Consider the following 124088-nt stretch of genomic DNA (forward strand, 5'->3'; position numbering starts at 1 on the left):
CTTGGTTCTGAAAAGACGCCAGTGTCAGCTTCTGGACATCATTCAAAGGAGATCACTAAGAATGGGAATTTGTAATATTCTAGACTTTTAAAGGAGAAATTATGAAGTCTTGACACAAAAATGTCAGTGCACCTGTGAATCAGCATTAGGGGGAGCATAGGTATCATCTATAAATACACAGGCTGAGTGAACATTAAACCGGTCATATTCTTCCAGTTAGTCATTGTCTGTGGATGTGGTTACTAGGCTGGGATGATTAAAGCATTTCACGTGTTAATCTTCTAATCAGAAATTTGGCTTTAAATGCTCTACCATTTTCTTCTGAATCCTGTTAGCTAATACTGGCTTAAAACTTATACCCAAAGCTTTTTTTTCTTCCCTTTTTTTTTCCCTTCATATATAAATATCCCCATAAGTGGCTCTATTCCATAAATATTTGCTTTAGCCACTTGAAATAAAAGAGTTGTGCCCACAGTTTAAGTGATCTAAATTCACTTCCTCCTTTACCACTGACATTGGGTATACTAGTGGCAATTTAGGGTGAGAGCTGTAGAAGCACTCAATATCTTGCTCCTTCTGGAAATCCTTAGCAAGAAGTAAAGCACTATTTCCCCATTCCCCAGTGCAGAAAACCGCTAAGAATAGAATTTCCACAAAAAATGAAACTGGCTAGGAAGAATCCTAGTTAACCAAAAGGAAATATGTGAGAGGGAGAGGAAGAGGCTGCTCTTCTCTGTGAGTCAGGAAGGGGTGGATGTCTCTTCTAGCCAGGACTGTATCTAGGTGTGACCTCCTTTCTCTAGATTCCTAAGCCAGTTCTTTTCACACATGCTTCATCAGTACATTGGCTCACAAGAACTGGTAATGGGTTCACTGCTCTTCACTGCCTGATGTGGAGTAATATTCTGTACCTGAGCTTGGGGAAGCATCATGAGCCAGTCAGTACACCTCATGGAGGCTGGCTCATTGGCTTTTGCTGAAGCTGTTTTAGGAGGGGTGGATCCAGCCAGCGTGGAGCCTGACTTTTGTGGATGGCAGCTGTGGGAAGTAATTCTCTCTGAGCAATGAGCGTCTTGGTTTCAGGGCTTGACTGGTTCTCCGGCAGCAAAGGTGAGCAAGAGTTTTACTGGTGGCTATGTGAGCATCTGGAGACTGTCCCTTTTTTTATTTGGAGACTGTAAAATTATTTTACCTGTATTTCAACAAACTCCAAGGAAAAGTGCAACAAAAGGGATCCATTGTTTCCCTCTGATTTCAAGCTTCACAGGCTGGATGCCTCTAATCGCAGTCAAAAGCCTAACAGGCTGCATGCAGTTAGACTCTATAGATGTTTACATGGTGTACTTTTAGCGTACAAGCTAACAGGAAATGAAGGGCCAGCCAGAGATGTATTCTTGCTTGAAGAATGCCAAACAGCTATCCAGGGAGAGTCATGAGTTTCACACTTCATTGAAGGATTGAGTTGTCTACCAACAAGTTCAGATGCCTGCTATACAGATTTATGTTTGCGTACCTATGGAAGTTGGTATGTGTAAGCATCCTGTCTGGTTTTAGGTCAGGTCGACATGAAACATTTCAGGTCTTCAGGAGATGCTCTATACTTCAGCCAAAGGATATTAGATACCACTTTCAGGTGCATGGGCCACAGAAGAGTAGTCTTCACAGGGATCAAAGGAGGCAAAGATTTCCCAGTGGGTGCTGATGACTCTGAAGGTTGTCTGCACGAAATAAAATACTAGGATGTAGGTTTGAGCTTGGAGATGTGTCACATTTGTGAACATGAATATGTCTGTTGTAAAATTATGAGGATGCTAAAATTCAGTATCTGGAAGGAAGTCATAAAAGTTAAAATATTTAAATTGTCTGATGAAACCTTCAATAGTAATGCCAAGTTAGTCTAAAGCATTTGAATTCCATTAATTTCTGAACTTTCATTCACATCCCCATAATATTTAAGAAGATACAACATATCCTCCACGTTCAAGTGAAGTATGTCACAAAAATGTAATTTTCCTGGAACAATACACAGGTCAAACTTCTCAATGGAGAAGGAAAAGGCTGTGGATTTTGTCTACCTAAATTTTAGTAAGGCTTTTAATGCTGTTTCCCACAATGCTCTTCTGGAGAAAATGCATGATAATGGTTTGGATGGGCTCTACACTGGGTACAAAATTGGCTAGGTGGCTGGGCCCAAAGAGTGGTGGAGAATGGAGTTAAATCCAGTTGGCAGACAGTCCAATTAGCTGTTCCCAGGGCTTGGTATTGGGACCTATTCTTTTTAATGCTTTTATCTGGACAAGGGGATTTAGTGCATCCTCACTAAGCTGGAAGGAAGACTCTACAGAGGGATCTGGACAGGCTGGATTAATGGACCAAGGCCAATGGTATAAGTTTCAAGAATGCCAAGTGCCATGGTACAAGCTGCCATGAAACTGGAAATGGTTCCTGTGAAATCCCCTGTAGGGTCACCAGCACAGGTCTGCCAAAGACAAGGACCCACACAGAAAGCATGATTTGGATATACATCTTTTCCCCTTTAGAGCCCTTCCAAACAATTCTGACAGTATTGTTGCCACCCTGGAGTTGACCTTCTCTTCAGAAGTTCGATCATGTATGTATCTATTTATAGTTCTGCATAGTGCCATTATATGAAGTCTGAGCGTGGCTTGACATCACTGGAAAGTGTCAGTAGAAGTTTTATGCCATTTCAGACAGCGAATTTTGTTCTGTATAACCCTAGCATGAACACAGAGTTATTTCCAGACATTCCTGAAACAACTCCACAGTGTTGGTACAAACAATATGAAACAAATGTACAGACATTTCCTCCTGCAGATGTTTTTAATTTTCTGGTTAATTCTCCCATAGTAATTACAGCAGTGTGGGAAACAACCACCTTTCTGTGTTTCATTATGAAGTGCTAGCAAAATAAAGCCCAGCATAGCTTTGGAATTGTAGCTCTAGAATCTGCTGTCTCTTTGTAGTGCAACAGATTCCACTTTCAATCAATACTCAAGAAAACAAAAAAGTGGATTCTGATATTTTCTGTTGAATTGGTGAATATTCTATCTTAAACTTCATCACAAAAATTCTTTGCATGTTTGCATAGTAATTAGTTAACTCCTTAACATAAACAAGAAACGGGACTCCTTATGCTAAAAATTTGAAGGAAGACTGAATTCATTCAAAGCAAAATGTCTCCAAGAGTATTCAATAAGCTGTCATTTGTGGAAACTGTGATGCCTTTGGGAAAGCTCACTAATGCGTGGTACAGCTCATCATTCAATTCACCATCCATCTATTGAAAAAATCCATGCATTGTTATTTATTATTCTTCTTGAAGTATACTGATTGCTTCATAGAAGACATGGGAAAATATGACTTTTATTCATAGGGGTTCCAGTGCATGCTTGAGCTGTATTACAAAAACTGCAGCAATAACAGGGGCAGCGGTGGGGTGTATCCCATTATTAAAAAATACATGTCTGTTTTTTCATGGTACTACTGAGGAATGCAGCCTTGTACTGCTCTCAATCACTTCATGCTTAGTTGCATATGCAATAGATCCTCATCAAATAACCATTATTTTCAACCCATCACTTGCATTCTCCTTGATAGTATCTTTTAGATGCTTGTAAAACATATGCCATACCAACAAGCAGATGGATGATGGTGCCTGTCAGATAGCTACCTACAATTGCATTTCACTGTTCCTTTATCTCTGTGTAAATGTAGATGTGTGCTTGATGTTTGTGCAAAGCTGGATTTGTCCATTTTTATTCTAGGCAGATTTGTGGGAATGGAAAATCTGTACTTCTCTTTTAGCCTAATTTGAAGAGGTCCAGTGTGTGTGGCATGTGCAGAAAACAGCTCTTCCGTGCACCTAATCTATGCACGCATACAAAGTGAACTCACAATATTTATCATGAATCGTTTTAGGCCTTCAGTAGGTAAATTTTGTATTAAGATACACAGACGTCCTGACTAATGCCCACTGAAACTGTGGATGTGTAGCAAGCAGAGCATTTATGTCAAGATAGAGAAGGCTGGAGCACCTGTACCTTTACTGCCCATTGGATCACTCATGCTCTCTGGCATGTCCTGGTTATGGCATGAAGACAGCACTGCACCACTTCAGCTTCCTATCCATAACACAGGTGAAAATGATTGAGAATCATCTGTCTTGCAGAAAATGATATGGCATCTGGCTTTTTAAATAAACCCAGTACTGACATGCCTGTGTAATAAGGTTTTTAGAAGGGGCTATTTAAATTTTTTTTAGAATAGAATAGAATGGAATGGACTAGAATAGAATATACCAGGTTGGAAGAGACCTTCTAGATCATCGCGTCCAACCCATCATCCAACACCATCTAATCAACTAAACTATGGCACCAAGCACCCCATCAAGTCTCCACATAAACACGTCCAGTGATGGTGACTCCACCACCGCCCCAGGCAGCCCATTCCAATGGCAAATCACTCTTTCTATGAAGAACTTCTTCACCTCCCCTGGTGCAGCTTGAGACTCTATCCTCTTGTTCTGGTGCTGGTTGCCTGGGAGAAGAGACCAGCTTGTCTACAACCTCCCTTCAGATAGTTTTGAGCTTATCAGTAAGCAGTGCCCTTTCTTACTTCATAATTAGCATCTAAACTATGCACATTAGATGAAGATTTTAATAAAGTTCCAAAGGATCTAAGAAAGCAATAAATATTTTAAGGAGTAGCATGTATAAAACATTATATGCATGTGGAGATTGTAATGAAAGTACATTACTTTTTATAATATCTTGGGCTAAAATTTCTGAAATCAGCATCCCTGAAATACACATTTCTAAATTTTGTAGAATTTAGAGACTGCTGCAGTTGCCAAAACCAGCTGTAAAATCAGAACCTCCTTTAGTAAATAAATGAAAGGACACTGACAATTTTTAATTAAAATTATTCTAAACCCCAAATTCATTTAGGCAGAACAATGAAATTTATTTATTAATACATTTTAACATCTTTTAAAAGGGAAGTGAGGAAACATACAGGGAAGTTGAGCCTTTCAATGGGTTTTCTTAACCTTCTGAGTTTTGCTGAAGCTGTACCAATGTCATATAATTCTAAACTTTAATTACCATGTTTGTGTGTATGCTTGCATTTGTCTAGCAGGATGACTCTTCATCTGAATTGAATCATCATGTGGAATCAGTGGTGTAAGTGTTTTACATCAATGGAGAACGATCCCTGCAGTAGACAGAAGGAAAAAGAAAAAGCTAGTGCTTTTATAGCTTAAATTCACTATGTTGATTGCCACAGTGGGAAGCAGAAAAGCACAGCACATCGTCTTTGGTATTTTCATAGGTGTGATGTGCAAGAAGTACTTGACACCAGACACAATATTTATGGGGTCTGCTCTACCTTTTGACACCTGCTCTTCACTGATCAAGTGTGCTAGTACTTTCATGTTGGAATGAAGCTGACAGCATCCTTGCAGGCCCTCCAGGAACTTGTGGGTGTATTTTCCACAGTAACAGATGAAAAACAAGCAGAACAAACTGTTGGTGTGGTTATACCAAGTTCATTTTATCTTTCTGTTTATTGTTCTGCAATTGCTTCTTTAACCCACTCTATTGATCTAGGGAGGGGAGGCTTAGTGCTGTGCCACAGTCACCTGCTCCTTGGGGAAAGAATAAATGATCCCAGAAAAAGAAGAGGAAGAAAGGGGGAGGGGGGGAAGAAAAAAAAAAAAAAAAAGGCCCTGAAGATTGACCGGGGGCCCCAGTGAATTCCTTCTTACACCAGAGCATCATTTAAGTCTATGTTCTTCCATCTACCTTGTTTGCAGTAAATAGCTGCCCATTATGTCAGGTCAGGCAAGTGCTGTGGCGTCACAGCTCAGCAGCCATGATCAGCTTGCCAAGCGTGCAGGGGACAGACTCCAGGGAGCAGATGCATGTGTCAAGTTCTTGAGCTGTCAAGGCTCAAAGCGACAGTTTATCTGGAGGGCTTAAAACATCCTTGCAAAGTTTCCCCTTCTTCCCATCCCCCTTCCTCTTGCTGACAATTTGCTTGATAGAAGACAGATGCTAGAGCAGTTTTCTTTAGACTTCTTTAATTCCACAAGGTGCAATGCACCAAATACAATTCTACCTGTCTTTTAAGAGGCCAAGCTGAATAGGCAAACATGTTGTTGGGAGTAAGAGTAAGGTGTCCTTCCTGCTAAGACAAATATTTCCGGATTAATTTGATGTTGTTAATGTATTTTCCTCATGTTCTTTGCTCACAATAATGAAAATATGCTGAAGTTCCTAGAGCAACCAAAGGACTGTGTCTGGGGTGACATTATTTAGGCACATTAGTTGAATATATATATATATATATATATATATCTATATCCCTTTAACACAGCACTAGGTTGTCAGTATGACGTATTTTTCTCTGGTGTCATTTTAGCCTTAAAACATAGTAGGATAGTCTGTGGATTTGTTTGAATGAAAATAAGATTTATCTTCTAAACAAAGCTGGATCACTTATGAAAGCATATATTACAATGCCAGTTCCACATCACCACCACTTCTGCAAGCTGATTCTGTTGATGGTACAAATCTAAATCCATTTGTCGTAGACATTATATCCAATTAAAAAAAAAAGAAGAAAGAAAAGAAAGAAAGAAAGAAAAGAAAAAGAAAAAGAAAATCTCTACTCTCTGTCGTTGGTCATCCTCTAACCACAAGGAAGCACATTTTGACTGAGAGCAAACCTTTTCCTGCTTCTGAATGCATTTTACCACCCATGAATGATAATTTCTGTTGTTGCACCTGCATCAGTAGGAGAAGCATAGCTTTTCAGGACCTTTATCTTTTTACTGTGCATCCTTTCTGTCTTCTACAAGCATAACCCAGGCAGCTAGTAATAGGAAATACTACTTTGAGATGATCATCCCAACAGAACAACTGCTAAATGTAGTGAAGAAAAGCTGAAATATTCCTCCCACCTTTGCTATGTTTTATCTCCTGGAATAATTGCCTTTCTCCATCAGAAGTTAGAGTTTAGAAGAGCTCCTGTCAGGCAGAAGCATAGTTTCAAGCAGGGAGTAGACAGAAAGATGCATTATGTTCTTAGGTGCTTTCTACATTCTTCAGACAGTCTAGGAAGTGCCTTTGAGCTGTTTGCAGATATGAGTGATCAAATATGTTGGATTTGCATGTATATATCCTCAAACTCACTGCCAAAAACCTGACCTTACTTCTTACTTCCCTGTATGGTTTCCCACTGCGGATCTTGATGCATATGAACATAGCACTGAATAAAACAACACTTGCTCATTCTTTGTTTAAGAGATAACCAGTTGTGTTTGGGGTTAATGTCACAAACCAGCGGCAGCTCTGTGTGATTTGCATCTTTGGAACAGGCTGGCCAGGGAAGTGGTGGAGTGGCCATCCCCAAATGTGTTCAAGAAGCAAGTAGATGTGGAGCTTCAGGATATGGTTTAGTAGTCATGGTAGTTGGGTTTCTGCTGGACTCCATGATCTTAAAGGTATTTTCTAACTTTTATGATTCTATGAAAACCTGTCCTCACAAAAGCTATGTGACTAACCAGACAAATCTATTATAACGGATGACCATCCATCCATCCATCCATCCATCCTTCCTTCCTTCCTTCCTTCCTTCCTTCCTTCCTTCCTTCCTTTCTTTAGTGTTTATTTCTTCAGAAAGAGAATGCTCACAATAAACATTCGCAAAAGACATCAGCTAATGTCTGAATTTCTTCTTAGTAGCTCTTTGCTAAATGCCTTTAGGTGGCTGATACCAAAAGGTTTTGTATCTTCAGATATTTGTGTGATTATTTTAAGGTAGTTACAAGTCCAGCAGAACTAGTTGCACAAGATCTAAGGGGAGATTACACAAGAGTGAAGAATCTTGAGGACAATGGGGACTTTGTAGATAAGCTTTCCCAGGGTGACAAAGGGATACCCATAGCCTGGTAAATGAGAACAGAAAATACCAAATAAGGAAGAAGCATTCAGGCAACAGCTGTAGAAGTTCCTGAAGGAGTCTCCATAACCACCAGAACCCCTTCAGTGATAACCAGCAAGTTGCATCAGGCATGCATAACAGATAGGCAAATATGTTGATGAGTTCTGAGAACTCTAATGTATATGCATGTGTTTACAAAATAAAAACATTGCTGCTTTGTCTTGTTGGGGTGAAAGATCTGAGACATGAGTCTCCTTACTTGTGCAGCTTAAAACTGGAGTCTTAGAGGGTTTCCTTAAATAGTTGAATTTTACTGTATCATAACTATGGTATTTTCAGCTGATTCCTATAATTTTTATGTGATCTCGACTCAAATTCAGATAAAAGAATGCTATGCTGATCCTGATAGCACCATCAATGGCATCAAGTCTTTTTCTTTGGTCTAGACATTTTCCTGTGCCTCTCACAATTTTCTTAAACATGTGATGGTAGGTATTGCATCCAAACCTGAACTGACAGGTTAGTTACTGCCAGCAGGACACTTAATCTCACTTAGATATAGCACAAAATACCTTACAGCAGCACTAAGCTTTGGCCTGCACCATGCCAAACTTGTAGTATACACAGCCTGGAACTGAAGAAAGGAAACGTTGTCAAGGTAGTGCAAGTAATTTTTCTTTTCTAATGATTTCAGGAGGCTATTAAGAGAATTTTTCAAACAAACAAACAAAAAAGTGTTGCAGAAGAGTTGTCACAGGTTGTTATTGCTTGATTGCTTTGCAAATCTTTTTGAGTCATTCCATCTAATATGTCATGGCACAGAGATATCACAATATAAGGTCTCTGAGTAAGTTTCCACCAAAAAAATATTCTCCATCAGTAAAATTTTACTAGTATTGCAAATACAGTGACTTTTAGGCTTCTCAAGCATACACTTAGTACTTAGGCTCGGTGGAGTACCAAGTCATGAAGTGAAAATTTGGAGTTACATGGGGGTAGGTTAGTTATGTCCAGCTGGTGCTCTGTGCTGTTTCATCTGTGTCATTTCTCTGAACAGCTGCTTCACAAGGACAACATAGGTTGGCCTTCCAGAACTAAGCCTACTTTTATTTTTACATCCCCAGTCATCCACTCTTTTACCTATGCTACTACACAAGTGTCAATGACTGACATTATCCTTTTTTGTTGTATCCAGCATTCTTAATCTTTTCTTCCACTGAGTGACTGCCCCCTGCCTGAGGAAGTCTGAAATAGAGCAAATACAACACTCCATGTTAAAGTTTCCTTACATTCTTTGAGTAAGCTGTAAGTGTCATAGAAATGTTCTTGTGGCACTTAACCATTTGGGTTTTTTATGCAATGGAAGGTTTGAAGGATGCAGCCTAAACACAGGGCTATGACCTGAAAAATGAAGATAAAATAAAATCTTGAACATGTTTTTTTTTTCTCTGTACTGAATAGTAAGATGAGCCAATGGAAAAATATGTGACTAGACTGCATATCACTGGTGGGACAACCTTGAGGTTGGGATAATCAGGCTTCTGAGGGCACAATGCATGATGTTATTTCAACAAAGTTTTTTGTCTGCAGTACCAAAACTGAGCAGAGAGACTGTAAAGATGATTTCTTTCTTAAATGGTTTTCATATGTCTTTATGGAAAGCAATGTTTGTTCACACCACATTGGAAAGCATGAAATTGCAAAGTGGTACAGTGACTGATGAACAAATATTTTTAAATTGTTTTTTGCCAATTGCATTGACATCAAGAATCTCAGCACATTTCCTCATAACTGACTTAATTCCAAAATCACATTTTTTTTCTCTCTCCTATGTCTTCCAGTAAATTGAAGAAGTGTTTAGGTTAACTATTTTATGTGGCATTTAGATTTGTCCTCTTCACTGTGAGGGTCACAGAGCACTGGAACAGGCTCTCCATAGAGGTTGTGGAGTCTCCTTCTCTGGACACTTTCAAGAGCCATCTGAATGCATACCTGTGCAACCTGTGCTAGATTTTATGGTCCTGTACTGGCAGGGTCCTTGGACTCGATGCTCTCCTGAGGTCCCTTCCAACTGTGAACATCCTGTGATCCTGCAGTCTTGGACAGTAGTCTATGAACAGTGACTCTGTTCACAGCAATCCATGACCATGCCTTTGGAAAGATGTCTTCTATGGTTTGTTGTTGTTGTTGTTGTTGTTGTTGATGTTGGGGGTTTTTTATTTTTTGTGACAGCTTTGAAAAATAATGTCACCATCATTAGAAAGTCTTCTTAAACCTTGAAGAGTGCTTTTAAAATTATATACTTGATCTTAAATCACAGAACTGTATGGATTTTCATTTTCCCCTAAAATCAAGACTTCTCTTAAGAGAATCCAGGATGCCCCTGTTAGAGTTCTCTTAGTGTCCTACCAGTTATACAACACCGTGGAAAATTACTGAGCCTTCCTTTAGGAAACAAGTTTCTATCCACTTCAGTAATGCTCAGAATTACAAGTGAGTGCTTCGATTCATAAAAAACAGACTGAAATCAGGAAAAGAGAATTTATCAGAATGAAGTCTTTAAGTGCTTTCTTCCTGTTAAAATGCATCAAACTGAATAACTGAAGTGTATTACTGCTAGTGGAGGAAAATTTACCTAGTAATTAGAAAATGTCATTAAAGAGAAAATGATTGGTTGTAAAAGTCTTTCCCTGATAAAATGTTTTGACCTAAATGATATTCCTCAAAGGTAAGTCAGAGTGTTATGTGATGTTCTCTTATCGATTGTTGATTCTGGGTGTACCTCTGGGAACAGAAACCACAAAGAAATGTTTTGAAAGGAAAAGGAGTGACCTTTTCTACAGAGGCATTTTAATACTATGTGATGTTGAAATAAATAACTGAAAATATAACAAAGGGGGAGGAAAAAAAATTTTGAAAAAGTAGGCTTTTAATGTATGCAGGATGGAATCAGAGTTACAACTGCTGCTCTCTACACTGAAAGCTGTGACTTCAGCCCTTTATGTTCAAGCAGTCCATTTTGGAGAGGCAAAGTAAAGCAGCAATCTTTTGCACAGAAAGAATGAAAACCCCATCTGAGATGATAATATATCGTCATAGTTGAGGACTAGAAGTTCCTACAGTAATTTTTTTTGCAAACCTTGTATTAAATAATATTTTCTGGGTTTGTATTTTTCAGTCAAAGAAAGAACTACTGTTTATCAGCCAAGATGACTGTCATATCCTTAAAAGAGGATTGGTAGATGCTATAGCAGTAGACGGAAATTAGACTGTTTCTGTTTAACTGAAATAGCTTGGAGACCATGATGACTTTTAGTGCAATGTTTAACTCACGTTACTGGTGTATTATTTCTGGCTGTCTGTCATGATGACTCATATATGCTAAGTTGTATACAAGCCTTACAGGGAGCACCATGTGACTTATTTTTCATCAGTTTCTTTATGGTCTAAAGAGAACAAAACAATCCATCCTAAGCCTAATGTATTCCAAATCCCGAGAGGAGGAAGGAGGGTAAGTGTGGATCTATAAGGGGTTATGACCTTTAAGAGAACTCCAATTACAGGTACTGTGGGTAATTTCTCTTGGATCTTTACACGCCTTGAGAATAAGTAGTTGTTATTCTCATGTTCAAGATATGGCTATATAAACGAACATATATCATGAAAGTATTCCTAAACATTTTGTCTGGAACGTATTTTGGACATGGCATTAATAACTCAGAGGAACACTTTAGTACTGAAAATCAAACACAGCAAAATGGAAAGAACAAGGCATTTATATTAGAAGGAGTTTTGTAACATAGTGAAAATCGAAATAAATTTTGTTTAGACAATATTCAGCCCATGGTTTGTATCTTGTTAAAGTATGGTAGTCATAAAACTGCAGAAACTGAGATGAATAGCTAGTACAAGAAGAACTAAATCTGAAGATGGAATGCCAAGTCTTGACAGAGGGATGGAATCAAGGCTTAAATCTTCACCTTCCTTCCAACAAACCCCAGAATTCCAGATTTTATTCCTTTCTTTTTGTTTGTTTCTTTGTTGTTGTTGTATGGTGGGGGCATTTTGTTTGTTATTTGGTTGGGTTTGGTTTTGCTGGGGGTTTTTTTTGTTTGTTTTATTTTGTTTGGTGGGGGGGTTGTGGTGGGGGTTCTTTTGTTTGCTTGGGTGTGGGTTTTGTTGCTGTTGTTGGGGTTTTTTATGGTGGTTTGGGGCGTTTTAGTTTGTTTGGGGTTTCGGGGCTTTTTTTGTTGGGGCTTTTTTTGTTGTGGTTGGTTGGTTGGTTTTTTTTTCCCTTAGAGAGAACTCACTAAGTTGTTTCAAGGTACTAAAGTTTTTCTGCATTTTTAAAATTCTAGGTAGAATTAGAAATAAAGTGTAGAAAAATGCACAATATTGCCCATACATTTTTGAACAGAAAAGCAAACGTACTCCTCCTAATATTTAGCTGGAGAGTTGTAGCTTCCTTATTGTGGTATCAAAGGCATAGAGAATGCACAGAGTTGCCCTCCCCCCTAGATTTAGGCAACAGAATTTTCTCACTTTTATATTAATAATTTTTGTGAATTTGCTTATTCTTTATTTTACCTTTGTACTTCATCAACATTTGAAATCAGGGGAAATATGTCACTCTGCCATGACCTGGAATAATATCTTTTTATTAAGGGCAAAGGGGAAATATGTCACTCTGCCATGGCCTGCAATAATATCTTTTTATTTAGGGCAAAGTCTTTCCAAAACTCAGAAGCTATGTTGGTAGGGGCACAAAAAATTTCATCTCCCAGTGACCGATGATGTTTCAATTAACAATGTGCAGAGATGAGACAACAGAAACGTTGTAAGGTGTTATACTGAGGAAGAGCAGAAGTCTTAAGTGCAGAAGCTGGTCTTGAGGTCTTCTTGCACAGAAAAACAGCTTAGCCCTCAAGTTAAGGGTAAACCAGTGCTCAGGAGCACTCAATAAGGCAGATGCATCAGCACAGGAGGAAAATGGGAAAGGAGATGTTTGCTTTGTCTGCTGCAGAAGCTAGGTCTGTGGGATAAGGAGGAATAAGAACACCAGATAAAAGGAGAGCATGGCAGAGCAAAGCAGTGTTTTGGTACTAGTCAGAAATTTTACCAACACCTTCAGGGCTTTCTTGAGTTGAATAGATGTATCAGACCATCAATATCATGTCTAGCCAATTCTTCTATCACACCAGCCACATGTCTGTTTTGTTACTAGTGTCTCCTCCATATGGCTATTGAAGTTAGCCAGCTTTTCACTTTAGTTCCAGCACCCTTCACCACTGGCCACTTGTCTGCACCCTTCATAGCAGTAACACCAACACATCTTCCAGCCATTCTCACATTTCAGTGGCCAGAGCTGCCTGAGCAAGAGGTCATCTGGGACTCTGACTGCTATGGAGGCTGTAGCAGCCTCCCTCCAGCCGTGCAGCTTGCATGTCACCCCCCAGCCTTTACACCTTGCCCTCAGCCTTCTCTGCTCTTATTGGAGCAGCTGTTGCCTGGAGAAGCAGTTTTGGTGTCTGTTGCCATGTCCAGTGATGATCACTGTTTCAGGTGCCAGCACAAGTTTGAAAAATTTGCACTTTTTGTCTTAGTTCTTAAGTTTTATCTTCCTGTGACATTACCACAAATGTTACCACCTGCGTTTTCTCAACATATAGAATGTTTGCACCGTGAGATTTGTCATTGCAACAAAGTTGCTTAGAGTTTACTTTTTGTGTGTGTGTGTGTGTGTGTTTTTGGTTGTTTTGTTTTGTTTTGGTGGGATTTTGTGTGTGTTTGTTTTGTGGGGTTTTTTATAACCTTTGTCAATATTTTCACTGCTGTTATTTTCCTTTAATGTTTCTACATATTTTTCCACTGTCATTGATTCAATTTACTTTTCCAATTTGTTCATGCAATGTATTTGCATTTAATTTCTATTCTTATCTCTCTTTGCATTTGATATCATTGTTTACACAATTCATACCAAATAGTTTTTTCTGGTTCACCTTACTGTTTACAGAAGCAGCCTGCCATCCAGGTGAGAGGATTGGGAACAAAGGAGCAGGATGGCATTGACTGGTGCAAAGTCCACTGCTTGCCATACACAGCCAGTCACACTGGCAGGAAGGAAGTGGAGGGAAAATAAATTACAAAAGAATAAGATGAGGGGAAACAGGAGATAATGTTGGGGACAGCAGAGAAAGACAGCTACAAAATCAGAAAATATGAGATGCCAAATATTTCAGGTTCCCTGCAAAACAGTGCTTTCATTGCTTTCATAAGCAGGAAAAAAAGGAAAAATGTATCGTTCTCTTCCCCTCAGAGTGGGACAATCCCATTCACCATTTGCCATAATCAGGGGGAAAAAAATCTTCTAAGAGTCAGGCCTGAATACAATCCAAATAGAAACTTCTGCCTTCCCTTTCAGACCGCCAGATGTATCTTGTGCTGTCACGCAGAAGTCACCAAGGCAATAACTGTGGTTTCTTGGTGAAAGTGTCTTGCTGCTTGTGAATGGGCAGAGGACACATTGCCATGTGTGGTATTGCCACATACAGGTAACAGATTCACAGCTCTGTTAATGTCCAAGGCTCCTCATTTGTAGGGAAGCTTGGCTGAGCTCAGTCCAGCTAGAGCTGTGAGGCACGAGTGTCATGCAGCTGCCCATGCTGCCTGCCGCTGACAACAGTCACATACCGGTGGGGATCTAACCAGGCCTGAAAACACAACAGTACAGTAACCTCTTTTGGCTGGTAATGATGCCTGTGGCCCACAGGAGAGCAAAAAATATTAGCATCCTGACCATACCTCTGGTACAGCCTTTAAAGTCCATGAATGCAATGTTCACTATTTTGTTAGAGTCATGAATTCAGGACAGTGTGCACTGCAAGCAGGCAATATATTCTCACAAACTGGCAGGAGGAATGATGTCACTGCTACTCCAAACATCTCAGGGGAGGAAAATTTGAGCTGCCAGAAGCAGCTAAGAAAAGACTGGGAGAACTTGTTGTTAACTTGTGTCTAAGAGAACATTAATTCACTGATGCAACGCATGAAGTCCAGGCTCAGACATGAGCCCTCAGAATGCATACTCACTGCCTGTGAACATCAACACAAGATCATGATCTTTCCTGGTTTGTAGCCTGATCTACCATCAGCATACATCCCTCTTTTGCCTACACAGGCACGGTGTGGCAGGAGACGGTCCAGAGAGGCATGTTACCTGCTGATAGGTGTGACTGTTGCACTCTACTGGCAGCACCATTCTGAGCAGAATGCAATTATATATTGGGGGGGGCAACCAAATCTTATCTAAACAAGTAATTTCCTTGAGAGCAAACAGGCTACCAAGCATGCCCAAATAGAGCACGAGGCTACACCAAACAACAAAGCCACATTTCACAGCTGCTTCCTTGGGGAATGAAGGTGTTTTGAGTAGCGTGCTTAACAATGCTACAAAAACTGCACACATGCTAAATTCTCACACGCAGCCTGATTACATCTTAAACTGTTCCACCAAATGATTCAGTGTAACCCATTGTGAAACAGCCTTCTCAACAGTCATCTTCTGATTCAGAACCAGTCAGTCTCACCTCTGTGCCTGGTAAGATCATGGAGGAGATCCTCCTGGAGGCACTGCTGAGGCAGAAGAACAAGGAAGAGCTGATTTGGCACAATCAGCACAGCTTCACCAAAGGCAAATCCTGCCTGACAAACCTGGTGGCCTTCTATGACAAGGTCACAACATTAATAGATGAAGGCTGAGCAACTGATATCATTTACCTGGACCTGAGCAAAGTCTTCAACACTGTCCCACACTACATCCTGGTCTCCAAGCAGGTGCAGTATGGGTTTGATGGATGGACCATTTAGTGGATAAAGAGCTGACCTGATGGCCACACCCAAAGGGTGTCTGTCAATGGGTCCATGTGGAGGCCAGTGACAAATGGAGTCCCTCAGGGATCAGTACTGGGACCAGTACGATTCATTGGACTTGATGATCTCAAAGGTCTTTTCCAACCTGGTTAATTCTATTCTATTCAGTCTTGTTTAACATCTTTGTTGGCAACATGGACAGTGGCAATGAGCGCACCCTCAGCAAGTTTGCTGACAGCACCAAGCTGTGTGGTGCAGCAGACACACTGGAGGGAAGGGATGCTATCCAGAGGGACCTTTTAAGGCTGGAGAGGTGGGCCCATGATAACCTTATGAGGTGCAAGGTCCTTCATCTAGGCCAGGGAAATCCCTGGGCAGTGACTGGCTTGAGAGCAGCCCTGAAGAAAAGGACTGGGGGTGCTGGTGGATGAGAAGCTCAACATGACCCACCAGTGTGTACTTGCAGCCTGGAAAGCCAATCACATCCTGGGCTGCATTGAGAGAAGCATAACCAGCAGGGCGAGGGAGGTGATTCTTCCCTTCTACTCTGCTCTGGTGAGACCCCACCTGGAGTACTGCATCCAGTTCTGGAGCCCCAGGATCTGGGTGCTAGAATGTATCCAGAGAAGGGCCACGAGGATGATCAGAGGGCTGGAGAACCTCTCCTATGAGGACAGACTGGGGGAGTTGGGACTGTTCAGTCTGGAGAAGAGCAGGCTCTGAGCAGACCTAATTGTGTCCTTCCAGTATCTTAAGGGGGCTTGCAAGAAAGATGGTGAGGGACTTTTTCAGATGTCAGGTAGTGATAGGACTAGAGGGAATGGAAAAAAATAATAGAAATGGATAGATTCAGATTGAATGTTAGGAAGAAGTTCTATACCATGAGGGTGGTGAGATGCTGGAACAGGTTGCCCCAGGAGGTGGTAGAAGCCTCATCCCTGGAGGTTTTTAAGGTCAAGCTGCATGTGGCTCTGAACAACCTGATCTAGTGTGAGGTGTCCCTGCCCATGGCAGGGGGGTTGGGACTAGATGCTCCTTGAGGTCCCTTCCAACCCTGACATTTCTATGGTTCTATGATTGTATATTTAACTGGCTAAAGCTGCCAATTGGAACACAACTAGTGAATGTCACCCAGACAAAAAATTAGTTTTTGGAACCAAATCTTCCAAACTTTATGAGTAATAAGATGAGATTGCTCCAAGGCTTGTCAGTGTATGCCCTTAGTAACCTCAGGTACTTTTGCTTCAGGTTAGCAAAAGCCAATGATGTTTCAGAAGAAGACCTCCACTCTGGACTTCCGGAGGGCGGACTTCAGGTTGCTCAAGGAAATAATTCAGAGGGTTCCTTGGGAGAAAGCCCTTAAAAATAAAGGGGTCCAGGAGGGCTGGACCTGCTTCAAGAAAGAGCTGATGAAGGCTCAGGAGCAGGCTGTGCCAGTGTGCCGGAAGAGGAGCCGCCGGGGCAGACGGCCAGCCTGGCTGTGTAATGAACTTTTAATAGAACTAAGGGAAAAAAAGAGGGTGTATAATCTTTGGAAGAAAGGTGAGGCAACCCATGGAATGTTTAAAGATGTTGCTAGGGCATGTAGGAGGAAAATTAGGGAGGCAAAAGCATATTTGGAACTTAAACTGGCCTCTGATGTGAAGGACAACAAAAAGTCCTTCTATAAATATATTAATAGCAAGAGGAAGGGCAGGGACAACCTCCACTCCTTAGTTGACATGGAAGGAAATGTTGTAACACAGGATGAGGAAAAGGCAGAGGTACTTAACACGTTCTTTACCTCAGTTTTTACTAGCTGGAAAGAACATCTACCAGACAGCTGGCCTGCAGAACTGGCAGAGGGAGCCAGGGAGCTGCATGGTTTCCCTGTGTTCCATGAGCAAGTGATAGGAGCTCTCCTCAGCAGCTTGGACCCCCACAAGTCCATGGGACCAGATGGGATCCATCCTAGGGTGCTGAGAGAGCTGGCAGATGAGCTGGCCAAGCCACTCTCCATTATTTTTCATCAGTCCTGGCTCACTGGAGAGATCCCAGATGACTGGAAGCTGGCCAATGTGGTACCCATCCACAAGAAGGGCCGGTTGGATGAGCCAGGGAATTACAGGCCTGTCAGCCTGACCTCAGTGCCAGGAAAGATTATGGAGCAGGTCATCCTGAGTGCAATCACACAGCACTTAAAGGATGGCCAAGGGATCAGGCCCAGCCAGCATGGGTTTAGGAAGGGCAGGTCCTGCCTGACCAACCTGATCTCCTTCTATGATCAGGTGACCCGCCTGGTGGATGTGGGGAGGCCTGTGGATGTAGTCTACCTGGACCTCAGCAAGGCCTTTGACACCGTTCCCCATAGCAAACTCCTGTCCAAGCTGTCAGCCCATGGCTTGGATGGGAACACACTGCGATGGGTTAGGAACTGGCTGGAGGGCCGAGCCCAGAGAGTGGTGGTGAATGGTGCCACATCCAGCTGGCAGCCAGTCACCAGTGGTGTGCCCCAGGGATCAGTACTGGGCCCCATGCTCTTTAACATCTTTATTGATGATCTGGACGAGGGCATTGAGTCCATCATCAGTAAATTTGCTGACGACACCAAGCTGGGGGCAGGAGTTGATCTGCTGGAGGGTAGAGAGGCTCTGCAGAGGGACCTCGACAGGCTGGGCAGATGGGCAGAGTCCAACGGCATGAGATTTAACACATCCAAGTGCCGGGTTCTGCACATTGGCCACAGCAACCCCATGCAGAGCTACAGGCTGGGGTCAGAGTGGCTGGAGAGCAGTCAGGCTGAGAGGGACCTGGGGGTGCTGGTCGACGGTAGACTGAACATGAGCCTGCAGTGTGCCCAGGCAGCTAAGAGGGCCAATGGCATCCTGGCCTGCATCAGGAACAGTGTGGCCAGCAGGAACAGGGAGGTCATTCTGCCCCTGTACACTGCACTGGTTAGGCCGCACCTCGAGTACTGTGTCCAGTTCTGGGCCCCTCAGTTTAGGAAGGATGTTGACTTGCTGGAACGAGTCCAGAGAAGAGCAACAAAGTTGGTGAGGGGTTTGGAACATAAGCCCTACGAGGAGAGGCTGAGGGAGCTGGGGTTGCTTAGCCTGGAGAAGAGGAGACTCAGGGGTGACCTTATTACTCTCTACAACTACCTGAAGGGAGGTTGTAGACAGACGGATGTTGGTCTCTTCTCCCAGGCAAGCAGTACCAGAACAAGAGGACACAGTCTCAGGCTGCGCCAGGGGAGATTCAGGCTGGATGTTAGAAAAAAGTTCTATACAGAAAGAGTGATTGCCCATTGGAATGGGCTGCCTGGGGAGGTGGTGGAGTCGCCATCACTGGAGGTTTTCAGGAGGAGACTTGACAGGGTGCTTGGTGCCGTGGGTTAGTTGCTTGGGCGGTGTTGGATTGGTTGATGGGTTGGACGTGATGATCTTGAAGGTCTCTTCCAAGCTCAGTCGGTAGAGCATGAGACTCTTAATCTCAGGGTCGTGGGTTCGAGCCCCACGTTGGGCGCCAATAAAAAAAAGAGTGTGGTGGTTCGAAAGGAAAGGCTCTGCTTTCCCTCCCCCACTGAGAAAGAAACCACGGCTAAACCCAGTCGGAGAAATGAGATTATATTTTACAAGGAAACAGATTCTATGTAACACAACAAACACAGGTATTTTACAATATATACAGGAATATACAGCAAATGAACTCAACCAGAAACCAGACCCCCCACAGAGGGGGCTTCCCCCTGTGCCCCCTTCAACCCCCTACCTCCCTTCTCCCCCAAAAGAGGTAGAAGAAGAGACGAGGACAGTTAACAGGGCAGGAAAGGAATAAAGGCCTTGCACAGGGAGTTAGTATCTTATCTTAGTTGGCCAGAATCCCAGAAGCAGATCCAGCCGAGAGGGACAGCGAAGGAAGGAAGACTGAGAGAAAGTTCCCAACTCCCCTGGGTCCAATCTCTCCTCCCACAATCCTACCAATGAAATTCGTTTAGAAAACCAAAATATTTTACAAACATTTAGCCAGTGTGCCCCTTCCTTAAAGGCACAGCGTCAAACGGCCACACCTGGTTTATTCTATGTATTCTATATGTATTCTATGTATTTCATGTTACAGTATCACAGTATCACTAAGGTTGGAAGAGACCTCGAGGATCATCGAGTCCAACCTGTCACCACAGACCTCATGACTAGACCATGGCACCAAGTGCCATGTCCTTAAGGCAATATTAATAACATGTTTAAAGTAGGTGCCACAAACTAAGCATTTAGAGGTAGTAAACACCATTGTATGGACTAAGAAATGTGACTTCAGGGATAGTGAAGATTTGGAAGCTGTGATTGCTAATACCCTATAGTATATGCATACTTATGAGACAGTCACTAGAGTAATTTGGTTGGTCTCTTTATGCAAACCAGAATAATGGGTTTGTGATTAGACTTTGCTGGATAATCACAATAAACACAGACATCGGTGTTTAGAACTTGTATGTAAAGAGATCAGAGATCTGTTTGCAAAACATGGTTCCCTTCAACATTTTGTCCAAGTTCACCTTTCTCTTTGTATAAGTTCATTGCATTTGGAAATGATCTCAATATTTTAAGTAAACTGAAAAGTACTAGTATGAATTAAAAGCTTGTTTAACCAGATTTCATCTTTTTTCAGTAAGACCAGGAGGAATAACCATTCCAAAGAGAATGGACTAAAATATAACGTTATATTGAACTATAGGATAATATCTATATGGACAGATGCTCATTAAAATGTTGGTTTTAAAAAAAAGCAGTGATCATTCTTTTTCATTCCTTTAAGGTGTGTGGCCTGGATCTTTTTAAAGTTCTTTCTCGTTTATCTACCATGATTTCATGCATTTTTAAATCTTGTATTTTCCTATCAAACTGTTGAATATTTCTAGTGATAGATGCTCTATTTTTCTCTCCTTCTGACCTTTGTTCTTCTCTATAGAAGCAAATTGCAGTGTCACTTTATGCCACAATAAACCAAGTCTCTGTATTGAAATCAGCAGAGTTATATAAATGCTTAGTATAGAGGAATCTGTCTGCAGATGGCTGGAAGGGTAACCTTATTTTTTGGGTTAGAATTAATTAAATTGTTTTGGCATAAAAAGACCAGAAGGAGGGGAAGAGCAGGCTGGAGAAAAATCCGTCCAATAAATCAAACACAGCAAAGAGCACAGTCTTATATCAGGGACAATTCCTTAAACTTACAAAGCAGTCTTAAGCACTCCATGGACAAGAGTCCATGCCTTGAAGAAGATAAGCATAGTTTAGTACTGCCACACAGATCTCTCTCTCTTTTTATTGTTTCTTGTGTTGTAACTGGTGTTTGGATATATCATGATAACATCTTTCCCATGTAAGTTCCAGATTGTACAAGATCAGGATATTTTTCAGAGTCAAATTTTTGCCTTACAGCAAAATGTTGATACAATCAAGGCTGGCTAGATTACAGGCAATCACAATTTTTTTAAGTCACATTTCATATTAGCACAACAAATCTATCATCTGAGCAGAAAAAAATTACAGACTGGATAAGATCTCATAGTTTATTTGTTTACAAAACAACCAGCATGGGTTTTAGTTCCTTATTTCACTGTGTCCATGTAGACACAACCGATAAAAGCTCTGGATAAGATTAGAGTTCTGTTCTGCCTCTAAACAAATGTATGGTATTCTTCCTTTCTTGGAAGATGCTGCTGTGGCTTAGTTTTTCCCTGAATATCTCCAGGTAGGTGGAAGACTCTTTTAGGTAACTAGCAGCCACTATAAAATTATTTTAATGTCGCACTCTTTCTTTTTAAGTTGCAGGTACTCACTGTGCCTTGCTGTAACAGGAGCAGAAGGGAGCAAAATGAGTCTGTGGGACAGTCAAAGCTGTCATGTGAACTAGGAAGGAAGAATGACCTCCTCTGTCTCAGGTTGTGTTTGTTTTCACAGTGTACTGATGAGCAAGTGCTTCCAATTTGAGTTTCTCTGAGAAGACCATTACACAGTGAGAATATCTTTGCACAATGCCTGGCAGTGGAGAACAGGACACTTATTTAGACCAAACTCTGGAAATTACAGGAATAAATGCATGCAGCAGTCAATGCTGAGCCAGGCTTTCCCCCTTGGTGGCATGCAAGCAGAGGGTTGATGCTGTTGTTTCACAAGGCTCGTTACTACCCCTGATCAAGAGAGCTCAGCACTGCTCCAGGTTTGTCCTGGCCCTTGCCTATTCTCTCACATAAAAATAAGTGGAGGTGAGCAGCACACGGTTCATGGCTTTGAAAGCATCACAAGGGACAGCTGCATATGCTCCAGAGAAACCTCCTTAAGATTGCTGCAGCCAGGACTGTGAGGTTAGAGCACAATAGTGGCACCCACAGATGGAAATGCCCATTGTGAGCACCTTGTTGACTTGACAAAAACAGAAGCTGTAACACTGTTGGATATGGGTATGTGGCCAACAGTTAGGTAGTGGAGTCTTGGGTGTGCTTTCTTCTTTGGAAAATAAATGACAAGGCAGAATATTTTTAAATCTTTACAGATATAAAGTCTTGAATTGCTTTATTATATGTTTAGCACATTCTCAGTATCAGAATAGGCATATCTATCATATAGTTCACACAGGTCTGTATAGGTAATATCAGTAGTAATCACTAACAGTAGTTGTCTTCAGTAATTGATTATTGCAACTAAATAGCTATTTGTTTAGCATTTACTTCATTGTAGATCTACACGAAATATGTCTTTGGGGTTTTTAATTGAAAGTGTTACCACATGATCTATTTTGCCATTGTTCAGAACAATAGTGAAAGAAAAGACTTTGCGATTGGATTTGTACTCTTGTACCCTTAATCCGTATACACTCCTATTGATTCAGGTAATGCATCCATCAGGGAAATAAAAATGTTAGGCCTTATTTAATTAAACAAAATTACTTTTGTGGCTTTTACATAGTTCTGCCTTCCTTCCCCCCTCCCCCCCAATCCCCCCCCTCTCTTCTGGGAGTCCTTTAATATGTGTTGATCTTTGCATTTTTTTGTAACCAAAATAATTACAGCAGCAGATAACTTCTGTGAATTGCAGTCATACTGTTATGAATGTATGGATTTATTATAATAGGCAGAATAATTAATAAAAATATTAATTACTTTAAAAAAAAAAATCCCATGGAAAATACTAATAAAACCTATTTACTGGTTTGAAGCATTTGGTTGTGGAACAGACAGCTCACCAGCAGGAACATGCAACAATTTAAACAATATTAGCAAGAACCAGAAACAACAAAGTGTAATTTAAACTGTAAAGAAGAGAAAAAAAAAAGAACATTGGCAACATGCTGGGTTTGCCCGCAACGGGGGAACTCTGGAATTCTCTGGGACAACAGACCTTCTAACAGATGCTTATAAAAATTAAATTTTTTAGATTACTCACTGCAAATCACTTTAGTTGCCACATTTGTTATCCACAGATCATGGTACTGCATGGCACACGTGGGGATTTAAACAAAACCAAACTGGCGCCAAACAAGTGAAAGCTGCAGGAATACAGTTTCACTTTCTGCTGGCTTCTGCGACTTGCTGCTATAGCACATACAGGGTTTATCTCTGAAGTCTTTATAGTTGATAGCTTTGTAGTAAAGTGGTTGTTGCCAAGGCTTGCAGGCCTTGTCAGCTTTGTAGCTTTGCCTGTTTCGGAGAGGTTCTTCAGCTGCAATCTTCACAGTGGTTCTTGTTACCTCTTCCGATAAAGCAAAACTGTCCCAGGGTCTTGGCTCCTCCAGGGTTCATCTCTTGGCCTGGCAAGACATGAGACACATCTGCCTGCTCCTGGGGTTTACAACACATTACTATGAGGGGCACTTGCAGTGTTTCTGGGTAAACTTAAGCATAGCTCAGATTCCAAATTACAAGGCAAACAAGGCTTGGCCTCTTGGGCTTGCAGGGTTAAAGCTTATGGCTTCCCCCAGAACTTGGACAAGGCAAGGCAAGGAACTTGTTCTTTGGGCTAGTATTTATAGATTTCCCAAGACAATGATGGCCAGTGACAACACAGATTAAGAGACAGAAACCTGATACTGTAACCTATAGAATCAGTTTTCTCCAAATGTGGATGAAGGCACACACATCTGGCCCACTTGGACCCCAGGCCATGTGCAGACAAGCCTGGGAAACATGGGTAATCTCCTGAAAAACCAGACCTCCTGGCTCCTGTTCCATTGTCTGGTTCAGGGAATTTTTGAGGCTTTTGATCCTTCAGCACACATATGTAGCCTATCAGACAGCACTAATCAAAGACCATTAAGTGAACACCCTTTAAAGTAACATTTAACTGTAAACAAATAATTAGAAAGCCGGAGGATGCAAAATTATTTGTCATGAATCTTTGCTGCCATATTCTTTTTGTATGTTCAGAACTGCAGCTGACTGCTAATACATAGAATACATAGAATACATAGAATAAACCAGGTTGGAAGAGACCTTCAAGATCATCGCGTCCAACCCATCAACCAATCCAACACCGCCCAAGCAACTAACCCACAGCACCAAGTACCCCGTCAAGTCTTCTCCTAAAAACCTCCAGTGATGGCGACTCCACCACCTCCCCAGGAAATTTGGTATACAAAAACATCTTAACTGAGGATGAGGAACAGGTAAATATTTGCAAGAAAATACTATATAATATAACTGTCAGCAGTAGTGTAATCTCACTCACCACATCATATGCAATCTATAGGGTAGAGGAAGGGTTTCTGAAAGACACAAGCTTGCCTCTTTAAAAAGTAAATAAAATCCATAAATTTCAGATATTATTTCATAGATCTTTTATCACCAGCTCTTGCAAATCCATTAATGACTATGCAAAAAGTGCTTGCTCCCATATGCAAGTCTATTTGCACCCTTATAAAATAGGGGAACATAAGTGGCAAACCTCCATATTCCTTGGTTGTACTCATTCTGCTGTGGTCTCAGCATTTCATATCTTAGATTTTCCTGGAATTGCCAAAAGCAGATTTAGAAGGAGCTCTGGATAGTAATTCTAGAGTACTGCTGAAGAAACCAATTTCTTCACAATAGTAAATAATTTTATAATATCAAATAATTTTATAGTATTAATAATTAGAGGCTAAGCTGAGATAAACTTTCATGATTCTTCTCTAAATTAGTTTCCTTTCCTCTGCAAATCTTCCTAACTATGCTACAAAGAGAAGCCTGCTTTTCCCGTGAAGTTTGTTTCATAATCGTGAAACAAACTTTCCAGGGGTTGAGGGGTCAGTCTCAAAGAGTGCAGTACTTGGAATATCTGACAACCATCTCATTGCTGCTTGTTTCACTTTCATAGTAACATGTAATGGATACATTACTTGCTCAAGAGGACACTAATTACATTAAAGCATTAGTTTGTTTTCCGTAAGAAGGTATCTGTAAGTGGTTAAAGAGGTACAGAGTGAAAACGTTACCAGAGTTAGTATGTAGCAACTTCCTGAGCATGCAAAAAACAGCTGTTGTAGCTCTTTTCAATTACAGTGAGACTTTATTTTCTTGGTTGCAGACTTGGTATGGCACAGAATTTCTGAACTAAACCAATAGTGTTTCACACTATCTGCTACACAACACTGAAAAACAAGTTGGGTCCCTGAGTCCCTGGGTCCCTTTTATTCCCCGGGTCCCTTTTATTCCCCATATGCATTATGTATGCAGTCATACTGTTCACAAATATTACTCTGTTTCACTAAATAGACTAAGAGGCTTTAAGAACTGAAATATATTCTAAGAAAATGCTCCCAATTATTGCTACAAGAAGAAGCATCTCCCCACCTATGTTAAGAAATGTGGTAGCTCTACCAATGTCCATTTGAGAAAAACATGCTTTCTGGAATGTTTAATGCTCTTCATGAGTAAGGAAGCTTTTGCTTTTTGCCCAAATACCTGTTAAAGCTATCTTAACCTTTGGCACTTTAAAGAGTATCAAGGGCTGCAAGCAAGCAGGATATTATGGGACAGCCAAGTTAGTCACAGGAGAGCGTGATGGAAATTGGAAAGTGGTTCAGCACACGACTGGGAGTGTGCCAGCACCACAGCTAACCCAAAGACATTGTAGTCCCAATTAGGAATAGTGCAGTAATGGAAAACCATCAGATTCATTCAGTATTCAAGGTGGGCAGCTGTATAACAATTTGTTTCACAACAAAAAGTTGACAGAACAAATCCAAAACAACTCTGTGTGCATGTTTACATGGGAAGCTATTGGCATCAACAGTGCATTTGAAGGTGTGCTTCAAGTCCCTTATGCTTTTTGTAACATTTTCAAATTCATTGCTGTCTTCAAGATGACAGGAAATTCAGGTCTGCCTTCCTCCTGGGAGATCTTTATTCACAGACAAGTCAAAAACCCTTGACAAAAGGCAACCAGGGGAACTTGCTGACCTTTTAGCTGCCTGTCTAACATCAGTGCAAGTATTGCTTCCTGATAAAATGAGAAATTCAATTTAAGGGGAAATGTAGCAGGTATTTGAGTAGACTCTCATTTTATTTTACTTCTTGGGCTGTCTCTCAAACAGAAAATAAATGTAAATAAACAAGACTCCATCCTTCATTCCTCTACAACTGCCAGAGCTAACAATGCTGCACACAAGGGTAACATCATTCTTGCACCACTGTCTACCCCTTTGCCTGCTCTCTCATTCATGTTTGTCTTCCCAAAATAAAACTGCCATTTAGAAATCCTCCCTTTATATTATCCTTTAAAATTTCTTGTCCTTAATTTTAGGAAGAGAGGACCTTTTCATTGAAAACCCATCAGTACTAGCTCAGTTCTTTGGAAATTACCTGATTTGTCAACCATGCTTGACCACAGTAACTCACAGGACAGATATAGTTTGGAGGAAAGTTGTAACAGCAGCAAGCACAAAGCTTGCTGGGCTATAAGGATAGTCTAGATTTGTGTCCAAACCAATTCAACACCTCTTCTGTATAAACCCCTTTTCATCTTCCTCATTTGCCCTAGATGAACTATCTGTTTCTAATACCATCACTTTGAAAGCCTTGAGCTTTCACATGGCAAGTATTGACCAACGAATGCATCAAGGACAGGAATACCTCTTCTGCGTGAGGAAAAACTGAGAGAACTGGGCTGTTCAGCCTGGAGAAGAGAAGGCTCTGGGATATCTGGAAAGAGAATGCAAAGAAGACAGAGACAGGCTTTTTTCAAGGGTGCCCAGTGAAAGGACCAGGGAGAATGGGTATACACTAAAACACACAAAGGATCCCTCTGAACATAAGAATACTTTTATCACCGAGCACCGGTGCAGGCTGCCCAGGGAGGTAGTAGTCTCTATCCTTGGAGATATTCAAAACTCATCTGGACACAGTCCTGGGCAACTGGCTCTGGGTGGCCCTTACTGAGCAGGATAATTGAAAGAAATAACCTGTGAAAGTCTTTTCCTGCTTCAACTCTTCTGTGATTATGTGATTCATAAAGAGCACTTGAAACCAATAGATAAACTAGGTTATTTAAAGAAAAAGAGGTGCCATTTCATGTATAAGAAAAAAATGAAGAGAACAAGGGTCTTCAGAAAAAAATTGAAGCATCACAGAATCTCAGAGGTTGGAAGAGACCTGAAAGACCACCCAGTCCAACCCCCAACCCAGTACTGAAGGGTTAATACTAAATCATGTCCCTAAGCACCAGGTCCACACACAGTTTGAACCCTCGCAGGACTGATGACTCGACCACTGCCCTGGACAGATCATCCCAGTGTTTGATAACCCTTTCAGTGAAGAAATATTTGCTAGTACCCAGCATGAACCTCCCCTGAAACTTGTAACCAGTTCCTCTAGCCCTGTTACTTGACACCAAGAAGAGTTTGGCTCTCCCATATCTCCAGCCTCCCTTAAGGTAAATGTAGAGAGTGATAAGTTCTCCTCTCAGACTGCTTTTCTCCAGACTTCACAATCCCAGCTCCCCCAGCTGGTTCTCATAGGTCATGTGCTTTTCACAAGCTTCTTCCTGCTGTATTCTGCCAAGAATTTATTTATTTTTTTTGTCTCTAGTGTACTAACAATTATGAATATTTTGTATATAAAGTAACATTCTCTGCTTTGGTGTGTATGTAAGGATTTAGAATCCTAGAATGGTTTGGGTTGGAAGGGACCTCTAAAGGTCATCTGCTGTGATCAGGGGCATCCTCAAGTAGATCAAGGTTGCCTAGAGCCCTGTTGAGCCTCATCATGAATACCACCAGGGAAAGGGGCTCAACTGCCTCCCTGGGCAACCTGTTCCCAGTGTTCCATCACCCTCATGGTGAAGAACTTGTTGGGAGGTTGTAGACAGGTGGATGATGGTCTCTTCTCCCAGGCAGCCAGTACCAGAAGAAGAGGACACAGTCTCAGGCTGTGCCAGGGGAGGTTTAGGTTGGATGTTAGGAAAAAGTTCTATACAGAGAGAGTGATTGCCCATTGGAATGGGCTGCCTGGGGAGGTGATGGAGTTGCCGTCATTGGAGGTGTTCAGGAGGAGACTTGATGGGGTGCTTGGTGCCATGGGTTAGTTGTTTAGGTGGGTTGGATTGGTTGATGGGTTGGACGCGATGATCTTGAAGGTCTCTTCCAACCTGGTCTATTCTATTCTATTCTATTCTATTCTATTCTATTCTATTCTATTCTATTCTATTCTATTCTAACATCCAGCCTAAATCCTCTTCTGTAGTTTGAAGCCTTTGTAAACAGTCTCTCTCCATCCTTCTTGTAGGCCCCCTTCAAGTACTGAAAGGTTGTATTATGTCTCCCTGGAGCCTTCTTTTTAGGATGAGCAACCCCAGCTCCCTCAGCCTGTCCTTGTAGCAGAAGTGCTCCAAACCCCTGATCATTTCCATGGCCCTCCTCAGGACCTGCTCCATCAGGTCCATGTCCTTCCTGTATTGAGGGCTCCAGACCTGGACACAGTACTCAGTACTCCAAGTGAGGTCTTACCAGAGCAGTGTAAAGTGGCAGACTCACCTCTCTCATATGCTGGTCACACTTTTGATATGGCTCAGGATGTGACAGGCCCCCTGGCCTTCGAGTGCACACTGCCTGCTCTAAGTCCAGCTTCTCACCCATCAGCACCCCCAAGTCCTTTTCCACAGGGTTGCTCTCTATCACCTCATCCCCCAATCTGTATTGGTAGTGAGGATTGTTCCAAACCAGGTGAGGGACGCTGCACTTGCTCTTGGTGAACCTCATGAGGTTCACCTGGGCTCACTTCTCCAGCTTGTCCAGCTCCCTCTGGGTGACATCCCATCCCTCTAGTATATTGAAAACATATGTTGGGTTACACCCATCCTGGGGGAGGGCTGCGAGAGCCCTGCTTCCCCGGGGGACAAAAGAAACCTGATCCAAGTGAACAGAGAGAGAGACTTGATTTCCCCCTCCCAGGGGAGGGGGTCCCCCAGGTCAAAGGTAATCTATTCCACTCCCCCTTCCTGTCCAGCAAGCCTATGAAAAGGAAGACTCTGCAGCCATTCTCCCTCTTTACTCCTGCCTCACCCATTTGAAAGGACCAACAGCCACTGCTAGCCTCCTGGTTCTGCCACATGATTGGGCCTGATCTTCTCCCTGCTGCATCCATGCTTCTCTAAAGGACTGAATTCTACATACATTGAGGGAGATACAAGGCCATCCAAAAATGGTTTTGTATACTTTCCTATTCATCCTTACTCCTTACCCTTGTAAATCCTCCCTGTTACTGCTATATATATATTTTGTTAAAAAAACAAACAAACAAACAACTACTTCTCCTACTTCCAAACCAACTCCAGATTATTTTTTTGTAGATTTACCTCCAGTCTCTTTGGGGGCTGGGAGAGGAATTCTCAGGTTGTTTTTTGGCTTTTTTTGGCTTTTTTTTTTTTTGTTTGCTACCATCTGAGCTCTTAAACTCCATTTAAGGCTCAAACCATTACACAACGCCATTCACCTCGGTGTCATCTGTGCACTTAGTGATGGTGCACTCAATCTCACTGTCTTTATCACTGATAAAAATATTAAGCAGTACAAGTCTCAGTATGGAACCCTGAGGGACACTAGTTGTCACTGCTCTCCATCTAGACTTCAAGCCATTGAGCACCACCCTCTGGATGCAAACATCCAGCCAACTCCTAATCCACTGAACAGACCACCCATCAAATCCATATCTCTCCAATTTGGCAAGTAGGATGCTGTGGGGGACCCTATCAAAGGCCTTACAGAAGCACAGATAGATCACATCCATAAGTCGTCCCTTGTCCACTGACATAGTCACTTTATCACAGAAAGCCATGGGGTTAGTTAGGCAGGATTTTCCCCAATAAAGCCATGCTGGATGTGTTTAATCACCTCCCTGTCCTCCATGTGCCTTAGCATGGCATCTAGGAGGATCTGTTCCATGATCTTCCCAGGAATGAGTAGTTGAGGCTGACAGGTTGGTAGTTCCCAGGCTCTTCTTTTCTGCCCTTTTGAAAAATGAGTGTGCTGTTTCCATTCTTCTGATCACCAATGACTTCATCTGACTGCCATGACTTTTCAAACATCACGGAGAGTGGCTTGGCAACTACAGCAGCTAACTCCATCAGGACTCTGGGATGCATCTCATCAGGTCCTATGGACTTGTATATCTTCAGGTTTCTCAGATGGTCATGAACCTTGTCTTTGCTTATGGTGGGAGGAACTTTGTCTCCTTGGCCTCCATCTGGTGGGCCATCTGAGAGATGCACATGCAAATCACATGTGATGGTGGTGATTACATCAAGAACTGAGGAGTGTCTCAACAAACATAAGACAAGATGTGTCATCTCTACCCACAGCAGCTGTCCAGGGGGTGTGCAAACAGGTGGTTCACCTGATAAGACCACTACTGCCCTGGGGTGGGTGTGATGAACAGGTGGGAGGCAAAGAGGGGCAGAGGCCACTCTGGTGCTGAGCTGACCCCTGCAAGCACACAGGAAAGACCCCTTAGAAGTGACACCTGGAAGTCACATATACATTGTAATGTGACTAGGGTGTGGGGCCAGAAGGACCTATGATAAGTTAACTGTATAGAAAGGCTCAAGATATAATTGCTCAGAGAGAGAAGGACATCACTGAAAACACTACATGCTGGAGCCTGCTCAGAAGAGGAAAAATGTCATGGACCACACTGAACTGGGCAGGATTCTTGGACCTCTCCCCTCCTGTGGCCACAGACATCACAAACTGAAAAGGATTCAGATCCTGGGATGTCTCCCCCCACTTCCTGCTGGCTGAAGACAGGAAAGTGCCTTGGGTTGGTAATATCTCTCCTGCTCTCTCTCTCTTTTTCCATTTTTCCTCCTTCTCTCTCTCCATTTTCTCCCTTCTTCTGTTTCATTTACTTTATCCTTTAATAAATATCCTGGATTTGATGTTTGACCTTAGTTGTGCCTTAATTTCACACACAGGAATGTTTTAAAAGGACCATGTCTCTTTCCTAGCTTCTGGACTGAGACACCATCAACCTGAGAGCCATGAGGAAAGGGTATGTCAGTGAAGACTGGTGCAAAAAACAGTTGTTGAGAATCTCAGCTTTCTCCTTGTCTGTTGTTACTAGTTCTCCACTGTTGCTCATCAGAGTGTACGTTTTCTTCAACTTTCCATTTCTGGTTTACACACCTGTAGAAGCCTTTCTTGGTTTTCTTTACATCTCTTGGCAACTTCAGTTCCAGGTGTGCCTTGGCCTTCCTGACCTCATCCCTACAGAACTGGGCACTGTCCTCAAACTGTTTTCAGGAAGCCTGTCCCCTCTTCCATTTCCTGTGCATTCCCATCGTGCCCTTTAATTTGATCAGCAGGTCTCAGTGGAGTGATGGTGGTCTTTTGCCGCCTTTGTTCTATTTCAGCCTACACATACTGCAAGGAGTGGCAACTGCACTTTCAGAATGGCCTTAGCTCCTGTGTGGGCAAAGAAAAGGCAAAATAAATTGTCATAACAGATAAAAATGAGCCAGTGTCCTTTCCAGGGCAAGCTGCTTCTTGAAATTTACATTTGCCAAAACGGTCCACTGGAGGGGATCTTTGCTAGTGGGACGGTGGATCAGTTTGTAAAATTCACACTTCTGACATGGATTATCACTCAATCCTAGGAGCTAGGTTTTTGAAAGAAGAAGAATAAGAATCTGTTTCTTCAAATGTCAAGTTGGAAACAGAAATGCAGAAGTAATGAGGTTTTTTGATACTTTTCTGAGATTTTTGCACTTCTGTTCTCTGTGCTGGATGAAATTTGGCTGCTAGCAGAAACCCTGATAGTTCTGGTTGTGTGAACCTGAGATAAACACTTGAACTAAATTGTGGCTCTTCTGACATGTGTCCACCTATTAATTGTCTAACATGAAAGAGAGAACACTAGTCAGGGTTAGAAACACAGAATCCAGCACCAAAGTTTTAGGAAAATTATGTGATTCGTGGTGTGCATTCATATTTTGCTTCAGCTGGGGTCTCATTTACAGAAACAATTATTTTCCTTATAATTGAATCCAGCTATTATGCACTGCCATAGTGCTGTAATACATAAACTCTTTTTGACAACCAAAGTAGTATTCGATAAGAAAAAAATATAAATGCAGAGAAAATGACTATGCAAGACCACTGAAAAGCAGGTATTTGTTCACTTTTACTTTTCAAATTCCATTTACACATACCAGGAGTGCAAATATCATTTTTATGCAGAGGTACATATCACCTTTTGCTAAACTCATAAGTGCAGACTACCAAGATTTTAGCTAAACGGTGTAAATTCCCACATAATGTTGTCTTCAGCTGCCTGTAATTATGCTGCTTATGGTACATCCATAGGAAAATCTGAAGGAAACCCTTCCACAAGAGTGAGCTGAAGGATCCTCTTTGAACCTATAATGGTTGTTTTCACTGCAGCATTCTTTATTTCTGAATCATTGGCGTTAGAGCAGTTCAGTGGCCATAAAAGGAGAGTATTTTTCACTCTCTGGGGACGCAACAGGCCATAGCATTGCCTAGGGTTCTATGAAGAAGAGTGTTTCTCTGGCCCCCAAAATGACAGATATTTTTGTGCGGAATAAAGATGTACTGCATAACAAAGCTCCCTTGAAGAAGACAGTCAGTCATACTGCAAATCATGTTCCATTCTGCAAAAGTTTTGTCTTTCAGGTTGTGGTAGCAGTGCCATTGTACAATCTGAGATATAACAAGCTAAACTGTTTTCTAAACCTAGCTGTGACATTAACTGACTGGGAGAGTTCAGAGGTGTTATGTAAAATGTGACCTGTAAGAGAAGATGTCTCACAGTAGTTTCTTGGTGACGTTAACCAGCAAGGATGCAAGATGTGAATGCATAAGCTGAAGTAAGTAGAGTATGGGAAGTACTAAGAAGGCAGATGTAGCAGTCACATGTCAGTCATTTACTGAAGTGGCTGAAATGCATTTGTTTCCTATCTGTAGTGGCAAAGCTGGCATTCACCTACTTCTTCAGCTTAGTTCCTGGACCAAGGAGATGTTGGCCTACGCTACATTTTAAATAAAAAGGCTCCTTTTGAGCTATTCTGTCTTTTTTCTTGACCATAGCTGCCACAGCATCACTTTGGTCCCAGCTGGCAGCCAGGCACCCAAGAAATATAACTGCTTCAAAGCTCCTGTCATTTTTTTTACAGCAGTTTCACTTGCCTTGGAGACACTGCAAAGCCACTGAGCAGATGAAGCATGTAGTACCAGAAGGAGATTTTGGGTGTAACCCTACAAAAAGATTTGTTCAGAGTGACCTACCTGAAGTGAGTTGCCACGTTCATCGGAGGTGGCATCTTTGTGTAGAGGATGAGCTTGATAAGGCCATATGAAACTTCTAAAAATGACAGTATATGTCTTAAAGAAGGAACTTATGTAAATGTACTTGTTTGTTATGGCTTTAGTGTGGATGGTGGGTTGAAGTTTCCTCCCCAACATTAACTTTGCCTGACCAACTCAGAAGCAAATGAAGCTGTATTTACAAGCAAAAACTACACTCTACAATGGAATGCAATGAATATGTACAAAATATACAGTATTTACAATATTATACAGATACTTACAATTACCAAACAACATGAAAATCCTCCTGGTCATGAGACCAGAGAAGCCTTGTTCCACTGCCCCTGCCACCCCCTGTCCCAAGAGATAAAGGAGCGGAGAGAGAAGCAGTGGGTTAGACTTAGCCAAGGTCAACCAAAGCACGTTGTCTCTCCTGAGTGAAGCAAAACACCCAAGATCAAAAGAGAAAAGGAGGAGAATTGTTATGATAGCTCCTCTTATTCCAGGTAATTACCCAATGAATTTGTTTAGAATATATGTTTTGTTTTCCTTTTTACACCCAGTAGTGATTTATTAATATTTTTCTACTTTTGTGCTCAGAATCTGTAACTAAATTTTAAAGGCACAGCCTAAACCCACCACATTTAGAAAGGAAATTTCTCTTGTATCTTGCTACAGTCACTGAGTAGTAACAGGTAAAGAGAGACATAGGGCTTGCTGCTTTAAAATGAAGAGTGCTGCTCTACAGCATGAAAAAAGAAAGCTAAAAAATGCATGCCCCAGGTTTGTTGTCCCACATAGTTCTCATGCCTTCACAGCACATCTGCCAAGGGGCAGTACCAGTCATTTTGCCACCACACAGGATGTCCAGATTTGAGGAGGGGAAAAAAAAAAACAGGTAATTTTTGGTAGAGCTAAAGCCTGTAGTTCCAATGCACCTGACAGCTCTCCTGCTGTTTAAGAATGGGTTAGGTTAGGTTAGGTTGGGTTGGGTTAGAACAAAATCAAAGCCTGTTTGAAAAACTGTGGGCTCACAGCTGATTCCAGAGACCACTCTATTTTTAGCCTGAAACAAGGCTGAGGATGCTGCAGCATGAGACAAGGAAAGCAGTACTTCCCCCGAACTTTCCATTTTTTTGATGTTTGCAAAGAGGATGAGGGCAATTTACAGTTCAGTCATCTATGCAACCTGCAGAATTCAAACTGAATTTAGAGATAAATCAAGAGTAATCCACTGGGGGTTTCACAGTTTATCCCTGAAAATCTTGTCATTCCCTTAGTATATTTATTGCTTTTGGGTCTGGTTGTGACAAGAAATATTGATATTTAAGTCATATTTGATAGAATTTAGTGGTCAATACTTTACTATGTACTAACAGTTCATTTAGAAATAATATCTTGTCCCAATTTTTCCATACACTTTGAAGATCTCTACACCTGGCACAAAGAAAACACACCATCTGTGTGCCTGCATGAAATTCGCTTTCTGGCAGTTTCCCCAGCAGAAGTGCAGGTTCTCTGGAGACCATGGAGGATACCCAGCCAGCTACAGACTATTGATCACAGACGAATAGACTGCAGTAACAAATCCTAGAGAGAGCTCACCAAGCTTTTTTTCTGAAGACCTTTTCAAACCTTTCTCTAATCACTGGGTAGAAAGCGGTAAATTAAAGGAGCAAGTTCAGGCTTTGAAAACACTTAGCAGGCAGGGTGCAGCAGTAGAACCTATAAGAGTTAGAATTATTGTATGCTGCAGCCTTACATGTTTACATTTGAGTCATAAATTATGGAAGTGAGCATAAATAAGAATTAAATATCTGCAAAGTCTTTTTTCTTCTGTCCTTTGATTACAGCTCTCTTTTATTTACAACTCCCAAAAGGGAGCCAAACATCTATTATGTGACATTTGTTCTGTAAATTGTTAAAGAATCACAAAAATGAAATACTTCACAGCAGGTTTTTCCTCCATTGCTACTTACCTATGGTAACAGCTTGGTGCCTATCCCAACCTCCTCTTTAGTAGGTGATATTTTTTTCCTAGTAAGGAAGAATTTTAATAATACTGTTTGCCTGTTTCTTACTGTAATTTTCTCTAAAGCCAGGTGATTCAGCTGTACAGGTTATTTGATACTTCTGCCACTTTTCAGACTATTGTAATATTTTCAGAGTTAGTATCTGATTTTTTTTTAATAAGTAAAAAATTAAAGAGAAAAAGAAAATCCTTTCATGAATGTATGACAAGTTCTATATTGATCACAGTTAGAGCCTATGCAAGTTTTCATGCTGTTGGTTAAAGCAGCAATTCTTTTGTCCCCATCATGCATCTGAGACCAAATTTTTTGACCTCTTTGCTCTGACAGAAACTTTCCTCTGAATTTCAGCCTCAGTTTATTTATTGTCAGGTCATATTTCTTTTTCATTGTATCAGTGCTTTGATAGCTCTTTTCCCTCACAGGTATTCCTAGCTGTATTTATAGAATTGTCTTTTCTATTGGCTTTCTTTTTGATAGACTAAACACCCCTAAAGTTATAAGAAATGATGTTATAAAGTGCATAAGTCTAAAAGCATAGTTTCTAAAATTTGGAACACTGTCTTCAGTACTGCAAGCATGATTATTAGTCTAGCTCATTTCCATTATGTCTATAATACTTGATTTCATCTCTTATCATTGGAGGTGTTCCAAAGGAGACTTGATTGGGTGCTTGGTTGCATGGTTTAGTTGATTAGGTGGGTTGGATGATAGGTTGGACACAATGATTTTGACGGTCTCTTCCAACCTGGTCTATTCTATTCTATTCTATTCTAATGGCTGTTCCAGTAGCATGCTATCTGAGCTTCTTACACTAGTATCAAAATATTTCAGTTGTTCGTCTCTAGTCACACTCAAATTCTTCAATAAATTATATGCAGCCCTTTTGTTGATGCTTTTATCTGCAGTTCTTCTGCTGTTACCCATATTAGTCTTTATTTTTCCTATTATTCTTTTTCTGATCCCTTTTAGTCTGCTGTTTTGCAATTCAATACTTGGGTTTTTAATAATTTTTTAATTAAAACTAGCTTTGAAGCATATATAATTGCTTTCTCTTGATTTAAAATTCCCATCAGTAATGGTAGTATCCATTCCCAAATTATAGTGCCTTGGGGCCTATCTGCCAAATAAGGACACTTCTTAAGAAAGCATCTGTACAGTTGAATTCCTCATTGTGTTATCCTTTCTTCTAGGACAAGATGCCATTTTTGAGTATCGTCCCTTTTTATCTCAGGTTCCTTTCCCAGAGGATCTCCTGGTGGCATTTTTGTCCTGGTAGGAAAGTGCCCTGGGTTAGCGCAGCCCACTCTCACAAACCCTTCTCTCCTCAAAAACATGGGAGAAAAAGTGACACAGGAAAACAACCCAACCTGGGTTGAAATAAGGAATTTTAATGGAGTGATAAAGATGCACAGTTACCTTAGCCTATTTGCAGACAAGTGCAGAAAAAAAGCAGAAGCAGTAGCAGATGCTTCCTCCATCCCCCAACCCACAGCCCACCCAAAAGAAAAACCAAATACCCCCAAACCAGAAACTGAAAGCAGCAACCAGAACAGGAAGCCTCTCATGTTACAATCTGATCTTCAAGACCCTTAATACTTTGGCCCAGCCAGCACTTTCATTTTGAATCTGGCATGACAGCAGCATGGTGTCGAATATCAGCAGCAGATTCAGCTCAACTCATGACAGAAATCTAGCATTAGATCAGGATTATCTTCTTACCTTATATAAATCTGTACCTGCATCCCACTCTTGCTCCTGGCAGTCCATGGCAGTCCTGGTGCTGCTTAGGTGCCAGCCCAACCTGTTGTGCTGCTCGAGGAGACCTTGAGCTGCATGCCAGCTGCTGCCTTACGCTGACAGCACAGCATTTTTGCTTCCATGATTGCAATGCTTTGTTACCGGTCAGAGAACAGTGCTCCTTACTATTGCAGTATTAAATGCTGGGCTTTTGGCCATCTTTGCTACCCTGCATTTTCCACAGATAATGAAAGGTTATTCACTTTTCTCTTTTTCAGAGATGTAGGAACTCAGAAGTGCAAGGTTTGAGTGGCACCGGCAGCAGGCAATGGGATGCTAACTGCAATTCCCACAAATTGCAGCTTCCACACAGTGGTGCTGGTTGCCTTTGGGCATGGGCTGTTACCTGTCAGAGGTTTCCTGAAAAGCTAAAGTCTGTACAGGGACACTGGGTTTCATCCTGAGTAAGCCTGAGACTTACAGCACAGTGACTGGGCTGCCTTCATACTTATTTTTTTCAGATTTACTAACAAAAAAAAAAAGCTTTGCTTTAGACCACTATTCTCTCTTCTGACAGCAATGAATCCGTTGAGTGTCTTTTAGTCACTTTAGTTACATTAATTTACATGTTTTATTGTTTCTGTATTCTTTTGAGAACACACTTGTCCAATGAGTAAAGAAAAAACTTGTTTAGGCAATGTTCACAAAACCTAAACAAAAAGTAACTCTTTTGTTTAATCAGAAAATAAAATGGAATTAATAAAATTACAGACTGGACTTTTATAAAAGCTCTGTTTTGCTAGTTCCTACTCTTTGACTGCTTCTGACATAACTTCCTCCAGACCTGATGCTAAGAAGTATTAACATCCATAATGAGATTAACTTTTGCACAAGCTAACACTGAGGAACTGGCCAGGCTGCAATGGTTAAAGAATGAATTGCTGCTTGAGCCTTTAGTTGAACCTATTAATTCCACTCTCTTTTGTAGTAAATCATGTATATAGTGTTATGTAAGAAATTATTACTTAATAATAGATGCAACGCAAGCCATACATTTTGTTCCACGCTGCTGTCTTAGGCGCACAGCATTGAAAGGAGATGACAGAGAAGATAACTTGCCCTCTGACACATTATACCCCCATGCTCAGTCCATTATCCTAAATGCTGGAAGAGTCTGAACAGAGACCTCTTTGCCATCTGGATGTCTTTCAATGTTTTCTCCTACAACACCATCTATTTATGGACTAAAGGGCATAATCACCCCACAAACCTTTCTTGTGTTTGTTTCACTATGTGAAAATAGCAGTGTCTGACCATGGACCATCTGCACAGTAGTAACCGTAGCAATACTATTAGTATTACAAAGAAAAGTGAAATCCAGAAATATCTTTTTGGTCTAGAATTTCTGTTGCTCCCAAATGCAGAAAATAACCTGCAGCAGATAATAACAAATCCCACTAGCCCAAACAGTAAAGGCAAAAAAATCCAGTATACAGATATAGTTTGAGTCACGTTGCACACATTGGAGTTATTTCCACTTTTATTCATTAGCAGTATGATATCAGCAAACTCACAAATAAAAGTATATCACACTGTCATCATCCTTTTCTTAATGTACTTTGAAAATATTCATCATCTAAATCTGTCTCTTTCTCAAGCACAGCTCTGGAAATGAATCAAAAAGATTAAACAGAGTTCTCCCAGCTCAGGCTTTATCGTAGCAGACTGACAGCAACTCTCCCTCTTCTTCCTGTCTCTTGCTTTTAAATGTTTTCATAAGTGAATTTATTGATATTAGTTCTCATTATCTCTGCCATTTGGGGAAACACATTGCTCCAATTATGATGCACGTTGTCCACATGTTTCTTTCTGGAAATGCTGTAACAGGTTTTCATAAGAATTGTGTCAGCAAAAGGAAGAGACCATCAACATTCCTCTTTTCTTGGCCAAGAAATGGCCCCAAGATATCTTCAGTGTGCAAGCTGAAACAACCAACCAAACAACAGAATACACACACACCACACCACCACACCACCACACCACCCCCCAAAAAAAACCCAAACAAGCCAACAAAAAACCCCCAACAACACTGTAATGCAGTGGTTGCATAAGATAAATGTTGTCTTCTCACAATTGATATTCTGTGTCTGGATATTTTGTGCATCCGTATCAGACCAGCCTAATCCCACATCATACAAATCTCACCAACCTTCCAAGTGTCAAAAGGTAGTCTCTAGATTTACATCCTTGTTTGCATTGTTGCATTGCTCAGTGCTGACTCAATATTTTGTCTACACAAAATATTTCTTTACCTATACAGCATAGAGAAATGTGTTGGGGTCCAATAATTATCACTTGCAAATTACTAGCATTATGTTGCTTTCACATGTATTTTTGTCTTCTCCTCAAAAAAAAACCATTTTTTTTACTGATTTTACTCCATAGTGATTATTACTGTTCTCAATGTTCATGTTTTCCAACATTGTGTCATGTTAACTACTCAATCTTACTACATAATGATGTCCTCTGACAGAATCATCGTATTTTCTCTCACTTAATAACTAAGTTGATAATCACACTGTACTTTTTCTAGGCTCATATAAAGCTTTTTCTGCCTTAAAAAAAAAAAATTGAAAAAAAGTGATAGCAGTCAGAAACTAAACTTTCTTAAATGGGAAAAAGTTATAGGTTGGACCACTGATTTGCTAATTCAACGTTTCTGTCATTATTAGACTAATGGGCCATTAAATACAGCAAGGAGAAAGCAATCTCTTATTTTCAAAATTATATTCTGGACAAGTGTTTAATTAACTCTGGGCTTTGTATGCTTTTGGGATACCACAAGGATATTCAAAGACACAAAAGAAGCAAATATTCCTGATTTCTAATGTCATATCAGATACTTTAAACAACAGTCAGATGCAATTAGGTGACAAGGCAAGCTATTACTTTACTCTTTTTCAGTGTTTAACACTTGGTTTACATCAGATCATTTTTGCTGAACTTATTACAAAGAGTCCATCATACCTGGTAAAAATCCAGTCCTTGTAAACTACAAAATTCAGACTTGGGATAGGGACACAAAAAACATTATCTCTGATTTGTGGTATAGACACTGGACAATTTTTACAGAGATGGGAGTGTAAGTTAGACCAGTGTGGGACAGCAGTGATACACAGCTAGTGTAGCCTCGGAAGGAAGAGTCTACTGTGATCGACCTATTAAGCTGCTGGCAGTAGCGTAGGTGTGTAAGTCCTGTGTTAATGGAAAATAAATCAATTAGAAAATAAGCCAGCAGCATCCAAAGCTTCCATGTTGAAAAATGCAGGAGATAAGCTGTTCTTGCCTGGGGACTAAAGAAGCAAGAAGATCTGACACAGGACTTACTGGGTTGGCACTTCCTAGCAAAATGTAGCACTTCCTTCAGCAAACGGGTAACGGATGTGATGAACTAGCAGCAGCAAATATCAAACCATTGAGAACCTCTGGGGTGATTTCATTGCTGTGATTTAATTCCCTTGCTAGTAGCTTCTCCATACCTGTAATACAATATATATTTACATATTTTATATTTAATATCTTGGGTGGTAGTATCCTCAGACACCCCCATAACTTACTTACAAAGGTTCTGTTATTTGGTTGCGGGTATCACATCCCACATATGAAGACAGTTAGTAAGATTTAAGCAGAAATCTGAGAATTCCCAGTACAGCAATTTAAATTGGAAATAAAGGTGCCCACAAGTGGGATTCTGTAGCAAATTATCTGAGTACTCACAGCTTGTTCCTTTTGCCAGTATCTTCCCAACGCTGTAACAATATTTCAAGCACCTCTTAGCTAGGAGAGGGCTAAGGGGCCTCTCTCTCATGCGCATGTGCATTCTGTCTCCAGGCTCGTAGCCTTTCCATGACTCTTCTGGGATTCAGTTCTCTCAGGGCTTTTCCCCTTTCTGTCTCCTATGCAGGGCTCTTGGAGTTTTGGTTGCTTTGGTCCAGGTGCAAGGCCCAGGTATGGTTTGCCTGTTAGGACAAGCTCTTCAGCTGCAATGCCAGCAGCGTGTGCCTTCTGTTGCTTGCTTGGTGAGAACAAGGCAAATTGTCTACCATCTTGGCTGGTTTAAATACTTTGGTAGCAGAGAAACCTGATAGCTGAACCTATAGGATGGGGCATATCCAAACACGGCTGGGGCATACACAGTTCACAAGTATCTTACAAGGTTAATTACATGTGCTTCAAGTTTGCTTGGACCATCTGGAATCCAGGAAGTATCCAGGTTTGCACATTCACAGGTGCTTAACCCATTGTCTGGGTTAGGGCATATTTTGGGGCTTGTTCCTTCAGGAAAAGACCTTCAAAATATTTTCTGCAGGAGCTGTCTTCCAGGAAGATCAGGCTCAAATGGTGTCAGTTTGCATTACTGACTGTATCAGAAATCCCACTGGGACCTAAGGAAGTATCAGAAGAATGAGCTTTTATGCTGAAAATGAAAGTTACATACAATTTAGCAGTCATGAAAATAGTATAGCCTATTAAGGGCCTAATCCCTCTTTCTTTGTAGGTATGTTATCCATTTTTGACCAAAGCTCAGAAAGTGTAAAATGCTACTTGACTTTTGCACTGCACTTAGATGAATGTTAATACCAATTAATTCATATTCTGTGTATGCACATTTGAGACCTGACACTCAGCTTCCCTTAAAGTCAAACCTGGCAGGTGAAATGTCTTCTCCCAGCCACGGGGAGTAAAAGCACCCTTTTTTGCTGCTCACTGCTTTGTGATTACCCACAACTGGCTTTTTAGCTATCCTTCCCACTCCTTTTTCCTCTCTTGGAAATCAGGCTGGATATGTAGCCACCAAATCCTCCTATTTTCACATAATCTAAGAGCTCCTGTAAGGATTTTAACCACACTCTTCTAACTATTGACTTGAGCAGAGGATTGCAGAACTCAGTCTGAAATCTGAAATGCAGAGTTTCTCTCAAGATTTTTCTCCTTGTTTGAGCAATATCAAGAATTTTTCATTCCGTCTCTGATGAATAGTATGATCTAAATATCTGAAAAGCAAATCCCAGTGCTGCAACAGAGCTCTTACAAAGACATACCATAATAAAGCCTGTGTAAACATTGAGAAGGCTGGCAAGTACCTGGCTGCTGGGGGAAGATATGCAGGCATACTAAGAGATTAGATATGTCCATCTAATTTTCAAAGAAATGGAAACTAAATGTGATTGAAATGTGTCACACTCTTTAGCTTCTGCCCCTTCACAGGGGTTTCATACCCATGCACTAATATTTCAGCTGGATCAGGCTGTGGCAAGAGTGCTGTGAGGGGCAGCCCCCCATCCACCTTTCTCCATGGCCTTGTGCAGCACTGCTGACCCAGAGCCCTGGCTTCCCCACATGGCAGCACTATCCAGGGCTCAAGGTGGTGCTGCACCCATTGGGAGATAAGGGCTGATGGATGGTGTGGATGGCCTGGGGGACGAAATAACAACCTGGAGCCTACCCAGTAAGTATGCTGTGGGAGGAGATGCTCCCTCCTACTGCCACAGCCCTATCTCCCACAGCTGTTTGGGAAGGAGGTGAGGGCCTGACCCTGTGTTTATTATTACAAGAGCATTTTCACCTTCCTGAATGTAAAATCTTACCTGTGGAAAAGATTGGAAAGTGAATCATACCTTCAAAAGACTTTGCAGGCTTCCTGAACCATACATGTGTTCCTCCATCACACTCCTCTCATTCTTCGTTTTCCTGCTTGCTCAAGCACAAGGTCCCTGTAGACTTCAAGTGTGTTAGGTAGGTTATATCCCTGCCTTGCTGTCAATTCACACAGATCTGGTTTCACCTCTTGATGCTGTTGTTGTTGTGAAAGTCTTCTGTCCCTTGTCTGATTTTTTAACATCTTCAGGAGAAGCCATTGACTCAGTGTTTTCCAGTACCTAATTCATTGTTGCAACTGGCAAAATTCAAGATAAACCAGCAGAAGAAAATAGATTCTGTAATTCTTTTGAAAAAAAAAAAAATGCAAAAGGAGATTTCCACAGCTGATCTTTTACCTTTTCAAATTTCAGAATTATATCTGATATATTAAAAAAAAAGAAGAAAGGAAAGAAAGAAAGAAAGAAAGAAAGAAAGAAAGAACGAAAGAAAGAAAAGAAAGAAAGAAAGAAAGAAAGAAGGAAAGAAAGAAGGAAAGAAAGGAGGAAAGAAAGAAAGAAGGAAAGAAGGAAAGAAAGAAAGAAAGAAGGAAAGAAAGAAAGAAAGAAAGGAAAGAAAGAAAGAAAGAAAGGAAGGAAGGAAGGAAGGAAGAAAGAAAGAAAGAAGAAAGGATGAAAGGAAGAAAAAAGGAAGAAAGAAAGAAAGAAGAAAGGATGAAAGGAAGAAAAAAGGAAGAAAGAAAGAAAGAAAGAAAAGAAAGAAAGAAAGAAAGAAAGAAAGAAAGAAAGAAAGAAAGAAAGAAAGAAAGAAAGAAAGAAAGAAAGAAAGAAAGAAAGAAAGAAAGAAAGAAAAAGAAAGAAAGAAAAAGAAAGAAAGAAGGAAAGAAAGAAAGAAAGAAAGAAAAGGAAAGAAAGAAAGAAAGAAAGAAAGAAAGAAAGAAAGAAAGAAAGAAAGAAAGAAAGAAAGAAAGAAAGAAAGAAAGAAAGAAAGAAAGAAAGAAAGAAAGAAAGAAAGAAAGAAAGAAAGAAAGAAAGAAAGAAAGAAAGAAAGAAAGAAAGAAAGAAAGAAAGAAAGAAAAACCAAAAAGCCTTCCCAAACTCAGGACTAATCCTTGGCTATTACTAATAGGTTGTTAATATCACTGCTGTCACAAAGATATCTATAAAGATGAGGTTGCAGGATTTTTTAATAAAGTTGAAAAAACAGGTGTTTTGTAAAATGGGGTGCTGTGGAATGTAGGAAATAAGAGCAGGTCAAATTTGTTGTTCTTTAAACAGATTTTTAAAATTATCAACTAAAGGCAATTGATGTTCTTTTCTCAGGAGAAGTCTCTTCAGCAAATGAGTGTTTAATAATCCTCATGCTCTCATTTTGTAATCATTTCAGTCTGATATTAAATACAACTTCAGATGTCTGTTTGACACAAGGTATGTATGTCAGTGTTTGGACAGAGAATAGTTGGATTCATATCTCTGCTATGCTTTCAAATTGCTAGGTCAGATTTGGGTCTCTGGCTGTAAATTCTTCAATTCTATTCGAAGTCAAAGGAATGTGACAGATTTAATACCTAATGTAAGTTATTAACTGTAATGTTGCATAAACCAGTGGCACTTTCAGAAATAGTAGTCTATATTGCTTCTGTTTTATAAAGAAAAAAAATCTTATTTTTTGTGGGTTTTTCTGCAGTTCTTGTAAACATTTTTCTTGATTAATCCATGAAGAATTTGAATCTGGTGTCTCCATAAATACACACTTCCATTTCTTTTGTATTGCAATAATAATTTCTGTTGGGATTAGTTTTCCTTTCAAAATTATAAAAGTAAGAGTAATTTATACACATACATGACATTAAAGCATCACTAGCTATAAACAGTGCCTGTTCCTACCATGAACTGCTTATGAAAGATTAATACAGAGCTATGGGCTGTGTGGAAAGAAATCAAGAAATATTGGTCGATTAGGGAACTTTTCCAGCCTGTGTATGTGCTCAGCTGAAAAACAGATAGCGTGGCCTGTTGACTTTCTAAGACTGGAAGTATTTGGGTTTGCTTCTCCCACAGGGTGGTTAGTTATGCTGTGCTCCATCTTTTCCCAGTCAGCCTGTATTACCTTGCCATTGCAGGGGTCCTGGTATGTAACTTTGGTTCCTACACACAATTTTACTACAAGCCCCTCAGGTGTGTAGCCTGTGGAATATCTTTTTCTAACTCTCGTACCTGGTTATTATACTTTCCTCTTTAAGGAATAGGTAATCATTGTTGATAATGACTGAGTGCTTAGAGAAGGCATCCCACTACAGTTGACAATAAATAAGCTTTGGTTTTAAGATACTGTCTTAGGGAATTTGCTCCTGTGTAATTGGGCTATTCTGAATGTCTGTATGTGGAGAGAGAGAATAGAGTAGAACTCCAGCACACAAACCCTATCTAGAAATTCTGATACAGGAAATGTATCTCTCATCAATTCTAATTGGTTTAATATAAGCTAAAAACCAACCACCTTACCTCCCATTTCACATCCTAATAGCCTCAGAAATTGGTTACAGCACTATGCATATCACTACTGCAAGATACCTGTGCTTTTGTTGAAGATATTTTCATGAATAACTTCAGAAACAAACCAATTTACACTCCCTCCCCTTCCCATCCCCTATTAACAGATGTTGTATTTTTTCAACTAGGATGATATTATCTTCTTTTGCTGTCAAAATTAACATTAATGGATATCATATTTTTTTCCTAATACAACCATAGTGTTTTGAGAAAACTGCATGCTAGACTAGATCCAAGAGAATTTGTAAAGGTGTCCACAAAACCTATGAGAACAAGCCCAGTTTGCCTGAAAAGGGCACTATTCCTTATTAAGTAGCATAATAATCACAAGACAAGATGATAATGTGTTGTTCTTTTAGGAGTGCTCTCATGACAGTCTTAATCCTTCCCATTCAGAAGCCATGTTTAGTAAATAGTAAATATTTCCCCTGAGGTAGTCCATATCAGGAGGTCTAACATCTTTTAGCTGACACCCAACTAAGCAGTAGTGATCAGAGGAAGTGATTGGGAGACACTACCTTATACTTTCATGATCACAGCAGTATCTTTACAATCTGTGGAGTTTGGATTTGGGTTTTTTTTTGTTTTGGTGTGGGTGTGTGTGGGTGTGTGGGTGTGTGTGTGTGTGTGTGTGTGTGTGTGTGTGTGTGTGTGTGTGTGTGTTTGGGGGGGATTTGCAGTTTGGGGTTTTTTTGTTGCTATTTTTTGTTTTTACAATGTTATGCGAAGTAATTTGGTATATGTATGACATCATCATAGCTAATTGCTTGAGCTAAATGATAAATTATAGGAAATCTTGAAACTGAGACTGCTGTGCTGTCTTTAATTCACCATGTTTTGTGTAGTTACAGCTGAGACCCTGAAGCAGTGGGGAACATTCTGTACCTATAAATCACAAATAGTCATGTCCACACTTACGCCTGCACTCTCGTTTTAGAATCCTTTTCTGCTGGTTTAGGTGCCATTTCTGATGGTTTATGAATAGTTACTTTTACACAGAATTATATATTCTGCTGTGACAGTGCATTCAGAGACATTTTGTCTTTACACATTACACCAGGTTGTTGCAATTTATTTGTGATGTCAATAGCAACCTACCACCAAGCCAGCAAGATGGTAGGAAGTACATAAGATGGTGGAAACAACTGCAAATTAGTTTTTTTAGAACTGCTTTAATATTTTGCATAACCAAAAATCATAGTTGCTATGGGGAGGCAATAAGTAAATTTGAGTCCATAAGGAATGATAGAAAACTGTCAGTAAGTTGATTTAAATGTAAAGCTCCACAAAATGCAGGAATGAGAATCATCAACATAAAAGAAAATTTCAGAATATTGCTGCTAGGATTCTTCAGTTTCTCCTTTGTACAAAGCTACTGTGGTGAGCCTGATGATCTGCAACTTGTAGGTTTGGGGTTTTTTTTAAGAGTTGGGGGAAAATTCCAGTAGGGAGATATGGCCAACTGAATGGAAATTAATTCAGTAGGCATTGAGGATCCAAATTCTGGGTTTCTTTAAAAAAAAAAATAAAAAAAATTATATATTGGAAAGAAATGTTGAAATCAGCTTTCATTTCATACTTCTTTTGATGTATTGAAGGCAGTTTTCATTATGTCATCCAGATAGTTTAAATAAACTCTTTGCATAGAAGGTTAACAAGCTGCAGTGGTAGCAGGGTCTGTGTGGGATTATATTAGAATTAATTTGATCAATTACTTTTAGTTATAGAGGTCTCCAGATGAGACAGAAGCCAGCATACACAGTTTGGCAGATGAAGAATCAGTGCAGTCAACACATGCCATGAAAGTAATGAACATTCTTTCAAACTTCATTTTTCATCTTGAGCTGAGAAGACAACTAAGCCAAGACACTGCTGCTCCAAGCAGCCAAAATGATTATCATAAATAATCATAATAGAAAGTCCGTGTCTTAAATGCAATTGGGAAGGATGAAACAGCTATTTTGCCATTTAAATAATGTTGTTAAATCTGGAATTTTCATTATGATTTGCCTTGGAGCAGTAGCTCCTGAATTGGAAGATTGCTGAGCATTTTCTTTAACTAAACTGCTTGCAAGAAGCTGTGATAAACAACATTGAGTTGAACCAGAAGAAATCTCTATGACAATCCATTCCTTTTCCACAGCCGAACTGAAATTCAGAGGGATCAATCCTGCTGGCCAGCTCTTAGAGAGGACAGTGGGAGGCACGCATATGAATTTATGCTGTGGGCTCAGTGCTGTCCGGTGCTCGTACACTCATATGTACAAAAATTCACCATGACTCACAGAATCACCAGGGCTGGAAGAGACCTCAAAGATTATCAAGTCTAACCTGTCACCACAGAACTCATGACTAAACCATGGCACCAAGTGCTACATCCAACTTATTACAATTTTTTAACTGTGTTAGAACTAAAAAAATAGGACCACAGACTTGCATCATTCAGCAACAGCAGAAAGCTGCTATTATCCATATCCTAAATCTGTTTCATGCCAATGAATGAAATTTGTTATACACTTGAAATTTGTTAGGATCTGAGCATAACTAAGATGATACTTTGGCAGACATTGAAAATTGTGACAACAAATGCTAAAATGTAATCTGACATGCACTGCACTATAGATGCAGGCTCTCCTTTCTAGGGGCTGTGTTTTCTTTCTTTTCCTGGCTCCCACTAACAATTTCTGTGCATAAGCAAGCTCAGTGTACTTATAACAAGTCATCCATAGGCTCATGAATACCAAAGAGTTTGATTTTATTTTTTTTAGCATATATATTACTGTTGCTCTTCTAGAAGAAGGCCATCACATATTTAAATGTCCAAGTGTAGATTTAGAATGCTATACTTTATTTTTATGGGAACCTGCTATAAATTTTCATTTAACTATGGGTGCACGGTATTGTTTTAAGTTGAAATTGTCAAGAGGCTTGTATAATGTTAAAAATGTGAACGTTCAGGATCCATGTTTTGTATTACATATGATTAAGGTAGAAGCTAATATGATTTTTTTAAAAAAAGTCTTTATTATAAATCTGATGCATTTGTTGGAAAGGAGAAATAGTGTTAGTATTTCCATGCAATTTTTAAAAATGACCACATTTAGAAGTAAAATGATGAAGGGATTAGATCTGCTCAAAATTTTGTTGGTCAGAATTGTTTAGAAACCTGGTAAATTTTATTTAAAGGTATTTAGGTAACTTTTTTAGGGAAACACCACAGATAATTAACCTCACTGCAAACAATCCTGTTCTGATTTTTAAATTCTGAGATTTATAGGCTCACAGTATTTTCACTTTACCTTCAGAGAGGCAAACTTTAACCAACCAAGTGCTGATGGCCAAACATCCTGTTTGTCTCACTATTCACTACAATCCATTCATCTGTACACACTGATTATCAAGTGATTTGCTTCACATTCATACCTTGGCATTTCTCAGCCATGCAGCCATTGCCCTCTGAGCACAGATTCTGGGTAGAAATCCTGCAGTTCATGTGGCACATTGGTGATTTTGGTGTAAATTTTAGTTTGCACTGTCCAAGTATAGATGGCCTTATTGGAGACTGTATTATCCTTATCTTCTTCCTTCAGATCTCCAACTGTTTTTTCAATAGCTCAAGTTAATGTTTTTTTCAGTATCTTCCATTTGCATGTCCTCAAAGAAGCAGCAAGCTGTACATAGCACAACCACACCTAGCAACAAGTAGATATCAGCTATACAGAAACCGGGTCATTAAGGTTTGCAGTCTGCAAGGAGAGCAGGGAACTTGGCACCTGTAATTAACACCCATGGTTCATTAAATGCCTTTCAGTTGTCATAGGTGATGTTGCCTGTCAAGTAGCAGCAACCCACTGTAGTCAATTTTGATAACATTTCTTTCTCTATCAAAAATCTGGCTATCACAGATACAATGAAATGTTGACAGTAGGTGGCTTTAAGTGTTTTTAGTATTCAGGCACTGGATGATACCACTCACGAGATTTGCTTTCACCATAGCTTTTACTAGACAGGAAACTCTATCTTGACCCTGTGTCTGCAGAATCATTGACTGTCAGGACATGCTGCTTTAGGCTGTGTGGATTGCACTGTTTTATTTGGATATCTAAGAATGAACATCTGAAGAAATGGTTTTTTGACTTCAGTGCAATTTGGATTTTATATGTCTGGGAACACTCAAGAAAATTAATTCAAATTAACTAAAGGTGTGAATTTAAAGTTGTGGTTACTTTAACTACATTATATGCACTTCTCATTCAAAATTAAAGTGGCCCTAATTCAATGTAACTACATTTACCTCCAAAGTAAATGAATACATTCTAAATAAGAGTTGGCTACAGAGCCAATCCATTTAAAAAATTAATTCAGATTGATTTTTCTGCATGTTCTAAACAAAACCATCACCTCTTCAATCAGCTTTGAAACAGAATGTGAAATCCTGTTTCATTTGGATGTGTAGTATAAAATGTTACTCCTTGATTCCTTTAAGGATTATTCTGCATGTCTGCAGCCTGTGCATTACACATTGAGATATTTGTTTTTAAGAATCAAAGTACTATTTTGTCATTTGAAGAGTTTCTATATTACAATTCCTTTGCAAAAGAGGATTCTTACAGGAATGCCACTCAGCCTCTCTGGACCTTAGCTCAGTAATTACTGAGTATTTTCAAAATACATGATTTCATGTCAGGCTTTGAGAGCTGTTGCTCTCAGAATGAAGAGAAACTAATGAATTATTATTATTATTATTATTATTATTATTATTATTATTATTATTATTATTATTATTATTATTATTATTATTATTGATATTATTGTATAGCTAGTGCACAACAGAACTCATGGCTATTAAGACTAAGTACAAAAAATAAAGCATACTGGGCTGACTTAGTTATTCTAAAGTTAATACAGCATATGTAAATACAAGGCCAAGCTCTCAATACATTAAATAATCACTATGGACTATAATGTGTGACACCATGTGTGACACTATGGAGTATAATGTGTGACTACATTAACTTCTGGGCCACTTTAGAATGTCACACATTTATTTGCTGGCTCTCCTAACAGTGGAATGAAGTATAGCAAGAAAGATGATTGCAGATGATTGTCGATAACAATCCCTATCAATACATAGGTAGTTAATGGTGTTTTCTTAAAGCATGTAGTGTATTCTACTTAGCTATCAAATTCAGAGCAGAAGAGTAACTTATTTTTTTACAAAGTCAAAGCATGCTTTATTTTTCCAGAGAGAACAATTAGTATACCTCTAGCTCACCATTAGATCAAACAAGCCTGTTTTGTGATTGATTGATAGAGGGACAGAAAAAAACCCATACTTATTACATGAATTACCTGTAAAGATAAGTTAGAGGAAGACTTATGAAGTGCCTCAATGAGTTAGTATAACAAATTTTACTGACAGCCAATAAAGATTTGTTCTCTTAACCTTCTTGGTGATTTTGATGAGAAGGTAAAGATATGCCTGCCTAGTGTAGTTGTACCACATCCTAGTACACTGCTTCTAATTTAATTAAGAGTCCCTGGAGAGTTTCTTTTCTGATATCATACACACAGACTGTGCTGCTGCAACGACTGTTATCAGTGTTTGCCCTGTGGGGTTGATGTGAATAAGCTAACCCATGTTAGAGGGATGCCTTCATTTGTTGTGTAGATGAACCTGAAGAGGGCAAAGTCTCTCTGAAAAACAAATTACTATCTAAATTAGGTAAAAAAAAAAAAGGGAGGGGGGGGACTGTGAAAATTAGGAGTAGGAAGAACTGTAAGATTTTCAAAGCTCAAATTATGAAACGTGTTAGATTGTTATTCTGGTTTTAGATCATGTGAATACTTCACTTGCAGCTGGCATAATGTTATAGGTGTGAATCACTCATAGTTAATAATTTTACAATTTTAATACTTGGTCTGAAATCTTACCTTTTCCATTCAGATTAGTTGGTATTTCAGAAATCTAATGGTACTAAATCTTCCAAAATCAAACGTAAAATGACCAGTAGAGTGCCATATTTTTAGATCTAAAGCAATCTAAATCCAACCTCTCAGCACAGGCCTGTCTAGGAGATATACATGTGTGTACAAGGTGCATTCAGAAACCAAAGTGAGTTGTTGTGATTTGGTTTCAGCACTGCATTTTAATACTTATTTGTGGCTATTTATGGAAAGGAAGTTCAAATTTAAGAAACTTCCTATCATTCCTTCCAAAGCCTCACAGGAACAGAAAAATTAGATTATCTGTGAAAAGTAATGTATGGGTGATAAAATTGTTACTCATTTTCATGTCATGCCTTATGTCCTATCCCATGGTATATATGCCCTCTCCAGAATGTGTTGTTATGTTAATAAGATGAGGAATTTGAAATGCACAGAACAAATGAAAAAGCTTTTATTACCAATGCAGTAAATTGATTCTGTTTGCTATTTAGTAAAGCCTATTTAATATTCCTCCCTGAACGTATGAAGATTTCTCTGGAACTGTTGAAGAAATAGGGCACATTCACTATGTCACACTCCATGGCATAGAAGTTTTACTTAAAATACTGTTGGTAACTTGGTCTTCCAAAGGTGTGGCTGTATGAGGAGTCAGCAAGGACTGGGAAAAACTCATTTACACGCTTCATATCCAACATATACTGCATGCATGTAAACTGCAAGAAACAAATCTGTACAAAAAGAAGTCAAAGTTCCATTTCTGACATCAAGTCTGTAGTTGTGACCATGAGAGTGCAAATAGGTCACAGCCGGAAGACTGCTGGGAAGCTGCAGACTCTTGCACAGGCAAGCTGAAAGCTCAGTGGTTGCAAAATGGGCAACTTGAGCTTTCCCTGAACAGTGTCTTGCTGCCCTAGTGTTTACATCCTGCTTCAGTACAAGCATGTTAGTTTAAACCACTGCCAAATAAAGTGATTTACCAGTTTATCACATAGTTTAGGATTGTTGCAGCTGCTTAGCTAGTGCTATCCCTGAAGGACAGGGATCAACAGTACCTCTACTAAAGTGAAGGTGTGGAGCAAAATTATCCTATGTGACATGTGAAGTCTAACTACAGAGTATGTAATCATCAATGACAAAATAAAGAATGAGGAACCCATGCCCATTAGGATCATAAGGAAAAAATGTATAGACACTGAACTTTAAATTTCTTCTGGATTTTGGTATTTGACCTATTATGACAAAAAGAAATTAATATGTATTAATTCCTCCTAGCTCTGACATCTATGAGTAAAATATAAGCCTAATTACCATTCTTCTTCAAAGAGATTAAGTGGGATAAATCTTGTTTATATTCAATAATCCCGCAAGCAATTTCTTGCTCCATTTGTGGCATCTTAAACACTGAAGTCTACAATTTCCTGCTTGAGTGAGTTGTAATTTTTGAATCATAAATGGATTTTGGGGGAAAACTCCACGAAACAACCAATTCCTCTGGGGTCACTTCTCCTTTAAGCGTCTAGGAGGCGTTCATATGTACTGCACCACTAAGGGGCACTCAACAGCAGCTGCAGGTGCTCTGTCTTGCAGTTCAACAGCTTTTGGACCCACGTAAAGTCTGCCCCTTTCTGGTAGGCTGTTGGTACATTTCTGTGCTGCTGATGCAGGTGCCCTCTGCTCCTGTCCCACTGACATAAAGGACTGACGGTCTTTCCCCTTAAACTTCATACTTTACTTTGTAGTTCCCAAGAGACACAGAAGGCAACTTCTTACGTGACTGATGCTTCTTAGCATGCTCTTTCCTGCTGACCCTCCTTTTTCTATGTCATGTGTGTACATCCCACATTCCTCTCCAGTATAGTCAAAATTTTCAAAAATATTCCTGAGGGTATTTCTAGACAGCTCCACAACACTCAGTCTTTCTAAGAACCTTATAATAAGGGTCTGTCTCCAGGCAGATACCTCACTCTGTTAGAGGTTTTCATTACCCTAGTAAACAACGGAAATGCAAGCACAGCCACAAGTTGTTCCCTCTAGTAGGAATCACAGCATCTGTAAAAAGTCTTCTTGTTGGGTTTCAAACTAATTTTTCAAATCCTAAAGTTGGCAGGAGATTAGTTTTGATCCTTTTACTATTTTTCAGGATGAAAGAAGTTATTACAATTATGTAGTACAACAGTGCCTCTGATAGCAGATTCTGTAGCAGCCAGATATCTTCTGAGTCATAGCAAGTCTTTCACAAAGGTATCTCTTTGTACTATGTGTGCCCAACCACAGATAACAAGATAGCTCTTTTGCAATTGGATGACTACCTACAGAGCAGAAAGACATCCATTGCCCTTAGACATTCATACTTTATGATGAGAAACAATAGCTAGTTCACACAAATGGAAATGGTAGACATGATAGAATAGAATAGAATAGAATAGAATAGAATAGAATAGAATAGAATAGAATAGAATAGAATAGAATAGAATAGAATAGAATAGGTTGGAAGAGACCTTCAAGATCACCATGTCCTACCTATCATCCAACACCACCTAATCAACTAAACCATGCAACCAAGCACCCTATCAAGTCTCCTCCTAAACACCTCCAATGATGGTGACTCCACCACCTCCCCAAGCAGCACATTCCAATAGGCAATCACTCTCTCTTAGTAGAATTTCTTCCTAATATCCAATCTGAAGCCCCCCGGTGCAGCTTGGAAATGTGTCCTCTTGTTCTGGTGCTGGTTGTCTGGGAGAAGTGACCAGCCCTCACCTGTCTACAACCTGCCTTCAGGTAGTTGTAGAGAGCAACAAGGTCTCCCCTGAGCCTCCTCTTCTCCAGGCTAATCAACCCCAGCTCCCTCAGCTTCTCCTCATAGGGCTTGTGTTCCAAATCCCTCACCAACTTTGCTGCCCTTCTCTGGACACATTCCAGCAAGTCAACATATTTCCAAAACTGAGGGAATATTAAATATTAAAACCAAAATAGAAACACAAAGGACTTGGTTTCCCAAAGGCCTCTGTGACTTTAGAAAGCCTCTAGATGGTATCCAGGCTAGAGTTACATTATAAAAAGTTTGTAGCTGAAGAAATGGTAAAGGGTTAGCTCTGAAGAGCAGGCTTTATTAAACCTGAGGCTTCATTTAAGGTGCTGTACATCCACTCACCTTCTTCCCTTCTGTTAGGAAGCCTGATTTGTTCTCTACATCATTCACACACAGACACAAATTCTCACACACTGAGAACCAAACTTTCCTGTACTGACATTAGCGTGATTGAAAACTCATTTAATATATCTATACAAACAAACATCCATAGGAAATCAGAATTAAATAATAGTCCCTAAAAGTTATTTTTCAGATACACACATAATTTGTTTTTATATGATAGCTCTGTTGATCAAAAGGAAATTTTATCTGAGCACTGAATAAGACTACTGTAGTTTTAAAGATGTTCTTGTGACACATGTACATTTACTCACTTCTTAGGCTATACTGTTGAAGCTGGTAGAAAGAGCACTCAAGTGTTTTCTCTGCAATGGCAGCAGAAATACAACTTTATTTTATTTTTCTTAAAAGTGCATATGCTGATTTTGTTGAAATTTCCAAGAAAAACTGACTGTACCTAAAAGAACAGAGTATTTTATCCCAAAAGGTAAGAATTTGATGTTGTTACAGGGGGAAATAGCCCTCCAATTAAAGTCTGCTACGGTGTTTATTTTCATTGGAAGAATTCCTGCTCCAAGATGTTTGCAGACAGTGGAATACATATATGTGCATCTGTTATTGCAGCACAGGAAGGCTACTTAACATTGTTTCAAGGACCAGATAGTCAGGTCTAACTCTTTGTGGATGAAGAACTGGTTCAAGAGACCTGGTGGTCTCATTAAGGTGGCTCCTACAGTTTCATGTTTCAGACCAGGCACCTAAACAGTCCTCTCTCCTAGTATTTTTTAAAGCTGAATTAGCTCCCAGCAGGCCTTAGGAATGAAGACAGTAGCCAAACTGTGGGCACAAACACTAGCCATCCTTGTGTGCCATCAGCCAGTCAGAGGCTGAGACCAAAATTTCTCCATTGTCTCTGCACTGTCAGATGGTGCTTATAATGGGACATCCAACTTGTGATAGACAAATCTGCTTTTTTTGGCAGTGGAGCAATAAAGACATCTACTGTAAAGCAGAAATGAGACTTGTCTCAAATGCTGCCTACATTCAAGTCCCAGAAAGTGTAGAGTTAAGCGGGAAGTTAAGTTGACAACAACACCAAAAAAAAAAAAGGGGGGGGGAAGGGGGGGGGAAGCCTACTCTTGCTAGGCCTTGCTCACTTACACTGCAACACCTTTTAAATGGAGCCAAAACATATGGTGTTTGTATAGAACCTAGCCCAGTGGACTCTCTGTTTATGAAGTGGGCTCATATGTGCTATTGCATTACAAAATACTGAGCAGCTATTTGGTTATATTATTACCTGAAAATACACCTGAAAGTGTAAATGGTGCTTTTGAAATGTCCCCAGAAATGTTAATCTAGCTCTTTAGTGCTGCAGTGTAATGAATAGTCACTTTCCAGCTAGTCAGAGGTCTAATTACAGCTCACTGCAAGCAGACAAATGACTTTATCTGCGGTCTCAGCTTGCAGTGCAGGCACACGCATGCACATTGAAGTGCATGATGAATGATGATGAATCCATGATCCCTTTCTATATTCCTTTCTCAGATCATTGGATTTAGTATCTGTTCAAAGCACAAAAGAGAGGATAAACAAGCATCAGTCATTTTTAACAAGAGAAGTTCAGTAAAAGGAAGCAAACAATATCTGTCTTCAGTTTATGCTACCTACAAAAGAAACAAATTCCAATGTTGAGCTTTTGAGGGAATGCAAGGAGAAAAAAACCCAGCCCTTAGGTAAAAGAAAATCCAACCCAAACCAACTAAACAAAAAATTAATTAAAAAAAATAATCAACCACTTCTTGACAATCATTTTGGAGAGGGGGAAAAAGGGGGAAACAGATGTATCCTTTGCTGTATCCTCCACAAATAGAGTGTTAGCTCTTAACACTACCTTTCTCTGGACTGGAAAAAGAAATTCTGATGATACCAGAATGACTCTTGTTGGTATGGTGGGAGCAAACTCACTGCCCAGCAGCTTTGCCCTGGTGAAATGCATTCCAGAGGTGCCTGGCTAATGCCAGGCTTACTCCTCACTCAGTAGCAGTCGGTGAATTCAGCCTGAAGTATTTTCACAGGTAGGAGGATACCATGGCACAAAGCCATAGTACCAGTCCTGAAGAGTGAGGGGAGAGGCCTTGACAAAATACACTCCCTCAAAGCTAGCTGCTTACTGTAATCACACATCATTTATTGAATATGAAAGATACTCTGATACAGGCAGGGTGCAAGGACCTCGCAATTTATTTTTTTCTTTGTCACAGACAAGACACAGATGGGTCAGACTGAGGTTCTTATCTGCTCTCTGACCAGTATGTGCTTTCTCCCCCCCTCCTAATATTAGTTTTATTTACACAGTCCAATTAGGAGAAATTCCTCTTCAAAAGATAGCAGCTTAGATATAGTACAGGTGTTTAAACCAGTTCAACTGCTCACTGCCAAATCTGTCCAGAGCACTGTCCAGTATCTCAGTGGTCTCCATATACTGGAGTACCCTGTCCTGCTGACCTTGGCCATGCTCATCCAGAGCAGGAGGGGAGACCACCAGTACTCCTCCCACAGCCATTGCAAATAATGTTTGTCCTTGCACGGTGCATCCTGACACTTATAAGGTTAGACTGCCTGAAAATCAGGACTAAGTTTTTTTAGCTACCATTTTGGGAACATCTTAGAGTTTCATTTTGAGTTTCCACTACTGGAATGTACAGCCCTTATTAAATATGCCTGTGCAATTCCATGCATCAGGCAGTTTTCTTGAAAGGTTCATTTCTTTTGTGGCAAACATTACTCTGTATAAGATACTTATACAGAGTAATATGGAACACATGTAAAAATACCAATCTTGTTAGGCGTCTCCATGTTTTAGATGCTACCCAGTGTTTGAACTCTCTTCTTATCTACACGTCCTTATGCTAGTGTGCTTTGTTGACATTAGTGGGCCTGAAGTCTTCAATGACTTGCAAAGTTTAAAAGTGTACATTCACCTCTTTCAGTGTACCAAAAATCCCTTTCAGTCTTCTCATACCATACAGCACTATACTCCCTGAAAATCTGATTAACTTCAGTTAACTGTAGACAACAAGGATAAGTATATTATTGACACATAAGCAGATAATAGGATGTAGGCAACTTTTGGCAGGTAGACCCCCTAGTGACAAAATACATGTGCTGTTTTCATGCCAAGTACTCTGAACAGCCATGTAAGTGCTGCCTTTTCACAAGGCACTTTGTGCCTTATCCACAAGGCACTTTACATAGGTAGGACAGGTCTTCTGTTCTTATGAAACATATATGCTGTAGACAATAAACAGATTTATTTACTTAATGGGCTTACTTGCAGAAAGTCACTAACTCTTAGTGCACATAGCAGCTTAGGATTGGAAAGCACTGTATGTGTATTCATTCAGCAGGCCCTGCAGTACTCCTGTGGCAAATATCCCTTTCCTCCAGACATACCATATTTGGTTTTTTGCACTTTAGTTCTGCTAATGAATATTCAGATAGAGATTATTATTCTCTCAGAAAAGGACTGCATTATTTCATTTTGCCTGAACAGATCAACTCCATTTGTTAACACACTCCTTTCTCTCAGTGTTTCACAGGACATTAACATGGTTTGTATGTGCTTGGTCTTTTGATATTGTAACGGTTTAGTGCAAGGGCTAACCTGCCTGCTCCCCCAACAAAAAAGTGAGGGGAAGAGTAACACACACAACTATGGGCTGAGATAAAAAGATAAGAGTTTAACGTATCATAAGATATCATAAGCACAAATGCAATCATGAAGGGAAAGAATGGATCAGGAAAGTCTTGAGATTATTATCAACAATTACCAGCCTCATTCCTGTGCTAACTGCATTTCCGTTTTCTTCAGTGGGAAGATACTGTGCTGCTGCTGCCTCTTCCTTAGCAAGTTTTTTTGTTCAGTTCTCTTTCCACCACCATCTACGAAGATAATACAGGAAATACAGGCAAAGGTAGAAGATAGAAAGGAACAATTCTTGAAAAATAAGCTGTAAAATGGCGTAAGGAGGAAAAGGAAAAGAAAACATCTATTTAAATAGAGCAAAATGTTGGGAAGCAAGTAGGATTACCTGCTATCCTAGGCTTTGCTTAGGCATGGACCATTTTTTTGTCTTACTTCAAATTTTTATCTGTTCGCTCCAAAAATTAGAATGAAATTGAAAAGCCTGAATGTTTTTACAATGGTTGTATATGTATTGTCAGATAGGAGACAGATGAGCACAGGGCAGTGGAATGAGCCAGAATTTTTTTGAGGCCCATTGCAAATCCATCTCCTACGATCCCATGGTAAGGTAGAATGTTATCACAGACAGCTATGTAACTGACAAAAAGAGCTGATCAAATTGAACAAATACAAGAGACAGGACCATTTTTTAAAAGAATTCTTAAGAAAATACCATATACAGGATTTATATTGTGACAGAATGATCTAAGTGATTTTGGTTTATGTTTCAGGATTACTACCTTGCTTCACATTAACTGGAACATTTGTTTGTGTTGGATGCTTCCCTTTTAAAAAATCCCCTGTGGTTTCTTTTTTTCAGATATAAATAAAGTTTTTAAAAAAATATTTGAAGTGTGGATGAAGAGGAAAAAAAAAAAAAACAAAACCTAGATTCCCTGCTACCACTCAGTGGCAGTAGATGCCAAATGTAACAAATAAGTTTTATAACAAGCTCTATGTACCAGTCACAATTTTAAAGAAAACTCTTGAGTCAAGAAAAAAAGTTGGCTTTAATTCTGCATCTCCTGATAAGCAGTTTTCAAAAATCCATAAACCACAGATATCTCCAATGCAATGAAAGAGTCCAGTGCTTGGTTTTGCATTTATGTCTACAGCCTAAAACTGAGAAAAAACAGCCAGTCCACAGTAGCTGTATAGACCCAGATGTAAGAGATGCCACCCTGAAACACAGAAGAAAGGAAATTATCCAATCTGCTCTGTATTCTAAGATCACATACCCAAAGATTCAAAATACATTGTTCATACTATTTAGTAGTGCCTCACGAATTGAACAATGCATGATCAATGCCACATGTATTAGAAAGTTTACTTATTATCTGCCCAAACCTTTCCCATATACAAATAAGCCTTTACTTCTTGCAGGATGATTCACCATCACTTTTCTTTACATCATTCTCCACAACTTATACATTAGATGAGTGTCATGTCCCTTGTGTTCTCAGCTTTTCCTCACAGACAATGTTATTTAACCCCTTATCCTTCCTGTTGTTATCTCCTGAAATCCTCTCAGTTCACCTGCACTGTGCTCTACAGACACAGTAATCTTGGCATGGTGCCTGAGCACTGTGTTGAGTTAAAAAATAGTCTCTCATGCCTTATATAAAATGATTCTGTTAATATACCCAGAATGAAAATTGCCTGTTTTGTAGGTGTTACCTGGAGGATCAGCTTGTGGTCTGCTCTACACTCTCAAATTGCCTATGCAATATTGTTTCCTTACCAGTTATTCCCCATTTTCTATTTGTACATTTCATATTTGTCTTATGACAAATTTAAAATTCCAACAGACAACTTTCAAGTTTTTTAATTTCAGCATTTAGCCTCCTTTCAGCTCTTTTAACTTACCTATAAAGCATCAACAAATTATTAAGTATGAATCTGTTTCATCATTAACTCACAACTGAAGGACTGACCCAAAACTGATATCTGTGATATCGGCTCATGACGTCTTTACATTTTGGCTGTGAAGTATAGATTATTCCATTTTTATATGGTTTGTGCATTCCCTATTGTGGTAGATGGATGTCACAACAATTTGCTGCCACTTCCCATCAGTTTTAGATAGCTTCTCTGGGAAGCAGATGTGTCTTTGAAAATGCATATGATGGTAATTACTCAAAGCTATCAAGTAAAATAGTTTTTCTAAAGACAACAAACTACTTAGGGTTGCCAGTCAGTGAAGTGTAACATCTTTGATTCAATAGATTAGCATTTTTCAATAATGCAGGCCCTTTCTTACTCCTTTGTCTCTTTGTAGATTCCTCGTCTTCTTGGATGGACAACACGTGTAGCACTTTCTATCTTAGGCTGGAGGTGAGAAGAAAGTTCTTCACAGAGAGAGTTGTTGGCCATTGGAGTGTGCTGCCCAGGGAGGTAGTGGAGTCACTGTCCCTGGAGGTGTTCTGGAGGGGACTGGACATGGCACTTGGTGCCGTGGTCTTGTGGTCATGAGGTATTGGGTGACAGGTTGGACTTTATGATCTTTGAGGTCTTTTCCAATCTTGTTGATTCTATGATTCTATCCAGCCAGCTGGTGCACAGGTTTTACACCGCTTTTCTTGTGAATATGTGACTGTGTCTTTTGTGGCTGAATTTGATATCTACTTTTGCAAAGAAGCATGAGGACAGGCTCCAGTCACATTACTTTCACAGTAAGTTTTGACAAACTCTTTACTAGTGTACTCAATTAGCTAAGACCAATGAAATTTTCCAGGATAACATGATAATCTGAACTAATAGGGTCCATGATAACATACTGACATAGCAAAGAGAAATCTGTTCTTGGTAATAGCTTAGGGCTGATATAAGAGAACAAAAATCTCGCTAATCCAAAATAGCATTGGTTTTAATTTTTTAAACTTCTAGGTAAATAACTGAGAGAGAATTGGCTTCTACATAACATTTGCTCTTTAAACCAGAAAACCCACAGTGCGTTCCTCTCATACTGAACTCATAATTACAAATCCACTGATGCTTTCCATTTAATTTAATTTAGATGCTCTAATGCTTGGCTCTAAGTACTACAATGTCAACATTTAAGTTGAAGATTTTAATTTCCTCTGTTTTAAAAGGCTTAGGTAAAAATGTATAAGACCCTGAAAAATCTTAAGGGAATTTATCTAATGTAATAATCAGATTACACTAATCATGATCTTTACTTGATATGCATAAATTGCTTACTTCATAATGAAAGATGAACATATATTAAATATTTTTAATTCTATCTTGAATCCCACATTGTCTCAAGGCACATGAAAAAACTAACCAAATGGCCACGTCATGCCTGTGTTCTCATTGCCAGGTTTCAAGATATCTCCTGAATGTTCCAGCTGTATCCTCAGTACACCGCAAATACAAGGGAGAGGATACACAGTGCCTTAAGATACACCACCCTTCCTCAGTCCCTATCCACTCTTCTGACTCATTTAAAGGATGTAAGGACCACTGTTTCTTGGATCTTGGCAGGGGGAGAATTCAGAGCAGGGATCGGGTCCAATTTTTCGAGAGATGGTTCTCATTTTCACATTTTATCCAGGATCTGCCAATCTGTATTGGACAGCACAGCAAACATCTGTCTTTGCAGGTTCTGATGCCTAAACACCTGTGCAGAAGCACTGGTGCTAGCACTGCACTTGCACTTCTCCCTGTCCTCCCATTCTTTACCAGATAACACTGCCTCTGGGGCAAGGCCTGCTACATGGGCAGACTGCTCCACAAAAAAAAAACCCAATGTGCCAGGATAATTTTTTCAACCTTTCTGTCATGAGTTAAGCTGCTATTCAAAAACATCCTGCCTCATGGCACTTTCAAAATGAAAGTGCTGGCTGAAGCAAAATGTTATGGGGCTTGAAGTTCCGACTGTAACATGAGAGGCTTCCTGCTCCAGTTACTGCTTTTGGCTTCTGGGTTTTGGGTGTTGACTCTCTTCTGCTGAGATGGCAGTGGGACAGGGAGGGATGGGGGAATACTTCCCTGGCTTGGGTTTTCAGCTCCCTTCCTTCCGCTTGCTGCTGCTTTCTGCTGTGCTTTTCTGCAAACAGGCCAAGGTAATTGTGCATTGTAGTATTATTATCATTTATTCAGTAATCTCTTACCTCAACTTTTTATCTCAGTCCAGAGGTTTTGTGTGTGTTACTTTTCCCTCTCTTCAGTGTTGTAAGGAAAAGGCTGTGTTAAACTAGCACACCTTCCTTGATGAATTGGTAACGAGAAGTCAGCCTGGCACACTGGCTGGTAAATGCTGGGTCACATACTAATGTCTTAAAATGAGTAAACAGTAGCTGCCAGATGTATACGCATGTCAACATGTTCTTAGTGACAGCACTCACAGTGAGGACCATGCAGACTGTCTTGAAACTTGTTTCTGTACCATTCATCCACAGGCACCAGCACTCTTTCCCATGGTGACAGACCACATCCTGATGCTGCATGTGCTGTCTTCCATACTTTCCTGCTCCATGTTACCAGCCCTGCTATATGGGAAGGGAATGGGACATCTCATTTCCTCCAGACAGCATGGAAAAGGCAGGAGCTCGCTCTGGTCATAGCTGCTACTGCAGAGAGTCTCAGGTGGATGTTTTCCTTGTTGGAAGCAGGCCTTTTCCAACAGATGCCTGTTGCTAGCACAGCAGTGTATACTTTCAGGAAGTCTCTGGACTATTTAAAGTAAAAGCCAAAGAATAGCTACAGATTAATCCACACAAGTGTGCAAATGTCCAACCCTTTTGATCTCATTAGGAAACAGGTACCTGAATGATCTTGGGGATGTGATGTATATTTTTAGACCACTAAAACCATGCAGGCAATTGCCTGTCTCACTGCACGCAATTCATAGAATCATGAAATTATCTGGCTTGGAAAACACCTCTAAGATCATTGAGTCCAATCATCATTTACACATATACATAGAATACACCAGGTTGGAAGAGACCTTCAAGATCATCGTGTCCAACCCATCAACCAATCCAACACCACCTAAACAACTAACCCATGGCACCAAGCACCCCATCAAGTCTTCTCCTGAAAACCTCCAATGATGGCGACTCCACCACCTCCCCAGGCAGCCCATTCCAATGGGCAATCACTCTCTCTGTATAGAACTTCTTCCTAACATCCAGCCTAAACCTCCCCTGGTGCAGCCTGAGACTGTGTCCTCTTGTTCTGGTACTGGCTGCCTGGGAGAAGAGACCAACATCCGCCTGTCTACAACCTCCCTTCAGGTAGTTGTAGAGAGTAATAAGGTCACCCCTGAGTCTCCTCTTCTCCAGGCTAATGTTGTGGCACATGTTCCCAAGTGCCACATCTACATGTTTCTTGAACACCTCCAGAGACAGTGACTCCACCAACTCCTTGGGCAGTCTGTTCAAATCCTAATTAGTCTCGCATGAAATAAATTTTTCCTAATATCTAAACTAAACCTCCCCTGGCCCAATTTCAAGCCATTTCCCCTCATTCTATCACCTGATACTAGAAACTAACCCACATCTCAGTCCAGCCTCTCTTCAGGAAGTTATAGAGAACAATGAGGTCTCCACACAGCCTCTTTTTCTCCAGACTAAATAGCCGGGTTTCCTTAGCTACTCCTCACAAGACCTGTTCTCCAAATCTATCTTCATTGTCCTTTGTTTTTCCTGGCTGGGCAGGGGACATTGGGGTGCCAGCACCCCCCTTCTTCCCCACACTCACAGCTTGCTGATGTAGTTGCTGGCCTTGTCCATCCTGTGACCTTTATTCAGCAGCCTGAAGAGCTCCTTGTCTGGCATGCCAGGGTAGCGTCAGCCACCCAGCATGAAGTTCTTCCACAGCAGCATACCAAAGAAACACCTGTCTGGGGCAACACAGGGCAAAGAATGGGGCACCTGGCTCTGAGGAGCTAGCACTCCCAGCTCAGAGCTTTGAGGACAGCCAAGGACCAGGAGGGACAAGCACTAACAGCTCTGATTTGCTCTGCAAGACGGAGAAGTCCCAGCACCAAAAGCAATTTGGGTTCAAACACTTTGGCCCTAATTGTGTTTGCATTAAATTAAGACAAATAACATGTGGTGTCCTTAGCCACAGCATGTGTTACATTCAGGACCAGGCAAGATGGGACCTGTGCACCACTCTGTGCACCAAGAAGAGCCACGTGCCCCATTCCACACCCAGACACCCCTCAGATGAGTGTGAGTTCCCTCAAGGAACAAGAAGTCGGTCTGGCTTCTCGGCTCCCAGACCAGCTGAGCCGTCGTGCCATCTGGTGGCTGCTATTCACACGTCGCTGTGGTGGGCGTAGATCCGGTCAAACAGAGCCTCGGGGGCCATACAGTTAGTGACAATTTGAGATCTCAGAGTTCTGTACACCGCCTTTCTACCTTCACTGCTGATAAAACTTGGCCAAATACAGGACCGGAGGAATCACCACAACAAAGATGAATCACAGACTCAGAATGACGGAATGTTAAGGGTTGGAAGGGTCCTGAAAAGATTGTCTAGTCCGACCCCCTGGCTAAAGCAGGACCACCTAAGAGCAGGTCACATAGGAATGCATCCAGGCAGGTTTTGCATGTCTGCAGTGAAAGAGACTCCACAACCTCTCTGGGCAGCCTCTTCCAGTGCTCTGTCACCCTCACAGTGGCAAAGTTTTACCTCATGTTTACATGGAACCTCTTATGCTCCAGCTTGCATCTATTGCCCCTTGTTCTGTCATTGGAATCTCTAGCTAATGTTGCTGATAATAAAATGAAGTTCATGCTAATAATTTCCTTATTTTATTTGTACAAATTTAGTTTTATTACTATTCTTAATGTGATGGTGATAATGAAAGGGGTGAAAATAATGTGAAAATGATATAATTAGAAGGAGAGGCAGGAGAAAGCATGTCTCCTATCCCAGCCACAGAAAAAAAATATCCTCCCATGTAATAAAATATAGGTTAAATCTTCTGAATATTATATGTATATAAAATATATATTATAAAAATGAAGAGCAATTACACTTACATTTACCTTAGTTTAACTATAGGTAACACTACACTACATGAATGTCTCAGCCTTCCTCACAGTTTCAACTATCATGTCTACATTTAGATTTTTGTCCTGAACCAGACTGATTTAATTTTTATAGATCAAAAAATACTGTAACTGAATAGTTCAGTCGTTAGGTATGACAAAATAAATGTTCTCTAAACATGAAACTTAATTCTTAACTATTGTTCCAAAACCATCATGTTTTCTTTACCACTTCTCACATGTGCAATTCATTATTTGCCATGAAAGACCTATTTAGTATTTTTAGTTCTATGTTTCTGTTGCCAAGAAAGAGTTGTTTCCAGGCAAACTAGGACAAAATCAGACAGGCTTGTTCAGACTGCAAACTCATCTGGATTCTGCCTGGGCTGGAAAGTAATTTCTGACTGCTCATCTCAACTGGTCATTGGAGAATCAGAGAAGCAATAACATCCACAGGATAGAGCAACAAAAAACTAGAGCATGGTTGCAAGCTCTGCTAACACAGAGCTGGGCTGGACTTCTAGTGATCCATCTGTGCAGAGCAGGTACTGCTCCCACCCCATATCTTGCACTGGTTTCTGGCCAGGGGAATTCTTGTGCTGGTTTATAAATTGTAAATATAAATAAATATTCTGTATTTTGTACATATTCATTGTATTTAATTTTAGATTGTAGTTTTGCTTGTAAATACAGCTTAATTTGCTTCCAACTGGCCTACTCTGGCAATACAATGTTGGGGGAAATTTTCAACCCACCACATTGCCCATTGCCACAAGCAGTTCCCAGCACATTAATTTTACTGATTTGGCCATTCATTTGATAGCTTCCAACAGTGTTCACTCTCATCAGCACTGCAGGCAGGTCCACTGCAGTGAGCGGTGTGGTGAAGAGGTTATTAAATTTATGAATACGAAATATGAATTATGAAAATATTATTTTTATTAATTATAAAATTATTAATAACTGATTAATCACCAACTTATATACATGTTCTAGTGCATGTTCGTGAAATAGATTCCACAAGTGGCTTAGTGTTATGATTAGAACTTAATTGAACTAGTCACAGACTATTTCCATATTTATATAACGAAGGGTGCAGTTCCGCCACTTGGCCACTAGATGGCGACGCGACAGGATGCGGGCGGCTTCTGCCCACATGCAGCAGTATTATAATCTTTCTGTACGTCAGCGATTACTCTGCTGGACGCGGATACTTTGATCTGCGTGCTAGTGGATGGAAAGCACGTGGAAGATACTCTGTAGCTGTTAGTTTGTAGCAAAGTGGGGGTCCAGCAGGCGACTGTCGCTGGACTGATTCCTAGTCGAGTTACACGGCGATGTTGGGTTACTGTCTCCTCTCTCCGCAGCAGTGGAGAGGGAAATAATGGAACCTGAGCTTAGCTCAGAAGCAGGTTCCCTTCAGGACTCAGTCAATTCCCTCCAGAAGACAGGGATCAGTCCTGGTCGGGGTCGGCCCGCACGACAGGGCGGGGTGACGGTTGCCGGTGCGTTATGTGGCGGCTTCTCGTTTGCTGAGCTTAAAGGAACAGCAGGACTCTCGGAGTGGTCCCGGGTTCGGTGCAGTATAGGCATGAACAAAGCTTTGGTTTTCCCTGAGGTTCACAGGGCTCAGAGCGGCACACGTGGCAGCTTCTCTCCCGCTACAGCGGGGCTAGGCATGTATGGACTCGATCTCGATCAAAGTCCCTTCTCCCCGACAACTGGGCAGGTCTTATTCTCGGGGGTTGGTCCAGTCCTCAGGTGGCATGGCGGGATCTCCCGGTCAGTACAACTGGCTGTGGCGACGGTGGGCTCCTCGGCTCAGCGAAGGTCCTCCCTCTGTGGAGATGATCCTCCAATTGCTTCTCACGATGCCGAGGCTTTCAGTATGCGTGCATGTGTAACAGAAGCTAACAGCAATAAACTCAATGGCAGAGGCTGCGGCTTGAGAGTTGCTCTCTCGAGCAAGCAGAGACAAAGTGAAGAAGGGGGAAACTTGTTTACCAACTGGGGTAATACTTACAGATTTCCTCGAGGCTGGGTTTGCCCAATGGGCACTCTCACAAACAACTGGCTTCAGCCTATAGAAAGCGTGAAGCTAGAATTCTTCCCGTATTTGGTGTCTGCACTGCATGCGCTGGGTGCGTGCTGGCCTGGCTAATGCCTTGGCTTTTGTCTTCCTCCTGAAGGAGGGGGAACTTGCCCACATGCTGGGACAAGATTCAGCATTATGTGCCTTCACCACAGAGGTTAGCAACCGTGGGCAGCCACGTGAGCAGCTAGAAAAGAATAGTTTTGAAATATCACAAATCTGAGCATCTTTTGAAAAGAAATACTTCAAAATAGTACATATTCTGTAGAAACTGAACTGTTCTGTGAAGAGGAAGTTGGGCATGTTTGTTAGAAGTAGTTACTAAAAATAATTCAGGAAGCTCAAATATCTTGAAATAATTAATTCCATGAACTGGTTGTGTTTGTGGTTCTGAATAAACCAGTTGTTTATGATCTATATTCCTAATATCAGGCTGGAATTATAAGGCTGTTTTTCCTTCTTCTATTTTAATCTGTACAACTACAAACAAGAAGGAGGAACTGAGATGTCCTTAAATTCATGTGACAGTATACTAGTATCCACAGGAAGATAATTTAGTGATCTCCAGGACAAATAAACTTACTTTTTTTGTTTGTTTATTCTATTATAAAAAAAATGTTTTTCAAACTTTTGACTGGGATATATATGCATTGTTGTATATAAATATATGTACACACACACATATATATATTTGAGAGGACAATTATAGACATAGTATGTCCATAGAAAGAGTATAATATCGTGCATATAGAAAGCATAGGGTGTATATATAATCTCTATATACTGCATATATACACTAGATATTGACATATATAAATATCTATATACATTAATGCATATGTACTCTATCTCCCCATGCTTTCAGTCTCTATGGTTGTTGTTGGTTTGGGTTTTTATATATATAGTGGCTTTTTCGGTATGCATCTACATACTTTGTGTCTAAAAGGTCAAAGCTAAAAAAGCTGAAAGACAGCCTGGGTCAAAAAAGACATCCACTTTCATTGCCCAAGGGCCGAAGGTAAAGTAAGACTTGCAGTATGTTTCCTGTATGGTCAGTAGAAAGAAGTAAGGAAGATAACCGGGGCTGATCTAGAGCAAACTTGGTCTCTGAAGGCATGTATTTTCTTCCAGCTAAATAGGGAACATAGAACTGAGGATGCTTACATTACAGGCAATTTAATATTATGCTCAAAATTAGGTAAGACAAAGTTCTTCACAATCTGTCTTTGTCTGAAAGGGAAAACCTGCCTAGGATAGAAAGTCCCTCCTTACAGCAGTGCCAGATTTTTAAGGAGGACTGGTTAGGTGATCTTAAGACAATCTCACCACATGCCACTCTGGAATGCTCATGCAGAATTTCGTTAGTCTAAGTTCATAGTAAATTCATCCTGAACAGATTCAGTGATTTCACTAATAAGCTTACTGGCAGAATCACAACCTGTAGTGTTGAAATGAGATGCTTGATGCTTTGCTTTTTGACATACACAAAACTAGATTAATCAAAGCAAAGAAGATATATTGTAAGATGTAACATGAACTAGATAACTACAAGATGAGTAAACCACAGGCAGCTAAATCTCCAGGTTGTGCAGGTCCAGCACTTTAAAAAAAACTTGTAACACATCAAGTGAGTCTCAGTGGTTTGTTTCTGAAGCTCCCATCGCTTACCAATGGATTCCTCAGTCTTAGGACTGCATGCTCGTCTAATGAGTTTCCTAAGCCCTTGAAGCTGTTTGAAGAAGAAGAAAAAGAAAAAAGAAGAAGAAGAAAAAAAAGTGATTCTTAACATATTTAGACAATATGCTGATTGCTTTCTCAATGCTCTTGAGAGATCAATTTTTTTCATACTCTGTTTAGCATCTGTTGTCACTTGAAGCACAAACTTGAAGGAAATAGATTTTGCAAGCCCAAACTTATGCCTCCACAGGATAAATTTAGCTGAAGCATAGTTAAATAATTTTTTTTTCAAAGAAGGATAATGTTGTAAAGCCAAATTTTGGCTTCACTTGTCTGAAAATATCTTAAGAGAAAAATAAAAATACCAATACACGTGTCTGACGCTTTATTAGGTATACTGGCAACAGTGCCAGAGTCTTCTTTTGCACTGCTCTTCAGTAGATATATGCAAGCCTTTCTGTTAATTACTGGGAAAGCCTTAATCAACATTAAATTGATAAACTAATTGCTATAACAGCCAGAGACAGTGCTATTTGGTGGAAATCAATTATGCTAAAAGTTTTTCATTTTTCCTACTTATCTTTTGTGTGGTCTGGCTATAATGTAGACAGATGCCCCAAGTCTATTTAAAACAAAATTGTAAATGATGCAAATTACAGCTGCATTTGGGCTGTGAAACTTTGAAATAAAGCAAATATTGGTTCATGCATACTAACTGTGCAATTTTAAATGAAAAATTGCTTTCACATGCCCTTATCTTACATGTCCACAGAGTGGGGAAAAAATTCTCAGTGCATTGTAGATTATGGTCTTAAAAAAATTACTGGAGACATGTGAAACAACTTTTCCTGGTATCTATCTCTCTTAATCAAGGGAAATGCTAACATTTTGGGAGATATTTTAAAGTTTGAGGGTGTTTTCTGTTTTCTTTCATTTTAGAGCTCTGCTTTATTGCAGTGTCCCCCCCCACCCCCCCTTCTTTGATATTTGTTGGTTGTTTTTTTTATAGGAGCAGTATTTGTGCCAGTGCGTCTGGAGGGCAAGGAATTAACTTTTTCTCAGACTAATTTTGGATTCATTATTATTGATAGTATTTTGAGTCAGGTTAATTCTATAGACACTTTATAATTTTTATGGTGATAAATACCATAATCAGTTTACAAAACACAATGAAGACTAAGGCTCAGTAACTTAAAGAGTTCACAATTTAGGGTATATGCATATGCTTTGCTAAGCACAATTTTCTCATCTAACCACAGTTGTCTTAAAGTCAAGCATCTGCCTATGTATTTGTAAAAGCATCCTCTGCAGGCAATGGAAATAGGCACTCATCAGGCAATCCATCCTAGTGTAGGAGTTAAAGGCAGGTAGGTAGGTTTGTAGAGAAATAATCCTTTCCTTTGTCTGTTTCCTACAAATTGAGCTGAGCAGTTTAGACTAGATTCTGACTTTTAGCCAGATAAAATGACAAGGGGTAAACTGTACCTGAAGTAGGTATGAAAATGCTGAGGGAGAACTGAAATGCAGGGTTTTGGAGCTATGTTGGATGTGAACATTCTTAAAATTATAGCAGTGGTCTCAGATAGTGGATTTCCATACTATTCCTTTCTACTTGAAACCAAAGTGAGTTACCTCAAATCACTCACACATGCTACCAGCTGAAAGGCACAAACTATTTAAAAGCACTGAGCAGCTATAAAAAAGCAGAAGTAACACCTCCCTCATTTTGTACATCCAGGCTGGATGAGGCTCTGGCCAGCCTTATCTAGTGTGGGATGTCCCTGCCCATGGCAGGGGGGGTGGAACTAGATGATCCTTGCGGTCTCTTCCAACCCTGACTGATACTATGATACTATGAATTGTAGCAGAGGAACAGCTGGAACCCCAACCCTCCACAAGCTCTTTGCAGATCCTCTTGACAACTCCATAGCAATGGCTTCAAAGTCATGAGAACATAAAAAATACATAGTCTGAAGTGTCTGGAACATAAATAACAAATTTTGTTCTTTATCTATCCCAAAGAACTAATGGCAATATTGCCCTTGCCTTTTATACACATTTTATAAATGGATGAATTAGCCAGAAGTATAGTTTAATGGTTTAAGAATGCAGATCTTCTTTCAGAAATATCCTGTGATCAGTAAAACCTGCTTTTGTTCCTATGGCAACAACTGAAAGCTCTCAGCCACCTTGGAATACAGTAAGGCTCCCATCACTGGGATTCCACAGCACAGTAGTCTGCTCTATGTGAGTGTTACAGCCTCTGCTTTGTGTCAAGCAAGCAGGAAAACAAGCTTCCTTCACACTGGCTAAAGACTTGGCAGAACAATAGAGTTCTCCCAAAGTTTAAGTTTGTGGTGGGGAACTGAGGAGGCAATTACATTGATTTTTGCTGCATGTCACTTCCATTTTCTTCTATACCTCCAGGCTTTTGGTACGACTCTCCATGAGGGTCTCACACATCTTAAAAGCTTCCTTTCAATCACATTCTCCTCAACTTCCTCCTCCTATCTTCTAAACTAAGATTAGCTTGAAATTTGTAACTCTCTGAAAGACAACATAAACTTTCTTCACCTATCAAGTGATAATATAAAACTATTCTGAGTTCTCATCTTACAAAGTCACAGTATCACAGTATTGCCCAGGTTGGAAGAGACCTTGAGGATCATCGAGTCCAACCTGTCACCACAAACCCCACGACTAGACCATGGCACCAAGTGCCATGTCCAATCTCCTCTTGAACACTTCCAGGGACGGTGACTCTACCACCTCCCTGGGCAGCCTATTCCAATGACTAATGACTCTCTTGGTGAAGAACTTTCTCCTCACCTCAAGCCTAAACTTCCCCTGGCACAGCTTGAGACTGTGTCCCCTTGCTCTGGTGCTGGTTGCCTGGGAGAAGAGACCAACCCCTTCCTGGCTACGGGCAATGAGGTCACCCCTGAGCCTCCTCTTCTCCAGGCTAAACAATCCCAGCTCCCTCAGCCTCTCCTCATAGGGCTTATGCTCAAGGCCTCTCACCAGTCTTGTTGCTGTTCTCTGGACACGTTCAAGTGTCTCGATGTCCCTTAAACTGAGGGGCCCAGAACTGGACACAGTACTCAAGGTGCAGCCTAACCAATGCAGAGTACAGGGGCACAATGACCTCCCTGATCCTGCTGGCCACACTATTCCTAATGCAGGCCAGGATGCCATTGGCCCTTCTTGGCCACCTGGGCACACTGCTGGCTCATGTTTAGGCAGCTGTCAATCAGTACCCCCAGGTCCCTCTCTGTTTGGCAGCTCTCCAGCCACTCTGACCCCAGCCTGTAGCTCTGCATGGGGTTGTTGTGGCCAAAGTGCAGCACCCGGCACTTGGACTTGTTAAATGCCATCCCATTGGACTCTGCCCACCTGTCCAGACAGTCAAGGTCCCTTTGCAGGCACCCTCTAACTGACTAACATCTGCTCCTAACTTGGTGTCATCTGCAAATTTGCTGATGACTGACTCAATCCCCTCATCCAGATCATCAATGAAGATGTTACAGAGGATGGGACCCAGCACTGATCCCTGGGGGACACCACTGGTGACTGGCCGCCAGCTGGATGTGGCACCAAGTCCTAACACACTGAGATGCAGGTTTAGTTATAGGATCTAACAAAATGTGTGCTTTCAGCAGGTGATTATTATTTCTAAAGATGAATACATAGAAGTGGCCTGTTGTAGGTTTTGCCCCCAAATTATTTTCATTATGGGTCTGACTGTGAGAAATTAGATTAAAAGAAATAGTAATATTAAATTCTACCCTGGTGAAACAGTGATGGTAAGGGTTAGGAGGCATTTCTGAACAGTTTCTAATGCAGTCCCAGAAACTAGTTGCAGAAAAAGAGGATCACCTCTAACCTTGTCTCCCAGCTGAGGAAAAAGAAAAACAACTCCACAGCTCAAGCAACTTGGGATTTGCTAAAGAAAAATGTGTACTATCTACATGAAGCCTTTTTTTTTCTGATCAGAGGCATTTTAAAATGGTATCTCTTGATGTGACATACATGGATAGCACCAACAGAGACTGTACACTTATGAATCCCTAACACTATGCCAAAGATCCAGCTTTCTTCCCTTTACTGTTCTGTTTTCCTAAGTACCCTTGTATCATCTAGTTTTGGATGAAAGAATGAAGACCATTCAAAATATTAATATAAACATATAGCTCTAAATAAAGAGTCAAAGAATATGCACTAAAATTAATTGTTATGAATAACATTCATCAGATAAGACTGCATATGAATCTTTAGAGAGACTTTACAATGCTGCAATGTCAAACACAAGGATGTAGAAACCTAGTAGTAAAAAAATGCATTTTGACTTACATTGTTTTGTCATCAAAAGTCTTGTAACATTTTTTACCTCATGAAATTAGATAAAATTAATACAATGCTGAAAAGGTTCATACCTTCTATTGGACCAGCTGCAGACTTTACATTCTCTCAAAGTAGGAAAGCACATCAAGACAGCTTTACATTTACAGAAATGTATGAGTCGACTTAATCATGAACCAAGGGCTTGGGGTTACCTGACTCAAAAGTTTTACTGGCTGTAGCTGAAAAAAATATAATTACTTGACATTTAGGAATCCTTAGGTTTTTAAAATGGGATTAAGACTATGCTTCTCTCTGTGGCCATAACATCCTTGAAAAAGGGTCAACTTCAGGCAAGTACATAGGGGTTTCTTCCAACTGTTGTCTCACCTTCAACTATTTTGGGGCTTTTTAGAGATACGGCTTCTACTTTGGCAAGTGATGCCTCAGATCTAACACCTAACAATATCCTTATATTTGTTTTCAGCAAGACTCCTGTATTGGGATCCTGTGAGCTTTGAGAGACAGTTATCAGTGAACATTTGACTGAAGCCCAAAGCTTCAGCCCAAATCAAGATAACTCAGCCATTGCTGTGTGTCTTTCATCAAGCTGTATGGTGGCTAAGAGAGACAAATTTTAATTTTAATTATTTTTTTCATTAGAAACTATTTAGAAATTACTTCTAACCCTTACCATCACTGTTTCACCAGGGCAGAATTTAATATTACCATTTCATATTTCTTTAAAGATTTGCTGGAAAGCACTCTATCTTTTGTAAAGCACATGCAGTGGAGGACGCTCCTGGCAGCAAATAAATGTTTTAGCTCTTTCTTAGTTCTTACCTACCATTAGTCCTTATGAAGATGGAAAAAAATCTTCTGCATCATGTTACTATTGCAGCAGGGTAAACATACCCAGCTAATTCTGCTAGAGCTTTTTATGTCACTATACTGAAGCATACACAGAAAGGTGGCAGATGTTTCACAGAGTAACAGTCATCATGATCTGAAGTTATTTGTCTGAATGGATGAGTGGGCATGTGCCAAATGCACAGACTTTGCAAATATCTGTGTTTTGTAATTTGTCTTACACAGGCTAACAGATTGCAGAGCTTTACAGGTATGACCAAGTGCAGGCATCATGCAGTCCTTTAAAATATTTTTTATATGGGAAAAATAAAATTTCTATAATTAATCTACTCTACTTCCAAGCACTCTGGTGTTGGTGTTCCCTCACTGCACTTACCTATTTTCTTACAATATCTCTTAGTGAGGAAATACTGTATCAGTATTTCCTGAACATTTCTCTTTTATGACATTTTCATAAGGAAGCTAATGAAATATTACATGTCAATTTAATATAGAGTAGGTAAAAAACTGGTTAGAAAACTTTCTCAATGCTTAGCACCCTTGTGGCCTGAATTTGGAAAATGACAGCCTTCACACTGTTGTATGGTTCCTTTTAAAAGGCACTTAAAATTGACAAGATTATACTTCTCAGTGAAACCTGTTTCTTCATGATAAAAGGAAGCTTTTAATTGTGTAACAACTCCCAAGACTGTTCACATAGGAGATATTTTTTGATTTCTGTATCTTCTCTGAAGGGTTGGACTGCAAAGGCTCCCAGAGCCCACAGTAACTGGGCAGAAGTAGAGCAGGTAGGGTGTGAACTTGTGCAGCAGATGTATTGACTTGGAGAACTGTTGGCTGGTGGGCCAAACCAAGAAATTACCAAGGCTAATCAAGAAATTGTGGGACCTAGCAAGGGCTAACAGCAAAGGGCAAAAAAAGAGAGGGAAAACATAAAATACTAGCCCTAAAAAGGAATGTGAGTAAGGCTAGCGCTGTGCTAATGATGAATGCTGACTAGGAATCTATTGAAATGTCAAGTACTCTAGGGAAAAAAAAAAAAATCCTATCTGTCTCAGGTTTGGTATCCAAATTGGTAAACATTGTAGGTTTTAATTTTACAATCTCTGCCCAGTGCCTGTGTAATGGGCAACAGTCCCACAGAAATACTTTGAAGAAAAAATTAATCAGTGCCTGTGAAACACTTAGATTTGTTAGTGATGAGCCTCAGAGAGAAGCTTGTGAGGAGGCAAATCATTCTGTTTTCAGAGTACAGTTGCAACTGGATATAATAAATGAAGTATGGAGCTAACTGTTAGGACATAATAAGGATAATAAGGAAAAGCATGGTTTGTAACCACATGGTCAGCACGTCTTGGAATCAGGCCTCTTATAGAAATGTTAGCGCTTAACCAGGTAATTAAAGCAGGCACACTGTGTATACATGTGCTGGGTTGAGGCAGCCCCCTCTCTCCCCACCACGGGCAGGAATAAGACACTCAGACAAACAGATTGCAAAAGTGATGAAAGTTTAAATAGAAAGCAGTGAATGTTACAGAGAACCCAAAGCGCAGTGACAAAGAGAGATCCCAAAACAAACCCAGAGTCATCCCATTCCCACCTGAGGGTACACCCGAGACCCTCAGGGCTCCTTCTTCCCCCTCCCTCTGCTGGGCTAGTCTCAGCTGGCCAGGCCTGAGACTGCCCATCCCCCTGTGGCCTTGGGCCTAGCCAGGCCCAAAGCCAGCAGACATCTCCCCCAGTTACCGGCTGGCAGAGGAGGAAGAAAAGAGGCCAGTGCTAGACTCCGCACTGGATCTTATAGTGGTGCAAAGAATTATGGTAGGAAATACACACAATTTCCTGTGTCCATCCCTCTGGGCTGGACTTCTGGACACAGGAAGTGAACACAGCAGGGGGGCACCCAGCTCAAACTGCAACAATACACAAAGGGCTGAAGTAAGTTCCACATGCAAATTCAGCCTTGATGTTTCTACTGTTCAGGTTGTTACCATCCTTCTCACATAGCATTAAAGGTGTGGATTTATTGGCTGCAAAGGAAGGGGTGGCTGCAGTTTCCATTAGAATGCATGGGTAGCTTCCTCTCCCTTAGATTCATAGTAGCATGAGGTAGAGTTGACAGCAAATACTTACTAGTTAAACGACACACACTTACCCATAATAATGGGTTCATATGACCACATAATACCCATATTGAAAGGGAGAGGAGGTTTTGGGGTTTGCAGTAACACATCACAATTTCATATGTGATTGGCTTTTTGCAATCATCCAAAGCTTTCCTGCAGCATAAACAGTTTTCCAATTTATTCCCTTGATTGATTTTCTCTACTTTGGATTCCTCGTCCACCTCAAGTTACAACTTTCTAATCCACAGTTTTTCAAACTGAAATCTCAATTAGATAAAAATACAGGTACTGCAGTTACTTTTGTGTTACTCTGTGGCCCACCTGCCACATAAACTCTCGTAAGTAATTTCTGTGGCTACAGATCAAAAAAAGCATTGGAAAAGTAAGAAACAAAACCCAGCAACTAAACCAACAACCACAAATCAACAAAATAACCCCCCATCCAATTAAAAAATGTTTCTTTGACTCAAGAGAAGCTAAACTTTATATACCTTCCTCAATGAGCAATAAAAATTTTAAAACCACAAAAACCAAACAACAAGAAGCAACCAAACCAAACCCCACCCCCCAACCTCACAGATGACATCTTGTTTGTGCTTCACTTTATCAGCTTCTTCAGCACACTCAGTTCGTGTGATAGAAGACTACTTCAAGGTATTTCAGAGAGCTGATTTATAGTCTAGCTACACAAGCATTAAAGGCATGTATGTGAATCTTGATGAGGTCAGAAAAGTAGACAGTCTAGTGGAAAATGATTAAACACCTAAGTACTATGCTACATTAGGTACACTTGCAAGAAATCTAAAAAATTTAATATATATTATCTTGCTAATCAGAGCAAATAAAATTATGGTGAAACAGCTTAACATACAATGTCAAAGGACACAGAATTACTACTGAGATGATTGAATCATAATTCCTAGATAAAGCATGCACATGCAGGTTATTTGAAGAGCTTCCAAGAACAGCATAGCAGCACACAAACACCAAAAGAAATTGGAAAGGCAATAAGGACGTAATTATTGTGCCAGCCACATAATGTAGATGCCAAAGAGCTGTACTTCGGGATAGAGAGTATTTGCATATTTTAAATTGGACTTTTAAAGTCCTACACTTCTTTTTTTAAATCTTCAAAAGACCACTGAATGTTGTTTAGAGGTATACTGAAACACCAATGAAATAGGTGTTCAGGAATAGGGTAAAAATGTGAATAGAATGTATTTCATCTCATAGTCACTGCAATAAGCACAACCATCACTACTATTCTTGTTTGGTACAGAACAGGGAAACATGAATGTGCTGGAAAATGTCCTAGTCCCAAGAAATTTAAAAGTGCTTTCCAAACTAGTAAATGACAAGCAAGTTATTACAGCTTCTAGTAACAGTGATAAGGCAGCTATGCTGGTCTCAAAATAATACATCCATTCTATAGTAGTAAGTTTTTCTGACCTCAGGAAAACAGGAAAGCTTGACTGTTCCATGTACTTCTGTACATCTAAGGAGATCGATTGTTACTTTTGTTAGAACTTTACTTGATAAATCTCCGTTATTTGGTAACTTTGTTATTTGCAGTTAGAAACCTGAAGTCCCAATTTCAACACAAATCTTGTGAGTGGGATATTTACAAGGTCTTACATAAAGCACTGAGGCATTAAATGTCCTCAGATGTTAGCAGGACAAAGGACACTCTCTTAGCAGTACACATCTCCAAGGAAAGAGCTCTCCACAATTTGTGACATTTTGACCTTAGGCAGTACAGTACTATGTATGCCACTTACATGTTTTCAAGATAAAATGTATTTCTGCATATGCTTACATTTTTTTCATGATGTAATTGGGAAGAGGCCTAAGAAAAACAGTATGTAAACCCACATTCTTTCCACTAGTCTTTACTAGGCACTCTGCAAACATCAGAGAGGTGTCACCCTTGCCCTAAAGAGCTTGTAGTCTGCAGAACAGTCTTTCCTCCCTGAAGAGTACTGCCTCAATTGGATGCAGTTTAGAAAGTAACTTCAACACAGTAATCATTAATGAAGTCTTCACAAAGCATAAACATGCCAAGCAGATGAAACCTGTACTTTATCACTGTGGAAAAATCAAGACACTTTTTGAAACTGATTTTCAATGTAGCAGAAGCCACCACATTCAAAACCTGCCTGAATGCTGTTCTGTGCAGCCTGCTCTAGGAGAGCTTGCTCTGGCAGCAGGGGTTGGACTAGCTGATCTCTAGAAGTGCCTTCTAACCCCTATCACTCTGCGAGTTCTGTGAGCTCAAGCAAGTTTGAGCATCCTAGAAAACACTTCCTATATATACACTGTTGATATCTGTCATTTTTTAAAAAATGAATATTCTAATTTAAAAGTTTGGAAGGATTGATACCTTTGTGAGCTACATCACAAATGGAGTGAGGGGAGAAAAGCAGCTTGGCAATTTAACTTAGGAGTGTGGGCCTGCCAATAGTTTATTTTGACAAGACACATTAGTGGTTGTGAACACAACTGCACCTGACTTGCTTGACTGGTCAGCAAGAGTGGGGCAGAATACTTCTAATCCTCACTCTCTAAATCTCTTAAGATCTCAGCTTAGTTTAAGGAGTGGTTTTCTCACAGAAAAACAGTTCCTAACTCAACAACTGGTAAAAATAGAGAACGTCTTGAAGTTCCTCCCAACTCGGTGGGGGATTGTAATGCTGTATCAGTCTCACCCTACTGACTGTCCGCACAAGGAAGCCAACGTGAAACGTCCCGCAGTGGTTCAGAGGGGGAAAAAAAAAAAAAAAAAGAGGATGCCAGGGTGAGGAGAATGGGGGAAACAGAGCTGCTTCTTCAGCGGGAGCTTTCCCAGGCCTCCTTCCCAGCAAACACTTCACATCCCAGACGCAGGCTCGCACCCACCTCCGGCTGCACCCACGCCGGAGCGCTGCAGGCCGGGAGCCCCCCGGGACAGCCGTTCGTCCACGCCGAGGCAGGGCGCCTAAAATATGGGCAGCCGCAGACGCTGCCCTGGCGGGGTGAAAGCTTTGCGGGATTCTGCCAACAGTGACTGACTTCTCTGAACTATTTCACGGCTACAGCAGCCCCACCGCAGCCTCCGGCCAGACTTTGCCGCTACATCCCCCGAGCAAGGGAAGCAGCCAAAGATGCTTCCAAACTCGGCCCCAGCCCCGGCGCCGTCACGTGGCAGGAGAGGGGCGGGGCGGTCGTCACGTGAGCGTGGGGGCCGGGGCTGGCGGCCGGGGTGGAGGGGAAGATGGCGGCGGAGAGAGAGCCCCCACCGTTGGGGGAGACGCGGCCCACCGACTTCGAAGAGCTGGAAGATGGCGAGGACCTTTTTACCAGCACCGTGTCTACCCTGGAGGTGAGAGCCTGCCCACCGTCGCGGGCCCCGAGCCCCGTGTCGTACCGGTGCCTACCGGGCCCTCCTCTCCCTGGCAGGCCGCCGGTACCGCGCTCGTGACCGGGGCCCCATCCGCCCCCACTTGTCCCCGGCACTTACCGGTCCGGTCTCCAGCACTTGCTGGCCCGATCCCCGGCAATTGATGGACCAGTTCCCAGCTGCGGCCCCATTGCCTGTCTCCCTTCCGGGAACTGCAGCTCTTAGACGCTTCGCTGCCGGCGGCCGGGTGACCTCGGCGCCGCGGGGGGCTCGGTGGTTCCTGTCATGTCTTACTCTGCCTAAAGAAACCGAAAACTCTTTATCCAAGCATTGCTGTGCCAGATAGCCTCTTTCTCTCGTCATACTCCCTTCTTGTATTGACAGAATAATAAATATTTCCGCCTTTCTTCTTGACACACGCCAGTTTCGCTGGACCCCCTCGCACCTTAGATTTTGCCTGGGTTAATAACAGCCCGTTTCCTTTGTTTGGCCTCTCTCTGAGGCTTCCTCCCCTTCCACTTTGCAAAAACTTGTCGAAACTTCTTTCTAAGCCTTCTCCCCCGGAGCCGAAGTGGCTGCTGAGAACGTCCCGTCCAGGCTGCTACCTCCAAACAGGAGAGGCAGTTGAAGGCAGGGTGCATGTATGCAAGGCGTTATGAAACCCCAGTTGTTTAGAGAAATCAGTCTGGAAGATTTGAAAACTTGTAATAAATACCGCTCTAAGCTGTGCCTGTTTTCCATGTCAGGAATGTTGTACCAAAAAAAACCAAACCAAAAAACCAAAACCCAGCAACACAAAAACCCAACCAAAGCACGAAAATCAAAACAACAGAACAACTGAATTAATAAATAGGTCCTCTTTCTGAAAAATGCTGATGTGTTCTTTTATTACACTGGGAGCTTTTCTTGCTGAGTTGTCATATTTCACCTGTGCATTTTGGCGGTACACAGTCACCCGTTTAAAAAGAAGATTGTTTCTGTGCCTCTTTTCCTAAAGAGTTTCCTGTCCCTGACCTTTGCAGTAATAGGATCAGTGCATGTTTTCTTTGTTTTACTCTGGCTGTTGCCTGTCCTTAAACAAACAAACAAACAAAAAACCCCCCAAACAATAAACCACCAATGTACAAAGAGGCTCTTAAATGTATTTTAAAGTTGCTTGTCTTTTTTTCCAGTCACTCTCCCTCTCTCCCCCCACCCCCTTTTTATGGATGCATAATCTGTGCATTATCCAAGAAACGATCTGTGGAAAAACACTGTGAAGGAATAGCAAATGATGTGAACCCACAGTTGACAATAACTGTATTAATAGACCTGTGTGCATCTGTGTCACACAGAGTGTATTGGAGTCTTGTTCTATGCACTAAGAAAGACTGCAGTGTAACATAAATAATGCCTTTACTGATACAGTCCAGAAAGCTGCAAAGGATTGGGATTGATCTAGTGTTTAAGTCACAGTTACAATGAAAAGTCTTCATGTTAAAGACTAAAAATAGTTACTTAAAACTCCTCAAACAAGCAAAGAAATGTGCTTTGTATTGGGGTGGCTTGGCTGACAGTTCTGTTATGCTGCTTTGTGTTTATAGACAAGAAGGAAGAAAGTAGTTAAGTAGAAAGGGGAAACCTTCTTGCTTAAAGAGAGCTTATGAGAAGTTTTGTCAGTAAAGCTTTTTCTTGACATCTAATCAGTTGCAGCATTCAGGGAAGAGCATAATCTTGTGATTTACCTGCAAATTTGAAAGGAAGTGGTCATGAACTTGATCACGAGTTTGAACTCACTGGCTTGGATGTAGATTGTTGATCTCAAGTGCATAGGACACCGTAGTCCAGAGAAGCACAATTATCTCATGGTGTAAGCCTAACTTCTGTCATGAGTGTTATTTTAATCTCGTAAATACCCATGAAGCAGTTGTTTCTAAATGCATTTCATTGTACCAATCATACTGTAATGTCTGTAGGGCTACCTTCATTAAATTAACAGTCTCTTTAGCTGCCAAAGTTGCTTTCATCAGGGGGAACAAAAAACAAATCAAACAAATGGTCTAAGGCAAGACTGTATTTTGAATGTTAATCAGTGGTGGATATCATCTGAAGAAAATTGCTCTTAATTACACGTGTGTGCTCTTAGTCACCTGTAGCATTCTCCCAGCTACCAGGTTTTTGTAGCTCAAGGACTTCTTGAGCCCTAAGTAACATTACAATATTAAATAATCTTCCATGGATTTATCTACATATCAATTTTTCAAGTGCTTGGGTTTTTTGTTTGGGTTTTGTTTGTTTGTTTTGTTTTTTAAAAAAAGATGTCCATGATACACACAACAAGAAGTTTGGGAAGTTATGGGTGTGTTATGAGAAGAATCATCCCCTGTTATAAATTAGTAATCAACAGATTAATAATTTGCTATGTGGTAACATACTAATACCAATATTATGAGAGAACACAAGCAATTGTGTGAAAGTAACTTTTGGTGATGTGGGTCAAAAGGGTGCATGTTAGGTTTTCTGAAAAACAGTATGTTTAGTGTGACTCTTGTTTTATCTTTTCATCCTCCTGCTTCCACTTGCCCTAGTCTGCTTCTTTGCCATCTTCTTTGTTTATCTGTAGCATCACTTTTTCATTTCTCCTGACCTTCTCACTCATTTCTATATTACCTGTCCATGCCTTTCCTAAAGCAGGTGCTCTGTGACCATGTAGCTAAGTTGCCACCTGCTCATTTAAATGGGTATTTTTGTAGTTGTGGTTTTTTCCTGTGATTTTTGTAATGGAAGGATACATGGAGGCATTTGAAAACAGTGAGTAAGCAATAGATGTGGTAAGATGTCACAGGCTGTCAGTGAGGGTAGGGCACATATATAATCTGGTTTATCAGTTTATGTCAAAGATCTGCAGTGTGCTTTTTTTTTTTTTTTAATTAGCACAGAGTGCAAAACATTTGATAGTCTTTAATGATAGACATTGAATTTAACAGTGACAGTTATAGAAGAGGCAGTAAAGACCGTCTTGGAGTATCTGAGAGGAGTATGTTAAGTCCTTCAAAACTGTACTATAACTTTGCAGAACATTAAGTCTATGTCCAAGATTATTTGGTGTAATTCTGTTGGAAATTTCTGTTTAATTCCTTGGTGTTAAGTCCAGGCTGAAGTGAAAGCATGTTGGTGTTCATTCCGATGTGATTGCTTGTCCCTGTGCTGTGATTTACAAGCTTTTGTAACCCTATTTCAGACAATGGGACAGGTTAACGTGAACAACTAGATTAGTACAATGGTCAGTTTTTACCAGCCTGCTGACTTCTGACTGAAGTAGGTTAGGATCAGCTCAGAGAAGTAGTTGAACTGATTTTAAGGGGACCCTAATATTATAAGAAGGGAGGATGTCCACATATCTAGGGCTGTAATTTCAGCCAACAGAACATGTGAGAACATGTTCTTGTTTCTTCATAAGCCAAAACTATAAACTAGTTATTGCCATGGAAAGTAGTGCACACTAAAAGCTGAGTATTTTCTCAGAGAAGTGAGAAAATTGAGCTGCTTGTTGCCATTGCAAACTGGAATGAACCCATAGGCCTCTTACCAGAAACATGTTTTCTAGAAAACAAGTAAAGCAAGACCCTGACTGTCGTGTGTATGTGCATGCCCTGGAAATTGGGTATCTTGGCAGCTGGATGTTTTATCTGATTTTCTTTCAGCTCAAGAGTCACTCAAATTTCTCAGGCCTGTACCTTTCAGGAAATGGGTATGCTTGTGACGTTCTGTGAATCATTGGCATCGAGTTTAAAATGTCTGAATAGCTATGCTGTCTGGGCCATGAGTTTTTTTGTGGTCTTTTTCTTGTCTTATACTCAGATTTTCACTGCATCAGTTACTAACTCCTATGTCAGCCATTTTAATGGCCGTCTCAGCTGTACTTCATAGAGATAGCCAAGCAAACCTGGTGTCCTGTCTTTTACCTTGCACCTGTAGTTGTAATTGAAATATCTTACCATGTTAATATTTGTTTGGTTCATATGTGCTTTTCTTGAGAGACTGAATAGCAGTCTCAGACACGCCAACTGTAAAATTGCCAGACTGTTAGGAAATATTGAGTAGTTTGTTATAGCTATAGCTACAGGACTGTGGCTTTCTAGGATTTCATATTTCCCTGAGGAACTTCCCTCTTTTAAAGATAACTTTTGAAGGTAACAAGCTATAATTTGTTGCAAAACTCTTAAAAGCTGATGCTGTGTTCAGACTAAGAATAGTTTTTTCCTACACAATTTCCTTTTCATGTACAGTTTGTGAAAATATTTAACTCCATCCTTAATTCATGTTATCTGAGAATGACAACTGTTTAAGAATACCAAAAAGGCATTGAAAGACTAATAGTTGAGGAAATACCTTATTAGACTAACAGGTGAGGAAATACCTTATTCAGCTGATAGCTGCTTGTATTTCAGCTGGCATCTGAGCCCCACACAGCTGCTCACTCACTACCCACATCAGGATGGTGGAGAAAACTGAAAGGTTGAAAGTAGGAAAACTTGTGGGTCAAGATAAATACAATTTAACAGGTAAACTAAAAGCTGCACATGCAAACAGTGCATAATGAACTTACTCCTCCCCATCAGCAGGCAGGTGTTCAGCCATCTCCAGGCAACCAGTATTATCATATGTAATACTTTGTTGGAAAGACAAATGCTGTAACTAAACATCCCCTTTGCCCTCTTACATCCCCACAGTTTATCCTGCTGATCATGGTGTTCCGTGGTCCAGGATATCCCTCTGGTTAGTTGGGGTCAGCTGTCCTGAGTGTGTCCCCTCCCAGATTCTTGTGTACTCTCAGCATATTTGCTGATGGGGCAGTAAGAAAGAAAAGACCTTCATGCTGTGTAAGCACTGCTCAGTGATGACTAAACCATCCCTCTGTTATCAACACTGTTTTGATCACAAATCCAACCCTTGAAACTATACAAGCCATTATGAAGAAAGTTATCCCAGCCAAACTCAATACAAACCTGAAAATTTATTTGAAAGGCAAGACATTTTACTTGTAAATCATCTACAAACTGAAACTTTAATATCAACTGCTCTTTAAAAACAGAACTTAAGATTTATAGGAAATATAAATTTATTATATCTTTAGAAATCAACTCAGAACTTGTTTAACTGGAAATCTTCCTGTAAAAGTAACTTCTAGATTTTGTGTCTTGTATACAAATTATACCATGCTGCAGGAATAAGCTTTGCTTCTTGCGCTAAGGTGCCCCTAAGGTCTGTTTATTTTCTTCTTGTGAGTTATTTTCCAGTTGTGTTTTGTAGAAACCAAGGATATATAAAATTTGGAACAAGCTTTTTGTAACTGGTATACTAACTAGAACTGTGAAGCCTGGTGTCCAGTACAGAATTCATTAGTTTTTTAACAGTGCCAGTGGACAGAATCTTTCTTCACTTCAGTACCAGAAAGAGACCTGAAATTCTACCAGGACTAGGTGGTCTGTATTTATTGCTATTCCCAGGAAGAATCTGCTTTCATTCTTCAAAGTGGAAATTGCTTTGTATTAGCCTCTGGGTAACTTGTTGCTTTAGAAACATAAATATTTGAGTTTTCTTATTATGCTGTGCATTGATCAGCTTAAAGTGTTCAAGGTGAATTTTGTGTCTGGTAGAGTTTCTTCTTGTCATTAAGACGCAGGTATAACTTGCCTGATAAGGTACTGATAAGATACAAGGCAATCATCAGTAACCAAAACAGCTACTTTAAATAAAACTGTGAAGATAGGCTGACAGAAGAGCTTGAAGATTCTCCAAGGGCACCATTCATAAATCAAGAGCACTATTAAGGGATGAAGTGGAAAGCTGCCTGCTCGGTGCAACAGGTGCTCAGGAAGGCTTTTGTTGCTTGTGCCTGGGTGTATTACAGCTGTTTTTCATGGAGGTGAATTGACAAGCAGAACTATATGATTGTCTGCATCTATGACAGTATGAGATCCTTTGTGCCCTAAACCTCAAATTTATCAAACTCTGCAATCTTCAGATTTGAGTAACAGTAAAACTGGTTTGGAATGAGTATTTATAATGTTTTCATGAAGAATTTCTTTTGCTGATAAAACTTGAAACTGCTTGAACCTCACAGCTGAAGTACAAGATCTTGTTGCCCTATGGAACACTGCCTTGACAGACAGTTTCTCCCAGAATATGCTATTTCTGAGTTCCAAAAACACTTAAAATTGTTGACTATTATGTGTGACATGCTACTGTCATTTGTGGAATAATGAAACATGTCAAGCAGTGAGGTTTTCTTAATTTTTCTGGATAATTTTGTCTAAATTACTTGCAAGTTTTGTGACACATCTTGAGGATCATACTTCAGAGAGTGAACAAATAAACCTTTATTACCCCAGAGCACATTATTTGCTCTGGGGTCATTTAGGCATTGGTGTAGTGTGAGATGAGAAGCATACGTGTGGCTAGTGGATTGGTTCCTGGTAAGATCATAAACCCTGCTACCCTACATCAAATTCCTGAGTGCTTCAGCTTTGATTTTTATTGCAGGCTCTAGGGCAAAGTCCAACAAGCAGTTTGAAAGGTTGCTGGTTTTGTTGATTATCACTTCAGTTTGTTTATTGTTTCTCTCATGTTATATGTGGGCTTTTCAAAGAGTCATGCCTTTGGCAAAGGGAAGGAGATAAAACCTCTTCTGTCAGCTTGACCAGTTCCTTGTTGCAACCCTGACCTGGTTTAGAAGATTATAATTATTTTTTTTTTTTAAACATTCTTGTACTTGTTTTCATCTCCCTCTGTCTTCAGCAGGGAAAAACATGAGCTAACACCTTTCCAGGGTGAGAGAATCTTGTGTTAAGATGTCCTCAGAAAAACTACTTTCTACTGAGTCTGAATCTGTTTTGCAGATTTTTAAGCATTTTTTGTTTACTTCTTCTGTATTAGAGTTTCTGGTGACAGAGGTTTGGGTAGATGTTGGACCAAGATCTTGCTCTATGCTTCTGGAAGTGAAGCAGCAGTGCTATTCTCCATGTCAGGATGTACAGCGTCCTTGGAGAGCCAGCTTTAAGAAAGGCCTCTATCTTACAATTGTTGCATCTGTTACATTTTTTAGTATGAAAATAAAATCTGGAGTTTTCCAGTGGCTTTTCAGTATTTTTCAGGCTTTTTTCAGTGCCTGCAGTAGCATTTGTTGAAGTGTAGGCTGAGACATTTAGTATCTGTTTTGAATTCTAGTTCTGAGCTTAAATTAATGACAACAGTGTAAATACTAAGAAGCAAGCAGTGACACAATTTACAGATGCTCCCTTCACAGTGCATGCCTTCATGAATAAAGATGGTGCTGTTGAAAACTCCTTAGCTAGCTATCTTGGATGCAGTTGTGAGAAGCACCTTGCATATTTTCTAGTATAATGGCAGTAAATATTTTTGATACTTAGTCAACAAGTATTTTCTAACTGAAGCACTGATCTTCAGTTAGGTGTGTGCTTACTTTGTGAGTAAACTATTTGGTGGTCTAATTTTAGTCTTAATAATAATGATAAACCAGGTTGGAAGAGACCTTCAAGATCATCGCGTCCAATCCCTCAACCAATCCAACCCACCTAAACAACTAAACCATGGCACCAAGCACCCCATCAAGTCTCCTCCTGAACACCTCCAATGATGATGACTCCACCACCTCCTCAGGCAGCCCATTCCAATGGGCAATCACTCTCTCTGTGTAAAATTTCCTCCTAACCTCCAGCCTAAACCTCCTCTGGCACAGTCTGAGACTGTGTCCTCTTGTTCTGGTACTGGTTGCCTGGAAGAAGAGACCAACCTCTGCCTGTCTACAAGCTCCCTTCAGGTAGTTGCAGGGAGCAATAAGGTCCCCCCTGAGTCTCCTCCTCTCTCAACTCCTGCCCCAAGCTTGGTGTCATCAGCAAATTTACTGATGATGGACTCAGTGCCCTCATCCGGATCATCAATAAGGGTATTTAACAGGATGGGGCCCAGCACTGATCCCTGGGGGACACCACTGGTGCCTGGCTGCCAGCTGGATGTGGCACCATTCACCACCACTCTCTGGGCTCGGCCCTCCAGCCAGTTCCTAACCCATCGCAGTGTGCTCCCATCCAAGCCATGGGCTGACAGCTTGGCCACGAGTTTGCTATGGGGAACGGTGTGAAAGGCCTTGCTGAGGTCCAGGTAGACTACATCCACAGGCCTCCCCACATCTACCAGGTGGGTCACCTGATCATAGAAGGAGATCAGGTTGGTCAGGCAGGACCTGCCCTTCCTAAATCCATGCTGACTGGGCCTGATCCCTTGGCCACCCTGTAAGTGCTGTGTGATTGCACTTAAGATGACCCATTCCATTACCCTGCCTGGCACTGAGGTCAGGCTGACAGGCCTATAATTCCCTGGTTCATCCAACCAGCCCTTCTTGTGGATGGGCACCACGCTGGCCAGCTTCCAGTCCTCTGGGACCTCTATTGCCTTACTTTTCCTGAGTGTCTTCAAGTACTTCTCTTTTTCACAGCACAAGTTGTCTTCAGTGGATTAAAAGAATTGTATCTCTGTTAAGAGTAGCTTTCATGTACAGTACAGTATGACCCTCTGTGGCAATAATTAAAGAATTCAACCTGTTGCAAAGCTATCAAAATTTCCTGTGGCCAGTCTAGGATTATTTGGATTTCAATGAAGTGTTTTTTCCATCTCTGAAAAACATATATAGTACTTGAAGATTTCTTATTTAATTTTTTTTTTCTGTGTGCAAACCCAGATTTAAATCCCGTTCTTCCCAAGAGGAACTTAATATTCAAGTTACATTCAGCAGTACTGACAAACTTATTCTAGGTGTTTCTATAGCAGGGTTTCTTCATGTTAATAAAACCTGAGGAAATGGGTGACTTTCTCTCTGACAAAGAAATGAAAAGAGCTGTTGACTAGCTTGTATCCTTTGTTCATTGTTACCGTGCTGGGAGCAGGAAATGGAAATAGCTGATAGGGTTTCCTTTAAGTACATCTTGCCTTCTTTCTCTGTAATGAAAAAATGTTTGTTGCAATAGTTCTTATATACTGACACATGGCAAATGGTTCTCTTGTAATTATTTAATTTTTTTTTTTTTTAATGTAGTCAAGTCCTTCATCTCCAGAGCCAGCAAGTCTTCCTGCAGAAGACCTCAGCACAAACTCCAGTGGTCCAAAGCCAGCAGAAATCATGCTAGATGATGACAGAGAAGACCTCTTTGCTGGTAAACACTCTTTTCTTCTAATATGTCTGCATAAACTGTTTTGCTCTTGGACTGAGAGAAATGTACTTTTTGGGCAAGGAGAATTAAAACTCAAGTGATTTGGCAGCGAGGTACATTTTTTTTTCTTGTGGTAACATTGTAATGCTTGTTACATTAAGTAAATACAAGTTTCTCAGTGGTATGTTCTGCCAGTTCATAGTGTGATAGTGTTAGCTGACTTGTGTTCTGCTGACCATTATAGTATAATTTATCATTATGTAGTATAGTAGTATTTACCATTATGTAATTAACATATTATAATCGTGTGTAAAAACACAGCTTAAGTTGCATTCTTATTTTCTACTTAACAAACATACATAAGAGATCCCAGTCTTTTTTTCAATTATAATTCAGATCATATTGCAAGCTGGATGGTATTTCCTTTTACTTAAGACACTTATTATAATGAAAATATAGCAAACAGGCATATGGGACCAGTCCCATAATGTGACTAGTGCTTGATTCTGTCCCTGTTACTTGACAGTACTGTGTGTTTTGGAGAAAGATGTGTGAAAGTTCTGATAAGTAATCAAAAACCAAAACATTTCTAACCCCTTACCAGTCACTACTTTCCTGTTGGTTTGTGACTACCATAATGGGGGTTATTGTTGCTCTCAATTACACACGTAGGAGGTGTAGTATTTGGAGTATATTTCCTACATCAAAAGATGGTTCTGAATGCTGCTTCTCAATGCTAATGCTGTTCCTGTTACTACATATTGAGTGAGGCAGTTGGCAGTCAGCTTTGAGCACAGTTCTCATCTCACCTTCATTGATTCCATGATGTAATAATTTGAAAGTAAACTAGCTCACAACACTGTTACACTGTATTGACTGCTTTATTAACTCACTGAGTGTTTTAAGAGTGCAGAAGCAGGACCCCAGGCACCAGCCCCTGTGGAACAGCACGTCCCCCCCACACCCCTGAGCCAACTTTGCTCTCCTGAGAGGCTGGTGTGGAGTGGGTGGATACTTGCTGCAGCAGTGGTGTTTTCACTAGAGGGAGGGAGGTGCTGAATCACGTGAGCTTATTCCTGAATTGTTCTCCAGTTAGGTCACAAGGCCAGGGATAGGGATGGTGGAAAGTCAACCCAAAGCTGTTTCAAAAGGAGAGAGGGGCAAGGGAGAAGGGGTGGAGGGGTGGCCCAGTACATCAGGGAGGCTCTAGACACCATGGAACTAGAGATTAAGGATGATCAAGTTGAGTGCCTGTGGGTGAGAATTAGAGGGAAGGCTGACATCTGGGTTGGAGTCTGTTATAGACCACTCAACCAGGATGAAGAGGTTGGTGAATTATTTTATAGGCAGCTAAAGGCTGTCTCAAGATCACCAGACCTTGTTACTGTGGGCGACTTTAACCTGGCTGATATCTGCTGGAGAGGCAACACAGCAGAGAGGAGGCAGTCTAGAAGGTTCTTCGAGTGTGTGGAGGATAGTTTCTTAACACAGCTGCTGAGTGAGCTTACCAGGGGTAAGGCTTTGCTTGACCCTCTTTTTACGAAGAGAGAAGGGCTGGTGGGAGATGTGGTGGTTGGGGGCCGTCTGGCGTCCAGTGACTTCTGGAGGGCAGAGTTCAGGTGCTTAAGGAACTAACTCAGAAGGTACCTTGGGATACAGCCTTTATAAACAAAGGGGTACAGTAGGGCTGGACCTACTTCAAGAAAGAATTCTTGAAGGCTCAGGAACAGGCTGTCTCAGAGTGCTATAAGATGAACTGCCGGGATAGACAGCCAGCCTGGAGGGGCAATGAACTTGTGAACAAATTAAGTTTAAAAAAAGAGGGTGTATCATCTTTGGAAGGAAGGAGAGGTTACCCTTGAAATGCTTAATGATGTTGCTAGGTCATGTAGGAAAAAAATAGAGAGGCAAAAGCCCATTTAGAGCTTAGACTGGCCTCTGCTGTGAAGGACAACAAAAATGCTTTTATAAATATATTAATGGCAAGAGGAGGGCAAGGACGAGCTCCACTCTTTAGTGGACACAGAGGGGAATATTGTAACTAAAGATGAGGAAAAGGCAGAGGTACTTAACACCTACTTTGCCTCAAATTTTAATAGCAGGACAGGTTGTCTTCCAGACAGCTGGCCTGCAGAGCTGGCAGATGGAGTCAGGGAGCAGTACAGTTCCCCTGTAATCCAGGAGGAAGTAGTTAGAGACCTGCTGAGCCCCTTGGATTCCCCACAAGTCCATGGGACCGGATTAGATCCATCCTAGGGTGCTGAGAGAGCTGGCAGATGAGCTGGCCAAGACTCTCTCCATCATTTTTCAACATTCCTGGCTCACTGGAGAGGTCCCAGATGACTGGAAGCTGGCCAACGTGGTGCCCATCCACAAGAAGGGCCGGAAGGAGGAACCAGGGAATTACAGACCTGTCAGCCTGACCTCAGTGCCAGGCATGGTAATGGAGCAGGTCATCTTGAGTGCAATCACACAGCACTTACAGGATGGCCAAGGGATCAGGCCCAGCCAGCATGGATTTAGGAAGGGCAGGTCCTGCCTGACCAACCTGATCTCCTTCTGTGATCAGGTGAGCTGCCTGGTGGATGTGGGGAAGGCTGTGCATGTGGTCTACCTGGACTTCAGCAAGGCCTTTGACACTGTCCCCCACAGCAAACTCCTGGCCAAGCTGTCAGCCTATGGCTTAGACTGCAGCAGTCTGTGCTGGGTAAGGAACTGGGTGGAGGGCCGAGCCCAGAGAGTGGTGGTGAATGGTGCCACATCCAGCTGGCAGCCAGTCACCAGTGGTGTCCCCCAGGGATCAGTGCTGGGCCCCATCCTGTTAAATACCTTTATTGATGATCCAGATGAGGGGATTGAGTCCACCATCAGTAAATTTGCAGATGATACCAAGCTGGGGGCAGGTGTTCCCTCTACAACTACCTGAAAGGTGGTTGTAGACAGGAAGGGGTTGGTCTCTTCTCCCAGGCAACGAGCACCAGAACAAGGGGACACAGTCTCAAGCTGTGCCAGGGGAGGTTTAGACTCGAAGTGAGGAGAAAAGTTCTTCACTGAGTGAGTCATTCGTCATTGGAATGGGCTGCCCAGCGAGGTGGTGGAGTCACTGTCCCTGGAGGTGTTCAAGGGGAGATTGGACGTGGCACTTGGTGCCATGGTCTAGTCGGGAGGTCTGTCAAGACAGGTTGGACTTGATGATCCTTGGGGTCTCTTCCAACCTTAGTTATACTGTGATACTGTTGATCTGTTGGAGGGTAGGAGAGCTCTGCAGAGGGACCTTGACAGGCTGGACAGATGGGCAGAATCCAACAGCATGAGATTTAACACATCTAAGTGCTGGGTTCTACACACTGGTCACAACAACCCCATGCAGTGCTACAGGCTGGGGTCAAAGTGGCTGGAGAGCAGCCAGGCAGAAAGGGACCTGGGGGTACTGGTTGATGGTAGGCTGAACATGAGCCAGCAGTGTGCCCAGGCAGCCAAGAAGGCCAATGCCATCCTGGCATGGATCAGGAATAGTGTGGCCAGCAGGAGCAGGGAGGTCATTCTGCCTCTGTCCTCAGCACTGGTTAGACCACACCTTGAGTATTGTGTCCAGTTCTGGGCCCCTTAGCTTAGGAAAGATGTTGAGTTGCTGGAACATGTCCCTAGAACAAAGCTGGTGAGGGGTTTGGAGCACAAGCCCTGTGAGGAGCAGCTGAAGGAGATGGGCTTGCTTAACCTGGAGAAGAGGAGGCTCAGAGGAGACCTTACTGCTCTCTACAACTACCTGAAGGGAGGTTGTAGCCAGGTGGGTGTTGGTCTCTTCTCCAGCCAACCTGTGACAGAACAAGAGGACACAGTCTCAAGCTGCACCAGGGGAGGTTTAGGATGGATGTTAGGAAGTAGTTCTTCATGGAAAGAGTGATTGGCCATTGGAATGTGCTGCCCAGGGAGGTGTTGGAGTCACCATCACTGGAGGTGTTTAAGAAGACACTGGATAAGGCACTTGGTGCCATGGTTTAGTTGATAAGACAGTGTTGGGTGATAGGTTGGACTTGATCTTGAAGGTCTTTTCCAACCTGGTTAATTTTATTCTGAGAGAAAAAGAGAATATAGAGCACTAATATCTCTTCTTTTATATTTATGTTGTCTGATCTTGGGACATAAAATTATTAACAGTACTTTGGCAATGAAGCTTTCTAATACTACTGATTTGGTTGTTTAGCCTCAGTAGAAAAAGCCAGCTTTTTAACCATAGAGACATCTGGAGTGGGTATTTTAAGAGAGCAAATTCTCCTTTGGATCATAGTGGCTGGAGTAAATAGTGAGAAGAACTAGACAGAAGGAACAAATATTAGCAGCCAGATTGTTTCAGCTGAAATGAATACTGTGAGAAAAACAGTACTGATTTAATGACTTTGAGTTTTGTGTTGGAGACATTCTTTTAAATGCATTCAGTACTGAAATGAAAGTATCTAACATACTGCATGTCTAACACAACTGAGACTGGTCTGTAAATGCCAATTTTTATACAGACAGAGGCTAGTAGAAACTCAGATGGGGAAAAAACAATAATGATTTATCGAGCCTCACTCAAAATATGGCATCTTTCACAGTATTCTATTCTAAGCAGGAAGTTTGCATAATGCAGTTGTACCCTGGTGATGAACTTCTGTCTTCATATTGCTGTCAGCACAGGCATTGTCAAAAACAATGTCTAATTTGTGGTCCAGTTCTGTGCATTCACAACTGTTGTTTTTGTGGTTTTTTTTCCTTAGGGCTGTTTTGCTACACAATGATATTAATCCGTCTGGTTATCTTTCTGATACAGTGAATAGAAGCAATGTGAAAGGGCAACATGAGATACCTGTTTTCTTGCTTCCAGCATGATTGAATAAGCCCTGGCTTTCTAAGTCCTGAAAGCAGGACTTAGTTTACAAGTGAGTGTAGCTGAAATTTTTCCTTCTTCCTGTTGGAATTCCAAAGAAGCCTATCTTGTCACAGCTTTTAGGAAGACATAGAACAGACTGAAGTTCCATAGTTTTCTAACTTACACTGTTCCTTCATAGTGAGTTATTAGGCACTAAAATCCTGGTAAAGAAAGTCCTGTGGGTGCTTCCTGGAAGGAGGGACACTTATGATTTAAGGGGATAAATAATTTTGCAAACTTGTTGAAAATGTGAAAGTATGCCCTTTAGCTATTGTAGGCTTGATAAGTCTTCTTCATTAGTCCATTTACTAATGCAACACAGTAGAAAAGGAGATGAGTGAGAACAAATTCTATTATTTCCTGTATTGTTTTAATGCAATTAGAACACGGGATATTTTTAGCCTTTTTAAACTGTACTGAAGACATCTTGGCTGTTGGTTTTGGAGCACCTATAGGATAATATATGCAATAAAAACATTTTATATGTACATTACCTTGTCTCTGGTGACTTGTAAATGAGCTATTTAAACTGGGTTTCAAAGATGGAAGAAAATGAGTTTTCCAGCTGTCATTGAAGACCAGTAGATTTTGGTCTTGCATTCATTAGTATTGTGGGTTTTAGTCTGTGAAAAAGCAAACTGCCTTGCTAAACCCATTTAAGGATTTTCACACTTTAGAATAAAAGTCAGTGTGTTGATTATTTGGCTAAATAAGAATTGCTTTATCTTACCTGGTAGAGTTCTTAAATGTGGAGGTCATAATGGTCGTTGCTGCAAACCAGGAGTTATTAAGAGTATCTTGATGGGCTTTGAGAAGGGTCTTAAAACCTGGCTGTACATAAGCTTTTACTGTTGAATGAATAACTAGGTAATGAATTAGCCTTACAATATGTTGGTCCAACATTCTGTGTGTATCCATAGAAAAATGCTGTGGACTGCTTGTGCAGGACATGGTTGGCTGTGCCCTGTGCCTCTGGTGTTCACGGATGATGAGCAGATGTATAGAGTTATATTATTACTCTATCACCATTTTCAGAAAAATGGAATATTATCATTTTTCCTCTCCCCATACCTGGAAAAATATTACTTTTTGTGTTGTTTTGGAGTTTTTCAACTCTGAAAGGTGTTTGGGAATGGATCATATGCAAGTACCTAGCTTCGGTGTCCTGGGGGCAAGTCAATATGTTGTACGAGGGGTAGTATGTGTGATTTTACTGGGTGGGTATTTTTTGTTCTTTTTCAGGTTGGGGTAAGTTTGTGTTAGGCTTTTTTCACAGGAGTTGATACAGTAAAGAAATGCTGATGCTGTGGACCAGACAAGACATTTATGTTAAGACAGCTGAACAAAAGTTTCTATCTGATGATGCCTTTCAGGCTGTAGTCATGTGGCGTGTCTTTTCAGAAGAGTTCAATGTATATGCCTTGCTGCTTTTTAGAAGCTGGTTGTTCAGTTCCGAGTCTTTTCTGCAAGGAACCAAATGCACAAAAGCATGTAAATGTACAATGTTGAAGTCAGAAAGCAGGCTTATTAATGAACAACTGTTCTGTTAAAACTTTCTGTCCTCAATAAGATTATGATTAGTACTCCTGGTATAATAGTAAGGGTCATGGGCTGTGACTTAGCTGTAGCAGCTCTCATAATCCATTCATTTAGGATATCCATCTTTGAAGCATTACTACATCTGGAGAAGCCTTTCTTAATAACTCATCTGCTGTTCTGGACAACCGTTTCTACTCCAGTTTGATCCCATATTTACATGATCATCTGAGTAAACTTTCAAAGATAATAATCCAGTTTGAACACTCAAGCCATGTCAGAGTGTTAGAGGTCTGACATTTAGAAGTGTGACCAGTGAAAAATACCTTACTCAGCTGAAGTAAGCTGCTCATGAAGAATTGCAAACTTATACTTTCTAGCATGATGGCAAAAAGTGAAGAAACAAGATCCTTGTGATGCTGAGATTGAGCCCCATGCTTGAGTGCTCATAGAAACCTGGAGCAGTTGGCTGCAGAATGTTAAGCATAAATAGTTTTCAGCAGGAGGATGGAATATTTTCTTGTTCTATTGGAGCTAAGCATTTTGACAGTGTTCTATAACAGGCTGTTAATAGATGGTAAAGTGTAGGAGTCAGGCAGCATTAGATTGGTGGGGGCACTTGGTATGTGCTCATAACTGCCATAGCTGTTGGAATATTGGTTATTAGTGCTTTGCTCCTAGAAGTTCAGAAGAACAGTTTCCTCTTGTTAGGCAAGATGAGCTTATGGTTTTGAAAACTTCCTAGAAAAGCAGGACATCTGGATCTTATTTTTTAATGGAAATATTATTACAGAATATTTAAAAATCAAAATAAAGCCATGGCTTAATACCTAAGGGGTATTAGGTATTTTCAAGGGAAAATTTAAAATGAATAAGTCAAGGAAATGTTTCTGAAAGTGCCTACATTCTACTCTGACACTATAAAAAGTCATCTTTCCATGGGGAAAAAAAAAAAAAGAATCATCAATGAAACTTTCTGATCTAGGCCATGTCATCTGATTTCTGAAAGCAAGAGAATATATGTTAGAAGCATAAATGCCAGAATTCATCAACACAAACCTGTTTCATGGGAAATGGATCTTCAATTTGATGTACAATGCAAAGATTGCTTTTCCAATGGCAAAACAAATAACTAGAAAGTATAAGAGCCTGCTTTTGCTTTATAAAGCTAATACTTTCCCCGCCTTCAGAATCTTCTGATACTTTGTTTTGAACAAAAAGTACAACATTCTTGTCTTTGTCATACCCTTCCACTACCTTTTCCATTTCACTCTTCTAGATTTACATAATGTCCTGGATGCATACAAACTTGGGGGTGAGAGGTAACAGGAGGGAGGATGGCATAAATTCTCCTTTCTTCTTCCTAAAAGAACTTGACATGCTGCTATGAAACAAACAGAAACTATTTTCTCTGGTAAGTTCTTCCAGGAAAACCAAAAAGGAAAGCCAGTAGGCAGCACCTTTAAAAATTTGCTTATGCCCAACCTAGCTGGAGTTGCACAGCTTGAGAAATACTGGTGTGGAGGAAGTATAATTCTGGTCTTGCTGGAAGGAAATGTCCTTGCATTTCCAACAACTTGTTCCTGCCTCTTTTTTGTATAAAACTATTGCAAAAGCTTAGCAGTAGCTTCAGCAGTCTACTAAACAATAGCCGGGGGCTAATCCTGGATGGAGTTCATATGATGCGTGATGTAGATCAGTTTAAAATCCTAATGGATATGTGGATACAAGTCTGAGAAGTGCTGGGAAGGAGTCTGCTTCTGTTTGGCCTGAGAGGAGTGCTGGTTTGTTACATTGAATTCCCAGCTTTTTTGTGAAGTTATACTTTACAGTAACAGGAAAGTGAGAAATCTGAATTGAATTCATGATTTGAATTGCTTCGTGATTTGTTTTACATAAGACTATCTAAAGTTTGAAAAGTACGGAGTGGTGATGAATGGTTTGTTTCCCAAGTATACGTGGTTGGACATGGCTGGCAATAGAAAAAGCAAGAACTGAAATGGAATGGCTTTATAATATGTAATCTTTTTTTTCTCATAAATGTTTCTGTGAAATAGTAATTTGTATAACATGAAATATATATGTTGAATGCTGTTAGCCACTGAAGAGGAAAACTATCTTTTTTTAACAAGTTTAAATGTTCTACTACTCTAAAACCATTTTTTTCCTCTTCTCAAACAAATATTTTAGATACTCTTTGTTCATATTAAGAGCAAGCACCTTTTTGTATTCTCCATTTTTAACTTTAGTTTGAAAATACTATGGAACTCATGTTGATTTGAAATTAAGAGCAATGTTATTGGCAGGTTGAGTGAAATTATAATTCCTCTATGCTCAGCCCTGGTGAGGCCACACTTGGAGTGCTGAGTCCAAGTCTGAGCTGCCCAATGCAAGAGAAGTATGGACAGACTGGAGTGAATCCAGTGCAGGGCCATGGAGATGATTAAGAGCATGAAGTATAGGACATAGGAGCAAAGACTGTGAGAACTGGGGCTGTTCAACGTGGAGAAGGGCAGGCTCATGGAAATCCTACAATATGTATAAATACCTGATGGGAGGGAATGCAGAAGGAGGTATCTCAGTGATACCCACTGACATGGCAAGAGGCAGTGGATGCAAGTTGAAATACTGATAATACATAAGGAAAACACCCTACGTTGGTTTTGTGCTTTTTAATAGTGAGGGTGGTCAGGCACTGGCACAAGTTGTCAAAGGAGGAAGTGGATGCTTAAAGCCCAATAGGATGTAATCCAGAGCAGCCTGCTCTAGCTGACTCTACTTGAGCAGATGAGTTAGACTAGATCTTCTGTAGAGGTTCTTTCTAACCTCACCAACTTTGTGACATTTTTCAAAACAAAGCAGTAACAAGACTTTCTCAGCCAATCCAGAATGAGCATCTGCTTCAAACCAGGTTAAGGCATAGTGACCTTGAAGTTTACTTTCAATTTATTTTGAGCTTCAATATCAAACAAAATTTAGTCACACAGGCATTTTCATCCCTGAAATAGAGAAATGTGTTTTTGTTCATCTATGAAGAACATCAAGGACTGGCAGAAAATTGTTACAGAGAGTTGGGAAACAGCATTGACTAACAGAACACCTCTAAGTGGCAAGAAAGATAAAGCTGAGTGATTTTGTTACATTGATTGTGAAAGATCATAATATTACTTTTTGTAGTAATGAATTATATGGTTCATTGGGTGCTATTTCCAGTTCTAGTAGCTTACAGTGTGTTTTGGATGAGAAAACAATCCTAAGTGGGACAAGAATGAGAACTATTTCACAATTTTCAAAGTGGATCCAATCTCTATAACTCTTTTCTTAACAATTTAGTAAGGAGTAGTTATATTCATATAAGAATCAGGCTTTTAAAAGTTTGGAGCAAACATGCTGTCTTTTCTTTGGAAAATTCAACAGACAGAAGTTGCTGACACAGGTCTTTCCCAAACTCTGTACTAGGCATTACTGTTAGCTTTGTATAACTTCAACCGGATCTATTTTAGTGCTTTTTCCGCTTGCCTATTCAATTACTTGACACAGGAAGAGTGGAGATGGGTTAGAAAGTCAGTGTTGGTTTCAAATTACTTTTCTGCAGTCAATGTTATCTTTTAAGGAACTAGAATTCTTGAAAATGCACATTTAGCAAGAAGCACTGCATTAATTATTTGAACTAGAACAGGAACTTCTCTATACTCAGGAAGTGTACAGTTTACCAGTGGTCAAAACCAGCCAGTAGAGGAAAGCATGCAGGATTTGTAAAGCAGAGATTTACATCCTCTTTAAAGATAGATGAACTATCTACAGTCTGAAGAAAGTATTCAGTTTCTAGTGAACTGGTTTAAGCCCCAAAGAGACTGAAGACAGATGGAGAGTAAAGATGGCCTTACTAGTCCAAATGTCTCACCTGCTAGTATTTTTATTTCACAACTTGTGGGCTTTTGGCAGGGGAGGGAGTGTAGTGTGGTTGTGTAACTTCATTTAACACATGGCTTTGTCTGCTCATTTATCAGCCTATATGACTAAATCAGCTGTTGTTTAAAGTTCAAAAACTAAAATTAGTACAGATGCTGAAAAAGACCTGCTTGTGTAGTAAAAAAAATAATTCATTTTTTCCCACAACTCATGCAGCAATAAATTACTTGCCACTTGTGCCTACTTTAAATGACTCTTTGCCTAACAGCATCTTTAAAAAAGTTTTAGTCTTACTTTCATTAGTTGTACACTACAAGCTCAAATGTCACATCTAGTTTAACCTATGTTTTGAAGGAAGTCATCAGGAACACATGAATGTTATTTACAGATGATCTTACTGAACTTGTATATTGTAATTTTTTTACGGTGTGTGTTTTATCTTTGTGATGCATATCCATCTCTATTGCCCAAAAAACTTTGCTAACTGAAAATGTTTATTTAGAAGCAACAGAAGAAGTTTCACTGGACAGTCCAGAGAGGAATCCAATACTGTCACCAGAACCTACTCCTGCAATCACTCCTGTAACACCTACTACCTTAGTAGCTCCCAGAATGGAATCAAAAAACGTAACAGCCCCTGTGATTTTTGACAGGTCCAGAGAAGAGGTATGCAGTAAAATTCCAAATTATGGAAATGTCTTGTTTATTTTTTTTGAAGTTTTTCTTCCTTTAAAATCATGATTGCTAAATGTTGACTCATGGGATTATCCTTTGCTAAGGGGAAGCGTATAAAAAAAACCCTGTACTGTTTATTTTGCTTATAAGGTTTAGTGTGAATTTGACTTATGAAAAGACCGTAACAATTCACTACTTAAGTGGTTATAACAGGGCATATGTAGCATGAGGAGTAAGAGTCCCTGTTCCTTCAGAAGATTTACTATAGAACTGTATGTAGGAGCAAGCTATGAGCATGATACAGGAGAAATACTGATGATGTATAATAACTTAATAGTGTGTTACAGGTTTCAGCTTGGATTTCTGAAGTGGTGGTGGTGGGGAAACAGAGGAAGGAGTTTAGCATTAGCCTGCATGCTAACAAAGCCCAGGCATTGCCCAATGCCATTCATTCTGGAGTGCTCTTTAACTAGACAGTACCTGTGCTAAACCTTGTTTGCAAACTCATTTACCTGTGACTCAATTGATGATGAGTGCTTCCTCTGATACCACAAGATGGCATCTTTTGTCACTTCAGCCCTGGTACACTGTCCCTTCTGTTATGGTATATCTTAAGATCTCTATTTTCATCTGGCTTATGTATATTACATGAAATACTGTGAGTTTTTTCTTTATCTGTTACTGTTCCCTTCCTAAGCTCTTCTGCTGCAGACACCATTAATAAAAATGACTATCAGTCCTTTGATTAGAGGCATATAGAAATACCTCAAATGAGAGTGGCTTTGGAACTACAGTGTCAATTGGCATTGTAGGAGATACAATGAATATACCCCTGAGATACTTTCTAAAAATCTTGAGGCCAGCAAGCTCTGAGAATAGTTTTTCATACTAAAAGTTTTGCAGGAAGGATTGAAACTAAACTCATAGAATAACTTAGGTTGGAACACACCTTTAAGACCATCAGGTACCATCCATAAGCCCACCACATGAACTATGTTACAACGACAACCAATGTTAGAAATTATATTCGCTTAATCATTAGATGGTGAGTTTGGAAGAGTGTTTTAGTTTCACATACTGACTTTTTCTTCTCCCTCCTGTATACCCCTATCCTTGTAGCCATACACAATATGAATGCAATTATCTCTTTAAATGTGGCATATCTTTTTCCTAGATTGAAGAGGAAGCAAATGGAGATTTGTTTGATATAGAAATCAATGTATCAGACCCAGAGAAAGTTGGTAAGTTCCTTGTGTCTAGTAAGTCCGATGGCAGACTGGCAGACTCTTATATCCCTTGAAGACCATTTTGAGATTTTAGCCTGATTTTTCACTTATCACTTGGCAGTTGTCAGTAGCTGAATGGAAAGCTATTTATTGTATGTTTTGGAACAAAGTGTGCAGAGAGATTAAAATAATTTAACCTAGGATAAGTATCTTAATTTTCTTACAGGTGATGGCATGAATGCTTATATGGCATACAGAGTAACGACAAAGGTAACTAGTGCAAATACTTGCAGATAACTTTGTATCATACCTGAGTAGATGAATCAGTAATTCTTAACAATTTTTTTTTCAAGACATCACTTTCCATGTTCCACAAAAATGAATTCTCTGTTAAAAGAAGATTCAGTGATTTTCTTGGCTTGCACAGCAAACTAGCAACAAAGTACATGCATATTGGTTACATTGTGCCTCCAGCTCCAGAAAAAAGTATTGTAGGTAAGTGTAGTTCCTGTAAAGTTGAATTTAAGCATATCATTTAAGTACTGTAATGCAAATTAAGTATTTTAGTACCTGTTGGTCTTGTAAAAAGAATATTTCTATGAACAAATAGTACTCCCTGCTTAGCAGCTCCAAGTTATTAAATATCATTGCCAGATTTTATTTTTTAAGTTTGTGCTAGGTTGGAAAGATAGGTACTGGTGTCTTCCTAGCTCAGACCAGCATTGATAATGACATTTTTGCTAATACATGGCTTTCTGTTTCTTATCTATCCTTTTTTCTTCACTGCTGCCCTTCAAAAGCTGATTAGTCTATCAAAACAAAGACGTTAAATGAAAGTTTAACTTGTGTTATTATCAGTTGCCTGCAATATACAGAGCTTTATACATAATCTTCTAAAACTTCAGTCTGTTTTTTGTTTGTCATGGTAAACATGAAAACCTCCAGTTTATTCTTCAAAGCTGTAATTCAGAGAACACTTTTGAGTGATGCTAGTCATCATGCATGCCTACTAGGATTGGATCCTTCCTCCGTGAACTAGGATGTGTCCCAGTGCATCTAAGCAACTTAATTTTTGAGAGAGCTTATTGCAAAATAACTAACCTTTTAGAACAGAAAACCTTGCTGAAGTCTTTTGTCTTACATAAATGATTGGGTTCTAGACTGCTGTTTAACATGTAGGGAATGGCAGGACTTTTTTTTTTCAGTAGTATACTCTAAAGCTAGTCAGAGCATAGCTCTGTAGATGTAAGCAGCAGAAATCTTGGGGAAATTATGCTTTTAACTCTGTGGGAAAAGATGGGTTTTTTCAATCTGCAAGACTGAAAATGTGATCTGAATTCTTGGGAGTTCATGGAAGTAATTATGATTTTGTAATAACCAATTTTTCATGCAACAAAAATACGGGTATTTGCAAATGCTTAAAGGGCCTACAAAGAGGAAATGAGAGTTCTAGTCATGTCCTCTGGATAACATAACTTTTAAGGCATTTATGACTGCAATAACATGAAAATGTAGTACTTGCACCACAATCAAATTAATCTGTAAACAAAGCTTGGACTTGGTTTGAGGTCCTACTTTAAACCAGCATAAGTATTTATACACCTGTAAATGTGTAAAACAGTAGGACTTAAGTGCCTTGTAAGCAAGCACTGGCAATTGCTTATATAGAGATTTTGTTAAGCTACAGATAAATTGGGAAAACTCAGACTCTGTAGGATATTTTCCAAAGATTGTGAAACTCACACTTCAATCACAAACTTAAGTGCATAGGTAGTATTTACTTATCTCCAAAAACACATAGTCCATACATTTCTAATTCTGCAGAAAAGAAGGGATTTTAGGCTGATTTAAAAAAAGGCATCATGAAGGAGAGAGCTGGCAAAACAGCTGAAAGTAAAATGACAGGTTGTGTTTACATCACATGTTTATTTTTAAAGTTATAATAGGAAATATTTGACATTCAGTGTATAACAAGTGTGAGCTGTACAGAAGTCCTTAGTCCTGTTATGCTGTTGATAATGACTGGAGCTTTAAGCTCTAGGAGGGGCTGGCATTTCAGACTTTAGCCACAAATACAAGTGGTCAGCTGGTAACTGTGGAAAAACAGGGTAAAACTGAGTCACTACTTCTTTGTGGGTTGGAAAATCACATTTTCTACTTTAAAAAAAACAAATCTATTAAATTGTGGGTCCTTTCCTGTGAAAGATTATTGAGTGCCTAAGCTATAGAAACTGACTTTACACTTGCATTAAGTAGTCTTGTGTTAACAGAGAATGACAGATTACATGATATCTAGAAATAACTGTCAGTATCACAAGTTAGGAATTCTTCATATCATTCCTCATGTCATTTGATTACATACTCATTTTTTCCCCTATGAACATCTGTTGCTATCAAATTTGAATGATCGTTTTGCATTAAACTGCAGTATTTCATGCTTTCTGCAGTGAAATGTTAATGAATAGTAATACTTTAATGCAAAAAGATGAGACATGTGAATTACCTCACTTTTGTTTGAATACCTTAATCCTTGTAGTTAAAGACATTCAGTTTTATGGGAAAAATGTGGATTTACAATTAAATTACACTGTGTAGTATACCTTTGGAAAAAATTGTCAACTGGATTTATTTTCATCATGTTTCAGAGAAAGGAAAAACTAAGGCTTCACTGAGAGCTTAAGAGTCCCTCCTTGTTCCTGTTTGTCCCTTCTGTGGGTTACTGTGTGAAACTTCTAAAGGCAGAAAGGGAGATCAGGTGAAGAAAACATTGGGAACTGTTGACCTAGCAGGTCACAGAGTACACATGAAGAATTTCAGACTTAGAACTTTTATCTGGAAAATCACAGAACTAACAGAACAGGAATACAATACAGGTAGAAATAAGATGTTTCTCTCTCCTGTGTTTTAGGAAATGAAAGTAATTATGAATATTCAGTGTTTCATGGACTTTTTGGTAGGACTCTGGTTCCTAAACTCTCATGAGTTTGGGTCTTCAGCATGAAAAACATTGACTTCAGTCTTACAGTTGCAGAGTCCTTCTGTTACTGAGGCTGAATCTATTTCCTATACCATGATACATCAATGACTCTGGCTCTCCTATCACTTTTTTTTTTGACTACTCTCAATTTGGCCAGAGTAGGCATTGTAAAGCTGAATGCATTTTATTCTGCTAATTTTACTCTCCATGCAGCTTATAGTTGTTCATATACTTCAGAATTTTCAGAGCTAGTTAGTTTGTCCTAATTAACTAAAAAAGTCATAGGTTTAGAACTTAAATAATAGAATGAAATATTGGTAATAAGCTTACCAATTAATAGGCTTACAAACTGAGATTTATTTTCTGACTCAACTTTATTTGGTTAGCTCTTGCCTTCTTCTGAACAAGAATGACCAATGAGACTCTGATCTTCATTTAGATTGTCTTTATAAATGCAATAAATACATTACAGGAAATTGTGTATTTTGCAGAGCTGCTTCCAGAAAAACAGCAGCATACAGTGTTGGTGTTTTTTATCTTCCTGTGTAGTGTTTTTCATTGTAATTTATCTTAAATACATAAACTTAAGTAAGATTTGGTTTCTGATCATGTTTGTTATGTTAATGTCTTATTTATGATAAAATAAAACCAGCATAATGCCCTTTTTTTTTTTTCACCAAAGGCATGACTAAGGTTAAAGTGGGCAAGGAAGATTCTTCATCTACTGAATTTGTAGAGAAAAGAAGAGCAGCTCTAGAAAGGTAATGTATTCAATTAAAACTCATTTAGCCTCAGAATTGCTTATAATGCACTATGTGAGCGCTGTAATTGGGGTCTGGGGGATCTGTAATTAGATGGGTTGTGAAGGTTATATGCAGCTGCCAAATCTGTATGTAGAAATTGAATGATTTCCACTGGTAATGGGAAATGTGGCTTTCTTCATAAAGAGGATTACAGCTAATTCTTCAAACTAGTTGGTCCTTCTTTTTACAAACAAGAGAAGGGCTGGTGGGAGATGTAGTGGTTGGAGGCTGTCTGGGGTCCAGTGACCATGAAATAATTGTCAATATGCAGTCAAGCTAAGAGGGGCATCAACAAAACCTCAACTCTGGACTTCTGGAGGGCGGAGTTCAGGTTACTTAAGGAACTAACTCAGAAGGTACCTTGGGATACAGCCTTTAAAAACAAAGGGGTCCAGGAGGGCTGGACCTACTTCAAGAAAGAAATCTTGAAGGCGCAGGAACAGGCTGTGCCAATGTGCTGGAAGATGAGACGCTGGGGCAGATGGCCAGCCTGGATGGGCAATGAACTTCTGAATGAATTAAGGGGAAAAAAAGGTGGTGTATCATCTTTGGAAGGAAGGAGAAGTTACCCTTGAAATGTTTAAGGATGTTGCTAGGTCATGTAGGAAAAAAATTAGAGGCAAAGGCCCGTTTAGAGCTTAGACTGGCCTCTGCTGTGAAGGACAACAAAAATGCTTTTATAAATATATTAATGGCAAGAGGAGGGCAAGGACGAGCTCCACTCCTTAGTGGACACAGCGGGGAATATTGTAACTAAAGATGAGGAAAAGGCAGAGGTACTTAACACCTTCTTTGCCTCAATTTTTAATAGCAGGACAGGTTGTCTTCCAGACAACTGGCCTCCTGAGTTGGCAGTTGGAGTCAGGGAGCAGTATAGTTCCCCTGTAATCCAGGAGGAAGTAGTTTAGAGACCTGCTGAGCCCCTTGGATCCCCACAAGTCCATGGGACCGGAGGGGATCCAGTCTAGGGTGCTGATGATGAACTGGACACACCACTCTCCATCATTTGTAACAGTCCTGTTCCCAGATAACTGGAATCTGGCCAACGTGGTGCCCATCCACAAGAAGGGCCAGAAGGAGGAACCAGGGAATTACAGACCTGTCAGCCTGACCTCAGTGCCAGGCAGCAGTATGGAACAGGTCATCTTGAGTGCAATCACACAGCACTTACAGGGTGGCCAAGGGATCAGGCCCAGCCAGCATGGATTTAGGTTGTAACCAGGTGGGGGTTGGTCTTTTCTTCCAGGCAACCAACACCAGAACAAGAGGACACAGTCTAAAGCTGTGCCAGGGGAGGTTTAGGATGGATGTTAGGAAGATGTTCTTCATGGAAAGAGTTATTGGCCATTGGAATGTGCTGCCCAGGGAGGTGTTGGAGTCACCATTACTGGAGGTGTTTAGGAGGAGACTGGATGGGGCGCTTTGTGCCATGGTTTAGTTGATTAGATAGTGTTGGGTTCTGAGTTGGACTTGATGACCTTGAAGGTCTTTTCCAAATTGGTTAATTCTCTCCTCTCCGAACCTCTCCAAACCTCTCCGAACCTCTCCTCTCCGAACCTCTCCAAACCTCTCCTCTCCTCTCCTCTCCAAACCTTTCCTCTCCTCTCCATATGCAACTCTTGATCTTCTGGAGTTCCAGAGCCAATCTTATATTAAAATATCTCTGCAGAATTTCCTTGCTAATAACTTTCAGTTTCCTAGGTAAGGGAATTACGTTTGAAATTATGCTGAAACACAAAATACTGATAGGTTGCTTTGTCTTAGTTAATGTGTTACTGAAAATTGGCCTAGAGCTTCATTCACATCTGCCAGTTAAAACTGCACCTAGAAGTTACTGAAGTTTATCTGTCCATAGAGTGGAACTGTGAAACATGATCTAGTTATACAAGTCTATTGGTAAAGGAGTGGTGGCGCGAGATATGAAGACTTGGATTAACTGCTAGAATTAGAATAAATACTCTGAGGTAACTGAACATGTACTTCCACACAAATTTAGGTCTCTGTAGTAGAGATTACTAGTTTCTCTCTTGGATGCTTATTTGGAACAGTAAGAAGGTTAGAAAAAGTTTAATTCACAAGCTTGTGTGCATGCTTTAAGTGCTGCTTTTCAATGTATTTGTTAAACAAGTTACACTAGTGTACAACTTCCAGTGGATGTTGAGAACTCCTCCCATTCTGGGAAATGTACTCCTTAGGACATTTGACAATGTGGGGATGCCTGTCCACTGCACTATTGTAGATAAGCTCATCTTTTGGGTTTTTTGTTGTTGCTGTTGCAAATTGGCTGGCATTGGATAAGGAAGATTTCACTCAGCTGTTGCAAATATGAAGTATAACATACTTCATACCACTGAGCCACATACAGTCCTACCTTAAGGAGTTTCTGGTCTAAATAAACTATATTATAACCACTGCACACACCTTTGGCATGTTACATTGTGGTACAGAGTGTATGAGCCTGTATATTTTAGTCAGAATTTCCAGGTTTTGTGGCAGAGTTACTGGAGTAAGGCTTCAACAATGTTTAAACAGTTTACTGGTCCTAATTTGTAACTCTGTAGGACTTGCTTGTTGGGAGCAAGGTGACAGAGACATAAATATGGTTTGAAGAGTCAGCAGAGAGGCAAAGGTTTGAAGGGTTGTAGAGGCTAAACTATCATCTGACCCTCTAGAAGTGACTTTTTAAGAATGTTCAAGCCCTATTAGATAATGAGAGAGGTTATGTGCTGCATTGTATTCTGTTTAGGTGAAGGATACTTTCCAGTGCTGTCAGGCACACTAAATATGTTTTGTTATCTAATATTATAATATTCCAATTTTTAATATTATAGGTATCTACAAAGAACAGTAAAACACCCAACCTTGTTACAGGATCCAGATTTAAGACAATTCTTGGAAAGTTCTGAGGTATTTAAGTTCTTTAAAGTTCTCCTATTTATTTCTAGATATGGTAACCTACAAAGCAGTATGTTCTGTTTGTACTGAGACCCAATGCCCTAAATTCATATGAAATCAAATCAGATTGTACCCTTCACAGGACAGAACAGCCCAGGGTTTTTAGGTAAAGGTGTGACTCTGCTTCTGATAAAACTGAGTCGTAATAACCAAAAGCTATTTGCTGTTCAGTGTCTTCTCAAGTGAGTTCATATGTCCAGTTCTGAGTGAAGCTTATCATGCAAGGTGAAAATACATAATCGATGTTACTGATTGTTAAACAATATGAAGAACCAAACTGGCTTGGGAGCAGCTTTCTTGTCTCTAGAGATCCAACTTAAGGGGTGTTGCTAGGGTAATATGAAAATACTAGCAGTGCTGCTGGCTAGGCTAAGTGTGAATAGAGGACTTCAGTCACCTGTGTAGTCAATTTCACAATATCAAAGTATTGTTAATGATGCATAATATCTCTTTATATATGTACATACTGAATTCATTGTAATACTTCACTGTCTTTAAGCCAATGCCAATATCTTAGTTATACTAATAAGTCAGAGAGACATCACTACTGACAAAAGTTTCATTGATAGATAACTTACCATGGATTTGTCAATGCTGCTGACAGAGTATCACATGAAGGGTAAATGGCCTGACATAGAGGCCACCTTGTATGGCACATTAGGGCTAGCCTGAATAATATTGTCAATTAAATTTAAAATTTGTTAACTTACCCTTGAGGATTTCTAAAAACTTGAGCAAATACACAGTTATTTTACTATGCATGAGGTAGGTTCTGAAATCTGGCCTATATTGAAAAGCAAAAATACATCAACCATGTGTAATCAGTACACAGTGCAAATCTTGCATTGCAATTAAATGTTTTACAGAATTTCTTTTGTGTAATTTGTTATAAATCAAAGCTTTTCTGTTCCTTTAGCAGTTTGTTCTCTTTGGCTAGTTACAACCTTTGGCTAGTTCATAACAACTTTGGACAAGTGCATTGTTTGTTCCATTTAAATGTAAAGATGTAGAAGAAAAGTAAATAGTCTAAGTTTTCCTCTTGAGAATGTAGAAGTAGTAAATCTGAGAAATTGGATTCCACCATATTGGAGCACATAGGAGTAAAGAAAACACTATATCCTTTCCTTTTCCCTCTGTGCCCAGTTAAACCTCCATCCTTTTAACCAATCTGTTTGCCCTTATTTGTCATTCAATTCCAGCTGCCGAGAGCGGTTAACACCCAGGCTCTGAGTGGAGCAGGAATATTGAGGATGGTAAACAAGGCTGCCGACGCTGTCAACAAAATGACAATCAAGATGAATGAATCGGATGCAGTAAGAGCTGATTTTTCGGCTTGAATAATGAGACGAATTAATGAGCCTCAACAATTGCATTTTAAAGCTGTAGAAGTAGAAAATGGGTTATTAATTTGCTTACTGGCTTGAATTCTTAGCTGTATCAGCTGACCACCCTGGCAGTACATGGATAATTTGCTTCTTTAAAACCAGAAATGCTGGTGGTAATCTAATTTGTAATGCTGGATTCTTTCATCTTTTGTCAGTGGTTTGAAGAAAAACAACAGCAATTTGAGAATCTAGATCAGCAACTTAGAAAACTTCATGCCAGTGTCGAAGCATTAGTCTGCCACAGAAAAGGTAACTTCACTTTTATGTCAGTGCATGAATTGAAGAGCTTAGAACTTTAGGAAATGGCGATAAAATGAGCTTAGTATGTCAGAACTCTTAAATAATTAATAGAGTTGTACAATAGATTTTCAGGCAAAAAGCTTCTAATTGTACCCTTTAGTGCTCTAGCGTTTTGATATACCTGGTTGTAATCTTAATTTTATCCAGAATATCTATAATTCTCAAAGTTAACTATGCTGATTTGGCATAATTTTTTTTATCTTGTGGAGATCAGATACTATACCTAGCAGTGATTCTGCGACAGTAAATATCCATAGATGTATCTCTAGGTCTTACGATAAGAGTCATTACCTTCTGAACAAAAAAGTGGCTGCATAATTCCATTTAAGCATCTTTTGATTCAAAGCCATCCAAGAACAACCTCTTCCCGGAGTATCGCTCCATTAACTGAATTCCTGCTCTTAAACAGGAATTTACTTTTCTCAGTTTGGTTCATGTAATGATACATCATCAAGCTACTGTGAACATTTCGGGAAACATAATATCAGAGTATCAGCTTTTAGTTCGCCTATTCTAAAGAGAAGCAAAGCCTGCGAGTTTGTATTTTAATCACCTGTGCTGCTGTTTTGCCAAAGATTGTTTTCTCTCAGATGGTTTCAAAAAACCCAAACACCAAAGCTTTGATTTGTAGCTCACAGAAGACCATAAGTGTTCCTTCTGATGCTACTGTATTATGTTAAAATACAGGGACACCTTTTGGTGTCAACTTGGTGAAAATTTTACAAATTGTTTTCTCATAACTCCATCAGAAATTACTCTCTGGAGTAGAAAATGTTTGGCTAGATAGCCTTAAAAGTATTTCAAGAAATAACTAATCATGTGTGTGTTTGTCACCTGCTCATAGATCTGAAAAAAAGTTGCGTTTTAAATACCTTGAAGACATTTTGCTTCTGGAAACATTTCTGGTGTTCTGATGATTCTGCGGAAGCAGTGCAGTAGCACAATCTGCACTTGTAACCCTGATGAAGTAAATGAGATTAAACATTTGTTCAAAGGTCCTTCACAGGACTTAACTTTGTACAGAATGACTTAGATGGAATTTGATGAGATAATTGTCCTAGTATTTAATATATAAGCTCAAAACTTTACCTTTATAGATGCCAGGCATGCTGGTGTGTGGGTTGTTTTTAGTTCTAAGACATCACAATGTGGCAAGACATTACAGTATGCACAGCTAAAGGTATTTTGGTTAACAAAACAGTGCGACAGAAAGAAATTCCACTCATGAGGGCGGTGGTTTTGTGAAATTGTTGGGTTTTTTTCTACTCTGAAATGCCTGAAGAACTGTGCTATAGACCTGTTAAAATTCTTTCTCATTTGCTCTGTAGGTCACTTTGCTTTTGTTTTGTGCATTTGCATTTTCACTGAACTGGATAATACTTCAGTGATGGTTTTTTCCCTATGTTTTGCTAGACAGAGTAAGCATTTCACTGAAAAACTCAGCAAAACATTACTAATGCAGGATTTTGTCTCATAACTGTGGTTTCATTGTGATCCCCTTGTGTATTTTATCATGAACTTAAGAGTTTTCAGTTGATGAAGATAGGGTTGATGCAGGGCAGAGGTCACCACACCACTGATCTATGCTGTAACATAGTATAATAAATTATCTACATTTTACTGAACATTACTCACTGTATTTCAGAACTTTCAGCCAACACAGCTGCCTTTGCTAAAAGTGCTGCCATGTTAGGTAATTCTGAGGACCACACTGCTCTGTCCAGAGCTTTATCTCAGCTTGCAGAGGTTGAGGAGAAGATAGATCAGTTGCATCAAGAACAAGCTTTTGCTGATTTCTATCTGTTCTCAGAGCTTCTTGGCGATTATATTCGTCTCATTGCTGCAGTAAAAGTGAGTACTACTAAGAAAAATACTTGGGTTTGTGTTTAAAATATCATTGTTCAACTTGTAGATTTAGAGTAAATGAATGTCTGCATTTGCACACGGTAGCACAGGTAAGACTACATTTGTCCCTGAAGCTCTAGCTGAGTTAAATGATCAGGTATTCAAATGATTAAAATAGTGGTGATCAAAAATGGGGATGGATAAATAATGTACATGGTGAACATCTACCTGACCAGTACTAATTTTGCACAGTATTTGATGACACCATGCACTACTGTGTTTAAGCATGCTGTTTCTTTAATGTTACACATTTTTATAGCATAGAATCATAGAATTGTTAGGGACCTCGAGGATCATCTAGTTTCAACCCTCCTGCCATGGGCAGGGACACTCACACTAAATCAGGTTGCTCAGAGCCACATCTAGCCTGGCCTGAAAAACCTCAAGGGGTGGGGCTTTCACCATCTCCCTGGGCAACCTCTTCCAGTGTCTCATCAGAATGTTGAAGAATATCTTTCTAACATCCAATCTGAATCTACCCATTTCTAGTTTTGTTCCATTCCCCCTAGTCCTATCACTACCTGACACCCTAAAAAGTCCCTCACCAGCTTTCTTGTAGGCCCCCTTAAGATACTGGAAGGACACAATAAGGTCTCCTTGGAGCCTTCTCTTCTCCAGACTGAATAGCTCCAACTTTCTCGGTCCGCCTTCATAGGAGTGGTGCTCCAGCCTTCTAATCACCCTCCTGGCCATTCTCTGGACGTGTCAGCATGTCCAGATCCTTCTTGTAATAGGGGCTCCAGAACTGGATGCAGTAATCCAGCTGGGGTCTCACTGGAACAGAGTAGAGAAGAATCACCTCCCTTGACCTGCTGGTTATGCTTCTCTTGATGCAGCCCAGGATGTGATTGGCTTTCCAGGCTGCAAGTACACACTGGTGGCTCATATTGAGCTGCTCATCCACCAGCACCCCCAAGGCCTTTTCTTCAAGGCTGCTCTCAAGCCAGTTGCTGCCCAGCCTATGTTGGTGCTTGGGATTGCCTCAACCCACATGCAGGACCTTGCATTTAGTCTTTTCAAGGTCAAGGCTGTCAAGGTCCCTCTGGATGCCATCCTTTCCCTCCAGCATGTCAGCTGCACCACACAGCTTGCTGTCATCAGCAAACCTGCTGAGGGTGCACTCAATGTCACTGTCCGTGTCACCAACAAACATGTTAAACAAGACTGGTCCCAGTACTGATCCTTGAGGGACTCCACTTTTCACTGGCCTCCACTTGGACATAGACCCATTGACAGCCCCCCTGTGGGTGTGGCCATCAAACCAGTTCTTTATCCACTGAATGGTCCATCCATCAAACCCATACTGCATCAGCCTGGAGACCAGGATGTGGTGCGGGACAGTGTCAAAGGCTTTGTTCAGGTCCAGGTAAATGATGTCAGTTGCTCAGCCTTTATCTATTCATGTTGTGACCTTGTCATGGAAGGCCACCAGGTTTGTCAGGCAGGATTTGCCCTTGGTGAAGCCATGCTAATTATACCCAGTTATCTCTTCATTATTCTTCTGCCTCAGCAGCACCTCCAGGAGGATCTGCTCCATGATCATATTGGGCACAGAGGTGAGACTGACTGGCCTGTAGTTCCCTGGGTCATCACTCTTTCCCTTTTTGAAAATGGGGGTTATGTTTTCCCTTTTCCAGTCAGTGGGCCTTCCCCAGACTTCCATGACTTTTGGAATATAATAGAGAGTGGTTTAGCAACCTCATCTGCCAGTTGCCTCAGCACCCATGGGTGTACCTCATCAGGTCCCATGGGCTCAAACACTTCCAGATTCTTCAGGTGATCATGAACCTGATCTTCACTCACAATGGGCTTGTCCTTCTTCCAGTCCTTGCCATTATCTTCTGTTATTCCAGGAGCCATTGCCAGTGAAGACTGAGGTAAAGAAGTCATTGAGAGCCTCAGCCTTCTCCACATCACTTGTCACCAGTTCACCTGTTAACTTTCTGAGGGGGGCCACATCTTCCCTAGTCTTCTTTTTAACATTAATATACCTATAGAAATTTTTACTGTTCCCCTTGATCTCCCTGGCTAGATTTAATTCTAACTGGGCTTTAGCTTTTCTAACCAGGTCTCTTGCTGCTTGGGTAGTTCCTTATGTGCCCCCCCATTCTAGCTGTCCTTTCTTCCACTCCTTGTAGAGTTTCTTTTTGTGTGCCAGCGTGTCCAGGAGCTCCTTGCTCATCCAGGCAGGTCTCCTGACATTCTTTCCTGCTTTCCTCTTTGTGGGTATACTTTGCTTCTGAGCAAGGAGAAGGTGATCCATGAACACTGACCAGCTGTCCTCTTCCCTGTAGGCCTTTGTCCCACGGTACTTTGGCCAGCAGATCCCTGAAGCAATCGAAGTCTGCATGCCTAAAGTCCAGGATTGTAAGCTTGGGATATGTCCTCCTAGTTGCCCTACGGACCTTAAATTCTATTGCTTCATGGTCACTGCAGCCAAGGTTATCCCTGAGCCTCACAATGGTGACCAGCCCTTCCCTATTGGTGAGAAGGTCTAGCATAGCATCTTCTCTCGTTGGTTCCTCTACCACCTGGAGGAGGAATTTGTCATCTATGCATACCAGGAACATCCTGGTACCTAGCTGCATTGTCCCTCCAGCAGATGTCAGGGTGCTTGAAATCCTCCACAAGGACCAGGGTTTATGAACATGAAGCCACTTCTGTTTGCCTGTGGAGGATCTCATCTGCTTGGTTCTGCTGGTCAGGTGGCCTGTAGCAGACCCCCACAGCAACATCACTTTCCCCTGTCTTCCTTTCAGTCATCACCAATATGCTCTCAACCATCTCATCATCCTTCCCCAGGTGGAGCCCCACAGATTCCAGCTGGTCACTGATACAGAGAGCAACACCTCCTCCCCTCCTACCCTGCCTGTCCTTCCTAAAGAGCTTGTATCCTTCTATCTCTACATTCCAGTCATGGGAATCATCCCACAAAGTTTCAGTAATAGCCACTATGTCATAGCATCTTGGCAGTGCAGTGGCCCTTAATTCATCCTGTTTACTGGCCAAGCTGTGTGCATTTGCATAGAGGCACTTCAGCTGGGCTGGCCATGCCACCCTCTTAGGTGAATCCCCCTTGATTCTCTTGGGGTGCCCCAGTGCTTCGTCCTTGGCTTGCATCAGGGCTGCAAGTTGAGAGCCCTTTCTAGCACTCCATCCCCCTGCCTCTGGTGAGCTGCCCCAATGTTTGTTACAGGCAAGCATGAGATTAATAACCCCTTCCCTCTTCAAATCCAGTTTAAAGCCCTATCTATGAGCCCTGCCAACTCCTGCCCTAGAATCCTTTTCCCCCACAGGGACAAGTGCATCACATTGGTTGCTTGCAGCTCTGGTGCCCTGTAAACTGAGCTGTGATCTTAAAATACAAGCCCCTATCAATGACACCAGTCCTGGAGCCATGAATTGACCTGTTGGCTCTTCCTAAGTGTTCCCTTATCCATCGCTGATGTCAGGGGCATGGAGGAGAACACAACTTGAGCTCCTGATCCCTTTAGCAGTTGCCCCAGGGTCCTGCAGTCTCTTTTAATTGATTGTGAGCCTCTCACTGCTGCATCATCACTACCCACCTGAAAAACCAGGATGGGTAATAGTCTGAAGGACTCACAAGGGTGGGAATTTTACCTGAGACATCCTTTACCCAGGCAGCAGGAAGACAGCAGACCTCTTTATGAAGTGGATTTGATCTGCATATCTGGCCCTCCACTCCCCTCAGCAGGGAGTCACCTACGACAATGACCCTTCAATTTTTCTTTTCAGGTTCAGTTTTTATGGCTGTCTTGAGGCAGGTCAGCCTTGGTGGCACTTCTAGCTTTTGTGGCACTTTTGGCCTTCATGAGCCCTCATCCTTGCTTAAAACCAGTTCCTCTTGCAGAGCCTCATACCTGTTCTGCAAGGCCACTATAGGTGGTATGCTTCTTAAAGGAGCTTGCTTGCTCCTTTTGTATCGTTTATTTTGTTAGGTAGCAACCTGTTCCTGTTGACCCTGCACATGTGAATTGTTACAGGAAGGCTGGGGGGGCTTGCTGATGAGAGGATATCGAAAAAATCCTCTCCTCCACTAAGAGTTAACTCCCATTTCTGTAAAGATCAGCATGCTTATAAATTTTCAGGAACATAATTTGGCTGTATTTGACAGCTATCAAATACTTCCTTTAAATAAGAAACAGGACTTGTGGATCTAGATCTCATTACAGAAAATACTCACTTTTGGTGTAATTCATGCTGCTCAGCATAATTAGGTTTTGATATGGGAGGGTATGTCTGCAAACTTTTTTATCCAGAAACATCTTTTGATTTGACAGGTTGTTGGGAGTATATATTGTTCTTTTTGTTTTCCTGTTTTTTTTCCAATGTGTATACTTCTGCTACCTTAGTCCATGATTAACAAAAACGTATTGCTGAATTGCTGTATAATCCATGTACACAAAAAGTTTGCCAGAATCTACATTCAGGGAAGTACTTGCTGAAGAGAACACTCTGTAGTAGTTGCTTTGGTAATGGCTTAATGGAATGAAGTACGTAAAATGGTTTGGGGCATTACAGTGTCTGCACTGAAAAAGGCTTCTTGATCACTCTGTTATTTGTGGAAGGTAGAGTTGTCAAAGCACACCATTGAATGAAATGCAAGATGATGTGGTAAACACAGTGAAGTTTCTTGGAGTATACTTTTTCCAGTTTTACCCAGAATTAGCTTTTCCTGCTAGGAATTTAGATTGCCCTAACAATTCCAGTTGCTTAATAAATTTGTCTGTACTTCAAGGGTGTGTTTGATCATCGAATGAAATGCTGGCAGAAATGGCAAGATGCTCAAGTCACTTTACAAAAAAAACGTGAAGCTGAAGCAAAGCTCCAACTTGCCAACAAACCTGATAAACTGCAGCAAGCTAAAGATGAGATAAAAGAGGTAATGTTATCAAACATTATTTTGGAGGTCAGAATTTCTGTGTTAGCTCATTCATTCTGCAATAATGCACTACTTTATACCATTTTTTATTTACAAATCACTCATTTGCTATTTTCCATATTTACTGAAATTTTTAAAGGATAATAATTAAATATTAAATGTAGGATCTGTAAGGCAGTTAATACTGTCTCTACAGTCTGGGAGCTGGGTGGAGGGGAACATGCCAAGATAAATCATACTTTTAACTGTTAACAGATTGCTTGGGTAGGCAGAGGAGCGTGTTTTGGCTTATAAAGCCAAAATCTAGCTAAGAAGACTAATGGAAAACTGTTCCTATGTTTCACTTAGTTATGCAGCTTATGTACCCATATATATGTATGTATATATGGTGTAATTTCAGTAAAAATAAGTCTAACGTTGAAGTGTCATAATTTATACACTTTTTCTGTCATGCTTCACCAAGGAAATTGAAGAGGTAGGACAACTTAATTATTTAATGTTAATGCATTCAAATTATGCACTAGTATTCTCTCATTAAATAATAAGAGAACATCATTGCAGATTTCAAGCTCTCTTCTGCAGCTACTTTGGCTTCCTCATTGATCACTAACCACATGCTGCTGTGTTATTTCTGTCCTTTAATATATTTTGCATACAGTGTTGAAATTGTTCATTAACTTGTCTTTCTCTTTATTAAAAAAGGCCTTTGTTTACTGTGAAAACTCAGTGTCACTCTTATGTGACCACATTCTTGCTGGTTACCTCTCTTGATGTCACCCATCCATCCACAGTATAAGTGAGCTGGAACTCCTTGTCAAAAATGCTTCCTGAGTATTAGAAGTAATAGGAAATACTCTGATCCATTCTCAGTCCCAATATTAAAAGAATCAATGTTGTTCCTGACAGATGTAATTTTTCTACTTTATTGGATGGTTAGAGGAGCTTGTTAGTACACTCAAAATTTGAATGTCCTGGTGGAAAGTTACTGCTGTCATTGAAATATGTGTAGAGTTGCTCAGTTTAGTTAATGGCAAACCTTCTGGCATAGAAACTGCAAAGTGGAAGCCTGTGCAGCTTGACAGTCATTCCTGACTCAGCTATTTTCTGTGGGTAAAAGGCCAGAGAACAGTCCAAGAAATACCTTACTGGATAAGGAGCAATCTCTTCTCATTAGAAACTACAAGCTGGCAGACTATTATCCAGTGATGATAGGTATGATGAAACTGGAATATTAGACTCATTAGGCCTATAGAGATGTCCACTGAAGTCTTGGGCACCTCTTGTCACTGCGGTAGGAAGGTACAGGCAGTTTTAATCTACCTTTTAGCTAAATTTTATATTGTTTCAGTTATTAGATAACTCTTCAGGCTGTTTTACCATCAAGGACATCTTACTATGGCTTACTAAGTATCTGAAGTGTGAAGTTGATAGCTTTTTTCCACATCTAGTTAGCTAATCTAAATTTGACACTAAAAAAGTTTGTAGTAAAAGCAGTTTTAAAGTAGTGTAGGTGATGATGATCTCTTATTGTATAGGTGGATGTAAACTAAAGAGAAACTTACCCAAAACCTGGTGTCATGTATTGTATGAGTGCTATACTCTCAATACGGCAAAATCACACAGCCACATGACTTGCTCTGAATTTTCCTTTTTTCATCATCTTAACCTGTGATAACTTTTCCACTGCTGCTTTCTATGAAGACAGCTCCCACTGAACAAGAAAGCATGTGCTTTGGCTTGCTTAAGCATCATGCTTTCTGACTGCAAAGCAAATGAACATGTTCTCAGTAGCTTGTCATCTGCAGCGGAAGTATGTTAGAGATAATGATATACTTGACCATAGGCAGAGGTGAAGATTTAATAATCTCTTCTGGGATTAGGCAAGCACAGGGAAATAACTTTTGGGACTCTTCTACTCTTGATTGGACAGGTGGTCACAGAAAGCTTACAGGTTTAGATTCCTCTTATAGCAGTGGTTGTAAATGAAGTAGTGGGTAAAAGTGTAGAGATCCTTTTTCTTTTCTAAAGAATCACAGAATCTTTTCTAAGTATTAAGTGTTCCTTGATAGCAACACTAAAATGTGTTTACATTTCATCTACAGATAGCATTACCTTTGAGATATCATTGCCTTAACTAATCTGATTACATTCTATTATACAGATTGTTACTCTGAAATTATTTTAAGACTTTTTGTTAAGTTTGACCAAAAAAAAGATGCTTTCAAGCAACTATTACTAATACACTAAAATTATGATTGTCATAGAACAAATGGACAACACAACATCTTATCTCTGAATGTCTTTCCTTTGCCAGTGGGAAACAAAAGTTCAGCAAGGGGAAAAAGATTTTGAACAGATCTCCAAAACCATTCGCAAGGAAGTGGGAAGATTTGAGGCATGTATCATTTTGTCCAAGTAAATGAGAGTTTTACTTTAGATAATACTGACCTTCCAAGTAGAATTGGTTAAGAGGTTAATATGCCATAATTTATCTATTAACAGAAGGAACGTGTGAAAGACTTTAAAACTGTTATTATCGAGTACTTAGAGTCGTTAGTGCAAACACAACAGCAGGTAAGATAAATTTTAAGTTTTGTACAAGTTAATATTCAGTATGTTCCTTTCTAGGTTTGGATAAAAAAAACAACCACCAGGCTTTAAGTGTAGCAGTTTCTAAAACTTGAGGAACTACTTCTTATCTGTACTTTATGTACTGTACATAGTGATTACAGTTTCCCATCTATTGCTATGTTCCCTTGCACAGCTCTAACTCAGGGAAGAAAGGGAGAAGCTCCCTTAGGAATGTGGGTGAATGGAGGGTCTTGTCATCTTCTGAGACTGAAGTAATACTTTCACTTACAGATTGGAGTAAATTGTAAAAAATACATACTTAGAATTACTGGAGAGACTCGAATACTTAAATGTTTATTGCTCTTCTTAGAAAGTACTAAATATTGCTGAATACTGTAAAGCAGTAAAACAGTTTCCAGTGACTCAGAAGCAGACCTTTTTCTCAAAAGAGTGTCTGGAGTATTTCCTTTATTAATTTCAGTGACATAATCCTCTGACTTTCTTTCATTAAAACAAGCAAATAAAAGTGGTATTCTTAGAGGTAAGAATAGCAAACTGAGCTTGTGAACAAATGCTCTATAACTGTATTCTATAGCGTTGCATTCAGTATATAGTAACAACTCTGTTGCTATGAGTGGAGTTCTGTATTTGTTGTATGTTTTCTCACATCTTGTAATAATGTGAATGGATAATATGAAGCACCTATATCCTTTGTTCAGTGGACACCAGTTTTCCACAAGAGGAGAAAAATACATCTATTTTCTTTTCCAACATTTAGTACTTAATGAGTGTTTTTCCCTTTTCTTTAAGCTAATAAAATACTGGGAGGCATTCCTACCTGAAGCCAAAGCCATTGCCTAAAAGAAGAATATTCCAAATGACAAGACACTATGGATGTTTGTCCTGGATAAAACTAAATTCCACAGTGAAATCACTTCAAATCATCCAAATAAACCACTATATATTTTATGAATTAACATGTGGCTTTTTTATATACGACAGCATTTTATTAACAAGCTGCATGTCCTGACACTCTATGAAGTGGACTGTGGCATGACGTTCTGCAATACATTGCTGAATTGAACACTGTTGAGTCCTAATGCTTGCACTAAAATGTGCACTGCAAGGCCAGAAAGCTGATATTTTTGTTCTTTACAATACAATGTTCTGTAGTATGTTTGCCTGATCTTTATGAAACAAATTTAATCATTGATTAGTGTTCACTTAAACATTCCTGTACAAAATCATGTTTTTGTGATTACAATAATAAAGGGACGTACCTTGTGAAACATCAAACACTCTGGTTTTGTGTCTGTAGATATTTACTGGTGTTCTTAGAAGTAGCTTTTAGAAAAAAAAAGAGATTATATCAAAGGCAAAGGCAGAAACAATGTTTAGTAAAGAATGCTGGAGACAGTATTAAAGATCTAAAACCAAGTATTTGTGCTAAACTGTTCTGATTTTTAATTCTTAATCTGTTAAGTGTATTCTTTTCACCTGAAGTTATCACAGCCTTGGTAAATGTGTTAATTCTCACGGGGTCAAAATGCTTGGGCAACAGAGAATTCAGAAATATTTTCAAACTGGTTTACAAAGATTCTGAAGGGTTAAGACCACCTTTCATGGTGACATAACAATTATCCTGATGGACTGATAAATGTCATCAGTTGTCTTCAGCAGATTCAGGATACAAAAAGGAAAAAAACCTTGCAGTAATTCTGGTAATAGGGGAGGAAGAAAACTAATTAATTCAGCTGAGTGCAAGGTACCTGTAAGCATTCTACCTGCATTTTGTGGAGTAGGAAATGTATTTGCAGAGAGCAATTACATCTTCTGTTAAGAAATCATGGAAGCTAAACATTTTTCTGAAATGCACAATATGGGACGTGCTGCCCTGTCATTTAAATAACATGCTAAACTTGTCAAAGGCATATATTAATGAGGGTTTTCACAGAATCACAGAATGTTAGAGGCTGGGAGGGACCTTGAAAGATCATCTAGTCCAACCCCCTGCCACAGCAGAATCATGTAGAGGAGATCATGCAGGAGCATGTCCAGCCAGGTGTCGAACATCTCCAGAGAAGACTACTCCACAGCCCCACCCCCGGCAGCCTGTTTCAGTGTTCCATCAGCCTCACAATGAAAACATTTTTCCTCATGTTTTAGTATTAAGTTGTAGATAAATATTAATCATATAAAATGAAAGAGGAACTTTTGGCTAATTGTAAGACTGCAGGATTGGTGCATGAATTTGTATTGGTTGTAGTCAAATACAAACATCCAGATCTAAGCAGAATGGAAACCTGAATTCAGCTGAACAGTAATCCACTGATTCATGCAACAAAATTTGTATACTTACCAAATTGGTGGCTCTTGTTTCTGTACAACATTCTGTTGACTTCTAGGAAATTTTAAGGGAACTAGTAAAGAAACTGTTACTTTAAAAAATCCAAGCACCTTTTGAAAAAGGCAAAATGGTAAAACCTGAATCTTGTAATACTTGCGTATCACTGTTAAGTCATTTGGTTTGTAACTGAATTTTAAAAGTATGCTACAGGTTTATAATGAAGAAACTGATCTAGGTGCAACACTCTAGTTTGACTTTGGCTTACTCAATACTAATGGAAATTGATCAACAGCTCAAAGTTATACTTCACATTTTTTCCAGTGAAAGTGGGCACTTCCAGAATTAAAGACTCAATTTGGACATGCAGAGCTCAAAACAGGGGAAAATAGGTTTTCATGATGTTATTTCTTTAAGTTCTTTATCCAAGTTTTCTTAGCCCTTCATCTTTCTTCTTTTTTTTTTTTTTCTTCTATCAAGATTAGAATTCAGTTGAATTATGGATCAGGTTTCTTCTCTTGTGATAAGAGAATGAGAAATAGCTTTCACATTAGTCTCCTAACACATATTATTGTGACTTTCTTTGTCTATACTGGGCAATTGCAAGTGGGAATGAGTTGTGCAGGCAGTTTGTTCCTTAAAGCTAGAAGCCTGTTGGAGAATAAAAGACTAACAGTATTTCTGGAATTTAGTGTCATTGCTAATACAAAATCACCTTAGTCTTTTCTGCATCACAAGCTTAGTTTGAACAGAAGACCCAGATCAGCTATCACATTTGGCAAGAATAGAACTCATTGTTTCAAGAATCTGATAATTTATTTTGTGTGTATGTCCCCACATTGTGAAGATTGAAGGTTTTTAATTGTCTTTCCTAGTGTAAGTAAAGTATGTTTTAGCAAATGTCTCTTAAGCTAGGTGAATGGAGGTGCTGAACTGTTTTCTCTGTGGAGCTCACCACAGCATGTTGTACTAAATTTAAGTGTTGTTTTCTTGAAACTCCAAGCCAGTGTACCACTGAATAATCATTAGCATGAACACAATGAATGTTTGCAAAAGGATGAACTACATTTGGAATGCTGTATAAAGGACAAGGTGCTACTGAAATTTACTTTACATCTAAGTTCAAATAAACTCTGTAGATGTTTACAACAATTTTAAGTCATCCTCATTCTTGTATCTATCATGTCCATGGTGCTTTCTGAATTAAAAATATATGATGTAATGTGCTTCAAACTGAAGACATTGTTACTTTTTTCCTTACACTGCCATTCAATCTACAGTAAGTCTCTGGTTCTTTAGTCACTGTCCCTTTTAAAACGGAATATTCATCTTGTCACTTTTTCTTTTATCACTCCCAAGTAATTTCTGCTTAGGCATCTCTGGAGTTCATGCCCTAAATATGTCAGTTTCTTTCAAATTCTAGTGTAGATGAGCTGCTGGCTAGTATATACTGTGCATGTAAGTGAACACTCAACATCCACCAAAATGGCATGTACAGTGAAATGATTGTCTTGAGGAAAAAAACCCACAAAAATAACAACAAACCCAGAAAAAACAACAAAATCAACACCAGAAAACTTAAATTTTCCTGGTTTTCCATTTTAGGATAGAAGAGGCTGTATAATAATTTCAGCCTCTAGCAAAGACTGAGTCCATTTGAAAAAGTTCAATTTTGAAGCCACAAGGATCTGAAGATTGAAGTTGATCCAAATACTACTTGTTATGTGCTAAGGGGATTCCTTTTTTAAAAATACCATACTTGTATGGAGGGTGAGCTTGCTGATCAGATGACAGCTTTTGACTTTATTGCTAACATGCTACTTTTTTTTCCCCAGATTAGTAAGGAAATTACTAATACAGGAAAGGGACATAAAATAATAACAATTCTGGTTTCTGTCATAAAGAAAGAGGATCTCAGAAGAGTATGCAAGACAGTTTAGGCAGAATTCTAGCAGCTCATTGCTATGAACAGTGAAGTAAAAGAAATATGCAATGAAAATGAAAGGGCAACAAAAGTTTTGAGATAAAACATCTGTAGTTTAGAGAAAACAATCTTTGGAAAAAAGGGAAACAAATGGCCAACAAAGGGAAGAGTTATTTTTTGATTGTGGGGGGAGGTTGTTTGCCTTTTTTTTTTTTCTTTAGGTAATTTGAACATTTGATTGTGAAAATGCCACATTCTTACTCAATTTGGCATTTTCCTTGATTTGACCTGATTCTAACTGGTGATGGTTCATAGATTCTACGATCATGAAGGTTAAGCTGGAGTATAATGACAGGTAAGAATTAAAACTCGAGTATGTTTATTAATGTATTTTGCATTCTGCATCAAGTAATCCAGGATACTGATGACTTTGACAAAAAAAGGGCACTGAAGACCAACATTTACAGTTCCTGCAGGACTTTTTGGGGTCTTCTTAGCAGATGAACTTGAAAGCAGCCTATGTAATTGTTACCAGTGGAGCTCACTGCTTTTACCGTTTCAAGTTTACTAAAGTGATTTTAACACACTGGTGTAAATCAAGGTACATTTAAAATGTATTCTCCTTGCTTTG

At 40.2% G+C, this 124088-nt stretch overlaps 2 protein-coding genes across 4 annotated transcripts; both read left to right on the forward strand.

The window, feature by feature from the left end:
• Window positions 1–17432: 17432 nt before the first annotated feature.
• LOC128899525 (uncharacterized) lies at window positions 17433–74097 on the forward strand (the record flags this gene model as incomplete). Its single annotated transcript, XM_054179010.1, has 5 exons — window positions 17433–18767; window positions 60716–60771; window positions 64532–64761; window positions 66812–67456; window positions 74039–74097. Coding segments are annotated over 5 exons (2325 nt in total), but the record flags the coding sequence as incomplete, so codon positions are not given.
• Window positions 74098–79781: 5684 nt separating this feature from the next.
• On the forward strand, window positions 79782–121259 carry SNX2 (sorting nexin 2). 3 transcript variants are annotated; one of them, XM_054177963.1, is made up of 16 exons: window positions 79782–79905; window positions 89018–89135; window positions 99992–100155; window positions 101339–101405; window positions 101617–101660; window positions 101744–101885; window positions 105050–105128; window positions 108002–108077; window positions 109325–109438; window positions 109666–109759; window positions 111456–111661; window positions 116475–116618; window positions 117082–117093; window positions 118933–119013; window positions 119121–119192; window positions 120000–121256. In XM_054177963.1, exons 1-16 carry the CDS (start codon window positions 79798–79800, stop codon window positions 120048–120050), a joined length of 1572 nt encoding a protein of 523 aa, XP_054033938.1. In that variant the 5' UTR covers window positions 79782–79797; the 3' UTR covers window positions 120051–121256. The 3 variants fall into 3 exon arrangements, with proteins under 3 accessions (XP_054033938.1, XP_054033939.1, XP_054033940.1); XM_054177965.1 differs by lacking the exon at window positions 79782–79905 and adding an exon at window positions 96857–96991 and having other exon boundaries at window positions 89025–89135; window positions 120000–121259; XM_054177964.1 differs by lacking the exon at window positions 117082–117093 and having other exon boundaries at window positions 120000–121255.
• Window positions 121260–124088: the final 2829 nt, after the last annotated feature.

Source organism: Dryobates pubescens, chromosome Z (genome assembly GCF_014839835.1).
Source record: "Dryobates pubescens isolate bDryPub1 chromosome Z, bDryPub1.pri, whole genome shotgun sequence".
NCBI lineage: Eukaryota > Metazoa > Chordata > Aves > Piciformes > Picidae > Dryobates > Dryobates pubescens.

What these genes read in the sequence shown, in the direction of transcription:
- SNX2 (XM_054177963.1), top strand. Translation starts at nt 79,798, where the DNA reads ATGGCGGCGGAGAGAGAGCCCCCACCGTTGGGGGAGACGCGGCCCACC. An exon ending in GCACCGTGTCTACCCTGGAG is followed by an intron (nt 79,906 to 89,017) that starts GTGAGAGCCTGC and finishes TTTTTAATGTAG; the next exon opens with TCAAGTCCTTCATCTCCAGA. An exon ending in CATACAGAGTAACGACAAAG is followed by an intron (nt 101,661 to 101,743) that starts GTAACTAGTGCA and finishes TTTTTTTTCAAG; the next exon opens with ACATCACTTTCCATGTTCCA.